Below are 144179 nucleotides of genomic sequence, written 5' to 3' on the forward strand. Positions count from 1 at the left end.
TAAACAATATCAACATTATTCATACATTATAGTACTATTCATAAAAATATTTTTACCTAAATTTGTTATAATGAAACATAATTAAACAATATATTATCGTATTTTATTAATATAAGTCCAAATGTTCTGTTATTTTGTAAGAATATTATTTTAAAAAGTCAATGTGACATCTTGGACTCGTATCTGGGTCAAGTACGGGTTGGGGGTGTTACATTTAATGGTATTAGAGCTACGGTTTAGCCGATTCTCGGCATAAAAAAAAGTCTAGAGTGTCTTTATAGGTGCATATGCCAACATAAATGTGAAAACTTCTGATCTGGTGTAGTATGGAGTACGCTGTTTTGCTAATAGAATGATATGTTTACTCTTATTAGATGTCCGAACATGATAGTTCTCGAAGTGAAGCGGAAGATGACCGGCCCGCTGAGAGTAGTAATTTACCTGCCCTGGCCAGGCAAGGTGAAAAACATACACCTTTTGGAGTGCCTGTACGTGATCAAGATATTTTCTTCAGGATGTTAGACACTGTCCTGACACATTTCCAACCTCCTGCTCCAAAAACTCCAAGAATGAATTTAGCAAAGGAGTTAAGAGGTTTAGGAGCTCCTGAATTTAAGGGAGAAGCCGAGGAAGGTCAGGTGTCATCGGATCTTTGGTTGAATGATTTGAAAATCATACTAGATGGTATCCACTGCTCTGAAGTGAAGAAGTTAGATGGAGATGTGTCTTTACTTAGAGGACAATCTAGAATATGGTGGACGAATTTCACCATAAGGATGTCAAGTGATCAAGTGACTAGGTCTCTGTTCTTGGAAGAGTTTAAGCATAAATACATTGGATATCAACTCATTAGGCAAATGAAACAGGAGTTTCTGAATTTGAAACATATGAATCGCTCCGTATACGAATATGCATATGAATTTAATAAGCTAAGTCGGTTTGCTTCAGAGCTTGTGACTATAGAAAAAGATGCTTGTGAATGGTTTGTGGAGGGCTTGCGTCTTAGATTGAAAGAGATACTGATAGTAATGGATTTTTCCTCGTTCTAGAAGGTGATTAATAGTGCTAAAGCCCTTGAGAGAGCTTAGAACGAGAGATTTGGAGACTCAAGAGTTTATACATCTAAGAGGACTTGTGTTTCTTCAAACACAACACAACCAAAAAGAAGAAGATATTTGAGATTCTGATCTCAAGTTAGATCTAAATCTGTTTCATCTTTTGCTAGATGAGCAAGTCAGATGAGAGCTTGACAGACGCAATCAGTGGGATCCGGTGCTGGGAGACCCACTCAAGGTCAAGTAAGACAGTGTCAGCATTGTGGGAAGAATCATTTTTGGGACATGTCGGATAGCTTCTGGAGCCTGTTTTCGATGTGGAGAGACTGAACATTTTATCCAGGATTGCCCATTAATGGTTGGTGAGCCTGCACCTTTTGAAAGAAATGTTTATGCCTCACAACGAGGACGAGAAAGAGGCAGAGGAAGAAACCAGTTTGAATCCTCTGCATAACCTGAAGTACGATTAACCACAAGGGTATACAATTTAAAGACAAGTGACGACCGTGATGATCCCGATATTATAGCAGGTACTTTCCATCTGTATGATAAATTAAAATTGGTGCTGACTGATCCAGGTTCTAATTATTCTTATATTACCAGTAAATTAGTAAATGAATTGAGAATCCCATTAGAAGCTACGAGTAATGCGATAATAATAACTAATCCTTTAGGACATAGTGCTCGGGTAAACAAGGTCTGTAAGGGGTGTCCCCAAAAGATTCAAGGAATTGAATTCCCTGCTAATCTGATGGAACTACCTTTGGATGAATTCGAAGTAATTCTGGGAATGGATTGGCTATTTCGTTATTATGAGAATGTTGATTGTTGAATAAAAAATGTAACCTTGAAGAGTCCAGAAGGGATAGAAGTAAATGTGATTAGTGAAAGGTTTAATCTTTTAGCAAATGTAATATCAGTGATGTCCGCAATGAAGTTGATGCTACAAGGATGTCAGGGTTTTCTTGTAAATATGGTATATGCAAGAGCTAAAGAGAAAGGGTTAGATGATATTCCGATAGTCAGAGAATTCCCTGATGTTTTCCCTGTAGAGTTGCCAGGATTACCTCCAGATAGAGAGGTAGAATTTCAAATTGAAGTAATGCCGGGAACAACTCCTATTGTAATGACACCTTATTGTATGGCTCCGAAAGAATTGCAAGAATTGAAGAAGCAATTGCAAGAGTTGCTAGAGAAGGTATTTTTTCGACCAAGTGTGTCGCCTTAGGGAGCTCCAATGTTATTTGTTAAGAAGAAGTATGATTTAATGCGTCTTTGCATTGACTATTGACAGCTCAATGAGGTGACAATCAAGGACAAATATCCCCTTCCCCGAATTGATGACTTGTTCGATCAGTTAAAAGGAGCTTTGGTATTTTCGAAGATTGACTTACGCTCTGGATATCATCAATTGAAGATTCAAGAGAAAGACATTCCGAAGATAGTTTTTAGAATGAGGTATGGTCACTATAAGTTCATCGTAATGCCATTTGAAGTAACAAATGCACCTGCTGCTTTCATGGACCTCATGAATAGGGTATTTCAACCCTATTTGGACCAGTTTGTTATTATCTTTATTGATGACATACTGGTGTACTCGAAATCCCATGAAGAGCATAGCGCACATCTGATGATAGTCTTGTAAATTCTAAGAGATAAGAAGTTGTATGCCAAATTGTCCAAATGTGAGTTTTGGCTAAATGAAGTAATTTTCTTGGGGCATGTGGTCTTCGCAGATGGGATTAGGGTGGACCCTCACAAGATAAAGGCTATAATGGACTGAGAAGTTCCAAAGAATGTGTCTGAAGTTCGGAGTTTTCTTGGACTTGTAGGTTATTATCAGAGATTTGTTAAGAATTTTTCGATGATAGTGTTACCTTTAACAAAGCTAATGAGAAAGAACGTATCATTTGTCTGAACTTCGGAGTGCCAAGAAAGTTTTGAAGCTTTAAAGAAAATTTTGACAGAAGCTCCTGTATTGGTTCAACCTGAATCTGGAAAGAATTTTGTGGTATATAATGACACATCCTATAATGGGTTAGAGTGTGTATTAATGCAAGAAGGGAAGGTGGTAGTGTATGCATCAAGGCAGTTGAAACCAGATGAAAAGAATTATCCCACCCATGATTTAGAAATGGCTGCTGTAGTGTTTACTCTAAAGATTTGGCGTCACTACCTCTACGGAGAACGTTATTACTTGTATCAGATCATAAGAGCTTGAAGTATCTGATGACTAAAAAAGAGCTTAATTTGATACAAAGGAGATGGGTTGAGTTCTTAAAAGATTATGATGTGATAATTGACTACCATCCTGGAAAGGCTAACGTGGTAGCAGATACATTGAGCAGGAAAACGTTTGTAGCCTTACGAGCTATGGACGCAAGATTATCTTTAAATGGAGACAGTGGTCTATGTGCAGAGTTAAAACTTAAACCAACATGGTTGGATCGAATTGGAGAATTACAAAGTAAAGATCAAATGTGTTTGAAAAAAATAGAGCAAGTAAAGAATAAAGAAATTAAGGATTTTGAGGTTAAGTCGGATAGGAATTTCTATTATAAAGGAAGAATTATGATACCAGATGATGAGAAATTTAAGAAAGATTTATTGACAGAGGCTCATTGCATTCCATTGATGATGTTTCTGGGTGGAACCAAGATGTATATGGATTTAAAGGATCGGTATTGGTGGTCAGGAATGAAAATAAGTATCACCGAATTTATGTCTAAGTGTTTAGTATGTCAAAACGTTAAAGCTGAGCATCAAGTTTCGTCAGGATTATTGCATCATTTTCCATTCCACAATGGAAGTGGGAAAATGTGACGATGGATTTTGTTTTGAGGTTACCCTTGACTCCGAACAAAAGAGATTCAATATGGGTAATTTTCGATCGATTGACTAAGTCAGTGCATTTTCTTCCGGTTAGAACATATTTCTCTATGGAAAAGTAGATTGCATGGAGTGCTTGTTTCTATAGTTTCTGATCGAGACCCTCGATTCACTTTGAGATTCTGGAAATCCCTACATAGACCGTTGGGAACTCGCCTAAAATTTAGTACGGCCTTTCACCTTCAGACGGACAGGCAATCAAAGAGGACAATTCAAATCTTGGAAGATATGTTGAGAGCATGTGTAATTGAGTTCAAATGATCATGGGAGAAGTATCTATTATTGGCAAATTTCACTTATAACAATAGTTACCAGTCCAGTATTAAGATGGCACCCTATGAGGATTTATATGGAAGGAAATGTCGTACTAAATTAAACTGGTATGAGCTTAAAGATCGAAGTGTTCTTGGTCCAGATTTGATTCAAGATGTGGAAGAAAAAGTTTAAGAAATTCAGAATAATCTTAAAGTGGCATTTGATCGGCAAAAGTCCTATTCTGACATTAAAAGAAAAGAAATTAAATTTGAAGATGGAGATAAATTTTTCTTAAAAGTATCTCCCTGGAAGAAAGTATTGAGGTTTGGACGTAAAGGAAAACTTATGAGATTGTTAAACGGATAGGACCATTAGCATATCAGTTATCTTTGCCACCAGAAATGGAGAAAATTCACAATGTCTTTCATGTGTCTATGTTACGGAAATATAGGTCTGATCTTTCTCAAATCGTTGTACCCGAGCAAGTAGAAGTCCAACCTGATTTAACATATGAAGAAGAACCAGTGAGAATATTGGCTTATGAAGTCAAACAGTTGAGGAATAAGAGTATTCCATTGGTCAAAGTAATGTGGATGAATCATAAGATAGAAAAAGGAACGTGGGAGCGTGAAGAGGATATGCGGTATCAGTACCCCTATTTGTTCGTGTAATGAAAATTCGAGGACGAATTTTCTTAAGGGGGAGATTTGTAACATCCTCAATACCGGGTTAGTGACCAAAGTGTGAAATTTTAAAAATTTAGTGACCAAATTGGATAAATTGAAAAGATGAAGGAATTAATTGAAATATTTTATATATGATAGTTTAGTAAATGAAGAAAGAGTCAAAGGGCAAATGGGTCATTGGACAAGAAAAATAATTAAATAATAATTATTGGGTATTTTAATACCCATGTGGAGCATGTTTTGGGAAACAATGTTTCCAGATATTTCTTATTCATCTTCTTCTTCTTCATCATGAATCACCCAAGCCAAGGTGAGTTTGATTTCTTTTGGTTAATCCTTAAGATTAAAGTGTGGTTTTGATTAAGAAAGACTTAGGAAACATGATGAAGATGAAAAATGTCATAGAAACTTAAAGATTTTTAAGTTATGAATGATTAAAGATAAGAAGATGATAAGTGAAATTTTGAATAAGGATGTATAAATGAATTTAGAAGTTGAAATTGACTTGTCATAGGTGTGAATAAGAAGCTATAAATGTTAGAAATAAGTTTGGATTACATGGAAAATTTGGTATGATTCTTAGCTTTAAAAATTTGGATGAAATATGGGAGATTATAAAGTGTTGAAATGACAAGATCAGTTAACGTTGTTATAGATCAATTTAGTAGCATAATAAGGGTTGTATACATGAAAATTTGGGTGAAGTGTAAATGATTTTCGGGTTTTCTGGAAAGGTGCATCGGTACACTATGAATAAGTACCGATGTAGTAAGACCAAATTTTTAAGAACATTTTTAAGGTACATCGATACATTCAGGGGTGTATCGATACACACAGGCAGGCATCGATGCATGGGAATTTCAAACCTAATTTGTGTACTGATACACTCATAGTGTATCGGTACACTCCTAAAGGAAATTAGGAATTTGGATTATTAAATTAATTTAAGTTAGTAGCATCAAAGTATAAGGTTTAGGCTTCTGATAATCATCTTGAAAATTATATTTATGTAGATACAGAGCCTAAACGACTTCTGGAACAAGTGACAGGTAAGATTAATCGAGGGAAAGACAAGGAAATATAGGTGAGTGCATATACATAACATAAATATAATAGTATATTCAGTTCTAGACTTGAGATAAGTCTAGATTTAATACTTTGATACATGATTCATTTTATATTATGATACGTGACATGAATTCATATTATATGCATTATGTGAAAATGATCTAAGTAAATATATATGAAAAGTTTATATAAGCCATGCGATAAGGTAAGAATTTATTTTTCTACGACATAAAAACTATGTGAATTGTGAAATCATGTTATATAGATGAGAAATATAAGTATAGTTGGTATGCTAAGAGTAGAGGGTCTACGCGGTCCTTCGGGACAATTCTACATGGTTTTTCGGGACATATATGTATTCTTTGGAACATGTATGAGGTCTTTTGAGACACCTACTTGATCATTGGTATATGTATATGATTCTTAAGGAATTTATATGTGGCCCTTATGAACAATTTTATGTGGCACTACGGTGCAATTCTACGCGGCACTTCGGTGAAAATTTATACGAGCTGTGGTAGTAGCATAGTGCACAACCTCACAATACTCACATACCTCAGGTTCTGATTATGGTATCATGGGCTAGTGAACTTATTATATGAATTCATGATGGTTAATTTGATCAGATTATGGGTAAAATATATTGTTATGTAATTTGCATGGATTAAATATGTGATTTCATTACATTTCACATTATTATGACATTATCATTATGCCTCACTAAGTCTATGACTTAGCGTGTAAGCGTTTTACACGTAGGTACCGAAAAACAAAAAGATCCAGTATAAGCTCAGCAGAACAACATATCTCCAGTTGAAGATCATATCAAAGTAAATTACACAGTATGTTTTATTATGTGATAAATATGTTGGCATGTAAACAAAGTCGTTAAATTAAGTATATATGCTCTGATCGAGTTTTATAACGTTTTAAACGTAATTATGTAAATAGTAACTTTATAGTGATGAAAGTTTAAATTTTTATAAGTTTTTATATGTTGGGCTGAAATTACTATAACAGTGCATCGGTACACTGTAGCAGTGCATCGATACACATTTTAAATTCGATGGTTTTTGTGCATTAGTACACTGTAGCAGTGCATTGGTACACTGTTATAATAAAACAATATATTATCGTATTTTATTAATATAAGTCCAAATGTTATGTTATTTTGTAATAATACTGTTTTAAAAAGTCAATGTGACATCTTGGAATCGTATCCAGGTTGGGTACGAGTTGGGGGTGTTACATCGAAAGGATATGACCAGAACAAAGTTTGAACAATTTATTCAAATTAAACTTTTCGTCGTCACTTTCATCTCTATTGTCGCTTTAATTTATGTTGTTCATTTTTGTGATTTGCAGATTGGGAAGATTTGAATTTAGGTTTTGGGATGTGATTTTGAGATTTAATATTTGATTTAGGATTTTGATTTTATTTTTTTTATTTTAATCATATGTGGAATTGTTAAAACATATAAAATTGAAAGTTCAACAATTAAATTAAAAAAATTTAAACTCTAGTGAACAAAATATGAGTGAGATCATAATTGAATGATGAATTGTGTAATTTACCAAAAAATAAATATATTCACGGCTAAAATATCTTACCCTCATAGTTTTCTTCGAAAATTTTCTCTCATAGCCGCCGTGGATGTTGAGTTTCGTTGCTTCGTAGGAGGGCTCGCATGGGCCCAGTCACGTAATGAGAGGTCTATGAAGGACGCTATCGAAGGGATTAACAGTTAAAATCTTGACTAGAGGAATATCACCGTTAATGAATCCCAGTCCCGTAAAAGTGGATAAGGTGACAGTGGTTTCGGTGGTGGAAACGGTGGATATATCCGTGGAGGTGGAGGTGGTGGTCTCCAAGGAGGATATGGTGGTGGTGGACGCCCAGAAGGAGTGGATATGGAAATGATGATGGTGGATATGGTGGCGGACGCCGTGAAGGAGGATACAGTGACAGTGGTTCCCGTTACTCAAGAGGTGGCGATGACTCTAAGGCCCCGTTTGGTTCAAGGAATGTTGTATTTGTTAGAGTATGCCCAAAGACCAATCATATGATGATTGTAATAATACTTTTATTTACCAATTTTATTGAATAAAGGCATTGTCGCTAATATTTTCAGTTATATATATGTGTTTAACATAAACTAGAAGATAATAAAGTCCATATAATGACATAATTGTTATTATTAAATGATCTATAGTCAAGTATTATTATGGGCATGGACAATAATAATACGCTTAAGACTAACATGTTATTGATTGATGACAACGAGTTGTCATTGACATAGAGATGTCAGAATTGATACATGATTATATTGTTAGAGAACAATGTATTGGATTGACCCACTATGAGCATATGTCTTGGATTATTATGTGAGAGTCATAATATTGCTCATGGTGATGACTATATGTATGATCCTCAGACTTGAGATCAATATTATCTCAACATATATTGTTGTATGTTTTGATGTAGCTAAACAAGCTCCGTAAATGGTTGCTCTATAAAGACTGTTATTGAATATATCTCAATATATGTAGTGGGTATGTATGATTAAGATAGGATTTGTCCTTCCTACGTAATAGGAAATATATCACAGGCCACTTGATTGATTAAGACTAGAAACACATGGCCATGCTCGAATAAGTTGATATGAGATATCATAAATTATTCGTTAATTAAAGTCTACTCTAGATATCAAGAAACAGTAGATGGGCTATACAAGTGTGACTATTCCAAGACTTGTGCCTATTCTAGATATAAAGGACATAAGGATGTAATACATAAAAGAGTTAATCACCAAGATGATATGTTGAATCATATTTTCTTGTAAGTTATGTGACAATGATATATTGCTAGATGTCACTCATTGTATGTAATATTAAAATTGTTCTAGTAATTACTACTAACGTTGCAATAACCTACAGGGTCACACTCTAGGATTGAAACGAGCAAAGATGTACAATTTGTTGTACGATACTAAAATATATCTAGAGTTAATTAAGTATTTGATTTAATAATCCCGAATATTTAATTTCAATTAATTAAATATAGATTTAATTAATTTGAAATAATAAAATCCCTAATATGATTAGGGTAACTTGGATATAAAAGGATTATTAAATTCCAATTAATTAAATATAGATTTAATTAATTTGAAATAATAAAACCCTAATATGATTAGGGTGACTTGGCTATAAAAGGGTGTGTTAGGTCTAGCAGCCATTTTAGAGAACACACACAAAAACCTTCAGTCACTTTCTCTCAAAACGGTTTTGGGGGAAAACAAAATTGCTCTCAATCGGGTGAACTGAGTAGAGGTTGAGACGTGATTTCATGGAGGCTTACGATTCGAACCGATCTACACCACCATCATTCACTACTATCCTTGCTATTTTTCAAGGAACCCATTATAAGTATTTGCATCTCTTACTCCCGATTTTAGTTTTTCGTACTTGGATCGCTGGTGAGACCGTTGAGTTTGTTTCCGCTGCGCCATGGGGTGCGCCGACGGTCCCAACAATATTACAGGGGGAATGAAATCCTCATTCCCTCGTTTGGTTGGCGGGTAATCCCATTCCCGATAATCTTTTATTACCAATAGTAGATTTTTTGGAGTATATTACTGGGAATGTGATTACCCCTTCCCTTAGGTATTGTTGGATTACCGACGTTTTAGACTAAAATACCCTTAATTTTGTTTTTCAAAAATATTCTTCTTCTGTCGTTGAATAATAAAAATTCTATGAAGGTTAAATTACAAATTTATCCTTAAACTATTTTAGATTTACAAAAAAAGTCTATAATTAAAATTTTATATGAAGTTTAGGGGTTAAAATAAAATTTTACCCTTTCATTAAACCTATTTATCTTTTCAATTTTGTAAAAAAAATTATATAAATTTTATGAATTTATTTTTTTTAAAAATATATAAATTAATTATAGTAATATTATAGTAGAATTCAACTTGTTAAAAAACAAATATAAAATAAGGACAATTTGGTCAAATATACATTCCAATAATTTTTTATTCCTTTAACCAAACACGATAATCTTACATTCTTGCTAAACCACCAAACACAAAATACAACATTCCCAATAATCCTATTCGCTGGTAATCTTTTATTCCCACTGGTAATCTTATATTTCGTAAACCAAACGCACTCTAAAGGCAATTGGAGTTATTAAGGATTAGGATTTAAAATTACTCAACGATATACATAGATGCTATTTTAGTAAATTTTATTTTAATAATTAATTTTAAAAATCGATATATAAAAATAAAAACCTTTATTTTATTTCTTTGACAAGAATAAAAACATTTATTTTAGTATTCTGTAGTCAGTACTATTTATTTATTAACTAATTTAATTTTATTATTATAATTTGATTTTTAGAATATATAATTTTAGTTTTAAAGCTACTTTTATTATCTTCGTCAAATACCTTAATTTTTTAAGGTGACATTTTGATATCTTTGGTAGAATTTGGACAAAAATTTTGTACATTTAAAAAAATAATATGATACGATTTTTGTGTTAATTATAAAAAAAGCATTGTTTTCATACCATAATCTTTACCCTTTTGTTTGGTCTTTGAGAGTTTTAAGTAATTCTACACCTTAAGATCATTTATAACAACACTAAAACTTTAAAGAACCCAATAAAAAAGAACATATACATATATGATTGGTATGATAATTTTACGAATCTATTAAGTGACCTCAATAGTAGAAAAGAGTTTTATTTACGTTAGAAGTTTCAGTTCAAATAATTGATCTGCAGGGAGTGTGTGCGTTCATTATTAATTAACGAATAAAATTCTGAACATATATTATATTATAATCCCCAAACTAATAAAAAAAGACAGAAAAACACAGTTATGATGCAACTTTATTTAGTTCTCCTCAGAGGTGAAAGCCTTTCATCTATGGCCTCTCTTGTTAGTGTTGCATTGTTGCTGCTGCTGCTGCAGGTTCTGTTCAATTTTCTGTTGTTTTGGTGATTGAAAGGCTGTTTTTTCTTCTTGCTTCTCTTGTTTCTGATTATGATCCCTTAATTTGGTTCTCAACATATGGGGCCTAAGTTTATTCAAATCGGATAACCTCACCGGTTTCAACAAGAATTCCTCAGCACCTTCTTCTAAACATCTGAATCAAATATTATACCAGTAAATGAGTTTCGCCATGAAATGCAATTTCAAATGCTTGTATTTGGTTTTGTGTTTTTTTTACCTGGTGATCTTTGAAGGGACATTCTCAGATGACATGATAACCACTGGTATGTTTCTTAGAGATGAAGATTCCTGCAACAGAGAACAAACTTCTCACATCTATTCTATTTCTTATGATGGAAAAGTAAAATATTTTTGGACCGCCATGATAAAATCAAATCATGATATCATATTTCTATTGAATATGTTTGAGCAAGTGGCAAAATATTCAAGAGAAAGTTTCCCTTTTTTTCTCAAGCAGGTCTGCCACTTTAGGACCCATATTGCCAACTTTTTCCAATACAGTGTGCTACAATTACTAAGTTGGCAATGCAAAATCTCAAAAGTAAAAAAAAAAAATCCTAAAAGGTTAGTCGCTATAAATACGATGGACCGAGAGAAACTGGAGAGTGCAGTCACATCTTTTAAATTTTTAAATAATTTAAATATTTTTACACTTTATTTATCTTTAAAATTTTATATAATTTAAATATTTTTACACTTCATATATCCTTAAATGTGATAATTTCGTATTCTTAAATTTCTAATTAATATAAATTATTAAGTTACCACCTTAAAAATATGTGTATTTACCTAGATATAAAGTAAACAGGAATAAAGGAATACAATGATGAAAGAGATAGGAGACGATGAACAGAAACAAATCACACACCTTGACTTTCTTGAGCAAATCATAGCCAGTCATGCCAGGCATACAGTAATCTGTAATGACAAGATTCACTTCAACTTCCTATAGAACGCAAAAACAATCAGAAAAAAAATTTCAGGTTGGGTAATCTTAGATATTAAAAAGGAAAAAAAAATAATGAACCTGGTGATTGTTAGGAGAAACAGATGGTGTATTTGGGTTGATTGTTTCATCTTGATGTAAACCCAGAAATTCTAAAGCTTTGGTGCCTGAATCAACTGTGGTAACTGTCAATGAAATCAAAACGATTAGAGAAAAAAAAAACAGCAGAAAATCAATGAAACCCAAGCTTTATTAATGAAAGTTCTCCAAGTACCTTGATATGAAGAGGTTTTGAGTAGCCTTTCAATAAGCTTTCTTTCAATGATACTGTCATCAACAGCAAGAACATGAAACTGGGACTCAGCTGCCATGCCCATTGTTCCTGTTCTCTAGATCCAAATTATGATATTGAGAGAGAAATGGGATTGAGAAAAAAGAAGATGGGGGTGGGTGACTTGTGTTATTTGTCCTGGGGGTTGAAAGAAGGGTGAAGAAGATGAAGAGATTCAAAGTGAAAAGAAATGAGACCCATCAAAATCCACAGCCTAGAAAGCAGGATTCGAGCAGATTTCATCCCAAATCTTGCAAAATTTCAAAGTTGATTGATTTTTGAATTACGGAGCAAGCATGGGGAAGGGGAAATGAAAATGGGATGACAAAATAAAATAATGAAACAAATGGAAATGGGCGAGGTGGTCTTAAATCTCTTTATTATGGCCTTACATATTAGCAAATTGAATATAACTAAAGGTTGAACGCATTTAACAAATTCAATAATTAAAAGTAATATTATTTTTCTTATAAATTTTTGGTTGAAGTAATTGACAATATATAGAATATAAACGAATATTATCTGTTTAAACTATTATATATATAAATAATATTAATGACACCATTAATATCGTATTTCCGATTCACATACTACATGTTCATATACACTTTACATAATTCAGCACATACACAATATTTAACACCGTCATATTTAGACGCACACACAAACGATAGGATTAAGTCAACGCCTATATATAAGGACGACACATAAGTTTATATTAGAGATAAATTTTTAAAATTTTAAGGAAGATAAATTTTTAAAATTTTAATAAACAAAAAAACATATTATTAAAAAATATTTGAAATATTTGATAATTTGATATTTTTGGAGTAGGGATGGACCGAACCTTATATATTAGATATTTTCATTGTATTTTATATGAATTATTTAATTTTGTATCCTTGATATTTTATAATCTCGTACCCCTAAATTTTTAATATAATTTTTTTATGTTCGCACCTCTTGACACAAATTCCTGTGTCTGTCTATGAGTCTATCCCTCGATCAATTCCTATATATATTGTGCATTTTCCTTAGTGTGACATGTTAATTTAGGATTAGTATTGACTAACATCATTTTTAGGGATTTATTGTTAAAAATTACAACATATTAGGGATGAAATGTGTATAAAATAAGTTGAAAGGTGGTACAATGAACCGGGAACTAAAGCCCTTATTAATTTAGTTAGTTTGTGTAGATGTGGTTGTACTTTGAGATCTCCTTGGATAATATAATAAAAGCTGATCGATGGGTTGTTGTTTTTTTGGCACAAATAATTAATCCTTAATATAATCGCGAACACTATAAAACAGTTGGATTATAAAATTAATTAATGTTTTCATAAGGATAAAAGTTTGATGATTTAGTGATTAAGTAATTTATTTAAAAAGGTATGAAATGATAATTTATTCCAAATATAAAATACATATGTCAAATAAAAAATATCTATAGAAGAAATAATTTGTTAGGTTTGGCTTAGCTGCTCTAGTGATTAAATGATATTACATACAAGATGATTATCATATTTTTTTTCACTCTTTCCACTTGTCCTATTTTAATTTATCACAGTTAAAATATTATACACAACAGATATGTGTTTGGACAACGTGGAAGAGAGATGACGTTTCAATGGCCATAAACGGATGTGGAAAGAGTTGTAGTTGGGCTTCTGATTAGAGGAGATGATGAGAAAATGAAGGATGTTTAAAGATTTGGGAAGCATAAGTTTAGAGAGAGAAAAAAAATGATGAGTCGAAGAAGAAGAAAAAGAGGTGATGACAGATCAAAAATGATCTAATGTGGTCAAATGATGTCAGAAAAATCAGATTAATGTGCTACATCAACATTGTTACTCTGGTAATAACTATTAACATTCGAATAATTAATCTGTTATAAACCGATAATGTTGGTGATTAAATCACTCCTTTTAAAATAGCTGTTAATTACTCAGGCTTGGCAAGTTACATTCTAAATCATTCTCAACATGATATATATATATATATATATATATATATATATATATATATATATAGAGGCTTAACAAGCAATTATAATTGCGAATCTCAACATAAATAATTTCTTTGATAACCTTGATTTAGAACATATAAAATATTATTGTTTTTTCTCAATTTTAAAAGGGCTTTATATAAACTAATACTATATAATATTCAAGCTTTTATGTGGTGGTGAAGTACAGTTGAGGTATTATAGAATAATGAAAACCATGGCCTTGTTCCATTGAGCTATTCCTAATCCACCATAGCACGATAAACCATCATTTTAAACTTTGACTTAAAAAATAATCTAAAATGATCCCTTAACGCCTTGAGCATTTTTTTTATATAGTGTGAGATGATGATAATATAATATATGTTTAAAATCTTAGTAACTGATAACGTACCCACATCATAAATATAGTTGTTCGACACTAAATCTTCTAAAAGTAACAATATTATCTTTTATCACTAAAATTACTCAATAAATTCAATGCGAACAAGTTTCAAATGATAAAATGGTCTAGATGATCATATATTACCTCATTTGCCATACCCTTTTAATGGAAAAATACTACTCTTTATGCTCCAAATATAAGATTATTCTTTATCAATCCTCACTTTTGAATCACATATTTGACTAAATCATGCTTTAACCCATCCAAGACATAATTATAGGATATCTTGAGCACATATATCATATTTACACACTAAAATGAGCTTAAAACATATCAACATATGTACATGTCACTTCTACGGATAGTTTATCTGTAACAACATCGAATTCTCTTCTACAATTTTTCGAATTGTGTTTATTTCGAGCAAGTTCATTGGATTAAATGATAGTTAAGATTGAGATTAAACTAAAAATCAATACGTCACATTGGAAGTTTAGAGACCAAATTGAAAAGCTGATAAAAGTGAAAGTTTTGCATGTTGATTATCCCAAAGTTAATATTAGTAGTTTTTTATGGACTTCAAAAAAAAATAGTAATATGATGATTAGTGTTCTTATATTTTGGAATTTACTGAAATTCCTTTAAACTATTAAAAATGTGTTAAAACAATAAAAACCGATAAAAACAATAAATATATGTTCACCATTTATGTTTGTTTCATTGCAAAAAAGAGAAATATACACCTTAAACTCATGTTTAGTCACTTTCATGTCGGAAGAAGAGAAAATTAAACCTTTGTAAGAAAAAGCTATGGAGTTAAATTTCTGGTTCAATTGGTTGAGGCCAATTTTCTCGGATAGGCGCGTTCCTTTGGCGTTTTGCGAAGTGTCGTTAATTGGAGTACCCCTGAATTATTGGAATGAAGCCTTTTTCTCCAGTCAAGCTTCAAGGTGGGGGGAGTTAGTGGAGATCAAGAAGGAAACACTACTGAAGTTGGATTGTAGAGTAGCCCAGATGGTTGTTAGGGCGACTAGTCCTTTTGATTTCCCGGAATCGATCTCCATCAACACTAACGGTAGGTTGTATGTGATAAAGATTAAGTAGAGATATCGAATGATGGTTTTCATGAGATATTGAATGGGGAGAGTGATGGAGACACAACTTCAAGAGATTTCAACAGGTGGCATGGACGCCCTCGTTCATGGAGTTAATGTTGTAACTGATACGAGGCTAATTAATTTGGTAGGGATTGATAAAGAGAGGTAGGTTAATTGTACAGTTTCTATGCAACAGATTCTGTCGGGATAAATGAAGTGGATTATGGGTTGGCAAGGGGAATTAATAGCGGGCCAAATATGCCCAATTATGGTAGGAGAATGTGGAGACTACACGGGTTGATCCAAGAACCAGCAAAGGTAGATATTTTCAACGTGGGTCTCATAAGAGATCTAGTTCTTTGGATTCTCTAAGTATTAATGGTAATCACATAAGGGGTTCAGGCGGTTTTCGAATCAATAATATCATATTAGGTAAAGATTCAATTTTTCCTTCAAGTTCTCGGAGAAGGGATCTTTCTTCAAATCATGACCGCACCTTAAAAAGGAGTGTGTCAATGGGTAGTATTGGGTGCAAACCCTTTATTAGAGTCTATAGCAGAAGTAGAGGAAGGAGAATCTCAAGAGAGAAAAAGCAGGATCGTTCAAAGTCTCTAAGTCAGTGTCCGGATGTGGATGAAGAAGTCCGGGCAAGCTGAGAAGTTAGAAATTTGACGGGTTAACCTTCCAAGGAGGTAAAAAAAACCTTTAGAAAAAGGCGAATTCTATGATAGAGGAAAGGAGGAAGGGGGTGATATTTGATCTCTAGTGGTTGTTAGGTTATTTTTTTATTTTCTATGTCAAGTTTAAGTATTTTATCTTGGAATGTTAAGGGCTGTGAGAAATTTTATTATAGGGAAGAAACCAGTGTTGATGTTTATCCAAGAATCAAAGGTGTAGGTTGTCAATCTTTCCTTACTAAGGATATTAAGAGGGAATATGTTGAGAGGATATGTGGCGTCTGCCGCGATCGAATCAGCAAGGGGCTTGATAACGTTATGGGATGAAAGTAAGTTAGAGTTGGAAACTGAATGTGCTCAAAAGAGGTTTATTGCAGTTAAAGGTAATTTAAAAGAATTTCCCGTTAAATGTTGGTTTATTAATGTGTATGGGCCATCAGTTGATTCGGAGAAATAAATTTTCTTCAAGGCATTGTTGCCTTTTGTGCTACAACTGGATTGTCCCATTTATTTAGGAGGTGATTTTAATGCATACCTATCACAAGAAGAGAAAATAGGGAGAAATCAGAACATGTTCTCGATGAGAATTTTTAACAAGTTCATGCATAGGACTAATATGAATGATCTTATTTTGTCGGGTGGTAACTTCACTTGGTGTAACTGTAACACCCTCAGACCGATGCGGATAGCCCGATCCGATCCAGGGCGTCACATTAAGGTCACCGGAGTGACCCACTATAAAAATCTCAAAAAATTTAAAACTTTTATTTAAAATATGTAACTTATAAAATCATTAATCAGTAAGCAGAATTAAAACAAATTTTTAGACTCAAATATAAAACAAAATACAATTACATGCCCCCTAATCATATGTATCATACTCTGTAATCAACGCCGGAATAACTCCATTATTGGTGTCAATAGCTGCACTGGTACAATTTTTTTAACTTGCCATGGTGAGTAATAGAATGAGCTTCGGAAAGCTCAGTAATACAAAACTACCAGATGATGCTACATGAGATGCAGATAAGTGGAAAACCATATAATTTCCTTATTGAATCAAACGTATACAAATTTTCGGGATAATCCAATGTTCCACTAGTAGTTCATCAAATTGAAGCCATGATTATCTCAGTTCATAGGAAGCATTCATAGTATGACATTTTTAGGAGATCGAATAAGATGTCTAGTGTGTTCCATCAGTAATATAAAATCATAATAGGTACACTTATCAAATGATAGTTCAGTAAATCCCATAAACCATATTGTAGTGGAGCTTTTTAAGCTCGTATTTTAAAACCATCGTATAAAGAGTTAACCTAAGGGAACATCTTAGGGCCTGAGAGCCTACCCAAGAAAGTTCGGGGCCATGGGGCCTATCTAAGAACACATCTTAGGGCCGCAGGGCCTACCCGAGAATGATCTCAAGGCCGTAGAGCCTACCTAAGAGTCACATTAGGTCCATAAAAATATTCCAGCTTGATCAGAGCTGTACTTTACAAATATGTATCTCCAAGATACAATTTATACCGTGATACAAATCCATAAGCCATCACCATTAAGTTGGTGCATCCATAAAACAATAACAATAGATTTCGGTGTACCTCATGTTAAAACAACAAAATAATTTATAAAAAAAATAAGGAACACACTAGAGAAATCCTAATATTTATCAGAAGCATTTTGCAGTTATCAACATAGATAACATGAAACTGATGTCTTTTGATCAGATTCCATGAACGAGGTCCTATTGAAAATGAGTCAATTGCTAGTCGTTTAAATCAGACATTAAAATCGATACTTTAGAATCCCACTATGATTCAGGAGCATCATGAAAGTGTTCAGGAACCTTTATACCGAATGAATTCTAGATTCAGATTTAATGAGAGTGATTCTATTACCCAAACAATCAGGGATATTCAGGGATATACTTTGAATTCATATGATTTCAGCCCAATTGAAACAAATGGAGTATTCAGAATCTTTTCCTTCTGCATTACTTACGTGTTCAGACATTACCGAAGTGATTTGAGATGAAACTGTAGAAACGAAAATTCAAGACACTTACAATTTATGTCGATCGATCAGATTATCAAATAACTTGAGCTGAACAACTCTCAGAACTGATGCCTATCGACTGATCAATTTATTACCCTTCTTGGTATTCACTCTATAACACCAACAATTCTTGTCCATAATTCATCTTCAGAATCATCGCTAAATATACCTTAAAAAATTCGAACATGCATCCTTATAATCTTTATTTTCTTTCCACATTACAACAATATCAAGAATTGATAACGTATTTGATTCTTAGTTCATAACCATAGGGACCGTACATCATACAAGTTTATTATAATTCCAGACTCATTTAATTACTTACTAAATTCTCCGTCATTAAGGTTGCTTGGTTCATTTAGCAATTAATGCTATCCCGGTTACTTCAGATTTTTCCAGAGTAATTCAGACGTTTCTGAATTTCAGATACATATTGTACTTCCTTTCAGTTCAATTTAATCATATAATAAAGTCATTCATGTATTCGTGGTTGATTTATCTCACGAATATCCACTTCTTAGAACCGAAGACGCTCTAGAGTTGAGCTGAGCCAAGTACTTCCAGAATTATCATCAATCCAAACTTGAGAAAACGAACACGCATTCAAGTGATATCAATTCCATTCAGGTACTGACATGACATTAGAGTTGATCTACTCACTTAAATTGAGTTACATTACTTTTAAGAGTAATACAACCCTATGTTTATTTGAATTCCTTAATTAACCCAAGACATTTATTTAGTCTATACCATTAGGGCATTTTGGTCATTTTGGTGCTCAATGTTTTTCCATTTATTTCAGAGCTTGAGGATATCCATTCATTCTTGGGCTTGATGATATTCTAATTCATTTCCATTCTAAGGGTATTCTGGTCATTTTACAGATCCATTGTAGTCCAATAATTCATTCCGTCAGATCTTATTATTAAATTCAAACTTATCATTTATGTCAGTCCCATCAAACTATTATGACAGATCCGATGTATTTTAATCATTTCCATCCATCTGATCTTATTATTTAATTCAAACGTATCATCTTTTCTAGTACTTTTTTTAATAGTTCTAACAAAAGAACACCCTTGATAATTTATTCTCAAATCAGAGATTTCTAGGTTAAAAGTCCTTTCAGATGCTACTGGCGAATTATCAGATATTTTTCATACAAAGGTAGGATCTAAACTATCAAATCAGTAATTTATCGGTTTAAGTATAAAGTCTCAGGTTACTTTCCCATTCAAAGTCAACTCGAACTATTTTTACCTTTCAAGGGCATTTTTGTAATTTCTTAACCAATTAAATTTCGGTATTAACTCTTAACAAAAATAATTATAATTTAGAGATCATATGGTCAATTGTTTTCCCGAACATTATCTGATCTTGAAATGATTCCTTAACAGACTTGCCCAAATCCTCTTGGGTTTAAAAACCGATTATCTAAATTTTCCAAGCAAAACTAGCATTTCTTATGCACATCAATAATTTCATCATATTAATATATCCTTTCAGAGTTATTAATTAACTTTCAGGGATAATTCTTGATATTTTACAATATAAGGGTATTTTCATAATTTAATCAAACCAGAGTATTCTTATAATTTCTCATCTAAGTACCATTAACGTTTAACCTTTGATGATATAAATATAAGTTACATTCAGGGTTGATTCCTTTTCACTAACCACATAACTTGTAATTTAATTCTAACAATCCTTCAATTTCTTATAAAAGTCATCGGAACCATAATTCAGTTACCGAATTTTTATCGTATTCGGATTGAGTGTAGAACTTTCTTAATTACACATATGAGACCAAACATTTCTATTCATGCATTTACCAATAAAACATGTTCCATAAAGCATGAAAAGGTAGTAAAACATTACCTCAATTTCCATGTCATATTGATCGACCATTTAAACTCCATTCGAACGTCCTCGATCTTGAAATCAACTTCCAATAATTCCTCACAATCCAGACCATCAAAATTACTAATTCGTATCTAAATAATTTCCCTCGCCATAAAGATAATTTATTAGAATTGAAATAATAATTTGGAAACCCAATTTGTATAATAGAATACTTGTGGGGCTACTTTAAAAATTAATCACTAAAATTATGGACTGAAACAAATTAATTTGCACTATTGGGCCATAAACTAAAATCAATGGAAACTAGCAAACAAGGCCAAGTTCTTACCAAACCTGGAGGACCCATGATGTGATTTTTCCACTTTATTTTCTAGTCCCACCCACGTGATTTTCTTGTTGGTATCATAACCCCATTTTCCCCACATTTCAATTCCATTTCTTTAACATTTCATAAACATTCCACCTCTTCAAATTGTAGTTGTGAAGTTGTCATGTCCAATATTGATATTGCATATCAGACCGTCCATGCTTATGGCAATCTAACTGGTCCGACTCTTGGTAAAGCGGGTGCGATTGGTTATCGAATACCCATTTGCCGAAGAACATATCACATCTCTCTTGCCTTGTACTCCGTCGCCAACCTGATTCTGCGTCCAGATCCGCTCACCAGATTTTCTTCCTATTGTAGCCCCTAATGGAGTTGTAGATATTGAATCTACCAAAACCTGACGCTCCATTGGGAATATTTGATTCACAAAGTAAACGAAGTTCATTGAGTGCTGTGAGCAGAACCATGATCCAGGCTTTCATGGATTTGTTGAAAGTTGAATTCATTGTAGAGAATCGAATAAGTTATGAAAACAAGGAGAAGCACTGCAAGCAAAGGGAAATGGGGTTTCTTCATATATATTTTTTAATCTTGGGTTGATGTACCTATAGTCGTTAATGGTGGTTTCGTAGGTGAAGAAAAGATACATGGACTGGAGCTCACGATGTTGGCCATTGGATTTTGAATGAGCTTTGTGGTGATTTGTATCGTCGGTGTTGGAGGAAGGCCGATCTACCAAGAGTTATGGCTTTTCTTTCTAATCTCCCATTTCTTAGTTTTATAACTGGTCTATCTTTGAAAAAAATATATTCCATTTGTGTGGTTCTCTATTTTCCAGGTTATAAAATTCCCATCAATCCAAAAGATAAAATTTCACGTGAATTTCAGAATATCCCAAAACTAAAGAAGGACAATTTACAATTAAGATCCTTCATTTTTTTTACAAAATATCACATTAATTCAAAATTTTATAAATTCTAAAATTTAGCCCCTAAATTGGGGTGTTACAGTAACAACAGGGAAATTTCTACTTTTGTTATATTAGAAATGTTTCGGGTAGATCCGAAATTCTTATCAGTGTTTCCGATACTAAATCAGAGTTTTCTTTTGAGATTTTTACCAGACCATAATGCAATTATTCTGGAAAGTAAAGGGCCAGATTTAGGGCCGAAACCATTTAGATTGTTTAATTACTTGTTAGAGAATGAATGTTTTAAAGAGAAAATGATAAAGAAATTTCAGAAAGCAAGGATGAGAAGCAAGAGAAAAGGGATTTCTAGTGTTCTAAATTATTCTAAAGCGGCAATCAAAAAGTGGTATAAATCCAGCTTTATCAAAATACAAGGGTCCATTTCGGAGTTGGAAAAATATATTCATGACACGAAAATTGAAATATAGCAGGGGTTATCTTCCGTATCTATGGATTCTTTGGGTATGACTAGAAAAAAACTTTGGGATCTATATAAAAAAGAGGAGAAGGTTTGGTTGTAGAAATCATGAGTGAAATGGTGTTTAAAGGGCGATCATAACATAATATTTTTTCATATGTGTGGTGCAAATAGAGAAAGGGTGAATGCAATTAAAGCGTTGAAAGTGAGTGGTCAGTTAACGATGAATCCTGAAGTTATTAAATCAAGCTTTGTAAAATTTTTTCAAAAAAGCTTACAATAGGAATCCTACAGTTGAGGTGGGGGCATTGGATTTCAATTTCTCTAAGATTTCAGTGGAGTAGAATTCGTTCTTGGAGAGAACAATTTTGGAGGAAGAAGTTTGGGATGCAATATCATCATCAGATAGTAACAAGGCTCCGGGGCCAGATAGATTGACAATGAGAATCTTCAAAAAGTTTTGGTCAAATTTAAAAGTGGAAATCTTAAGGGTTTTAAGTGATTTTTATGTGAGAAAAAGATAGGATAAAGGGGTAAACCTCTATTTCATTACCCTTACCCCGAAAAATACAAGTTCAGAAAGTATTGAGGATTTTAGATCAATTAGCCTTGTCGGAGGGCTTTATAAGATTTTATCAAAGGTATTATCTAGGAGATTAAGATAATGTATGGATTTGATTGTTGACCGTTCCCAATTCGCCTTCATTCTAGGGAGGCATATTATAAACTGTTCATTTATTACAAACGAAGGGTGTAACACCCTTAACTCATATCCGACCCGAATACAAGTCCAAGGTGTCACATTGACTTTTCAAACTTTGACTCTTATTGAAAATCCCGGGAATTTTCAAAACTTTCATTAAAACGAAATACTTTAATTTACATAAGACCATAAAATACAAAATTGATCAGAGTATTCGTAATTAACACTTATTACATGCCAACACTCTATACATAACCAAGTACATACTTTGTCAATTACTTCTAATCTGATCTCTTAGTAGTATTGCTGTCCGTGCTACTTCTATTTCCAACTTTCCTGATTCTTGGTACCTACGTGTAAATCACTTACACGCTAAGTCATAGACTTAGTGAGGCAATAAATGAATATGCAACAATAAACTTGTGAATGTTCATACTTACAATTGGATCATGACATTTCAATATGCATGTATCTATCGCAAGATAACATATAATGCACATACGAAACTTACCTTCTTGTATCACTTTCACTATAAATTGATATTTCAATTGCATAGCTGTTGAAACATTTTAAGATTTCGATATAACAAATTAAGTTAAATGAATTTTAAGATTTTCCAAATGATTTTCTAAGTATATTCGATATAACTATTCGAATATCAAAACATTACTCCAAATATTTCAAAAATCATTTTTGATCCTTACTTAAGTGTAAAATTAAGTTTTAATCATAAAACAATTTCAAAATATTTTACAAAGTATTTCCAACCAATTCAAAGCCAAAAATTCCAGAATACTCAGAGGGAACCGATTCCCCCCCATAGGAGGAACCGATTCCCCCCTGAATGGTTTGGCTCCGAGATTTCCAGAATGCTCGGAGGGAACCGATTCCCCCCCCAAGGGGGTACCGATTCCCCCTTGTTCAACGGTCGAAATATTTGAATTTTACACTTAGGGAACCGATTCCCTATGAGAGGGAACCGATTCCCCCCACTGTCCAAGCTGTTTTATTAAATGTTTTCACACTAAAACGGCTATAATATCTTCTCTAATTATCCCCAACGTTCAGAAGTGATCCAAGGTGTATTTAAGCAAGCTTAGAAGCCATTGATCAAAAACAAGAAACATCAAGCAACTAGAATCAAGAGAGAATCAAAGAGAAAGCATCAAACCTCAAGTTTGAGCATTTCAAGCCCATTTTCATTCAATATTCATTTTGCTTTCAAGAACACTTTTTGTGCTCAGTTGTATTCATCTTTGAGTGTTCTTTTCTTTGTTCTAGAATTGTGCAAACATCTTACCTTGTGAGGTTTTCTTGTAAGTTTGCAAATTTGTAATATTCTCTTTGAGAAAAGAGTGTTCTCAAGAGTTGGGGTATACTCTTGAGGGAATTGTAAGGTTATCTCTTTGGCCTCAAAAGAAAGAACAAATTAGTGAATTTGTTGGAAAATCCTTAGTGTGGATAGCTAAGGTAGTGGACGTAGACTTTGTTTGAGAAAGTCGAACCACTGTAAATCGCTGTGCAATTACTTTCAATTTTCTGCAAAAGCTTCCACAAAATTTTTATTGCCAATTCACCCCCTCTTGGCCAATTTCGTCATTCGATTAACTCAACAATTGGCATCAGAGCCTAACTCATTTGAAGGTTTAATCGCCTCTTGAGTCGACCCGGGAAGAGTTACATCGATTACAAAGTCATCAATGGCCTCCACTTCAAACTTCGACTCCGGTCTCGATTCGATGCCCGTCAACAAGCCTCCTTTCTTCAATGGAGCTAACTATGCCTATTGGAAGAATAGAATGATGTACTTCATTCAAGCAAGTGACATGGGAGCATGGAATGCTGTAGAAGAAGGATACATCAAACCTCTCACTCATCCAAGGTTGTGGAGTGAAGGAGAGACAAGAATGTTCCAGCTCAACTCCAAAGCCATCCATATTATTTTTTGTGCTCTTGGACCAGATGAATACGGAAGAGTTTCATCGTGTACAACCGCCAAAGAAATATGGGACAAACTTCAAGTCACACATGAAGGTACAGATGAGGTAAAGAAATCAAAAATTAGTATTCTAACGCATAGCTATGAAAATTTCAGGATGAAACCAAATGAAGACATCAAAGCTATGACGGATAGATTTTCAACGATTGTCAATGGTCTCAAATCATATGGAGAGATCATCTCAAATGAAAAGCTTGTGAGGAAGTTAGTCTACTCCCTCCCAAAATCATGGCAATCAAAGAAGACGGCAATCATCGAGTCTAAGGACCTATCGTCCTTAACTCTTGAAGAACTTATTGGTTCACTCCTCACTCATGAGATGATGCTTGAAGATGAGGTGGACCTTGATAAAGTTGAAGAGACACCAAAGGAGAAGGAGAAGAAGAAAAACATTGGAGTTGCTCTCAAATCCACAAAAGATGAGAGTGATTCTAATGATGATGATGACGAGGAAATGGCATTGTTTGCCAAACGGTTCAGAAAAATGATGAGACCTTACCAAGGAAGAAAATTCAAACGAAACGAAGGCCTCAAAAATGAACCAAAAGAGAAGGACCCAATCATTTGCTATGAATGCAAAAAGCCGGGGCATGTCAAATATGATTGCTTGAAGAAAAAGGGTCATGGCACAAGGCGATGAAGAAGGTTCCGATGAAGAGGAACAAGAAGTAGCAAACTTGTGCTTGATGGCATTCGGGGAAGATTCTAAGGTAACCTCTAACTCATCTGATTTTGATGATTTATCTTATGATGAGCTATTAGAGGAATATAATGGGTTGGCTTCGGATTATGAGAAATTATTTTTAAAATAAAAATGATGTTTCAAAATTGAAAAATGAAAATAAACTCATATCCAAAACCAACAATGATCTTGAAAGTAAAATTAAAGATTTGCAAATCAAACTAGAAGAGTTTGAAAAGAAAAATTTAGATTTGCAAAATTTACTTTCAAAGGTCAATGATGATCATCAAAAGAAAATTGATGATCTTAAAATCTCTTTTAAAAAAGTTGGAACAAAACGTTTTGAAAAAGGAGAAAATTCAAAATCCAACTTTGTTAGAAAAGATTTTAGAAACTACAATCATAGAAATCCTCAACGAACCTTAAATGGTAAAATATTTAGAAGTATATGGGTTCCTAAAGGACTCATTACTACTAAAGATAAAGATGTCCTACAAAAATGGATACCTAAGGGAACTAGGATTTTGGAAACTAATGAATATGGACCCAAAAGAATTTGGGTACCAAAAATAAAAAATTAATCTATGTTTGTAGGGAAAGGAGCATTGCTACAAGGCACGGGAAACAAATTCAAACTCATGGTACCTTGATAGTGGATGCTCAAGACATATGACCGGAGACAAAAGCCGGTTCATTGAGCTTAACGCCAAAAATGGAGGAGAAGTGACTTTTGGAGACAATTCAAAAGGTCACATTGAAGGTATTGGTACAATAGGTAATACCTCTTCCATACAAATTAAAATGTTTTATATGTGAATGGATTAAAGCATAATCTATTGAGTATTAGTCAATTATGCGACAAAGGATTCAATGTCTTATTTGAAATTAATGGTTGTAAAGTCATTGACATTGCATCTAATCGGATTATGCTTATTGGTCATAGAATAGGAAACATTTACATGGTGCATTTAGATTCTATTGATATGACTAATTTATGCCTAGTTGCTAAGGATGAGCATGATAGTTGGTTATGGCATAGGAGACTAGGTCATGCTAGTATGAGTGTTCTGCAACGGCTAATTCAAGGTGATTTAGTTCGAGGGTTGCCTAAGCTTAAATTTGATAATGATAAAATCTGTGATGCTTGTGCTAAAGGAAAACAAAAACGAGTTTCTTTTAAATCTATTAATGATGTATCAACTAGTAGAGTATTACAATTGATCCATTTAGATCTTTTTGGGCCAACTAGAACTACTAGCTTGGGAGGAAAACAATATGCATTTGTCTTGATAGATGACTATTCTAGATACACTTGGGTTCTATTCTTAAGTACTAAAGATGAAGCATTAGAAAATTTCATCACATTTTCAAAAATAATCCAAAATGAAAAAGGATACTCTATCACTAGTGTTAGAAGTGATCATGGAACTGAATTTGAAAATCTTGGATTTATTGAGTTTTGTAATTCTAATGGTATTAGCCACAATTTTTCAGCACCTAGAACCCCTCAACAAAATGGAGTTGTTGAGAGGAAAAATCGAACTTTAGAAGAAATGGCTAGAACCATGCTTTGTGAAAATAATTTGCCAAAATATTTTTGGGCGGAAGCCACAAATACCGCTTGTTATGTTATAAATCGAGTAATGATTAGGCCAATTTTAAAGAAAACTCCATATGAAATTCTCAAAAATAAAAAGCCTAACATTAGCTATTTTCATCCTTTTGGATGTAAATGTTTTGTTTTAAACAACGGTAAAGAAAATCTTGGTAAATTTGATGCTAAAAGTGATGAAGGAATTTTTCTGGGTTATTCCTTAAACTCTAAAGCTTATCGTGTATTTAATAAAAGAACTTTAGTTGTAGAAGAGTCTATACATGTTGTTTTCGATGATAATCCCCTTCCGAGGAAGGATTCTTCTGTTAATGATGATGTAGGTATTGTACAAGCAAATGACGTTAGATATGACGTTGGAGAATCATCATCAAAGGAAGAAACAAAAGATGAGGAAACTCATGATCCCCTCGAGAATCCAACCATTGAAGAAAGGGAAGTATCTTTTCCAAGAGAGTACAACTATGTCAAAGATGGTGAAATTATAGGTGATCCATCAAAAGGGGTAACTACTCGATCTTCTCTTAGAAATATCTGTAATTATGTTGCATTTATTTCATGCATAGAGCCTAAGAACATCAAAGAAGCATTAAAAGATGAACATTGGATTATGGCTATGCAAGAAGAATTAAATCAATTTGAGAGAAGTAAAGTATGGACATTAGTTGAAAGGCCTAGTGATAAATCTACTGTAGGTACTAGATGGGTTTTTAGAAATAAACTTGATGAAAGTGGTAATATAGTGAGGAACAAGGCTAGACTTGTTGCTCAAGGCTATACTCAAGAAGAAGGCATAGACTATGATGAAACATACGCTCCCGTAGCTAGGATGGAAGCAATTAGAATGTTATTAGCATTTGCATGTTTCAATGAATTTAAATTATATCAAATGGATGTTAAAAGTGCATTTTTAAATGGTTTTATAAAAGAAGAAGTGTACGTGGAACAACCTCCAGGTTTGAAGATTCAAATTTTCCGGATCATGTTTTAAAATTGACAAAAGCTCTTTATGGTTTAAAACAAGCTCCTAGAGCTTGGTATGAAAGATTGTCAAATTTTTTAATTGAAAAAGGTTTTTTAAAAGGAAAGGTTGACACTACATTGTTTTTAAAGAGAAAAGGTAAAGATTTATTAGTAGTTCAAATTTATGTTGATGATATATATTTGGTTCTACTAATGATGTTCTTTGTCAAGAATTTTCTAAGCTAATGCAAAGTGAGTTTGAGATGAGCATGATGGGGGAGCTCTCATTTTTCTTGGGACTCCAAATCAAGCAAAGAAAAGATGGCATCTTCATTAATCAAGCTAAGTACGTCAAAGATATGCTCAAGAAGTTTGGACTGGAAAATGGGAAACCTCATAACACTCCAATGAGCTCTTCAACAAAGCTTGACTTGGATGAAGGAGGTAAATGTGTAGATGTTAAATTATATAGGTCAATGATTGGCTCTTTGCTTTATCTAACTGCAAGTAGACCGGACATTATGTTTAGTGTTTGCTTATGTGCTAGATTTCAATCATGTCCTAAGGAATCACATTTACTAGCTGTTAAGAGAATCTTTAGATACCTTAAGGACACTCCTAGTTTAGGACTTTGGTATCCTAGAGACTCTAGCTTTAGCTTGCATGCTTTTTCTGATGCGGATTATGGAGGATGCAAATTAGATAGGAAAAGCACCTCCGGTACTTGTCAATTCCTTGGAAATATGTTGATTTCTTGGTTTTCAAAGAAACAAAATTGTGTTGCATTATCTACCACTGAAGCAGAATACATTTCAGCCGGTAGTTGCTGTGCACAAGTTTTATGGATGAAACAACAACTTTTTGATTATGGAATTGAAGTAGGTACCATTCCTATCAAGTGTGACAATACTAGTGCTATTTGTCTCACTAAAAATCCCATCCAACACTCTAGAACTAAGCACATTGAAATAAGACATCACTTCATTAGAGACCATGTCACTAAGGAAGATGTAGTTCTAGAATTTGTTGATACTTTGCACCAATTAGCGGATATCTTTACAAAACCCTTAGACAAGGAAAGATTTTGGACACTTAGGAGAGAATTAGGTTTGACCAACCTATCTTCACTTAGTGTTTAAAATAATTGTAGCACTTTTAATAAATCTTGAAAAATGCTTATAATAATAATTTTTGATTGCATTCTTGCTATTAGTTAGGGGGAGTTTGTGATTCTTAATGAAAATTAATTTTATGTTCAAAAATAATTAAAGACTAATTTAATTATTTGAACATAATTAATGTTTGATATATGAGTTGCCAATACCACTAGAAAAGATTAATTTAGCATTTTGTGCTTAAAAAATCGGATTTTAGCATTTTGGTACAGAGGGAATCGATCCCCCCAATGAGGGAACCGATTCCCCCTTTGAAGGGGAACCGATTCCCCCCACAGGGGAATCGATACCCCCCTGGGGTTCTGCTAAAATCGGGCAGAATCACCCCAAACTCTCAAAAACCCTCTTCCTCTCTCTCTCCGCCGTTCTCACCCTCTAAACCCCTCAAATCTCCATTTTTACCTCAAATCAACGATATTAATCGGAATTTGCTTCATAAATCATCTTCCAAACCTGTTGGAATCATTAAAATCGTGCAAACAACATCTAAATCCCCTCAATCTTCATATTTCAAGGTAAATTTTTCTAAACTCTTTATTTCATTATTTTTGAACATAGGATTAGTTTCAATTAGTTCTAGGTTGAAATAGTGATCGGGCATTGATTATTTAGTGATTAGAAACTAGATGTTACAACTAATTTCATCAAAACACAAGAATTTTCAAATTTTTAAAATTTTCGAAAAAAAAAAAAAATTGTTATTATTGTGTTTTGATCAAATTATATTGTTGTTATGAAAAACTATACATATATTGTTTCTCAAAACCATATTTTTCAAAAGCTTTTCAAAAACTTTGCCCATTAGGATTGATTTAGAGAATCTTGAAATATTGAGGACTCATTTGAGTTTTGGGATTAATTGAATTGCATACACTTGTTTTAAAATTGCAGGTTATTATATCTATTCCGATTTCCTTCACCATGTCAAATCCTAAACGTCCTAGGTCTTCATCTAGTCGTTCCAGTCGTCAACCAAATCCACCTCCAAATCCTCATTCTATTCCAATTTCTAATCCCAATCCCACTGATCCTAACTTGACTATCCAAAATTCGTGTTTCAATCATCCTGGGTCTAGAAATCACCGATATTGGTATTATCAGTATTTCGATTCTTACAAAATCCGGGAAGAATGTATTCCTTCTCGTCAAGCTATGTTAGCTATCAATTTTAAATATCTTCCCATTTTACAAGAATGGAAATTTGATAAACTATTTGATCTTGAACCCATCGTTTACCATCAACTTGTTCGTATATTCTACTCTAATGCCGTATGCGTTAAAAACCAAGCTGAAACCGAAACCATAGGAATTCGTTCCTACCTTCTAGGACAATTCTTATATTGACCCGGCATATATAGCCAATACTTTTGGATTAGATAATGATGGTATTTCGAATGAAAAACAAATCTTAGGTTCTCGTTATAAAAGAAGAGATAGTGCGAGTGTCTTAGACCTACATGAGCGTTTTCTTCATCTAATGATTTCTTGGTGGTTTCGACCATCCGGAGGTCGTTATTCTACTCTTAGAGCTTTGGATCTTTGGTGGTTACATTGTTTCGAAAACCGTATTAAAATTAACCTACCTCAGATTATTTTTGCTGAAATTGTTGAAACCGTAAATCTTGTTCCTAACAAGAAACACTGTTCATCTCTAGTTTACGGTTGCTTTTTGAGTAATCTGTTTTCCAAAGCTGGGCTTAGAGTCGGTCTAGATGCCGTTTTTCCTCTTAAGAAACAAATAAATCTTCTTTCCTTAACGAGAGCGGGATGGGTAAAGGACAAAGAAACCGGTGAATGGGTTCGTTCTTCTACTCCGGGAGCTAGTTCTTCACAAGCTCCACCCGAGGCTGACGAAGATCCCGAGTTTGAACAATTAATGAGGGATATTGATGAAGCTGAAGAAGAACCTGAACAACCCGAAGAGCAGCCCGAGGAGCAAGCTCAACAAACGCATCAAATGCCTCCATATTTTCAATCCTTTATGGAGACATTCGATTTCCGATACGCTACCATGGACTCGCGCTTTTCCTCTATAGAGTCTCATTTATCCACAATGGGAGCTCAACAATTAGAGATTCTTCGGGAGATGCGTGCAAACAATGAATCAACCAACGCTCGTATCAATGAACTCACACACGAGATGGCCGCTATGCGAGCCCGTTTTCCTCCTACCGATCCGGATGCTTGATTTTATGTTTAGCTTTAAAACTTTGAACAAAATGAATATTGTTTCAACATTTTGATTTGTTTGATTTTGTGGATTTTGGATATATGAATGGTGTGAACTTATATGTTTGGTGTGTTTTATACATTTCTGCATTATTTACATTATCATTAGCAATATGACCAATTTTGCCATATCACATTATTTATGAATATTGATTTATGAAATTAATGGCTAACCTCTCTTTTGATTGTAATCTTAGCAGCTTAAGCTTATAATTAATAAATCAATTGGCTAAATGATTTTCAAAACCTTGTTTTACAATGTCTTTTTGATTTAACAAAAAGGGGGAGAAGAATAAGTGTTTAATGTTTTACATGATAAATTGAAGAAGTGTTAAAGTAAGGGGGAGTAATTTCAAAACTTGATTTCAAAAATCTTAAAATGTTTTGTTATATCAAAAAGGGGGAGATTGTTGAAACATTTTAAGATTTCGATATAACAAATTAAGTTAAATGAATTTTAAGATTTTCCAAATGATTTTCTAAGTATATTCGATATAACTATTCGAATATCAAAACATTACTCCAAATATTTCAAAAATCATTTTTGATCCTTACTTAAGTGTAAAATTAAGTTTTAATCATAAAACAATTTCAAAATATTTTACAAAGTATTTCGAACCAATTCAAAGCCAAAAATTCCAGAATACTCAGAGGGAACCGATTCCCCCCATAGGAGGAACCGATTCCCCCCTGAATGGTTTGGCTCCGAGATTTCCAGAATGCTCGGAGGGAACCGATTCCCCCCCCAAGGGGGTACCGATTCCCCCTTGTTCAACGGTCGAAATATTTGAATTTTACACTTAGGGAACCGATTCCCTATGAGAGGGAACCGATTCCCCCCACTGTCCAAGCTGTTTTATTAAATGTTTTCACACTAAAACGGCTATAATATCTTCTCTAATTATCCCCAACGTTCAGAAGTGATCCAAGGTGTATTTAAGCAAGCTTAGAAGCCATTGATCAAAAACAAGAAACATCAAGCAACTAGAATCAAGAGAGAATCAAAGAGAAAGCATCAAACCTCAAGTTTGAGCATTTCAAGCCCATTTTCATTCAATATTCATTTTGCTTTCAAGAACACTTTTTGTGCTCAGTTGTATTCATCTTTGAGTGTTCTTTTCTTTGTTCTAGAATTGTGCAAACATCTTACCTTGTGAGGTTTTCTTGTAAGTTTGCAAATTTGTAATCTTCTCTTTGAGAAAAGAGTGTTCTCAAGAGTTGGGGTATACTCTTGAGGGAATTGTAAGGTTATCTCTTTGGCCTCAAAAGAAAGAACAAATTAGTGAATTTGTTGGAAAATCCTTAGTGTGGATAGCTAAGGTAGTGGACGTAGACTTTGTTTGAGAAAGTCGAACCACTGTAAATCGCTGTGCAATTACTTTCAATTTTCTGCAAAAGCTTCCACAAAATTTTTATTGCCAATTCACCCCCCTCTTGGCCAATTTCGTCATTCGATTAACTCAACAATAGCCCATGTATATTATTGAGATTAGAGGTATGTGAGTGCATTGAGGTTGTGCACTAATGCTGTCACCACAGCTCGTATCTATTCCCTCATGGGGCACCGAACCTTAGTTCAGTATTCGTCCCGAAGGACTACGTCCCGAAGGACTACGTCCCGAATGACTATTATACCCTCGACTCTTGGCATGCCAATTACACTTATAATTCTCATATCGTATACTATGGGCATTATTCTTATATTTCATATGTTCATGTACTCATATCATTTCTCTTGTGATCATGTATCTCATATCACTTCATATCATGTTCTCATATCACAGGTCATTATCACATATCATATCACATGAACATATATATATATCTTATGCATGTATCACAATAATTATCATGTATTCATGTTCACAACTACTGTATTATAAAAATCAACATAGGGATTAGACTTATCACAAGTATTATTCCATTATAATATACATATAGTATACACTCACCTTAGCTTTGCTTTGATTCGATTCTAATCCTTTGATCGTTCTGGAATAAGCTTACTTTTAGTATCTACATAATCGCACATGGATCTATATCAGTATTATAACTAATATACTCTAATGATTCACTCTTTAGACTAAGAGAAAAGTCAATTTCATCTTTTAATGAAGGTATGCATCGATGCACTACTGATGCATCGATGCATAAAAGGTATTTGATGTAGTATTATTGCTGGGATGCATCGATGCACTCCTTATGCATCGATGCACCAATTGCATTCGATGTTTCATTATTAATGGGATGCATCGATGCATGAATTGCATTCGATGTCTTTATTTTAAAAGAGTGCATCGATGCACTACCAATGCATCGGTGCACATTCAAATAATTTCTGGGTTTTAACCTTGATGCATCGATGCACCATGAATGTGCATCGGTGCACTCTGCCCAGAATCCTCTTTTTGAACCCGAAAGTTCATTCATTTGGATTAAATCCTTCATGTTTAATCCTCTTTTTCATTCTTAACTCTAGTACACATCCTTAAACCAATTTATACTCATTTATTTCATCTTTAACCTTCAAATCCTATCCTTCATATGTAATTCAAGAATTACATTAATAAATCAACATGTTTGAATTCCGTTTTTAACACTTCGTATATCTTAACTAGATTGATGACAAGTCAAATATAACTTTCAATTCTAGTTATGAACTCTATTCCAAGATTTCATTTAAGAACTTCAAATCTTAAATCTCCCCTAACTCAATCATCATTTGATGTTAAGATAACTTAAGCTTTCCTTAAGCTTAGTTATCATCTAATAATCAAAACCCAATAATAAATTTAACAAGAAACTCAATAATCAGAAATCTTACCTTTGCTTTGGTTCACACGTACAAGGAAGAAAGAAGAAGAAGATAACTCTGGAAGGCTTTGGTGTTCTCTTTTTTTCATCCCACTTGTAGTCATATATATCCTTATCCCTTCTTTAATTAATTTTCCTTGCAAATGTCTCTTTTGCCCTTCCATTCCTTCTTTCTTTCAATTCAATCCTACACAATCATTTACATATAAATCTTTATACTATTCGTTCATTCTATTTTAATCACCAAAATCTGAAACTTTCCAATTTAGTCACTAACCCGGTATTGAGGATGTTACAACTCTCCCCCCTTAAGAAAATTCATCCTCGAATTTTCATTATGCAAAGAGGTAGGGGTACTTAATCCTCATGTCCTCTTCACGTTCCCATGTTGCTTCCTCTACTTTGTGATTCCTCCACAAGACCTTAACCAATAGAATAGTCTTGTTCCTTAGTTGTTTAACTTCGTGAGCTAATATTTGAACAGGTTCTTCCTCATAAGTTAAATCTGGTCGGACTTCAATTTCTTCAGGAGTCACAATGTGAGATGGATCAGATCTATATTTCCTAAGCATTGAGACATGAAAAACATTGTGTATCTTCTCCATTTTAGGTGGCAAAAATAACTGATATGCTACTGATCCTACCCTCTTAGTAATCTCATAAGGTCCATTGAACCGAGGACTCAACTTTCCTTTACGTCCAAACCTCAATATTTTCTTCCACGGAGACACTTTCAAGAACACTTTATCTCCGACTTGAAATTCAATATCTTTCCTTTTTAAATCAGCATACAATTTCTGTCTATCAGCTGCAGCTTTCAGATTATTTTGAATTACTTGAACTTTCTCTTCTTTATTCTGAATCAATTCAGGATCAATAACTTCTCGATCCTTAAGTTCATACCAGTTCAAGGGCGTACGACATCTTCTTCCGTATAGAGCTTCATAGGGAGCCATTTTGATGCTTGACTGATAACTATTGTTGTATACAAATTCAGCAAGTGGTAAATACCTTTCCCACGATCCTTTGAATTCAATGACACAAGCTCTTAGCATATCCTCCAGAATTTGAATAGTTCGCTCGGATTGACCTTCAGTTTGAGGATGAAACGCTGTACTGAAGTTTAACCGAGTTCCCAATGCTCTATGTAATGACTTCCAAAACCGTGATGTGAATCTAGGATCCCGATCAGAAACTATGAAAATAGGTACACCATACAACCATATAATCTCTCTAATATAAAATTCAACATACCTATCCATGGAGAAATCAGTTCGTACTGGAATAAAATGGGCTGACTTAGTCAATCTATCCACGATTACCCAGATTGAATCCTTTTTGTTCAGAGTTAAAGGCAAACCCGTCACAAAATCCATCGTTATGTTTTCCCATTTCCATTGAGGAATTGAAATTGGTTGTAACAATCCTGACGGAACTTGATGTTTAGCTTTGACTTGTTGACAAGTCAAACACTTTGATACAAATTCCGAAATGTCTTTCTTCATTCCCGACCACCAATATCGACTCTTAAGATCCATATACATTTTTGTTCCCTCCCGGATGCATTGTCAATGGACTACAATGAGCTTCCGTTAACAAATCATTCTTTAATTCATCATCATCCGGAATTACTAATCTTTCTTGATAATACAAGTTCTCATCAGACTTTATCTCATAATCCGTACCCTCTCCATTCTTTATTTGTTGTATCCTCTTTAAACACTTTTCATCTTTAACTTGCAATTCTTTAATTCGATTTAGCCAAACGGGCTTGACTGTCAATTCTGCACAAATTGCACCATCTTCTCCTAACGATAATCTAGCATCAAGAGTTCGCAAAGTTGCAAACGTCTTTCGAATCAAGGCATCAGCTACCACATTTTCCTTTCCATGATGGAAATCAATCACCACATCATAATCCTTGAGAAATTCCACGCATCTTCTTTGTATTAAATTCAACTCTTTCTGAGTCATCAAGTATTTTAAGCTCTTATGATCCGTATACAAGTAGCACTTTTCACCATACAAGTAGTGATGCCAGATCTTTAAAGCAAACACTACTGCCGCCATCTCTAGGTTGTGTGTTGGATAATTTTTCTCGTGCGATTTTAGTTGTCTCGAAGCATAGGCTACCACTTTTCCTTCTTGCATTAATACGCATCCCAAACCACTATGAGACGCATCACTATACACTATAAAGTTCTTTCCAGACTCGGGTTGAACTAACACTGGAGCCTCTGTAAGAACCTTCTTTAACTTTTCAAAACTCTCTTGACATTCTTGAGTCCAAATAAATTTTACTTCCTTTTTCAACAGTTTAGTCATGGGTAATGCTATAATCGAAAAGTTTTTAACAAACCTTCGATAATAACCAGCTAACCCCAGAAAACTTCTAACTTCTGATACATTCTTTAGAACTTTCCACTCCAGAATAGCTTTAATCTTTTGGGGATCCACTCGAACTCCTTCTGCAAAAATTACATGTCCAAGGAATGCCACTTCATTCAACCAGAATTCACATTTAGAGAATTTAGCATAAAGCTTATTGTCTCGTAAAATCTGTAAAATAATCTGTAAGTGTGAACTATGCTCTTCTTCTGACTTTGAATATATTAAAATATCATCAATAAACACCACAGCAAACTGATCCAAATACGTTTGGAAAATTATGTTCATTAAATCCATAAAAGCAGCTGGTGCATTCGTAACTCCAAACGGCATCACGATAAATTCATAATGACCATATCTTGTTCTAAACGCTGTTTTCGAAATGTCTTTTTATTGAATCTTTAATTGATGATAACCCGAACGTAGATCAATTTTTGAAAACACTGAAGCTTCCTTTAATTGATCAAATAAATCGTCGATTCGAGGAAGTGGATACTTGTTCTTGATGGTCACTTTATTGAGTTGTCTGTAATCGATACAAAGACGCATTGATCCATCTTTCTTCTTAACAAATAGAACTGGAGCTCCCCAAGGTGATACACTTGGTCTAATAAACCCTTTGTCCAATAACTCCTTTAATTGAATCTTTAATTCTTGTAATTCTTTTGGAGCCATTCTGTATGGTGCCATTGCAATGGGTGTTGTTCCTGGTATTATCTCAATCTGGAATTCTACCTCTCTGTCAGGAGGTAAACCTTGCAACTCTGCAGGAAATACATCGAGAAACTCTCTGACTATAGGAATCTCTTCAATCCCTTTCTCGTTGGTTCTAACATCCAGTACATTAGCAATAAACCCTTGACATCCCTGTAACAGTAACTTCTTTGCAGTCATCACTGAAATCACACTTGCTAATAAATTCCATCTTTCACTAAATACAATAACTTCTATTCCTTCAGAACTTCTCAATGTCACTCTTTTCATTCTACAATCGACATCAGCGTAATAACGATATAACCAATCCATCCCCAGTATCACTTCGAATTCGTCAAAAGGTAATTCCATCAGATTAGCAGGAAATTCAATTCCCTGAATCCGTATGAGATACCCTCGGCTCACCATATTTACCTGAGCACTGTGCCCTAGTGGATTCGTCACTATTACTTCATTACTAGTAGTTTCTAAAGGAATGTTCAATTCTCTTACTAACGTACTAGTAATATATGAATATGTAGATCCCAGATCAATCAATACAATAACACATTTGTCAAACAATAGAAAGGTACCTGTTATAATATCTAGGTTATCACAATCCTCATTGGTCTTGAGGTTGTACACTCGAGCAGTGGAGTGTATCTCCTGTTGAGCAGAGGGCTCTGACTGACTTCTTCCTCTGCCTCTACCTCTTCCCCTCTGGGCTACAGAAACAGACCTCTCTGGCTGTACAGATTCACTGGTTGACATTGGACAATCTCAAACGAAATGTCCGGCGTCTCCACATCTAAAGCAGACTCTAGAAATCATTCGACATACCCCTAAATGATTCTTTCCACAATGCGGGCATTGTCTGGCTTGACTCTGATTAGTTCTCCCAGCTCCAGATTCCACTGACTGAGTTTGTCTACCTCTCATTTGATTTGATCCTCTAGCGGAGTATGCCACTGATTCTGATCTAACCTGGGGTCGAAAACCAGCATCTTTGCCCCTTTTTGATGGTGCAGAATTCGAAGAAGCACCCGATCTTTTGACTGTCTGAGCTCTCAAATTTTCAAATCTCTCGTTCTGAGCTCTTTCCAGAGCCTTGGCACGGTTAACTACTTCTTGAAATGATGATAAATTCAAGACAATCAACATTTTCTTTAACCGAGGACGTAAACCCTCTACGAACCACTCACAAGCATCCTTTTCAGTAGGAACTAGCTCGACAGCAAAGTGGCTCAACTTATTGAATTCACACTCACACTCATATACAGTATGATTCCATTGCTTCAGATTCATGAACTCTTGCTTCATTTGACGAACAAATTGATCTCCGATGTACTTATGCTTGAAATCTTCTAAAAATAAAGACCAAGTTACTTGGGCGTTAGAATTCTCAATGTAACATTGGTCCACCAGATCTTTGCTTGTCCTCTCAACAAGGAAATTACTCCATCCAGCTTCTCAGCATCGGAACAATGAAGTCCCGTAAGTATGACTTTCATGTCATTAAGCCAAATGTCCGTAGTAACAGGACCTTCATTGGCTTCCCCTTTAAACTCTAGAGCTCCCAATCCCTTCAACTCTTTTGCAACATTTATTTTTGGAGTTGAAGTAACAGGAGATTGGAAACGCGTCAATACCGCGTATAACGTTCTAAAGAATATATCTTGATCATTTACAGGCACTCCAGAGGGTGTCTGTTCTTCACTCTGCCTGGCCAGGGTAGGTGAATTACTATTTTCAGCGGGTCTATCATCTCCCACTTCATTTCTAGATCTACTTTGTCCGGACATTTATAAAAATACAACCATATAGTTCTATTAGCAAAACAACATACTTACTATTCCATCAGATCAGAAGTTTCCACTATTTTGTTGGCATGTATACCTTATAAGATACTCTAGACTTTGGTTTATGCCGAGAATCGACTAAACCGTAACTCTGATACCATTAAATGTAACACCCTTAACTCATATCCGACCCGAATACAAGTCCAAGGTGTCACATTGACTTTTCAAACTTTGACTCTTATTGAAAATCCCAAGAATTTTTAAAACTTTCATTAAAACGAAATACTTTAATTTACATAAGACCATAAAATATAAAATTGATCAGAGTATTCGTAATTAACACTTATTACATGCCAACACTCTATACATAACCAAGTACATACTTTATCAATTACTTCTGATCTGATCTCTTAGTAGCATTGTTGTCCGTGCTACTTCTATTTCCACCTTTCCTGATTCTTGGTACCTACGTGTAAATCACTTACACGCTAAGTCATAGACTTAGTGAGGCAATAAATGAATATGCAACAATAAACTTGTGAATGTTCATACATAAAATTGGATCATGACATTTCAATATGCATGTATCTATCGCAAGATAACATATAATGCATATACGAAACTTACATTCTTGTATCACTTTCACTGTAAATCGGTATTTCAATTGCATAGCCCATGTATATTATTGAGATTAGAAGTATGTGAGTGCATTGAGGTTGTGCACTAATGTTGTCACCACAGCTCGTATCTATTCCCTCATGGGGCACCGAACCTTAGTTCAGTATTCGTCCCGTATGACTCCTACATCCCGAAGGACTACGTCCCGAAGGACTACGTCCCGAAGGACTATTATACCATCGACTCTTGGTATGCCAATTACACCTATAATTCTCATATCGTATACTATGGGCATTATTCTTATATTTCATATGTTCATGTACTCATATCATTTCTCTTGTGATCATGTATCTCATATCACTTCATATCATGTTCTCATATCACAGGTCATATCACATATCATATCACATGAACAAATATATATATCTTATGCATGTATCACAATAATTATCATGTATGCATGTTCACAACTACTGTATTATAAAAATCAACATAGGGATTAGACTTATCACAAGTCTTATTCCATTATAATATGCATATAGTATGCACTCACCTTAGCTTTGCTTTGATTCGATTCTAATCCTTTGATCATTCCGGAATAAGCTTACTTTTAGTATCTACATAATCGCACATGGATCTATATCAGTATTATAACTAATATACTCTAATGATTCACTCTTTAGACTAAGAGAAAAGTCAATTTCATCTTTTAATGAAGGTATGCATCGATGCACTACTGATGCATCGGTGCATAAAAGGTATTCGATGTAGTATTATTGCTGGGATGCATCGATGCACTCCTTATGCATCGATGCACCAATTTCATTCGATGTTTCATTATTAATGGGATGCATCGATGCAATACTTATGCATCGATGCATGAATTACATTCGATGTCTTTATTTTAAAAGAGTGCATCGATGCACTACCAATGCATCGGTGTACATTCAAACAATTTCTGGGTTTTAACCTTGATGCATCGATGCACCATGAATGTGCATCGGTGCACACTGCCCAGAATCCTCTTTTTGAACCCGAAAGTTCATTCATTTGGATTAAATCCTTCATGTTTAATCCCCTTTTTCATTCTTAACTCTAATACACATCCTTAAACCAATTTATACTCATTTATTTCATCTTAAACCTTAAAATCCTATCCTTCATATGTAATTCAAGAATTACATTAATAAATCAACATGTTTGAATTCCGTTTTTAACACTTCGTATATCTTAATTAGATTGATGACAAGTTAAATATAACTTTCAATTCTAGTTATGAACTCTATTCCAAGATTTCATTTAAGAACTTCAAATCTTTAATCTCTCATAACTCAATCATCCTTTGATGTTAAGATAACTTAAGCTTTCCTTAAGCTTAGTTATCATCTAATAATCAAAACCCAATATTAAATTTAACAAGAAACTCAACAATCAGAAATCTTACATTTGCTTTGGTTCACACGTACAAGGAAGAAAGAAGAAGAAGATAACTCTTGAAGCCTTTGGTGTTCTCTTCTTTTCATCCCACCTGTAGTCATATACATCCTTATCCCTTCTTTAATTAATTTTCCTTGCAAATGACTCTTTTGCCCTTCCATTCCTTTTTCCTTTCAATTCAATCCTACACAATCATTTACATATAAATCTTTATACTATTCATTCATTCTATTTTAATCACCAAAATCTGAAACTTTCCAATTTAGTCACTAACCCGGTATTGAGGATGTTACAAAGGGATTGATTATTGCAGAAGTAAAGACCTTGAAGGAATAACATTCAAGGTTGACTTCAAGAAAGCATATGACTCAATTGATTGGAGTTTACTGCTAATAATCATGGATAATATGGGGTTTGAGCAGAGGTGGAGATCTTAGATGAAAATGTGTTTGTCTACGGTTTCAATTTCGGTTTTAATGAATGTGTAACATCCAAAAAAATCAGGGCTAATGACTAGAATGGAAGTTTTGAAACTTTGACATCGGATTTCAAAAAATTAAAAAGTTTAGGGACTTAATTGGGAATATTTTATGAATATTGGTTTAGTAAATATTGAATGAATTAAGGGTAAATTGGTCTTTTCAAATGAATGATTTTTATCTTTCCTTTTTAAATGATATTACCACGTGGAAATGGGGGAAAGAAAGAGTATGAGATATCTAGAGCATTCTTCAGTCTTCTTCTTCCTCTCTATCGTGGGGCCTTGCATAAGGTAAGTATGCTTCTCAGTGATTTTCCTTTCATGTTAAGGTTGGTTTTAATTCTTGGAGTGATAAGAAAAGTTAAGGAAAGCTTAAGATCGCTTAAAACTCAAAGAGGATTAAGTTATGTAAGATTAAAGGTAAAGAGTTTTTAAAGGAATTATTGAGATAGAGTTAGTAAATAAGTTTTGAAGTGAAATATGACTTGTCAATGATCTAACTAAGAAATTCAGAGTGTTAGAAATGAATTTGGAACATGTTGATTTATTGGGTTGATTATTGAATTCAAGTTTGTATGTAGGATATTGGATATTATGATGAATTAAAGTGATATAAATTGATTTGAATAAGTATAGTTAAGTCTCAAGGGTTAAAAGCAGGTTATGGAAGAAGAATTAAGTGAGTTTGGTAAGATTTTCGAGTTAAAGAAGTGTATTCTGGGTAGGAGTATCGGTATTGTTCATTCAATACCGATACTTCAAAGAGAAAATAAGTGATTATTAAGGTATGTGTATCGAAACTGGTTGAATGAGTATTAATACCATAAGACAAGAATTTATAAATTGTTCATGGGGTATCGATACCTGGGAAGGTAGTATTGATACCAAGAGTATCGATACTATAAGGTTAGTATCGGTACCCATTTTTGAAATAAAGATTTTGAATGTAAAAAGGGTATCGATACCCAAGCTTGGTATCGATACCATAGCTAGGGAAGTATCGGTACCATGCATGGGGGTACCGATACTACTCAAAGTGGAAATTGTATTAAGCATTTCGTTTAGCTTAAGTTATTAAGGATCGAATTATAACACTTAGAATTCTGATATGCATATCAAATGTTTGATTGTGTAGATATTGATCCGAAGTGAGTATTTGATGAATCAACGAGATAAGATTGAGCAAGAAAGAACTAAAAGATCAGTATTGACGTGTGAGGCCAGGTGAGTGCATATTAGTTAGTATATAATGATGAATGGAAATAAGACTTGCGACAAGTCTATTTCCTATATTAGGATGCATGAAATAATGTATATAAGCATGTTATTGATAAGAGTATATATGCGATGTGTTGTTACACATGTTATATGATCTGTGTAAATGCATGTTATGTGATTATGATATCAATGATGTGATAATAAACTATATGAATATTTAAAGGTGAAATAAGCTACATAATATTGATCTATATGACCATGTGTGAAAAGGTATAAGTTATGTGATTATAAAGTATGTGAACATATGTATATGAGATAAGCCATGTGAATATGAGCTATGTGATTATAAGTGATATGATTACATGATTACAAGAGATAATCCATATGATATGATTACATGATCACATGAGATAAGCCATATGATATGATAAGAAACTATGAGAACATGTGTCTATGTGATATGACTATGTGAAATGAGATAAATGATAATGCCCATGTTATGTGTCATGAGAGCTAGAGGTATAGTTGGCATGCCAAGAGTCGAGGGTTCTATGTGGTCATTCGGGACATATATGTAATCCTTTGGAACATATACGCGGTACTTCGGTACACTTATTCGGTCAATTGGAATATGTATATGGTTCTTAAGGAGTGGTCTTTCGAGATATATGTGTTTTATGTGGTTCTTCGGGGCATATTGGTCATTCGGGACAAATCCTACGCGCCCTTAGTGGAAATTATACGAGCTGTGATGATAACATATATGCACAACCGCGATGTACTAATATATCTTTAGTTCTCACATGTGTACATGGGCTAATAAAAAATAATATAAATAAACTTGGTATGATTATATGTTTGTTTCATTGTGAAGTGATATATGTGATATGATGATGTGTATATGGCTTGGTTAAGAATGTTAGATACAAGAACATATGACTAAGAGATAAGAATGAAAATAAGGCTAATAATGATAAGAGTAATAATAAGGATAATGATATGTTATGAATATGTATGTATTTATGTTTAATGCATAATGTGTTTTATAATTAACATGATTACATGAAGTGTGCATAGTAGGAATTAGTATTTAGATGTTATATTTAAGTTTATTTATGCCTCCCTAAGTTATCGACTTAGTATTTGAGTGTTTCACACGTATGTTCCAAGAAGATTAAGGAGCTGAGAGGAGCAAGACAGGTCAATTTCTCCTTACCGAATGTCAGATCAGAAAAGAAATGGATATGGTTATGTATTTTGGTATATTGAACGTAGTTGACATGTACTAAGAGATTTGTATTGAATATGCTCTGACAGGCTTTGTAAAACCAAATGTTTTTAATTAATGCAATTTATTCAGTTTGATTTAAATGTGAAATTGAAATTCTTTAGCTATTTTGTGAAAAGAAACAATTTGAAAAATTAATGTGACACATCGGACTTGTATTCGGGTCGGATACGGGTTGTGGGTGTTACATTTAATGATATCAGAGCTAAATCTTAACCGATTCTAGGCTTAAACCAAAATCAAACGAGTTTTAAAAATGTGTACATGCCAATATAAAATGAAAATTTCTGATATTATAGTGTAAGGAGTATGTTATCTTGCTAATAGAATTAGATTGTTATGTTATAATAAAAGTATGATAATGAGAGTTTCGAAAGAAGTGAGAGGTGATAGACCTGATGGTGGTAGCAATTCATCTGCCCTGACCAGGCATGATGAAGAACGAACACCTCAGGAAGTGTCTCGTAAGATCAAAGGTTGATTTCAGGAAGTTGAAACTATGTTAGAATAAAGTTAGAAGGTCTCACTGTTTTGAATCAGAAAAGTGATATGAAGTAGTTTCGTTATTACGTGGATAAGATATAATATGGTGGACAAGTATCACTATAAGAATGTTAAAAGATCAAAGGATGTGGTTAGAATTTGTAAAAGGGTTAAAAATAAGTGCATCAGTGACAAGTGTATAAGATAAATGAAACCAGAGTTTATGAGTTTGAAACAAGGGAATAGTATATTATAAGTAAGAGTGTAGCTTTGATAAGAGTTTGTATCCTAGATTAAAAGATTTGGTGCTGGCTAATAGGGTTATGAGATGGAAAGTGTTGGAGTTAAAAGATTTGAAGATATTGTCAGGATGAGTTAACCAAATATGAAGTGGATATGGTTGTGTATCTTGATTATGTAAATGTGATGTAGTGAATGAGATAAGGATTCGTATGTTTAAGGGGAGTTAAGGATTGATAGAAAAGTTTAAGATGATAAAAAGGGATATTGGTATTGTGATTTGAACAATGATTTTACAAGGAATAAGATTTGTGCAAAAAAAATGTGGATTATCAGAGTTATGAAGACGTGATAAAGATGGGTAATTAGAGATAAGTATAAGTAATATGAAAAGAGTATGAGAGTATGAAGAAAAAAGATATGGCTGATGTTATAAAGAGATCTTAATTTATGGAAAATAATATAATAAGGAAATGAAAGGATGGAGTTTACAGAATCAGATATGACAAGGGTTATATGGAAGTATAAATTATAAGTTTGATATAGAAGAGAAAAATGTGTATTGTGATGTGGAAAGATTGTTTGATTTCGTAAAGTATACGCCTTAATCATATTGGATGAAGATTTAAGGTTGTGTTTCTTAATCAAGTAGACGTAGTTAGAGAGATAAGGATTTATTTATATGTATTAAGGAAGTTTAGAGGCATCCAAATGATGATGGAATAAAGTTTGGTTATTATTACAAAGTAATTAGAGATTGATAAGGACATTGATTGATTTATGATTTTGAGTGATAAGAACTGATGTTACTTTTTATATGATAAGTGACATTAGATGGATATATAAAGGGAAAAGGTAGTTGAAGAACTAAAGGAATGAAAAGCAAGTTTTCTGACGGTGACAGGAAATATTAAGTAAAAGAAGCAACATGAGAACATTAGAAGATATGTTCTTAATGATGTGTGCAGTGAAAATTCGAGGACGAATTTTCTTAAAAGGAGGGGAGATTTGTAATACCCCAAAAAATCAGGGCTATTGACTAGAATGAAAGTTTTGAAACTTTGAGGTTGGATTTCAAAAAATTAAAAAGTTTAGGGATTTAATTGGGAATATTTTGTGAAGGATGATTTAGTAAATATTAAATGAATTAAGGGTAAATTGGTCTTTTCAAATGAATGGCTTTTATCTTTAATTTCTAAAGGATATTACCACGTGGAAATGGGGGGAAAATAGTAAGAGATATCCAGAGCATTCTTCAGTCTTCTTCTTCCTCTCCATCGTGGGGGTCTTGCATAAGGTAAGTATGCTTCTTAGTGATTTTCCTTTCATGTTAAGGTTGGTTTTGATTCTTGGAGTGATAAGAAAAGTTAAGGAAAACTTAAGATTGCTTAAAACTCAAAGAAAATTAAGTTATGTAAGATTGAAGGTAAAGAGTTTTTAAAGGAATTATTGAGATAAAGTTAGTAAATAAGTTTTGAAGTGAAATATGACTTGTCAATGATCTAACTAAGAAATTCAGAGTGTTAGAAATGAATTTGGAACATGTTGATTTATTGCTTTGATTATTGAATTCAAGTGTGTATGTAGGATATTGGATATTAGGATGAATTAAAGTGATATAAGTTGATTTGAATAAGTATAGTTAAGTCTCAAGGGTTAAAAGCAGGTTATGGAAGAAGAATTAAGTGAGTTTGGTAAGATTTTTGGGTTAAAAAAGTGTATTATGGGTTAGGGGTATCAGTTCTGTTCATTCAGTACCGATACTTCAAAGAGAAAATAAGTGATTATTAAGGTATAAGTATCGATACTGGTTGAATGAGTATTAATACCATAAGACAGGAAATTATAAATTGTTCATGGGGTATCGATATCTGGAAAGGTAGTATCGATACCAAGAGTACCGATATCATAAGGTCAGTATGGGTACCCATTTTTTAAATAAGGATTTGAATATAAAAAGGGAAGGATTTGAATAAGGTCAGTCTGGGAAGGATTTGAAATTTTATTAAGCATTTCATTTAGCTTGAGTTATTAAGGATCAAATTATAACACTTAGAATTCTTATATGCATATCAAATATTTGATTGTGTAGATATTGACCGGAAGTGAGTATTTAATGAATCAACGAGATAAGATTGAGCTAGGAAGAACTAAGAGATCGATATTGACTAGTGAGGCCAGGTGAGTGCATATTAGTTAGTATATAATGATGAATGAAAATAAGACTTGCGACAAGTCTATTTTCTATATTAGGATGCATGAAATAATATATATAATCATGTTATTGATATGAATATATGTGTGATGTGTTGTTTTACATGTTATTGATCTGTGTAAATGCATGTTATGTGATTATGATATCAATAATGTGATAATAAACTATATGAATATATGAAAGGTGAAATAAGCTACATAATATTGATCTATATGACCATATGTGAAAAGGTATAAGTTACGTGATTATAAAGTATGTGGACATATGTATATGATATAAGCCATGTGAATATGAGCTATGTGATTATAAGTAATATGATTACATGATCATAAGAGATAAGCCATATGATATGATTACATGATCACAAGAGATAAGTCATATGATATGATAAGAAGCTATGAGAACATGTGTCTATGTGATATGACTATGTGAAATGAGATAAATGATAATGCCTATGTTATGTATCATGAGGGCTAGAGGTATAGTTGGCATGCCAAGAGTCGAGGGTTCTACGTGGTCCTTCGGGACATATATATAATATTTTGGAACATATATGTGGTACTTCGGTACACTTATTTAGTCCATTGGAATATGTATATGGTTCTTAAGGAGTGGTCCTTCGGGACATATGTGTTATATGTGGTCCTTCGGGGCATAGTGGTCATTCGGGATAAATCCTACGCGCCCTTAGTGGGAATTATACGAGCTGTGGTGACATCATATGTGCACAACGTCTATGTACTCACATATCTTTAGTTCTCACATGTGTACATGGGATAATTAAAGATAATATAAATAAACTTGGTATGATTATATGTTTGTTTCGTTGTGAAGTGATATATGTGATATGATGATGTGTATATGGCTTGGTTAATAATGTTAGATACAAGAACATATGACTAAGATATAAGAATGAAAATAAGGCTAATAATGATAAGAGTAATAATAAGGATAATGATATGTTATGAATATGTATATATTATTTATGTTTGATGCATAATGTATTTTATAATTAACATGATTACGTGAAGTGTGCATAGAAGGAATTAGTATTTAGATGTTATATTTAAGTTTATTTATGCCTCACTAAGTTATCGACTTAGCGTGTGAGTGTTTCACACGTAGGTTCCGAGAAGATTAAGGAGCTGAGAGGAGCAAGACATGCCAATTTCTCCTTACCGAAGGTCAGATCAGAAAAGAAATGGATATGATTATGTATTTTGGTATATTGAACGTAGTTGGCATGTACTAAGAGATTTATATTGAATATGCTCTGATAGGCTTTGTAAAACCAAATGTTTTTTAATTAATACAATTTATTCAGTTTGATTTAAATGTGAAATTGAAATTCTTTAGCTATTTTGTGAAAAGAAACAATTTGAAAAGTCAATGTGACATCTCGGACTCGTATTCAGGTCGAATACGGGTTGGGGGTGTTACATAATGGTTTTCCTTCGGATGAGTTTCGGATTGCAAGGGGTCTTCGACAGGGTTGCTCTCTGTCTCATCTTCTTTTAAATTTGGTTGGTGAATTATTGAGCTTGATGTTGTCGAAGGTTGTGTCTTTAGGCTTATTTAGAGGATTTGAGATTGAAAGTTTAGGTAATTCCTTTGAGCTCTCTCACCTCCAATTTATAGACGATTTATTAATATTTTGTAACGCTTCGATTGGGGAGTTGAAGAATGTGAGTAGGGTGATTTTGATCTTTGAGATGATATATGGCTTGCAAATTAATTTATCCAAGAGCAGGTTATATGGAATCAACGTGAATGAAGCGGTCCTTAGTGAGTGAGATGCTATAATAGGTTGCACAATGGGTTTATTCCCAATATTATTTGGGGTTACCTCTTTGGGAGAAGAAAAAATTAGCATCATTATGAGACCAGGTTATTCAAAAATTTTACAAGAAATTGGCTGGGTGGAAGTCAACTTCTTTGTCTATTGTTGGTAGAGTTGTGTTGATAAAATCTTTTCTTTGTTCCATAACAACATATTTCATGTCATTTTTCAGAATGCCAAGTTGTGTATTGAAGAGGCTTAATTCAATTATGGCGAAATTTCTTTGGGGGGATTCGATTGCCAAAAACAGAATTCATTGGGTTAACTGGTCTACCGTTTGCAAGCCTAAGGTTTTGAGAGGGCTTGGGGTTCCAAATTTAGAGCTTATGAACAGAGCTTTATTGGGAAAATGGACGTGGAAATTTGCTAATGAGAAAAACTCTTAGTGGAAAAGGATTATTTTCTACAATAACAAAATTGATCACAATTCAATGGGGTTGGGAAATTCGACCTCTTATAAAGCATCTTGGATATGGAAGGGGTTGTTAAAAATTGTTGTTTGAATGATAAATTTGGACTTTATTTGCGGAGTAATTTTAAAATGAAGGTGGGCAATGAGGATTTAATTTTGTTTTGGCATGACGCTTGGCTTGATGGAGTTCCATTGAAAGAGCATTTTTCAAGATTGTTCACTCTTTCGATTAACAAGGAGGGGAAGATTGTCAATTTCAGGAAATTAAACTCCTCAGGCTATTTTTGGGACATTCAAATGAGAAGAAATATTACCGATTGGGAGATGCTGCAATGGAATGAACTTATATTTCATTGTTGTATAATTTTAATCTCCCGCCTTTGATTGATGACAACATTGTGTGGTCAGGAGAAGGTGATGATCATTTTTCAGTTAAATCTTGTCTTAGAATCCTTCTTGACAATTTGGATGATAGTTTTTTTTGGTCAAGACATGTGTGGTCTGGTGTGGCTCCTCCTCGGGTCGAATCTTTTGTCTGGCAAGTGGTGTACAAGAAGGTAGCAATCAAAGTGGATTTAATTAAACGTGGGGTACAAGGGATTGAAGATCCATCTTGTCCTTTTTGCGGGCTAGCTCAGGAAGCTGTTTTTCATTTATTTGTTTCTTGTAAAGTGTCTTGGGGTTTATGGGTGAGGTTTTAGGAGGTCTCTTTTGCTATTCCTTAGTATCCTGCATCATTGATTTCCGATTGGTTTAACCTTGTATCTCGATCAACCATTTGGGGGTTCATACCAGGAGCCGTTTTATGGTCAATTTGGAAGATGAGGAATGAGATCATTTTTAAGAAAGGGAAGCTGAATTTTTCCCTGTTATCCTTTCTCTCGAGGTATAGAGTAGCAGCACGGTTTATCTCAAAATTTCCAAAAGTGTTGATTTCTTTTGATAGCCTAGTAGGGATCCTTTTTTAGCTGATCATGTTTTGAATCCTGATAGGATCCCTTCAAATTTGGTGAGCTGGTCTCTGCCTCCAATCGATTTTGTTAAAGTGAACGTGGATGGTGCTATGGATAGAATATGGTTGAAAGGTGGCATCGATGGGTTGCTTAGAGATGAGAAAGGTATGGTGTTGGGATCGTTCTCTGAGAGAGTTGGTTCTGACCCTCTTATTCTGGCAGAACTGTTGGCAATTAAGAGATGTTTGTTGCTTTTCTTGGAATCGGGGATGTCGGTGAATCGAAGACTTATTTTAGAATCCGATAGTGCTATGGTTGTGGATTGGATCAAGAATCCTACCGCCACCACCCCATTTTTCTTCTCCATAGTTAAAGATATCGCCTCGATTATGGTTGATAAAGGTGTTATTGTTAGGCATGTGTTGAGAGCAGCGAACTGGGAAGTAGATGAATTTGCTAAGTCGGGGATAGGCTAATTGGTTGGAGTATTTTTGTTGCATTGAGTGTGTTGTATTTGGGGAATTAAAATTGGTGTTTTTGGTCTATTGCAGCAACTCTTAAGCCAACCTGAATCTGTTTTTCCAGACACATGACTCAAGATTTTTGGGCAGTCGGATTAACATTTCTAACCGGATCAGAACATGACGTTATCTAAATTATATTTCTTTTGAGATATTTTTCTGAGTGATTGCATTTATTGTTTCGGCTTAGCCGTATAGCTAACATTTGTTTTAACTGCCATTAACATTCTGTGTAATCCCATTTCACCTGGACTTCTGCCTATTATCTGTTCATCTTCATGAATATCTGTTTTAATCGTCTATGTTAACCCATTTGTCTGGTTGACTTTCACCTGACACTTTATTATCAGCAACTAAAAACTTAAAAAAGGTAAAAAAAAATGTAAATGTAATTTTCGAATTGATCTGATGATGCAGGTTGCTCAAAGGATAGGAGTAAAGATATAGAGGTTCATCCACTTGGAAGATTGTAAAATTGTAGAGGTTCTTTTACATGATTGTGAAGGTTATTCTGCATTGGCCAGTGTTGATGAGTGTAAAAAGAGAGAGATGTTCGGCTTTACATTATGTGTGAGCAGTACAAAGTAGGAAAACAGTTGGTATTTTACTGGTAATGAAAATAGTAAACTAAAAAGGTCCTCTTGGTTTTTCCTCGTTTGATCTCAACTTAACATGGCTGCAAGCGATGGAGTATATGTGCTTTCATGTGAGAATCCTTTGGGTCTGTCACCAGGCTCTTTGTGATTACTACGATTATTTAATTATACAAAAGGCATCGGCTGTTCTTCCACAATTACAAATTAAATGCATTCTACCATGGAAGATTCAACTTGTCACATGTCTGCTGTTCTTCAATGACCTCGAAAGATATTCTAACTAAATCAAATATGGCCATTGATTGACTGGACTATGGTAGTTCTTTATGTATCTAATTAATTAGTAAAATAAATTGATGTAGAATAAAATTATTATTATTATTAATTTTCATTTGATCCAAAAGGAATTTATCTTGGGAAAAGATTTAAGTAAACCAATTAATAGAGATTGCTTAAGTATTAGTATTAGTATTAGTGTTCCAATGATTTATTTTATCAAAATGTTTTTTTTTAAATAAATGTATATAATCATAGAAATAGCTAAAGCTATTACCTTAGCTCCACCATACCCACACCTTCCTTTACACAAGAAAGGGTCGTACTTGTTACATGACACTGGACATCATTACTTACACTGGCAAGGCCAAGGTCTCCCAGAACAATGCCATTTGATTGATGCAAGGAACTGCTAATCCTAGCCTGATAAGGCAATGAACCCATGACAAAGAAAACAACCTAAAGTCGAGCCAATATCACCCTTCAATGGAAAGTATTCAAACCAACATATTCCAATTTTGACAACCAGTTTTACTCTTTATTTATAAGTCGGATGCACATTTACACATCAAGGTAGTACAAATAATAGTATCTTCTTCCATACGGACTCTATGAAACTAGTATTCAAAGCAATAGACAATAGATGTCTTATATTCCAATTGGTTTGCTGACAGAAACTAAACACCTATGACTACATAACTGCTGTGACACTTGGAAGTTGAATGCTTTTGGATGGATCAGAAATGGGATCAAAACCAAAAGCTCATAACCTGCCGTTGACTACCAAAGTTCTTCCTCTCCCTGCATCAAACTCCTCGAAGCATGATCACATTCATTCATAACACCACAACAATCCCCTTTTGGTTGATCTATACAATGTGGGGCTACAATAATGCTCTCAATGAACAAATGGTCTGATCATTATCTCAGGCTGACTGCAATGTCACCTTCTCCGCAGCTGTGCTTTGGTACTCGGCACAAGCCTCAGGGGTATCTTCTTCACTAGGTGGAACCAGCTGCCAGAACAGTGGTAAGTACTTGTCCCATTCAATCAATATCGTCGAGCCTTTGGCACTCCCAGTTTTTTCCTTCACCATAAGACTTCAAGTTAAGACGTTGTTCAAGGAAATAAAGGTAATGCAGTTGTTAAGATGATTTGTATGGAACTAGTAGACATCAGAGAATTAGCATTAGAGGACCACATAAGAAAGTCAATACCAGAATAGCAAATACGAAGTTTGTAAAACCAGTTTTTAAAGTTGGCAATCCTCATTACAGGAGATAGTATTGATATTATAATTTTAATCTTCAAATTGAAAAAAAAAGGATAACTTTAATTAATTCACTCAGAAAATAAAGAAAATCAATGTGCTTTTAGTAATAGAACAACAGGGGATAAAATTACAAATAGCAAAATCATAGTAAATGGCTATAAATTTCTATAAAGAGAATACAAGTCCGTGCACACACACATCGTGTAAAAATAAAATTCAGCATATAAAATAAATGCATTATAGGTTGCGTCCTTGTGCCAATTATTGCCAACAAAAAAATCATTTAAAATTAGTAGGATAAGATTTTGTTTAAAGAATATACTGAACAGAAAAATTGCAAGTTAGACTCATCATGATTTCAATACTAACCTTTAGTGAATCTAGAATTTACCAAATATTACATCATATAAAAGAAATTCCTATAAATTTTAACATCATTTTATACTCAAGGTTTAGAGTTTTGAGAGGGGCAGATTAATTTTCATATACTATTTGAAGAGCCTAAACTAAATTCACCATGCACATAAGAGAATATTAAAATTTAGCCACCCCTCTCCTATATAGCTCTGTCACTGCTCGCTGGTCAGTATGCAGTGGCTCTTAACCTAAGAAATACGTGACAAATCTAATAATAGTTTATTGTGCTGGTTCATGATGATTGTTGGACAATTCAAGGTGAACTTACAACATGGGCTTCAATTAGGCTCTTAAGCTGCATCTGTCCAACAGGGGCTGTTACTCTTTGGATCTTCACAATTTCCTTATTTACCTGATCAAACATTTATAAAATTATAAAGATGATAATCCAAAGGAATAATGATGATGATGAGAGAGATTTAATCATAAACAAAAAACAGATTCCACTAAATGCTTATGTAACATGAAATTGTAAAGGAGAACAGGAGAAGGAAGGGGATGCAGGGTAAAAATGAAATAAATGGAATCAAATGCGAAAAATCCTTGTAAGTAAAGAGAAGAAATTATATAGATAGATAGATAGATAGATAGATAGATAGATAGATTAAGGAAGAGAAACGGGAGAGGCAGGGAAACCAAAAAAGGAGAATAATTCAAAGTATTCATGTAGCTCTAGATATTGAATCCAGCAAAAGATCCAGAACAGAAACATTAATTTCCACTGACATTCATCCTATAGATTATACTTAAGTTCTATGATTGCCAAAAATGACGCAAGCAGACTTGAAATGTGCAAGAGACCTTCATTGCCAAATAGGTATCTAATGCTTTGGCTAGCAGTTGCTAGCCTCAAAAGTAGAAGAAATTGCTGTTCAAAAAGGCATCTTCCTTCTTTTCTTCTTTTAGCCCGTGGAGAGGGTGGGGGGAAAAGAAACTGGTCGGTATTCCAAAGCTTAGAAATTTAACATCTATCTATCAATATATATATATATATATATATATATATATATATATATATATATATATATATAAAAGTAATAATAGGGTGAATTTAAGTGGAGATAAAAGGCTGTTAGAAGCATTAAAATATTTTATAAACTTTGTCTATGCTATATGTGGCAAAATTCTGCTTGGGAGCAGCTGAAGAAAATGAGACGCAACTGGTAACATGCAATTAGTTAAGAATTTCCTACGGCAGCAGAGAGGTCTCATAAAAAATTAATGGCATAGCAAATCTAGAAATTATAATCAAGGCTCCAGAATCGTAAAGTACTTTCCAATGTATAATAAATTAAGCCAGGATATAAGAGAGGAAGATAGGCCATTTCTGCTCAAACCTTGGGTATTAGAGTATCATCCTCATCGAGTATGTATGCTAGCCCTCCTGTCATTCCAGCAGCAACATTTCTCCCCACTCTGCCAAAAATAAATACGAATGTTCTATGAATTGCATCATTTTGTTTTTGGATAATTGGATAACAACAAGTTGGTTAGTGATAACCAGTACAAATAAATAAATAACAGTTACTCACTTTCCAAGTACAACCACACAACCACCAGTCATGTACTCACAGCAATGGTCACCAGTGCCTTCAACTACTGCTTCAGCAAGTGAGTTTCTCACAGCAAAGCGCTCTCCGGCCTTCCCTCTAACAAAGACCTGGCCACCTGTCGCTCCATACAAACATGTATTGCCTACTATAGCTGCATCCTCAGGGCAAAACCCAGGATTCTCTACGGTGGTTACTACCAACTCACCACCAGCCATACCCTTGTAATATTTATTTATAGAGCTTATGTCAGATTCTATGAAGAAACAATGGAGTTCAATCATTGCTAGAAGGTTCATTTTAATACTTTATCTTAAATTAGAATTTAACTTGAAAGGTTGCCAACAATGACGATGTTCACAAAACAGTTTAGGTTATACCAAAGTGTGTTTGAAAATGCATATTTGGAAAAGGGAAATCTTTGACATAGTTTATGTGTTTAGATTATTTCATACCTAGTTCAGTCTATAGAGGCCAGAGTCAATAAAAAAAGGAAATCGACCGAATCAAAAAATTGCAAATTTTTTACTAACCAAGTTCAAACTTTGGAAAAATCAGACAGCTTTTCTGAAGTCATAAAATTATCCAACAGAGCATGCAGATAGCAGTTCAGTCACAATACCTTTCCCACATAATCGTTAGCTTCTCCAATAAGCCGAATATTCATTCCAGGAGTCAGGAAGCATGCAAATGACTGACCAGCACTACCAGTAAATCTATGAACAAGAAGAAACCTAGTTTAGCTTGCCTGACAGGTACAATTTTATGCACAAACAACAACTATTAAGAAGTTGGATCTCACGTTATATTAATCTGCCCTGCAAACCCAGTGTCACCGTATGTTTTTGCAATCACACCTGCTACACGACCACAAACAGCTCGGTCCACATTGTATATCTTTACAGTCTTATGTACCTCTTTCTCATTTTTAATTGCATCAGAGACCTGAATGAATGAAAGAAAGCTTCTAAATTGCTGGCTATTAGTAGCAACTCATACAAAAATTGCAGCTGAGCAAATTAAATTCAATTAACAATTTTCATAACATGATTTAAACATTGAATCTACCTTACAACATTTTTTCTTGTATTGTAATTTGGTGTTTATATCAACCAGTCTAGTTCCTATGAAGAAATCACTAATTGGCTACAGGTGAAGAGCAATTAACAAATTCAAGACTTAACCAATATATGTAGCAATTAACAATCCCAGTACAATAAGGTAGGATTATAACATTCTAATATGTTATCATCCAACCTAAAACCAAAGAAGGGCAACAAACAACACAACCAATAAGCAGCATAAGAAACTTGGGCTCTTGTAATATAATAGCATCAAACCTAAAACCAATCATAAATAAAGTAGAAAGGGACATCTCAAATACAAAGAAAAATAAATCCAAAACCTCACCAATCTGGGAAAACAATCCCTGAATACATGAGTAAAGTCGATTAATTTTTTTTTCTGATCTAAACAGAAGGCCCGTTCTGAACTCCGGTCCATTTTGTTGACAATTGGAGATTTTATATACTTCCATCTAGTAACTCAATTTATCACAATCTGTACCTAAACTTAGTAGTTTTTCTGGTCATATAGCAACATAGCATAAGGATTATTAAGCATATCCACAAAGTCCTTGACAGTAGAATACGATGGATGTGAAATTACATTTGCATGCATAAAAATACTATCAGCATAAATATCAACAAAATTTTTCATCAATAACCATGCAAGCTTTACCTTTGGATCAGCAAGTATATTATCATCCAGAACAGGACCATTTGAGTGAACTTCTTGAGTCCTGACGGCAGTGCTGCTCCATTTTGGCAATCCAACATTCTAGGAACCAGAGACAGTTCTCATGTTGAGTGCAAATAAAAATACATTCGTCAGAGAAAAAATGTGGCGAGCAGGCAATGATTTAAAAACATACCGACAAAATATAATTCAGATCAAGATGCTGGGTTTTCACTAGTGAAATATCTCGCGGTTTTAGTATATCTGTTCGTCCAATTATATCATCCAACTTTTCATAACCCAGTTGTGCTAACATGCCACGCACCTCAAAGAAATAAAAATAATTCTATTAGAGGGGGAACAATGCAGAAAACTAAACTTTAAGAGCATAATCTAAAATGAATTCTAAATTGGGGAAAAATGAATACAAAAGACCATCAAGAATAAGGATTATGGATTACCTCCTCTGCAACATATAAAAAGAAATTGACAAGGTCACCAGGCACACCAGGAAATCTTGCACGAAGTTCTTCTTTCTGTTCAAATAAAAGAAATACATATTAAAAAAAGAAAGTAGGGAATGGTACACCACATATGAGCACAATCAATCATAGCGTCACATAAGCAAAAGGGTACCATAGTACCTGACTGGCAACACCAACTGGGCAATTATTTGTGTGACAGATGCGAGCCATAATACATCCAGTGGCAATCATTGCCAAAGAACCGAACCCATACTCATCAGCACCCATCACTGCAGCCATTAGAACGTCAACACCACTTCTGAAACCACCATCGACTCTAAGAATTACCCTTTCTCTTAGTCCATTTTCAATGAGAGTCTGCAAAAGATCAGAGATTTAAGATTGCTCTAATTAAACCGAAAATAATTTTACATGACTTAATTGGTAGGATAAAAGACATACCTGGTGGGTCTCGGTAAGTCCAAGCTCCCAAGGACCACCAGCATGTTTAATGGAACTTATAGGACTGGCTCCAGTACCACCATCATGACCTGATATCTGCAAAAGAAAATTACAGTTGTGAGTTGACTTCAGATGGATTCTTAAGAGCGAAGTTCAAAAACAGCTTTCTTGGCTTTGCTTTCTCCTTATCACATTTATGTACAACTCACAGATACAAACATAAAAAATCATAATTGAAAAGAAAAGAAAATAGTAGCATTAAAGACACAAGAAATCTAGACAATGACCAGACAACACTCTTTCTCATGAATATACAAGGCATGTATCAACTTTGCAAGGAATAAATCTTGACTAGCTAGCACTACTGTTAGCACTACGTAGAAATGCCAAAAGTCCATTAGTACAAGTATTTTCCATTTAGCTGTGAAGGAAACTTTTGAGATTCATAATAAACTTAAAATAACAGTTATCTTGATGTAACCCACTTCACAAGAGGAACTCTGTGACAGATAATAGATATGTCAAAAGTTTAATCTTCTTCAGCACGCCACTTTCCCGTGGAAACTTGAAAGAATCAGATGAAAAACTAGGAAAGAGGAGAAGTCCCCGATGAGATCAACCAATTAGTGAGTCTTGAAACATGCATCTCTTTTAATTGTCTATTTCAGTCTATCATAAAAGTCCTGTAAGCAGCAAGTTTTTATTAATGAGCTTTCAAGGATTGAGAATTTAAAAAGATATAAACTAAACCCAAAATTATGATCGATTAGACTTTTGTTCTCCTTTTTCATTACTTTTTAATATATTCTTTCATATATGAAGTTGCTTATTCATCTATTCAAATTTTATCTCTTTTTTTATTTTATTTTATTTTATTCAAATTTTAAGACGAAAATCAAATACAAGATCTAGCTTTATTTCTAACTTCATTTCCACGTAATATTTAATGTGTTCATATCTAAGGAAAAACAATATATTTTGCAGATGCAGGGAAACCATCAGCTTCACAAATTATGGGAAATCTCAGATATATCTCCCTCTTCCATTTCCCAATTTGTTTATATACCTCTTTGTGAAATTTTATGATGCTTCTCTAGCGTGCTGTAATTTTTACTATATTCATGTAATAAGGATATTGAGTTTTAAACATAATTCTGACGCTTCATAGTAGACGCCATATTTATAAGAATCGATTTTTTTTAATATTTTTTTCACATATATTGAAGTTCTGCAGTCATCTGTTTTCTGGGTATGGTAAATCTTTCAAGTGATATAATGACTTCTATTCTACCTTTTGCTGATATCTTCTTCTTGAAAAGTTAATCTTTGTCCCTTAACATTCCTTTCCTCTGTTACAGTTATTTTATTCATCATCCGTTGTTAATATTCAAAACTACAAATAAACATGTATATTCATATTTAGGAAGCAATTTCACTTGTGATGTGTGGGTTTAACACTAGTATAATCTAACAAAAGTTGGCCAAAAAGTACATTCTAACAAAAGAATAATGCATAAACATTTTAAGCACATTGACAAGGCACAACATTTGTAGGTAAACTGTCTAGGGAAAAAAGATTTGAGTGTTTTGAAGTTGAAGAAATCAGAAATAAAAATGAGATTCAAGGGCATAGATATAAAAACCGAAGAAGCATTATACATCTAAGAGCTCAAGATACTGGTAATAAGTTGTGATGATTCACCTGTATGATATCAGCATTAGCCTTTGCAACACCAGATGCTACTGTCCCAATTCCAGCTTCTGCCACTAGCTTGACAGATACCTTAGCCTTAGGGTTGACCTATTTATTTGGTAGATATAAGATAGTTGTCTTACCAATACTCCAAGTATACTACTTTTAGCAAAAGACTAAACAGGTTACAATCATAATTTGGTAGCTGAACTAAAAACATGCGCTATTAGCCCCCACAACTTTTGCAATCAGTAGAGATTTAGTACAAGCAGCCATCGGCTTAACCCTTTTTTGACACAAACTGATTTTCAACATTTAAATATTTGGTTTTCAAGGCAACTAAGGCTTCAGGAAAAAAATTTGGAACTTAAAATCGGTTTGGATAAAATCAATAACCCTTTTCAAGTAGAAGTAGCCAATATGTCGAAAACTTATTCGATGCCACAAAAGCAGCTTGGTTTAACAGTGTTCATGGTGAAAGTAGATAAATGTCTTTAACGTTCAAAAAATCTGTTATAGTTCAGATACTATATGTATAAGTCAAATCTAGATTAACAATGAAGCAATCAGTTACCTGATGTAGGTCAAAGATCAATTGAGCTAGATCCTCAATAGAATAAATGTCATGGTGTGGGGGTGGAGATATAAGTGGAACGCCTGGTTTAGAGTTTCTTAACTTTGCAATGTATGCACTAACTTTTTTCCCAGGCAACTGACCTCCTTCACCAGGCTTAGCACCTTGTGCAATTTTGATTTCCAACTGATCTGCATTGGCTAAGAATGTGGGAGTAACACCAAAACGACCAGAAGCAACCTGAGGAAATAGAGATGCATGAGAATACAAGGAACAATCTGTTGACTACTAGATTAGTAAAAGCACAGACTGCTCCTAGCAGATCAGAACGATTAGATTTATCTATGTTATTCCCATCTAATAAAGAAAGTTGAGGATTGTTAAGCACTATCGTAACTCCAAAGTGTTTATGCCAGTTTTCTCATAAAGATCCCTCCATATTGGTATTCAGTTATTTTTCTTTTAGAGAGAGAGAGAGAGAAGTATTTAAACTTTACCAAAAACGTGGCCAAAAGTAAAGGAAATTCAAGTATTGACATAATTGCATTGTTACCTTAAAAAAAAGGTGTACTTTTAACTTTACAATGAATTTCTAATAGAAATTCTTAGTTGTATTATTTGTAACAGAATAAATAACAAGGTAGCTAAGAGAAGTCACATTTGAAACCAAAGATAACTCGGTGCTACACAGTTTTGGTGCAATTGCATAAACAATTCAAATGTATACAATTCACATTGTGTATGATAAGAGCAGGTGTATTGGTTTAAAAATATCAGTGCCCTAAAGAAATCCCCATGTGGTCTACATGACACATTACAGAATCATGTGAAACCCTTTTTAAGCATAATTCTATTAGATGACCTGTTTAATGGCACTTGTAGCAGTATCACCATTTTGAAGACCTTTAAGGTGTGGCAGCGTGGGAGAATACCCATCAACAACATCAGTAAGTGGCCTCCAGCGAATTGGATCCTTGAAGAAAATAAAACAAAAACCATTAGTTTCTTCATTTTATTTCCAAATGTTTGATCTGTTAATGGAAGAGAAGGAGGGGGGGGGGGGGTTGAAAAAGCCATTCTCCTATAGATAGGAAGACCTGAACCAAATCTATTAATCCCCTATAGCTCCTCAGCTAAGCCAACAGACACAAGTTTCAAGATTATTTTGGTCTAAAACTTGCTTTCAGAATGAGTACCAAATAAAACAGTAAATAGAGCAAAGCACTTCCCATATGTAACATGGAAGTGACCTTTTCTTTTGAAATAGTAAGTACTATGAGTTAGTGACCAAAGGAATAACTTTAGAACACAAACACACACACATGTACATGTATATTGCTCAAAAGAAATATATCAGAAAAAAAACTATTATATATCTCCTGTCCTGGATTACCTCACCACCTTCTCCTGAATTAGACTTCCCACCTAATCTGTTCATGGCAATGGCTATTGCCTCATGAGTTTCCCTTGAAATAGCTCCAAGTGACATTCCACCAGTGCAAAATCTTTGAACAATGGATAAGGCAGATTCAACTTTTCCAACAGGAATTGGTGCACGCTCACTTTTGAATTCAAGAAGATCACGGAGAACCTGCATTTACAATAATAGGAATAGATCATGTAATTATATAACTATAGCATTGAAATGATAAAGAAGGGATATCATATGTATTGACTAACATTGACTGGACGATTGGCCAAGTGTTGCTGATAAATTGAATAAGCACTTTCACTCTTCTCACGGACAGCTTTATGAAGTAGTTTTGACATCTCAGGATTGTTTGCATGATACTCCCCTTTTAAAAATTAAATAATAAACATTAATATAGATATAAACACAAGTAGATGAAATGGAATATACTCAATAAACCATTGTTCTTGAGAATACTAAATCAGGGAATGCCTGAAGTGACAGAATTCAGGCTAAGATGATATTATGTCTTTTCAGCTAATTTGCATGAATTATAACTAATCCAGCACATTGTTCATTCATTTCCACTTTTCAGCTAATTTGCATGAATTATAACTAATCCAGCACATTGTTCATTCATTTCCAGATAAAGTATTCTTATCATCAGAATAGAAGGGATACCATATTATAAGTAAAATCGTGTATTCCTCATGAAGCAAATAAATGCACAAGTATTTTGACAATAAGTGATACCTCCAGGTCTGAATTGTATAAATCCAAAATTTTCCAATCTTTTAGCTGTATCTTTATAACTAATCCAGCACATTGTTCATTCATTTCCAGATAAAGTATTCTTATCATCAGAATAGAAGGGATACCATATAAGTAAAATCGTGTATTCCTCATGAAGCAAATAAATGCACAAGTATTTTGACAATAAGTGATACCTCCAGGTCTGAATTGTATAAATCCAAAATTTTCCAATCTTTTAGCTGTATCTTCAGAGAATGCTTTTACCCAGAAAGACAATGTTTCCCTCGCCAACTGTAGGTAACAAAAATCACAGAAAACAAAATCAAATGAAATAGATGTAAATAGCATAATAACACCTTAATCAAATATTGAGATTAAAATGGCCGAAGAATGCAAGTGCTAAAGCAAATTAAGTAGGCCACCTGAGGTAGGGTAGAGAGGAAAAATAGAGAAAATGACAACTCAAAAGATTAATTTGGAGAGAATGTAAAAACCAAAGGAAATTTCAAAATCCCAAAGTTTCAATATACTGCCCAAACCCCAGTACCTGGTAAATAAGCAAAGCATAACAAAACTAACATAAAATGCCAGGAGAGTCCATGCAAAATGTAAAATTGACAAAAATGTATCCCTAATTATTTAATTGAATCAGCATCACCCATCCGTACATCACAATTAAAATTCAACACCAGGTGGTTTTCTTTATTTGGTAAATGAAGAACCAAGCATTAAAGGAAACCATGGGAACCCCCAGGAATAAATAAGAGCATTTGATATTGACCAAAAACTATTGATTGGATACTATAAACTACTTCAACTAAAACGAGATGTTTCTGAACTCTCAAAACTCAGGATTCCAGTCTCTCAAAGGCTATAGACTAGCTTTTGAAGTCGAGATGTTCAGGGATAAATACATATCCAGAAATACTGTCAAAGGTCAACATAATTAGTCTAAAGCCTAGGCAGAACACACAAAAAAAAAAGTATGTGCCATGTAATCTCAAGTTCATTACACATGAGAAACAAAAAATGATCAATATAAAACCAAAACACAAAATAGAATTGGTGCATCTTTACCATTGTCTTAAAACAGTTAAAAAAGAATGATGAGATAAATTACTTCATAAGAACAAGCACACATTTTTATACCATGATCCCATTCGAATCAAAGAGCAAGTAGTCTAACCTCATCAAAAGTCAGTCCGCCAATCTTTGAGACACTCCCACAAAATGCAAAATCCACTATTTCCTTTCCCAGTCCATAAACCTCAAATATTTGTGCACCACAATAACTAAATAGAGAATAACAAAAGTAAATCAATTTTCACAAGTAATGAACACATAAAAAAGCATTAGAATACATATTTACTCATTCAAACCCTTCTAAGTTCAGAACTCATACCTTGAAAGTAATGAGATACCCATCTTAGAAAGAATTTTGAGAAGACCAGCTTTGATTGCCTAGATCATGACAAACATTTAGCATATAGGTAAAATATAAGAAAGGAACCCAATTTAGAGGTAACTTAAAACTCTCTCCCTCCCAATATTCACAAGCAAAATCAAGGAAATGATTAGTGCTAAAGGTGGCCTAAAGATTTTTATTGTTGAAAATAATTAACCAGTAGTGTGGGCAAATGGTGGCATGTTTAGGTCAGTCACATGCATTAAAATGGGAATCCGTCAAATTGATCAAACATGTTGAACCAGGTTAAACCGCACTAGTTCAATGTTGAACCAGTTTAGAGATTCTTTTATTATTTTAAGTTTCAAAAATTTAGAGTGCATTGAACTGATCAAGCATGTTGAATTGGGCTAAACCGCACTAGTTCAATGTTGAACTAGTTTAGAGATTCTTTTATTATTTTAAGTATAAAAAATATACAGAAAAATGGTTATATTTGAACCTTTGACCCCATGTGTTAAAGAGTTGACCATTGAGTCAAGTGTATCCTTAGCTGTAGCCCCTATATTTTAGACTGAAGTTATATTTCTGTTAGACATCTGCTTTTCATATTATACTATTTGCGAAGTAGCAAATCCTAAAATCCATTTTGTATTGTCACTACTTAATTGTGGTGCTTTATAGATATGGTAGTAATTGTTTTTGTCGAGAATATCTAAATTAAATATTAGATAGGATCAGTTTTAATTAGATAGAATCAGTTTTTATTATATTAGTTATCAGATAGGATCATTTTTAATTAGATAGAATCAGTTTTTTATTTTGTTGCTAATTTTATGCATCTTTTTATGTAAAGTTGTTACATTGTAAACTCTATTTAAGTCAGCCATATTCAGCAGAAATAAACACGATTTATTCTGAACAAGTTTTTCCGTCTTTATGGTGTCAGAGCCAAAATGGACAAACCCTACGATGATACCTCTGGTATCGACTCTATGAGTTCTACTCGCTCACCTTCAATCACCCTAAACACTGAATCCTTCCAAAACATATCCATCACTTCTACAAGTGAATGGAAATAATTTCTTACAGTGGTCACATCTGTGAAACTGTTTATTCGGGGCCGTGGAAAATTCGGCCATCTCTCAGGTACCACTAGAAACCTGCCGAAGAAGATGAAGAATGAAAGAGGGAGGCAGAAAACTCGATGATTATGTCTTGGCTCATAAATTCCATGGATCCGAGTGTAGGGAGAACTTATCTCTTCATACTACTCATGACATTTGGAATGCTGTGAACGAGACCTATTCTGATCTCGGGAACGCAGGACAATGGTTTGAACTAAAAACCGGTTATGAAGGCTAAAAAAGGAGAAAAAATTGTCACTCAACTACACTGAACTCAAGACCTTGTGGCAAGAGGTTGACTGTTCAGCGACTACGAATGAGTTGTGTTAAGGATAGGCTCTATTCAGAAGATGGTGGACAGACGAGAGGAGAGCCGGCGGACAGTCATGCTTGGAGGCCACTCACCAAATCCCACCGAGTCTTCTGCCTTGTTCTCGGGTCAGCCACCACGTCGCAACGATCGTCGGAACGACAGAGATCGGCCAATCTGCGAGCACTGCAACAAGCTGGGACACACTAAAGCCAAGTGTTGGAAGCTACACGGGAAGCCAGCCGAGAATTTTTCAGCCAATCGAAATTCTCGTAATGCAAAGGGATTCCATGCCTCATCTGAAGATGCTTCTGAAGAGCCGAAACCTGCCAGAACTGTCTGCCTTCAGCAAAGAACAGCTAGAGCAATTGTATCAACTAATGAGTTCTCATTCCATATCCAACACTCCTAACCCATCATCTTATATTGCCTCTTCATCATTAGCCCAGAAAGGTACATATCCTACAGCTTTCATAGCCGGTTCTAAATCAAACCCTTGGATCATAGATTCAGGGCAACAGATCACATGACCGGTAATTCCTCCATATTCTCATCTTATTTTCCTTTATCTGGTAATCTGAAGGTAAAAATTGCTGATGGCTCCCTAACCTCTATAGTGGAAAAGGCTCTATCATTATTTCTCCATCTCTCACATTACTAAATGTCCTACATGTCCAAAGCTCTCTTGCAATCTCATCTCTGTTAATCGTATTATTCATGATTGCAAATGCATTGCTACAATAACATTTGCTGGATTTGAATTTCAGGACCCTTGTTCGGGGAAGATGATGGCAATGCTAAGGAGGTTGATGGACTCTATCACTTGGTCACGGACAATCCTTCAGATAAACAAGTTCAGAAACCGAGATGCTTTACTACCTTGTCTTGTGAGAATGAATAATGTTGTGGCATTATAGGTTAGGCCATCCTAGTTTTAATTACTTGAAATATTTGTTTCAAATCTTTTCAAAAAAAAAGGACGGTTTTTCTTGTCAATGTGAAGCTTGTGAATTGGCAAAACATCATAGATCTGTTTATCCATCTTTAAGTATATGCCATCGAAACCTTTTCTCTTGTGCATAGTGATATTTGGGGCCCTTCACGAGTAAAAACAGCCTCAGGATCTAGATGGTTCATCACATTCATTGATGATCACACTAGAGTCACGTGGATTATTTACTAAAAGAAAAATCGAGGAAGCAAGTGTTTTCAAAAATTTTCACTCACTGATCAATACTCAGTTTCAAGCAAATATTCAAGTTCTTAGAACTGATAATGGTCGAGAATATTTAATGCAATCTTAGTGATTTTTTGAAACAAAGGAATTATTCATCACAGTTCTTGCGTTGATACTCCCAACAAAATGGAGTTGCTGAAAGAAAAAATAGGCATTTATTAGAGGTGACTAGGGCTTTACTGTTTGCTATGAATGTTCCTAATCGTTTTTGGAATGAAGCACTCTTAACAGCGTCTTATTTGATAAATCGAATGCCTATAAGAGTTCTAATTATATTACTCCTTGCAAGCTCTAAAGAATATGTTTCCTGAAAATAGATCTTTCAATGATTTAACGCCTAAAATTTTGGTTGCATTGCTTTTGTTCATATACACGGCCAAATAGAGGAAAACTCGATCCCCGAGCACATAAATGCATATTTCTAGGTTTTTCACCAACACAAAAAGGGTATAAAGCTTTGATCCTAAATCTAGGAAGTATTATGTGAGTATGGATGTCACGTTTTTGAAAAACAACCTTTTTTGACAAAAACTCTCTTCCGGGGGAGAATGACTCTGAAATGAGTTTTTGGGAACAAACATCCTGCCAAAATCGATTGTAAATAGCTTAGTGGAACCAATTCATATTTCCGTAACTAATCCTAGGATTTCACAACCTATAAATTCCAACCTCGTGAGACTCAGGTAGAAACCAACTTGGAACCACCTACTAAACTTCGTGTTTATTCTAGACGGATGACTCGACCAAGTAATGTTCCACCGGCCCCCAAGGTATGCCAACCATCGGACTCGACTATGGTCCAAGGTACGACTTCTCTTTCTCCTATTTCTTCTCCAAATTTAGAGCCTTCTACATAATTCTTTGAACTCATAGCCTTGCGCAAAGGTGTAGATCATGTACCACAAAACCAATATCCAATTTCTTATCTTATAATAAATTCTCTCCAGATTTCAAAGCTTTTTCCACCAGGATTATGGATATGCACTACCTAAGTCGATACATGAAGCTCTAGAGTTCCGAGATGGAGAGAGGCAGTTTTTGAGGAGTTAAAGGCCCTGAAGAAGAATGACACGTGGGATCTAACTCTACCTGAGGGGAAACGATCTGTAGGCAGCAAGTGGGTGTTCACCATCAAATACCATGCAGATGGCTCGGTCGAGAGATACAAGGCAAGACTCGTAGCACGAGGCTTCACTCAGACATACGGCCTTGACTACGAGGAGACCTTCGCACCTGTAGCAAAACTAAACACCGTACGTGTCCTACTCTCACTAGCCGCCAATTTGGATTGGACTCTCAGACAGTTTGATGTGAAGAATGCGTTCCTAAACGGTGAGCTAGAGGAAGAGGTGTTTATGGAAGTTCCTCCAGGCTTTGATGAATTGAAGAAGGATGGCAGGGTCTGCAAGCTAAAGAAATCCATTTATGGATTGAAACAATCTCCGAGAGCCTGGTTCGAGAGATTCACGAGCTGTGAAACAACATGGTTTACACTCAGGCCCAGTCTAATTACTATGTTCTACAAACACAATAATGGTAAAATTGCTATTTTAATTGTGTATGTAGATGACATTGTTATGACAGGAGATGACACAGTAGAGTTGGAGTCGTTGAAGAACTTATCCAACCAGTTTGAAGTCAAGGATCTAGGACAACTCAAATATTTCCTTAGAATGAAGGTGGCTAGATCCTCAAAAGGTATAATTATCTCGCAAAGGAAATATGTCCTCGATATCTTGAAAGAGACCGGATTACTCGGATGTAAAACCAGTGGCGACTCCTATTGATCCGAATCAAAAACTCGAAAAGAAGATGGTGCTGGCTGTGGACAAGAATCGGTATCAGAAGCTGGTGGGGAAACTGATTTATTGGCTCATACGAGACCAGATATTGCATTTGCTGTGAGCTTGGTTAGTCAGTTTATGCATTGTCCCTCAGAAAAAACACTCCAGGCTGTTTACCGGATTCTTCATTACTTGAAAGGGTCATGGTAAAGGAATCATGTTTTCGAAGATGGAAGTCGAAGAGTGGAGATCTTCACTGATGCTGATTAGGGCGGAAGTTCTACAGACAGAAGATCTACTACCGGTTATTGCTCCTTTGTCTGGGGCAACTTAGTTGTTTACCGGATTCTTCATTACTTGAAAGGGAGTCATGGTAAAGGAATCATGTTTTCGAAGAATGGAAGTCGAAGAGTGGAGATCTTCACTGATGCTGATTAGGGCGGAAGTTCTACAGACAGAAGATCTACTACCGGTTATTGCTCCTTTGTCTGGGGCAACTTAGTTACTTGGAGGAGCAAGAAGCAACCAGTTGTCTCTAGAAGCAGTGCGGAGGCCGAGTTCAGAGCCATGGCGCAAGGTGTATGTGAGTTGTTATGGCTTAGGAAGATCTCGGAGGAGGTGAAGGTTGAAGGAGATAAACCAATGAAGTTGTATTGCGACAACAAATCGGCAATCAGTATTGCTCAGAATCCTGTACAGCATGACAGGACCAAACATGTCGAAATAGATCGACATTTCATCAAGGAGAGGCTGGAAAATGGCGATATCTGCATACCGTTTGTTCCATCATCAGAGCAGCTCGCCGATGTTCTCACCAAGGGACTGTTTACTACGATGTTCGAAGGATTTCTGTCCAAGCTGGGAATGATCGATATCTATTCTCCAGCTTGAGGGGGGTGTCGAGAATATCTAAATTAAATATTAGATAGGATCAGTTTTAATTAGATAGAATCAGTTTTTATTATATTAGTTATTAGATAGGATCATTTTTAATTAGATAGAATCAGTTTTTTATTTTGTTGCTAATTTTATGCATCTTTTATGTAAAGTTGTTACATTGTAAACTCTATTTAAGTCAGCCATATTCATCAGAAATAAACACGATTTATTCTGAACAAGTTTTTCCGTCTTTAGTTTTCTTACCAAATATCAACATTTTCAATTTCATTATATTCAAACTTAAGAAAATCAACATAGCAAGACCTAAAGTAAATGAAGATAAAAGAATTTCATATATGACAAGACAGCAAAATAACATCCCAAAATCTTTCTTCATTTGATATATACTGACCTTGCAAAAGTTTGTCTGAGCCTGCTCAATTGTCACAGTAGGCATTTTTCCATTCCGCATCATATTCACAGTTTTAGAACTCAGACGCCACTGTCGACAAGTCTCCAATGCCAAGTATGGAGATACAGCACTGCAAAAGTGAAAACCACAAAAAAGATGAAGCAGTTTAAAGATAAGAAGACAAAATAGGCTTTAAAAACCAAGTAAAACATTTTAAGCCTCCTGATTACTGCCCGCATGCCAAATAAATGTTTTCAACAACTTATCTCCTGATCTTAAATCATAAACTTACTAAATAAGAGATCTTTGAGATCTTTAACGAGAACAGAGCTTCAATTAAGTGATGCAACAAGTAATTTACAACTTAAGGAACCATCTTGAAACTAGTAACAAGAAACAAAACGGTAAAATTTTAATTTTCACATGTAGTACGGTAGTTGTACTCTTACTTTACCATGTAAGGGTTTATGTGATAAATACACCAAGAGGAACATAATTTTTTTATACTTTCCACAAAAAATCACTTGCCTCAAACATCAGCCATATTAGATCAAATGACAAAATTGTGTAAAACATGAGCACAAGCATACCAATATAAATAGAAGCATTCAATTGTGAATGTGTAGACTACAACCATTTCCTTGATAGCTATCTTTATTATTCGAAAGGGTTAAGGGTGCAAAAAGCCCCTGAACTTTTGAAAAAAAATCTATTCAGCCCTTGAACTTTATTAGCACCCAAATAAGCCCTTGTACTGAGAAATTGAGTCAATTAAGCCTTCAAACTAAAAAATTACATCAATTAGGCCCTTTGACCAATGTTGACATTTTAAATCTTAATGGTTTAGGGTTATCACTACCACCTGGCACACTGTGGTGCTGTCACGTGACACTTCTAGAATTTTTTATTTTTATTTTAAAAAGTATTTAAAAACATTTTAAAAATCTTAAAATGTTAAAAAATATTTTTAAATAATAAAAAACATTTATCTTATGAAAAATAAAGAAATTTATTTAAAAATCATAAAAATATTAAAAATATAAAATATTCAAAATTATTTTAAAAATTATAAAATATTACAAAACTATTCTACAATATTAAAGAATTATTAAAAAATGTTTTAAAATTTCCAAATATATAAACAAATATTAAAAAAATTCTGATGGGACAGTATAGTTGGAGTATGAGTTGTCTATGACTGGGGTCAGTTATAGATATTTTGTCAATAGATTCGTATAATATTTTAGAATTTTTAGTATAAATCTATAATATTTTAGAAATTCTGAGGGACAGTATAGTGGAATTGTGAGTTGACTATGACAGAATAGCTACAAATGTATTTTTTTATAAATAAATCTGTAACTTTGTAGAATTTTTTTAAAAAATAATTATTTTTTTACAAATTTTAATAATATTTAATAATTTTAAAATAATTTTTAATATTTTATAATTTTTAATATTTTTTATAATTTTAAGATGGTTTTAAAAAATTAATTTTTAGAGATTTTAAATAATTTTAAAACTCTAAGAAAAACCATGTGTCAGCATCCTGACAAGGCATGTGCCACAAGTTATTAGAAAAATGGTTAAAGTTAACCTGGTCAAAGGGCCACATTGATTTTTTTTTCCTGGGTTTTGGGGCTTAATTGGGGTGAAAAAAGTTCAAGGGCATTTTGCACCCTTAACCCTATTCTAAATCTCTTTGTCCTTTGGATTCAGGAACCTAAAATAAATAAATGACTATAACCAAAAGAGGCACAATTATAATTTGAAAATCCTAGGTAAGCAAACAAATTGCATGACATAAACTATTAGTAAAGTTTCAGAAAAAAATAATAATAAAATTAAACCGTAACTAACTATTCATACGTTCAAAAACCAATTAAGGCATCATCTTGTACAAACCAAATAAAAGGGAGAAAAGAAACATTTACATGGGTTCACACTACAATCTCTTCTGCACAAATTGCAGGTACAAAAAGGACATCTTTCCCAGGCTCTTATTCATTAGAACTTGAACCTATGCTACTAAAAAAATATGGCAGAAATTTTCATTGCAGTATGCTCTTTCAAGGGAAAAGAGATTTTTGCCAAGAAAATTTTACTAAACTGGCTTGACATAAAGATGTAAACTCCTACAATGCTATTAAACCATCTAGTAATCCCATATACTACAATTGTGGGAAATATTAAGCAAAATTTACATCTATGTTGCTCTAACCCTTTATTTATTTATTTCTTCAAGAAATCTGAGTCTGATGCATATTTGGACATAGGTAGGTGAATATGACCCTCGAAGGATCCACCAAATACATGAAAAACTTAGAAAAAGTTTGAACAACCCATGTCAAACACATACCCATATCCGACACTCACACCCAAGTCTGAGTAACATAGGATTACATCCACTATATCTAGCAAAGTGCCAAAAGAGAGTTTTCTATCAATAAGAATCTGGCAAACCAGAAAAGTACCACCAGCCATCACTAACCTCGGGGATGGTACTTATGCTTTTCAATAAAACCAAGAACAAAAGGAAACTACAAGGTAAATAGGCTTCAGATAGATGATAAAAAGAGAACTTACCTTGCCCCATATCCAATTAAACAGGCAAATTGATGTGTGCTGAAGCACTGAGCAGTATCTGCGACTATGGAAGCTGACATCCGCAATCCATTTTGAATAAGATGTTGATGAACCGCAGCAACGGCTAGAAGTATTGGAATTGGAGGCCGAGTTGCTTCCTGAAGAGAGAAAAGGGGAAACATCCAGAATAAAGTTTGGCCAGAGATTTTTTTTTTGATAGGAATAGAAGGCCTCATGAAAAACCTCCCTCATAGTTGTCTCTATTAAGGAGACAAGTAGCGGAAGGAGGAAAAGAGCGATTACAGTAAGTAACAAGGTCTCAATAATCAGAGACGAGAGTACATGATACAGCAGCCTTTGCTGATCACAAACTCAAATCAGAGTTAAACTAGTTCTCAAAGCGAGGTCACTTTACTGATTAATAAGCTGTCATGCAAGTATAAAATGGTTCGTACCAGCTCATCAGCACGATCAGAGAGCACAAGCAGTTGAGAGCCATTACGAACAGCCTCATCAGCAGCTTCACACAGTCTGTGAAGTGTCTTTTCCAACGAACCTTCAACTCCTTTACGTATATCAAAAAAAGTGGGCAAGATTTGGGCCTTTAGCTGGGGATCCTTTAGCAATGATTCAAGCTCCCCTTCATTCAGTACAGGACTAGAAAAACTAACCTGGTTTGGACAAAAATTAATTTTGGTGGTGGGAAATGATTAAAAATTTAAGCAATTTCCAATTTGACAGCAAGCATGCGATGGCATCAAATATAAATTTTGGAAATCTACAAACCTGAGAAGCATTTTCAGGTCCAACTTCCAATATATTTCCTCGTTTTCCAATGTTGACTTCAAGAGACATAACTAATCCTTCCCGAAGAGGATCAATGGCTGGATTTGTGACCTGCATAGAAACACATAATAAAGCAAACGAATTGAAAACATCAAATTCATAAAATTTGTGAAACTGTCACGTGTGATTTTGTTCTTCAACCTCAGTGCAAACAACTTAATTATCTTGCATGGTAAACCTTGATCATAAATAGTTACTGAGTGTTTCTCAGGAATTAGAGCATTTTTTTATAAAGAAACGAGGCCTCGTTAAAACCCCCCTTCGTAACCACTGTTGTACAAAAATACATCAGCGGACATCGGAAGGACGAAAAGAGTGCCTCAAATGTTATTCCAAAAATAAATTACAATTCATACGACAGTCGGCTATTACAAACACCCCCCAAAACTCTCTACAACCACACAATACTTAACTACTATCTTATACCCGCCTTAGACAAGCTGTCTGCCTCCCAATCCACAGACCTTTTTACAAACCTTGTAATAACACTATGCTCGAAAACAACACTGACAATTTCCTTAACTAGCTGTGAAAATATGGTAGGAAACACTTCTGGATTCCTAATCCAATTTACTACATTTGCTGAGTCAGTCTCTACAATTAGCCGACCCTTGCCACACCACTCTGAATCCACAAACAAAACTAAACCAACTTGAATGGCCTTCAATTCAGCTAAAATAGGGGTACCTAGACCAGCTGAAGTGAAAATGAGCCCAAAAACCTTGTTCTCTTCATTCCTTAGTATTCCTCCAATACCGCTGCTTTCCCAATCTCTTTTTACTGCCCTATCCACATTAATTTTTAAGAAACCCATGGGAAGGGGACTCCACGAGACCGGTGAAAGATTAATCTTCATGGACGGGTTACTTGAATCAGCCAGCTTTGGGTCACCAACAAGGCAATCAAAGAGAAGTGGAAAATTAGGAAACTTCACCAAAAACCACGCCGCCACTCTATATCTAGATGAAAAGAACAAATGATTAAGATCAATGTTTCCTTTCTCGAAAATCACATGGTTCCGACACTTCCAAGCTGACCACATTACAGCTCCCAGAATAAAATTCCAGATTATAAACTTTGGAACAAGGCTTTCCCAAGACGATAAAAAGACATTAGGATGCTCTGGAATGACCGTGGATAGGTTCCACAATCTTAAGAAACACCCCCAAAGGTCCACGCAATAGAACACGAAAAAAATAGGTGAGAAACCGTCTCTCGATGCAAACCACATAGCGGACATAAAATGTTCTCTATCCCAGTAACACCACACTTTAAAAGTTCAGATTTAATAGCCAATTTTTGACACAAAACCATCCACATAAACACATCCACTCTTGGGGTGGCATAACCGATCCAAACCAGCTTCGACCAAATCAGATCTTCAACAGACCCTTCTGACAGTAATTTACCATATGATTTTACCGAATAAACGCCTTCCCATTCCCCGTCCATACACATTGATCATTCGCATCATTGTGAATACTCGCATTGCTTAAAACGATAGCAGTTCCACCAGGGAATCAAATAGCGGAACGAAACCGTTATAGTGACCGCTATTTCGCAGTCGTGCCACCGTCCGAAACCGGTATTGAGGAATTTCGCGGTGGGTAACCGATTCACGTTGGTAGCGGTCTGTTGCGCCCGCAATTTAGCGGGTAACGGTGTATAACGCCGATAACAGGGCGCTATTACCTTTTTCAACCGTTACTGCAAAAAAACCCAAGGTTCTCACATGAAAATGTTGCCTCCGTTGAGCTTCGGTGAAGAAGTTGAGTAACGGACTTCCATTTGAGATGTTCGGTTATCCTCCTCAGCCCTCATCATCAAGCTCGTGTATTTTATTGTGCAAGAAGGCAAAACAAAAACTGATTTCTTATGTTGTCGAAGCAAATTCAAAATTTTTCTTTTTTACAAAAAAATAGTGAAAGGTTGAGACTTTGGCTGTGAATAAAGCAGGATGATCCAAAATAAAAGGGTAGATCTCACCTCTACAAGGGGTAGCTCATAGATGATGGATGCTCTTTTTTCAGTGATATATTTCATCTCTTTGAACTCACCTCTTATGTCTTGAGCCAATTCCATCAATGAACAAATATAGTCCTTCGGTGTAAGCATCTCAATCTTAAGAATTGGCTCCTCAATCGACCTCTATTGTCCACGTTCAGGAAGTAAAATGGATTTGAGCACTCATGAAAGGTTGAGACTTTGGGAGTTAGGAGATGAGATTGGGATTGGAGAGAATGAAAGTTCTAGAGTGTTTTTGCTATGCTTTCTGGTTTTGACTGTTCCACTCCATTTTTTTTTATTTTTTTAATGTTAAAAGTTATAGAATCTAATTTTAATGGATATGTTAATTTGTTACCACACTCCTTTAACTTTTTTAGAATTTATAATTTAATCATTAGTTTTTAATGCAACTTTAATATTTATTTAATTTGGATTTTATTCCTAATTTCAGTAATTTAAATTTATGCAATTTAAATTTTACACATTTATTTTAATTCAATTTAATTTAGTCATTTTTGTTCTTTAAATTTATTCAAATTCCATTCAAAATTTCAACTTTCATTTTTCGTATTTCAATACATTTTTATTATCTTTACATTTAATTTCAACCTAATTTTTATCTTATCATATTACAGAGTTTTAATGTTTCCAATTTGGTTAAACATATATATATGTGTGTGTCATTTTTATTTAGAAAATATTCTAAAAATCATTAAAAATGACTTTATAATTATAATTATTATGTTTTAGGATAAGTTTGTATGAAATTTAAAAAAATTCACGACCGCGACACCCGCAGTGACCGCGATAACATCCGTTATGTCCGCAACCGCGATAAACGCGACACGACCGAAAACGCGACCGCGAACGCTATTTAAATCCATGAGTTCCACCCACTGCTCTACTTCCCAGTCCAATAAATTTCTTTGAAATTGTATATCCCAACACCAACCCTTGCATTATAAAAACCAAACTCAGATATCTTACCCTCTTTATTAACGGAAAGGGAGAACAATCTCGGAAATTTCAATCTAAGCGAGACATTGCAATTCCACCTATTAGACCAAAACATGAAATAATTCCCCTTTCCAACTCGTAATTGAAAATGATTCCTAAAACAATGACCAAAAGCATCATTCGCACAGGAGTTATTAATCACTCCTCTCCAAATCCAAGATGACTTGTAGGATACACCGTTAACCATCAAACTTAATCTATTATCAAAATTATACTTACAGCACACCAATTTCTTCCACCAAGACTCTTTTTCCATAGCAAACTTCCATGCCCATTTTCCTAGGAGAACCCTATTCATAGAGTTTAGATCAATTTTACCTAGACCCCCTTGACCTTTAGGTTTGCACACAGTTTGCCAATTCACCCAATGGGTACGATTTTTTTGAGATAAACCACCCCATAAGAAGTTTGCCATAATAGAATTCAGTTTTCTCATAATCTTATTCGGCATTCTAAACGACGACATAAAATAAATTGGCAAGCGCTTAAAACCGACTTCATCAACACTGCCCTCCCTGCCAGGGAAAGAGTACTTGCTTTCCAACCAGTCAATTTCTGGTAACATCTATTGGATCCCACAACGTAACCAAATTTTTTGTCGAACCAAGGGAAAGACCAAGGTATTCCGTGGGAAAGAATCTAACCGAGAGACAAATTTAGTTGAAGCCCCAAACACAATTCAAAAATGGTCAATACTCTCTTCACATTCTTCAGTTACCCTTCCAAAGCACCACAGAAAATTAACAGATCATCGGCGAACTACAAATGAGACAGCGGGAATGCCATATCCGTACTGTCGATCTGAAACCCACTGAAGAGACCCATCTTCACTGCCTTAGTTAGCATCAAACTTAACATCTCACCCACTAAATTAAACAACAACGGTGATAACGAACACCCTTGGCGAAACCCCCTAGACATCTTAAATTTTCAGTCGGGTAACCGTTAACCAAGATGGAGATTGAAGCTGAAGATAAACACTTTGAAATCCAAGAACGCCACAGCTGCCCAAACCCCATATATTCTATAACCTTCAACAAAATTGACCAATCTATTGAATTGTAAGTTCTTTTGAAATCCACTTTAAAAGCAACACCTTTCAACCCTTTTCTTCTCCAAACAATCCCGGACCTATAAGTGAATCTATGCAATTCCTCAGTCTTCTTGAGAGAACCTTTGACAAAATTTTGTAAAGACCGCCAACTAAACTAATAGGCCGATAATCTTTCAAACTCTCCGGATTCAATTTTTGGGTATCAATGAAATAAATGAATGATTCACTTCTTTCTCCCACCTCTTCCCTATATAAAAGTCTGAGAAAAACATTCGGATCTCATCCTTTAAAACCGGCCAGAATCTCTTTAAAAAACCCAAATTTAAACCATCCGATCCCAGCGCCTTGTTGCTATCCGAGGATGCAATTGCTTCTCAAATTTTCTCCTCCGCAAACGTCCTTTCCAGCATCGAACTTTGTGCTTCCGATAATCTGGCAAACTCAAGGTCCACTTTATCCACTCCTACAGTTGGTTTCCTATTATAAGTCTCATTGAAAAAACTAAAAACACTCAATTTAATATGATCAGGGTCAGAGACCCATTCACCATTAACTTTCAGTACCTTCAAGGTATTTACCCTCCCCCTATTCGCTGCACACTGATGAAAATATATGGAATTTCGATCCTCGTCTGAAATCCATTTCTGGCGAGACTTTTGGAACTAGATTAATTCCTCTTTTTTTGTACAAATCCAACAATTCCGTCTTTGCCTTCTCAATATCATCCCACGACACTAAATTTAACCCCTGTTGTATATCTACCTCCATTTCAAAAATAACCTTTTCTAGCTCTAAAATCCTTCCCGGCATCAAGAGATATTTATTATTCATCCAACTTTTGATTACTTCTTCGATTCGTTCAACATTTTTGCAATTCCTCTCTTCCTCTTAACTTTTTTCATCTTTTCCAAAGTTGATTCCATTATTTCCTGAAATCCCTGTTCTTCCATCAGTTAATTAAAAAGTCTGAATGGTTTCGGACCCTAATTGACCGCACTCCTTTCAAGTAGTATCGCATTATGATTTGATAACGATTTTGGGAGGAGTCTGAACAACATCTGGATAAATACTCAAGAATCTGTAATTCACTAAGAACCAGGGTTCCAAATAGCGGAACGAAAGCGCTATTGTGGCCGCTATTTCGCGGTAGCATCGCCATCTGAAACCGATATTGTTCAAAAAAGCGGTGTGACTTGGAATCACACCAATAACGGTCGATAGCGGCCGCAACTTAACCGATCTCGGCAATAACGACCCGTTTTCCCGTTATTTTCCATTACACCAAGTCAACAACAAACTCAAAATAAAAGTTCAGATTCTCTCAAATTTCATTGTCCAAACTCAAAATCAAACAAATCAGAAAAAAGTCTTTCACTTTGAGAAGTACCTGGTTATTTTATCTTTCTTCTTGCTTTTCTTTTGGTGTAACATGCAACAGCAAAATAAGGTTTTTAGGTATTTTGGTAGGAATCAAGCTAGCAAGCAAAGAAAATTTAAGAACATGAAAAATAAATAAAAGGGACGAATTTTAACAAAAAAAAACCCTCTATTTTTCACAATATTTTCTGTGTTTCTGCCTCCCCTCTCACTCATGCACGATACTGAAGAAGAAAAAGGGATTTAATAATTTTTTAGTTATATTTTATGTTTTAAATAATTATTTTTTTTACTTTTAATGTTTTAGGTTTGGGCCAAAACAAACCCAATAATAAGTTAATTAATTTTTTACTTTTTAATGTTTTGGGTTTGGACCAAAACAGACCTAATAAGTTAATTATTTTTGTGATTTAATATTTTTTTACTTATGTTATAGGTCTTTTAAAAATAAATAATGGGTTATTTTTAATTTTATGAGTTTTAAGTTATAATATGTTGATTTTGGTAAGTGAATAATAACAGGTAATTTATTTTTATCTATTTTATTTTTTTAGAGTTTTTCCTATGTTGATAGTCTTATTTCTTTTAAATAATAATGTATTCACAATGTTATTATTAATTAATTATCTTATCCTATCACTGAGTTTAATATTTGATTAAACTATATTATATATATGCTATTTTCGTTTAGAAAACATTCTAAAAATCGTTAAAAATGACTCTTTAAAATTATAATTATAATTCTTATTGTTTAGGATAAGTTGTGCGAATTTTAAGAAAATTCACAACCGCGACACTAGCAGTGACCGCGATGACATCCGTTATGTCCGCAACCGCGATAAACGCGACACAACCGAAAACGCGACCACGAACGCTATTTATTTCTCTGCTAAGAATCGATCGAGTCTAACAAAAGCGGGGGAATCCCTATTGTTGCACCACGTAAAATTCCCTCCGGACAATGGAAGATCTGTTAGCTTAGCCTGAAAAACAAAATCACCTAACAATCTCATAGAATGAAAATTCTGTGATTTTCCTTGCTTCTCCCCTGGGGACAAATATGCATTAAACTCCCCCCCACACATAAAGGACATTCCATCTGTTCTACGAAAATTAGAAGTTCCTCAAAAAAACTCTCCTTTTCTGATTCAACTGTCGGACCATACACGTTGACCAAACAACGTTACTCTCCATTATCCTTAACTTTGCCCTTCACTGCTACAAACCTTCTGAAGATAACTACTGCTCTATCTCAAACCAATCTTCATCCCAGATACTAATTAAACCACCAGCTGCCCCTTCTGAAGGAGACAATACCAACCCTTTTAATTTCCTCCCACCTAACTTCCTCAGTAACGCCTGATTCACAATCTCAAATTTTGTCTCCTGGAGAAACACAATAAATGGTTTTTCTCCTTAAAATCAAGCTCCTCACTGCCCTTACCTTCTCTTTCCTTCCCATGCCCCTGATATTCAAAGATACACATGAAAAAATTGACTTTGAAATGGTTCGACTACCTCTTGCGAAGATGGGAACTCAATTCCCCGCTTCCACAACCTTATTTTTTCCCAAATCTTCAAATTTCCGTGCAAACGCTTTTTTCCCACCCCGAAATGTTATACCCATCAATTTACTAACCTCTCAGGTGGCATTTAATTCCTCGTTAACTTCTTAAATCTGCACCGAGTTACCACCAGCCTGCGATATGCATCTTTCTTTTTCCCCTGACCTGCGATAAACTCTTTCGAATAACCTCTTCTTGACCCTACCATTCGCTTCACTTCTTACCGAGGTATTACAATCATCAAGGAGTGGAGACCCACTGCTTTCTTTTAAGCCATCTTCTCCACCGCTTTTAGGAAATGATTCTATCTCCTCCATTCCGCCAGATCCATCCCCCCTCGACCACCAATAGGATTTGGGTCATATCTCCAACCTCGTTTCTGCACTCCCCATAAGCTATATTAATTGCTGGCCCTGAAAGAAAAAATCTGAAATTATGCGATCTGGGCTCACTAATTTCGTCTGATTAAGCCTGCTCATTAAAGGATGAATTTATATTCTCTTAACTCAAGGCCCGCGTAATCTCCAATTAAAACTCTTCTATGTTCAAGGCAATATGTCCCCCCTTCATTAATAATCTTGTTCTCCTTACCCAACAATAAAGACTGTTGTCTCCACCTCTCCTCTGAAGCGCCATTTGTCCTCCCATCTGCAAGCCACGCGACTACCCTGTTTCGGGACTCATCATTCGACTTTCCGTCTCCCTCAACCAAAACCACTTTCCTTCCACCGTCTTGGTTATCCTCTGACGATTCCTCAGTCTATTGATCCTATGGAATCCCATCTGGTTCTTTCTCCCGAAGATAACTTGGTTTTTGAAAAATCGACCCCATTCTGATTCTGACTTTGAAAGATCTTCCATATGCTCCTAACGTGATCATCTTTGGGACATCGAAGGGGCTTGCCACTCTAATCATCAAACTTGCTACCGACATATCTTCTATGTTCCTTGTTGCCTCCAAGATTTCTACCAGCGTTCCCCAGCTTTCAGCTAACCTCTGTAAGAAGGATTCCTACCAACATAGAAGAGGAACTCCATACAATTCAACCAAATAGTACGCCATTAGAATACAGTTTTCATCAAGAAGCGGTGCCACCCAGTCAAACCAGAAAGACAATTCATCTTTCTTTCTTATTATTCTCAAATAATGCTTCAACCGACTGAAAAATGATAATGCAAGAGTTCCATGCATATCCTCAGCTTACCAACTTCACATCAAAACCATCACTTTGCAAAGCCTTCTAAACCAGTTCCAAATCAACGAATGCCTTAATGACCCCCGTCAATGAGCTCTTCATCCAATCCGTCTCTTTCGCAGGAAAATGCATCTCCCATAAATTCCTCATTCTTGTTCTTGTTTTTGAAGTCCCTCATCTGTTCTCCCACTACTTATGACCTACCCTTAAACTCTTGTTCTGAATCAACACTTCTTTGTAAGACCTATCATCTCTTATTCTACTCAGGGTTTTATTTCCGACCCTATTTTTACCTTTTTCATTATCAAATGATTGTTTATTTTATGTCTGAACTCTACCTGTTATGGCTGAACCTCTTCGCGGTTTCTGATACTTCGCTACCCCCAATGATACTTCCCTTCCATCAATCAAAGATCCGTTAACTTTCGCGATTGCATTCATCATACTCTTCTCATTCTCAAGCTAAACAAATGAAAACGTATAGGCTTTTTTATTTTGGTTTATTCAATACACTCGGGATGAAGATTCTGCTTACCGACCCATGATACTGAAACAACTCCCTCAATGCACTCCTTGACACTCTCCAACTCAGATTATCCACAAATGATGTCCATATCTCATCGGAGGAAGATTGACTTTTTGACTTCTCTAACGCTCTCGCTCTCACTCTCTCTCCCATTTTTTCTTTTTGTTTTTCTACTTCAGGGAATAATCTTTTAACGTTAATCAAAATCTCAATCAAAGTAGAGCAAATATTCTTTTGGCGTCTAAATATAAAGATGAAGCAAAAAAAAAAAATTGCAAACTAAAGAAGAAATTGTCCAAAAAGATAAAAGAGACACCAAGGAATGCCAACAGTTAAAATAAAATAAAGGTAATCAAGCATATAAGAAAATCAAACACTTAACCCCATATTATTGTAGAATATCTAGGCAGCAAAGCTATAAGTTCATTAACATGATTAAAATTCTAACCTGTGCAAAACGCTGCTTAAAATAATCATAAATCATGTGTGGCTTTCGAGACAATATTGCCAGTGGAATGTCATCACCCATGCAAAATGTTGGCTCCTTTCCTTCTGAAGCCATACTCTCAATGACCATCTGAACATCCTCACTTGAATAACCAAAAGCCCTAAGACATCACATCATAAAAAATAATAAGAACAGTTCAAATCATCAAATTCTACATATTTGATCATAGACTAATTTATGGTCACTAGAAACTAAGATATTTCAATCACACTAAATCAAACTAAACAACAAATATACCAAAAACTAACATGATTTCACATTATATTCAACTCACATGCAACCATGTGCTTAACCCCACTCACATTAGTATTTTTCATTATTTCGATAATAAAAAAGAATTCACTTTATTTCTTCTAAGCACCATACCCACATTTCTCAATATTCTTAATTATTGTTGTATTGTTTACTTTTCATTTTTTTGATAACAAAACTGTTGTGTATAAAAGAGATTCATATTGAAAACTATACTTGGTGGAAGTTTGAAAATTTCAATTAAATGAGGGAGAAGAAGCACATAATTTCTTGTTACTAACCCTTAATTATATGAAGGGGAAAACAAAATTAGATGCATTAGCCCTGTACTTTTCCCTACCATATTCTCCAATTTTTAATGTTATTAAGCCACCATGCAGAATCTGCTTATCACCTATGCCCACAAAGAAATCTGGCATTAAACATTTGAAGGTATGCCAGCAAAGAAATATAATCACTGGACAATGCAAATGCAAATGCAAAAATAAAAAATAGTTGTTCTTCTCCATGTATCAGTGTAAATCTTGGAACCAGTATACTCTTAAACTAATGTGATTTTCTTGAAAAGCAATGGGATGCTGACAGATACACGAGGTACCAGACCTATCCACTATGGCAAAAGGAGTGAGCAAGAAGCACATATAACTAAATAGACCCAATAGGCTTTTTTTTATATGACATAAAATCCATGCCAATCTAATTATTTTTTACGGAAGCATTTACAAATTTTACATCACTAAACAAATTTCAATCAGAAAAAAAAAAGCATCCCTTCTAGAATGATAATGTTTCCTTAGATATGGACTTGCTCTTAGCTGACAAGAACATAACTTAATTTAGCATGCAAAATTGTAGAAGCAATGTTCCAAATTAAAATGAAATCGCCACAGACCACATAAGACATAAAAATCAAGAATTAAACAAATCCAAATAAAGCTCTCATAAAATGATTAGCAGCTAGAGATGTTATAGGACTAAAAGCATTAAAGGAATAAAATCGGTCTCATTTGCATTCACCAAAACACCACCGTGAACAACTCAAAGTATCTGACGGAAGTTGAATACTTACTGTTGCCGTCTTAAGATTGTTTCACCGTCCAAAACTGTTGTGGAGAGGAAATTTACTGGCTTCAAGGGTCGCATATTTTCACTAACCCATTTTCCATATGGGTTTGTCGCAGCTACTCGCTTTTTGACCTCAGTATTCTCATATACCTATAAATTAAAGTATTTAAGATGTAAGCTAGAAGAATTATGGAAGATTTACCCAATTGTCTGTTTGGCACTGCTTTTGTATTTATTTTCTGTTTTTTCCAATTATTTTGAAAAGATAACAAAAAGAAAGTCTAGCAACCAGTTTCCTTTCATGAAAGCAAGGGAAACAAAAAGTCTCAAATTCTTAGAAGATAGGATTTATTGCTTTCCATGTTTCGGAAGATAACTATTTTGCTTCTAGCACTTCAACAAGTGTTTGGAGTCCGTGGATTAAGAAATATAAACATAGTCATTAAATAAATTAATTTGTTAAAAGTATACTAAATTTAACATAAAATGATAATATATTTTAAATGTTTAGCTAAAATTAAATACTTCAAAAATTAAAAAGGTAAACCAGAAACATATTAAAAAGATCACAGGAAATAACAGTACTTCAAGACTGCAATATTATAATACATATATATTTTAGAATTAATTTTAAACATGAAATAACATTATTTTAATAATATTAGATGTGTCACATTAAAAATATTATAAAATTTATTAAATATTGATTATTTTAAATTTTACTATGAGATAATCTAAAATTGTTATACAAATATTTTGTTATATAATTAATTTCTCTAAAAGCTAAAATAAATAGTATTATTGAATATAATTTAATTATATTAATTCACATTACTATTTTAGAATAAGTATAACATTTTTAATACTAATTAACTAGTCACATATCTAACATTATTTCAAAGCATGACAAAATTACAAATAAACATGTTTAATATAATTTTTTTAAAACAAAACAATTATCAAATAACCCGGTAGTATGAGCATTTACATATATTTTGTGAAAGAAAACTAAATAATTTCTTGAAAATAAATAATAGGTTGAAAAAACATACCATATCCCAGTATGACGAATAGGTTGATTTTAAAAGACAATAAGCATATTTCAAAAATAAACCCCACATTTTTTTAAATAGTTAACAAAGCAATTATCACTATAATCATTATGAACGCTTTCAATGCAAAGGTTGGACACACACCATATCAAACCACAATAAGTTGCTATACAAACCTGACCACTTAATAAATCAGCAGTTATCATCATGCCGGGACCTAAACGACCCTTCATAATAACTTTTGAATCATCCACCGATAGAACACCAACCTAAAAAAAGAATAAACATTGGCCATTGTTCTTATACAGTATCCAAAACCACAAGCAAAATGCATAAAACATTAACAAAAGGTAGGAATTTAATTATATACATGTCAATTTAATATGTATGAAACAAGATACCCTAAACTATTTCTATGTGGAACAAGAAGAAAAAAATAATGAAAGTTGAGTTTATTGGACATCTAAAATGGCTTAAAAGTTGGAGATGATAAACCTGCAAGGTTTACCCTTATATATCTGTTATCAAAGTGGCTTCTTTTCAACACAGAAGCACCAGAGCAGGCTACTTCATGAAAAATTAGAACATAATGAAATAACCTCACAATATTGAACTCATCATTCAGTATTTACTCCTCACAATATGCCTTCTTATAATGACACGTAAACTTTCATCATTCAATGTTATCCTGTGTGCAAAATTTGTAGACTGAACTAAGCTAGCTTATTTTAATGAAGTGTGAATTCATTTTGAATCCTCGTGACATTGTTGTCGTCAGAACAAGATTAATTGGGAAGTTTCACATTTTTAAGAAAAGTCTAATCTTCTATTCAGAACATAAAATTTTTTTAAGAAAAGTCTAATCTTCTATTCAGAACATAAAAAATAAAGTACAATTTAATTTTCTATGTTTCAAATATGGAAAGCCCATTCTCGGAGGAGGAGGTATGGGATGCTATTGCTTCGACGGATAGTAATAAAGCATTGGGTCCTGACGGTTCAAGTACGGGCTTCTTCAAGAAAATTTGGTCCAAATTCAATCCCGAGATTATGAGATTCTTCAACGACTTTTATATGGGGAAGGATTGGGAGAATGGAACAAATCATTCCTTCATTACGCTTATTCCTAAAAAGTCAAGCCCGGAATGCTTGGATGATTATAGGCCGATCAGCCTTGTGGGTGCTCTTTATAAAATTTTATCAAAGGTTCTCGCTAGGAGATCAAGAGGGTGTATTGATGACTTAATAGGGCCATTACAGTTCGCTTTCATCCCGGGAAGGCAGATTATGGATTGTTCTTTTCTTGCAAATGAAGGTAAAGATTACTAGAGGAAAAAAGGTTTAAAAGGGGTGGCTTTTAAGGTGGATTTTAGGAGGGCGTATGAATCTGTCAATAGGGGGATTTTGTTGAAAATTATGGAGAAGATGGGATTTGTAATGAGGTGGTGTTCCTGGATATTCAAGTGCATTTCGTCAGCGTCCATTTTTAATTTAGTCAAGAGGTCACCAACAGAAGAGTTTAGGATCGCCAGAGGGCTTCGACAAGGGTGTTTTTTGTCACCTTTGTTATTCAATCTGGTCAGGCAATTATTAAACTTGATGTTGTCCAAGGCGGTAAATTTGGGGGTTTTCTACGGGTTTGAAACCGGGAAGGCAGGGAATTCTTTTATGTTAACACATCTACAGTTCGCGGATGATTTGCTAATTTTCTGCAATGCTTCTATGGGCCAACTGAAGAATGTTAGTAGAGTGCTACGTATTTTTGAGTTAATGTCGAGTCTGCAGTTGAATTTGGAGAAGGGCAGAATTGTTGGAATTCATATGGAGGAGATCGCTATTAAGGAATGGGAGGATGAACTTGGATGTTATGTGGGGGGATTTCCGATTGAGTGCCTTGGACTTCCCCTTGGTGCGAAAAAGAATTCAGCAGCGCTTTGGGAGCCGGTTGTCCAAAGATTCTACAAAAAATTAACCGGGTGGAAAGCGACATTTCTATCTTTAGCTGGGAGAGTGCTTGTAATCAAATCAGTGCTCAGTTCTTTGCCCATATATTTCCTGTCCATTTTTAGAATACCAGCCCATGTTTTGAAGAAGCTAAATTATATTATGGCCAAGTTTCTGTGGGGAGGTTCGGAAGACAAGAAGAAGATTCATTGGGTTAATTGGTCAACCATATGCCAACCTAAATATTTAGGAGGTCTTGGTAATTTAGATTTAAATCTTCTGAATCGAGCACTCCTTGGGAAATGGTCTTGGAAATTTGCGACAAAAAGGGACCTTGGTGGAAAAATTGGGTTAATTGGTCAACCATATGCCAACCTAAATATTTAGGAGGTCTTGGTATTTTAGATTTAAATCTTCTGAATCGAGCACTCCTTGGGAAATGGTCTTGGAAATTTGCGACAAAAAGGGACACTTGGTGGAAAAGATTGGTGTGCAGAAAGTATAATGTAGATCCGAGAGCTATTCGGATTGAATATACAACAACTAATAGGGCATCCTGGATTTGGAAAGGAATATTGAATAATTGCGAGAAGGAGGATGAGTTTGGGCAGTGTTTTCAAAATAATTTAAAATTTCAGGTTGGAAATGGTGAATCTTTAAGGTTTTGGCTTGACAATTGGTTGGGTGGTTACCCTCTTAAGGTGCAATTTCTGAGAATGTTTGTTTTATCAGCAGTCAATAAGGAGGGAACGATTACTGAGTTTAGAAGTCGGAATCACTTGAGTTGGTATTGGAACATTCCTTTGAGAAGGAACCTTGTTGATTGGGAGGTGGAGCAATGGGTAAACCTAAATTCTTTGCTTTAGAATATTCCTTGCGGCGAGGAGAATAATGATGATGCATATGGTCGGGGAATGGGGAGGGTATTTATTCAGTAAAGTCTTGTGTGAGGCTAACGTATGAACGACAACCTATAAATTCTATTTGGACGAAGCATGTTTGGCTAGGGTGGCACCCCCGAGAGTGGAAACCTTTGTATGGCAAGTAATTAATCAGAAGTTGGTTGTTATAATGGAGCTTGCTGAACGAGGTGTTGAAGGCATGGAAGATGTTTTGTGCCCTCTTTGTCGACTTGAACCTGAAATTGTTTCGCATCTTATGGTATCATGTAAGTTTGTGTGGGATATTTGGTGTTCTTTTCTGAGTTATTGGAAAATTACAGTGGTGCTGCCATGTAATCCTGCTGATCTAGTAATGGCTTGGATGGAGTTAGTTTGTTACTCTCACATTTGGACGTTAATACCAGGCGTGATTATGTGGTCAGTATGAAACTGCGTGAATGAAAGTCTTCAAGAAGGGTTACTTTAATTCAGTGCAACTGTCATTCCTCATTAGATTTAGATTGGTTTCATGGTTTGTTGCAAAATTTCCTAGTGCTAATATTCAATTTGATGGCTTAGTGAGTGACCCATCTTTGGCAGATATTCATTGGAAAGACAAGAAAGTGATATCTTATTCACCTGCTTGGTCCCTTCCTCCCTCAGGTTTTTTGAAGATTAATGTTGATGGTGTAGTGGAAAAGGAGTGGCTTAGAGGTGGTAATGGTGGTCTTATTCATGATTCGAAGGGTAAGTTGTTGGGATCTTTCTCAGAAAAGGTGGGGCATGGCCCTCCTGTTTTTCTTTGAGAAGTAGAGGGGATCTAAAGGAAGATCGATTTTTGGAATCTGATTGTTTGAAGGCATTAGAGTGGATAAAAAATCCTGGTTCTTGCCCAGCTTTGTTTGAATCTTTGGTCAAGGAAATTTGTGCAGTGGTGGTTAATAAAAATGTAATTGTAAGGCATATTCAGAGATGTTGCAATTGGAAGGCTGACGAGCTTGCAAAGTCGGGAATTAGTAATCGTTTGCAATCCAGCCTACTGTTTTGCTGGATATTTGGGTTGTTTTGTAAGGTGAGGCAAGGCTTACTAAGCTAGGGCTATGACTTTTGATGAGATGTTAGCAGAGTGTTGGTCATTTTTGAGGTTGTATTTTGGTTGTGTATGGTTGTAATGAACTCTTGATGTACTTGGTACTTAATGAATAAAATTTTGAGGTACTCTTTTTCTCCTTCCAATGTCCGTTAAGTTATCTTCATAGTTTGATGGGTATGAATGGGGTTTTTAACGAGGACTCCAATTTTTATCAAAAATAAAAACTTCCATTGGACAGTAGGCTTCTGACTTTCATCAATCATAAGGAATTGCAGTCAATAAGGGATCAAAACACACCTCAGATGCAACATAGACAACATTGTCAGTTGTCCTCCAATACCTAGCAGGGCGAAGTCCATTCCGATCAAGGCATGCCCCAACGGTTTTTCCATCACTGAACCACACAAATTAAAATAGAAAGTATCAGAAAATGGAATAAAATTGGGGGAAAAAGGTGAAAGGAAAGTGAAAATAAGTAACATAACAATGTACAAGGAATTGTGAGCAAAAGGTTTAGCCCAAACATTATAGTTGAATTTAACAACCTGATGCCATCAAAAACACAATTTTTTCCTGGCTATAAATAGGAACTCTAATTCCTATTTATTTATCATTTTTCTTTGTTCTACTGGATAGACACCTAAAGAGAAGTGAATTACAGATCAACATCGACAGCAAATCTACTTAACATGCTAGACCATAATATCAGTAGAGTTAATCACAAGGGAAAAAGGTGAAAGGAAAGTGAAAATAAGTAACATAACAATGTATACCTGTTTTAGTTAATTTAAAAGATTTTTTTTGATAAGATTGGAAGGCCTCGTTAAAAACCCCCTTCTTGGTTAAAAGAGCTTAGGGGTAAGCTCCTTAATCAGCGGAAGGAGGAAAAGAGAACCTTAGAAATTTTATTGATAATAAAAGTTTACATAAGATTTAAACACTACACCAAATTACATCACATAAAACTTAACAACTACTTTCAACTAGACCTCCTCGTTGGATCAGAAAATCCAGTGATAGAGCCTTACAGTCAACCTATCCCTTTCTTAGCTAAGCTATCAGCCTCCCCATTGCTTGCCCCTGGAATCCACCTCACTGAATGAACCATACCATTTGAAAGAGACAAAATCTGATTAACTAAAGGCGAGTAGAAAGCAGGAGCCAAAGCCGGTGATTGAATCCATTCCACTACCGACTTGCAATCACACTCAACAATCAATCTCCCAACAGATACCCAAAGTGATGCCAGAAAAATTTCAATGCCTCTTTGAATAGCCTTTAATTCAGCTAGAGGAGGAGTACCTTGGCCAACCTTCTCTGAAAAAGTCAAAAGTGTGCGACACTCCCAATCTCTCAAAATACCTCCAATACCTCCACCCGAGCCATCAAGCCTAGCAGCTCCATCAACATTCATCTTAAGAAAATCAACAGGGGGTGGAATCCAACGCAAGATATGACAAACTTTGGCTTTGTATAAAGAAAACCCATCTGCTAGGGATGGATTACCAATAAGCAAATCCTCTTGAATATGAACCGTAGGAAACTTGGCTAAAAACCATTTGAAAGTCTGAATCTAACTGTAAAGAACAAAGACATGCTGTCAAGATTAGATCCTTCAAACACCATAGCATTCCTAGCTTTCCAGATTGACCAGAAGATAACACCCGGAATAAACTTCCAGATCGTCGAATTACCCCTCAACTCACCCCAGGAACTAAGCAAAGCAGGAGGGTCTTGAGGAAGAACAAGCGAAATATCCCAGAAACTAGCTATATTATTCCACAATTTCCACACAATAAAACAAGAAATAAATAAATGTTGAACTGTTAATTTAAAAGATTGGAAGCCACTATCATCACCAATAGACATTGGCAATAAAACTAGAAGTCCTCTAAAAGTGTATACAAGTCCCTGGAAGCATTACCTAAATAGGAGTAAGGCAGGTCCATCCCAGGCTTCCATCTGACCCTTGTAATAGTCATAAAAGTCTACAACCTAAGGAGAAACAATTAAATAATTATTGTCTGCATGAAAAATAATTAAAATCACATTAATTCGTTAGTAATGAGAAATTTGATAATTACAGACAGTGTTAAAATATGGGATAAAACACTAAAAAAAACTGACAGCGAAAGCACCGAAAGGAAAAAGTGAATGAAACAATACTGAATATGGGTGGGGCAATAAGAGTTGTAAAATCAGGAGGAATCATTAAACTGACCAAAACAAATGATATAGACTTGATTATGTATCTGATTCTGGAATTAAAATAACCTGACTAAAACTCAGAGAATTCACTATACTTGGCTGAAGAGAAGAAATCTTGTTTATTGAAGAATAATAACATTGCCCCCATAGGAGAATTTATAAGCAACTTGAATAACCAGAACAGTCTCAAGACAAATACCTCAGGATATTTAGCAGTCAATGTGGGATGATTCTTGTATGCCTCTGGGACAAGAATCATGAGAGCTTCATCAGGACCACGGCCACTTCGTATCAATAACTGGACAAAAATAAAAATTCAAATTCTCCAACAGCTCATGCATGAAAGCGACCATAAGCATGTTGGAAACATGGTTTTGCAAAAATTTATGATGGCTCAACTGTAGAAACATACTTTTGGGACATCCTAATGAATATATAGATATAATACCACTAGCAAATGGCTACTACATCATGAAGGCTGAAGCCATGTAAACATTAGTTCTGTTATACACCTCATCCAAATTCTCCCCATAATTCAAATTCTATACCACCAAACTCCCGGCATAGTATATAGTAATTGAATGAAAAGGTTTGCTTACTATATAACCAAGGCCGAAATAAAAGTCAACATGGATCCCTGTTTGCAACACTGCCAAGGCCATGGTTCTATACAACACTAAAATGAAAATGCAAGACATTCTATCACATCAAACTGAAAAACATAATTTCTTCACTTTACCCTCATATGAGCACTGTAGGAGATCCAAAATATCCAGAACGGTTTTGGGTCATGTAAAGATTTGGCTTGATCAAAAGTTTACTATTGAAGGACCATTTCTAGCCTTTTAACATTTGCACACAAGAACCTACTCCCTCCACAAAGATGCATACAAGGAAATAGTAATGCAATTCTATCAGTATATAACTTCCAATCCATAAATGTCACCCTCATCAAAAGAGATTACCAGCTTGTGTCAGCAGTCAAACTAGGAATCAGATTTCACAACTACAATGTATTAGGAACACACAAAGGAAATTCAATTTTTAATGGTAAAAACTAAAAAGAAGATAAAGGCCTAAGGGAATAAGGGAGGTTAATTTGCATGTGCTGGAGATGGTACCATCAGAGCTTGGCTCTAGGTTAACCAATCATGATATAGTATAATGCCAATAGTATACTACAGCATTGCAGGAATCCATCTCCTAGAAAGGTGGGTGAACCCTCACAGCCTAGCTCTAAGTTCACCAATCATGACACAGTATAATTCCAATGGTATACTACAACATTAATCAAGTTTATAGCCCATACTTCAGCTGCACTATCAAGATTTGCCGAGTCAGATGCCTTTGGGTTACCAAACGGCCGAATTTCATTTTCCCTTCCACGCCAAACAGGGGACTTCAGTGAGGTTTCACGAGATCGCATCCAATTCAAGTTCCCCTGCATAAGGTTCAGAGTAGAACGCAAAGAACAAACTGAGCTCATTAATCATATTTTTCATAATGAAATATATTATTAGACAACATGATATTTGTAGCGAAACTAACCTTTCACCAATCATGACACAGTATAATTCCAATGGTATACTACAACATTAATCAAGTTTATAGCCCATACTTCAGCTGCACTATCAAGATTTGCCGAGTCAGATGCCTTTGGGTTACCAAACGGCCGAATTTCATTTTCCCTTCCACGCCAAACAGGGGACTTCAGTGAGGTTTCACGAGATCGCATCCAATTCAAGTTCCCCTGCATAAGGTTCAGAGTAGAACGCAAAGAACAAACTGAGCTCATTAATCATATTTTTCATAATGAAATAATATTATTAGACAAACATGATATTTGTAGCGAAACTAACCTGTACAGTATTGATCTCTCCATTATGACCGAGAAACCTCATCGGTTGAGCAAGAGGCCATCTAGGACTAGTATTTGTACTAAACCTCCGGTGATAAATGGCAAATGGAGACTTATAGAGAGGTCATTCTGAAGGTCAGAATAAAATAACCCAAGAACTTCTGAACGAAGCATGCCCTTGTAAACAATGGTTTGATTGGAAAGAGAACAGAAATAAAGATCACTTCCCCAAGTCTCTGAGGCTGCTGCTCTTTCAATTAATTTTCGGCAGATGTATAGATCCCGTTCAATGTCATCGACATTCTCGTCCTTAACAACTCTAACAAATATCTGTTGTATATTTGGCATGGCTTCTTTTGCATAAAAACCAACCACGGATGTATTTACAGGAACAGACCTCCATCCAAGCACCTCAAGGCCCTCTTGTCTAAAAATATTTACAATAACTACAAAAGTAATAAGAACTAGTCAAACACAAGAATATACATTAAAAGACAGACTAGATCAAATGAAAAAAAAGAGGAGAGAATATAATGTACAGAGATGAGCAAAATTATTTCCACATGATTAACACTCTTTATATGTGATGAAAGCTCACAAAAGCTATAAAACTAGTGGTAATAAATAAGTAAATAAGGAGATACGAGTTTCGGAAAAGCTATTAAGTGATTAAACTGCATTTAAAAGTCTCTTCGAAGATGTTTAACCAATTTGGAACTAAATCCTTACATCTAATTAAACTGATTTATGAATCCACTTTATCTTCCAAAGCCATAATAATAGCTAATAGAATAATATGGTTAGGAAACGAAAAGCTCTTTTGTTTAAATTTTATAAGAATCCGCATATGATGAAAGTGAAAGAAAAGAAATGAGTTTATCTCTTAAACAATTTTTTTTGATAAAAAATATGGGAGGCCTCGTTAAAAACACCCTTCATAACCTTCAAACTACATCTGTATCTTGTCAGACATTGGAAGGAGGAAAAGAGTGTCTCAAAAATTTATTAATGAAATACTTCTAACAAAGCTAGTACAATACAAACAATACCCACCAGAATACATAACCCAACCAAAAAACATAAAACACACACTACAACAACCACCATAAAACCTAGAACTAAATATAAATACCCTGACCTACAACATAGTATCATCCTATTCCAGCCTTAGCTAACCCATCTGCCTCCCAATTGGCGGATCTCAAAATATGCCTAACTATAACTTCATGTTCAACCACTAAAGTAACAATGTCTTTCACCAATGATTCGAACAGCGGAGTGCAGCGACCCAGATTTTTAATCCACTCCAAAGCAGTAGAACAATATGATTCTAGAATACACCTCCCCCTTGAATCATAATCGAACTCCACAAATAATAGCAAACCCCTTTTAATTGCCAATAATTCAGCTAGGATAGGAGGCCCAGAACCAATACTCTTTGAGAATGAACCAAACATCACACCATCACTATCCCTTAGCAAGCCACCAATACCTCCTCTTGACCACCCCTTTACCATAGCACCATCCACATTTAGTTTGAAGAAGCCCAAAAGAGGAGGAACCCAACACTCCAAGGAAGAATTGTCCTTAGTACTCGCGGCAAAATCTGCTACTTTTGGATCGCCCACAAGAGAATCAAAAGGAATAATCATATCGAGAAATCTAGCTATAAACCAGGCTGCAATCCTATACCTTACCAGAAAAAACAGCAACGTTAAGTCCAACTTGCCTTTACCAAAAATAATTTCATTCCTACACTTCCAAACCGACAACATTACCGCCCCAGGAATGAAGAAACCAAATATGCCCAACCAGAGATCAGAATAGTCGGACTCTTTGGAACAACAAAGGAAACATTCCAAAGATCCAAGAATCTAGACCATAAGCCCCAAACCACCTCACAATGCACAAATAAGTGAGGAACAGACTCCAAGAACTTGCCACACAACGGACAAAGTGTATCCTCAATCCCTGCGACTCCACGCTTCAGCAACTCCTCTTTCACCGCCAATCTTTGATAAACGACCTGTCAGACAAACGTTTCTACTCGAGGCGGGGCTATCCCTAACCACGTGTGTCTGTCCCAAATAAAATTAGTACCCGACATCTAAATTTTTTTCATAATGCACGAGTTTGCTGAAAAACATCCCTCCCTATTCCCTGTCCAAACCCAGTAGTCTTCTGACGAAGCCGACAATAAAGAGTTATTCAACATAGAATTAAGCAAAAGCCACTGATCTAACTCCCAATCAGCAAGGTTCCTTCTCATTTGTATATCCCACACCCATCATGTCGAAGTATTAACCTTAAATTCAGCAACTTTGCCCCCTTTATTAATCGAGAGAGCGAATAATCTCGGAAACCCATCTTTTAATGGAATCGAATCCAACCAAATGTCATGCCAAAACACCATAGACTCGCCATTACAGACTCTTAAACTCATATTCTTTCTAAGGCATTCTCAAAAATCATCGCTTGAGTAAAAAAAATTCACCACCCCTTTCCAAATCCACGAGGCACTAGTGGAAATCGAGTTGTCTGCCCTACTTGCATTCAGATCCAAACTATAGACACAACATACAACCCTTTTCCACCACGATTCTTTCTCACAAGCAAACTTCCACAAACATTTCCCCAAAAGAGCCCTATTCAGTAAGTCCAGGTTAGGAATACCCAGACCCCCCAAATTCTTTCAAAACACTGATTTCACCAATACCACCCTTCCTGCTCAGGATAAAGACGAAGCCTTCCAACCATCCAGCTTTTTATGAAATCTTTGAACAATCGGCTCCCACATAGCCACTGAATTCCTCTTAGTCCCAAGAGGTAAACCTAGATACTCTGTCGGAGATGACCCCATCGAACAACCAGTCCTTTATCAATTCCGGATCAACGTTAACGCCCAAAATTCTGCTCTTCGTTAGATTTAACTGCAGCCCAACCATCATTTCAAAGATTAATAACACTCTTCTTGCATTCTTCAATTCCCGTAAAGAGGCATTGCAAAAAATTATGAGATCGTCCGCAAATTGCAAATGCGACAACATGAAGGAATGTTCTTGATTACCTAATTCGAAACCTCTAAACAGCCCAACATTCAATGTTTTAATAAGCAACAGATTTAACAACTCGCCAACCAAATTAAAAAGCAAAAGGGATAATGAACAGACCTGACGCAGCCTTTTAACAATTTGAATTGAAATTCTTCCGTAGGTGACCCATTTACTAGCACTGATATGGAAGCCGTGGACACACATTTGAAAATCCAAGAACACCATTTCTCACCAAATCCCATACTCTCCATGATTTCAACAAAATCGACCAATCCACTGAATCGTACGCTCTTTAAAGTTCACCTTAAAAACAACCCCCTTCAACCCTTTTTTCCTCCAAAATTCGATACTCTCATTCGCAATAAACGAACAGTCCATAATTTGTCTCCCCGAAATAAAAGCGAATTGTGAATGGCTAATTATATCATTAATGCACAACCTCAATCTTCTTGCTAACACCTTCGAAAGAATTTTCTATAGTCCTCCTACAAGGCTAATAGGCCGGAAATCTTCCAAACAATCTGGATTGACCCTCTTTGGAATAAGAGTGATAAATGAGTGATTTACCCCCTTCTCCAAATCCTTCTCATTGTAAAACTCATTGAAGAAAACTACAATCTCTTCTTTCAAGTTCGGTCAAATTTTTTTGAAGAACCCCAAATTCAAGTCGTCGGGTCCTAGAGCTTTGTTACTATCCGAGTGTGCTATTGCATCCCAAATCTCTTCCTCCGAAAAGGGCTTCTCTAGAATTGAACTTTGAACCTCTGAGAGTTTTGGAGAAACCAAGTTTATTTCTTCAACTTCCAAAGCAATTTTCTGATTATACACTCCTTTAAAGAAATCCATTGCACAAGCTCTAATCAATCTTGGATCAGAAATTTGTTCCTTATTCACTTTGAGGACTTAATTCCATTCAGTCTACCTCTAATTCCAGCACACTGATGAAAGAATCTTGAGTTCCTATCACATTCCAACCCCCACTTCAGTCTCGACTTTTGTAGCCAAATCAAGTCTTCTTTTTTATAGAGGTCCCATAACTCTTTTTTCACTTCAACCAGTAACTTCATAGACACTATAGGATAACCCTGTTGCATAGCCAATTCCATCTCTTGGATTGATCTCTCAAGACTAGAAATTCTGTCAGGTAACTCCAAATGCCTCTTCCCTGACCATCTTTTCACCGCATATTTTACCCCTTTCAGCAAATTGAAAATTGACTTCTCCCCATCTCTACGAATCTTGAACAACTTTGTTTCCATAATCTCATTAAACCCCGCCTCCTTCATAATGGAGTTAAACATCCTAAATGGTTTAGGACCCCAATTAATTTCGCTATTTTCTAGAATAATGGCATTATGATCGAAAATTTGCCTCGGAAGCAAGTTTTGACTAACTTTAGGGGAAAAAAAGAGAAACCATTGATCTAATAAAAATCGATCAAGTCTTACAAAAGTCGAAGCTTCCCTGTTGTTACACCATGTGAAACGTCCTCCAGACAAAGGAAGATCCACCAGATTCGCCTTGCAAACAAAATCGTTGAATAAACCCATGGAAAATGAATTCGCAGGTCCACCTAATTTATCCTCCTGCAATAAGACCGCGTTAAAGTCTCTGCCCAAACACATTGGACAATCAAGTTGCTCTATGAAGGATCAGAGATCCCCAAAGAACTCTTGTTTCTCTTAATCAACACTCAAACCATACACATTTATGAAGCAGCAAATACCGGATATACCTTCCAATTTGCCTGTGATTGCAACAAAACTTCTATGGATGTATTCCGACTGGACCACAAACTCATTCTCATTCCACATAGAAATAACACCACCATCAGAGCCAACTGCAGAAGACCACCACCGAACCACGTAGCAACTTCCCCCCAATTTTCTGTAATAACGTTGGGCGCACTGCTTCAAATTTCGATTCTTTAATAAATAGAAAAGTGGGTTTCTTCTCGTCAATTAACCGCCTTACAACTCTACCTTTAACCCTCCTACCCAAACCTCTTCCACGACACTAAGGACAACTTACCCATACTGATAAGTCCAATACCTTAAATACCCAATCCAATTAACTTCCAACTACTTCGCCCTCTCATTTGCCAAAGTTACAACTTTGTTCATAAAAGCTTTTTTCCCACCTCTAAACGTGATGCCCAACAATTCGCTGGCATTCCAACATTCTAACGCCTCCATCTCTAACTCCGGTCTTTTCGGAGATAAAACTAATACTCCTTGAACACTGCAGCTCTTAGCTCCCTTCCTCCCTGATCTCGAATAAACTCGATCGAAGAATCCACTCTTAGCTCTACCGGCAGACACACTTCTATCTGACTGCCAACACCGAACCTAAGCAGGGGGGCCATTAGGGGAAGCTGATCGAGTTTGAGAGACACTCAACTCAACAAATCTATTAGCATCAGCTCCTAACGACCTACTAGGTTTGTCTTTATCAAGCCCACTCTCAATAAAAATATTTAGTCTCCTGTTGGACCCATTAACCTGTAAAGGAGAGTCAAGTCCATTCGAAAGTTAGTGAGCTGGTCTCCGCCTCCTATCGGTTTTGTTAAAGTGAACGTGGATGGTGCTATAGACAGATTGTGGTTGAAGGGTGGCATCAGTGGGTTGCTCAGAGATGAGAAAGGTGTGGTTTTGGGATCGTTCTTAGAAAAAGTTGGTTTTGGCCCTCTTATTATGGTAGAATTGTTGGCAATGAAGAGAGGGTTGATGCTTTTCTGGAATAGGGGTTGTCGGTGAATCAAAGGCTTATTTTGAAGTCCGATAGTGTTGTGGAAGTGGATTGGATAAAGAATCCTGCTGCCACCACCCCGTTGTTCATGTCCATAGTTAAAGATATCACCTCGATTGTTGTTGACAAAGGTGTCATTGTTCGGCATGCGTTGAGAGCAGTTAATTGGGAGGCGGATGAATTTGCTAAGCTAGGGATAGGCTAATTGAATGGGATTTATTTGTTGCATTGAGTTTATTGTATTGTGGTTTGTTGGCATTTTTGGTAATTGTGTTATGTTTGCATTTGGTCGAATGTTTTAGGAGATAGTTTTTTAGTAGGGTATGGTCACTGTTGTGTTTAGGTAGTGTATTGTAGCTCATTGTTGAGATGGTTGTCAATGGGTTTGGTGGTATTGTACTCTTCTTGTACTTGGTATTTATGCAATAAAATTTTAAGGCACTCTTTTCCTCCTTCCAATGTCCGTGGAAACACTCTTGTTGCTTGATGGATATGAAGAGGGTTTTAAATGAGGCCTTCCTATTTATCAAAAAAAAATTCTATCCCAACGCCTACCATTTTCACTACCCCATTAACTTCTCCCGACACAACCTGCTGAGTTGGATAACAAATATTAAAGGAATTTAAGTTTGCAGCCATTCCATTGGAGTCATTTCTAGTTGGATACTAATTCATTATCTTAATTCCAAAGCAAGTACAATAACAGAAGGAAAAAATGAATCAGAACAATTAAATTAACGAAATTCAACGATAATTGAAATTCGAGTTTCTCAAATGTTCACATGAGAAGGGTAAATTACAAACTCCATCACTCAACTTTATTCTCAGTCCTATTTTGGTCACTAAAATTTAAAATTTTCAATTTACTCACTTAACTTTCAATTTGCAACTATTCTGGTCACTCCACCGTTAAATACTTAACAGACTAGACATTTTTCTTTTAAAATTATGAAATGGCCCCAAAACTTTCTTCATTTTTAGTGAAAAACCCTTAGTTTCGAATTTCCTTTGGTTTCTCGATAATGAAGCATCTTCTTCCAAATCCCAATGGTGGGGAGGTGGAGGAGGAAGCGAGTTGTATATCTAGATTTCACATTGATAGGATGGTGAATATTATAGATCAGAGTGATTTCAGTAATATTCCAAGGAGTCCTAGTAGCGCTCACTTGTATATCCTTAATCCTTATTTATCATAACTAAATCCCAATCAGCCTATTTTACATCTACATGAAAGACCAAAAGCTTCACCTATACCTGAATAATATACAAAAGTAAGCCATCAATATATTCCTGTCATATGTGTGGCCCAATTCAAGGAAACATAAAAAAGCAAGCCAGATGATTTAATTAAAGTAAACAATCACCTTTTTTGGCTTCTTCTTTAAGGCTATTGTCTTTGGGAAGAAAAATCATCCCAACACCAGTGTGCAACTTATCAAAGGATGGCATTCCTTGATTTTCAGCCCAGTTGTCAAATAGATCCCAAGGAATTGAAGTCATCAATCCTGAACCATCACCAGAATCATTATCTGCTCCACAACCCCCACGATGCTCCATGCAGCCAAGAGCTACAAGGGCATCCTTAACAATTCCATGTGATGCTTTATTTTCCAAATTGGCAATGAATCCAACTCCACAAGCTCCTCTTTCTGATATTATATCCTCTAAATTTGCAACCTATACAAAATTCAGATCATAAGGAGAGCAAAGTGAACGTGTGAAACAACTCATTGATGGTCACAAAGATGATGTGAGTGTAAAGAAATCAAATTTTGGAAACAATGTTAAATGAAAGATAACATTTAGATGTTCAGGAAATCACATTCCTACTATTATCCCAATGGATCCTATAAAACAAAAGGTTTTTGGTACCATCTTGAAGCAAAACCAAGAGAAAAGATAAAATATCGATAGCAAGTAAAAAAGATTATAAACAAATGAAGTTTCAAATCCCAGGATCATGTATTTCGTCATGAAGGAACAACTTATGATAGTATGACCCTCGTATCTCAAAAGGCAATAAACGGTGGAAGATACAGCCTCACTCTTTCACCCTCATACCTTGATAACACATATCATAGGGTATACGAAACCTAAACATGCTCCCTAGGTACTCAAAAAAATGAGTCACTTCACCCATGACTGAAAATTATGGGTTACACCAACATAAGCAACTACTCCTATGGTATAGCAAGCTTTGTCAGTGTTCAGCCAATGAACATTCGGAAATTCGATTGAACAATGAAAGATGTTAGAAAATCTTCGATAGAACACGTGAATAGCCAATGTAACTACTGAAACTTGAGCGTTAAGAAAGGTCTTCAATCAGTAAGCATCATATATTTGTAACAGCAAAATACCAAAACTTGTGTTGCTTATTCTATGAAATTACGTTGTTACTTCAGACAACAATAGTACATAGTATTATATGAAAAACTAAAAACTGGGTACTTTTTAAACAATACTTCTGCTTCCAAAACCCAAATTTGACTCATTAACCACGCAGTGGACGGTTTAAGTCAAAACAAGAAAATAGTAGAAAGTAAGATTGTTCGATAGTGAAATTTCCACCTTGGGTTGAGGAGCGGATGATCGACGATCAGAGGCGCTAGTAGTAGTAGCTGGAAGATGATCAAGATGGGCCCTAACAGAATTGTTGGGGATGGCAGAGTATGAGAAGCGGCGCGTAGAGCGACTGTTGAGGGAGAGGGGTAGTCTCCGCCTGGGAGTAGTGATGGGTTTGGATTTAATGGAGCAGAAGCCGACGAAGTCAACGAGGAGGAAGCCATTGTCGGAGGGGAAGAGGGGGGGATTGAGAATGGGAGATAGGGAATGAAGGTTAGCCATGATTGTGGGGGCGAGAGGGATGGGGGGGGGGGGGATGGAATATATGTGGATTTGAATGAAGAATGATAAATAAAAAAGTGTGGATTTTTTAAGAAAGATAAACAAAAACAAAATGGGTGGAGCAGCCCAGCCAAGCCACCCGCTTCCCCCCTCCCTCTCCACTGCTGTCTACTTCCTGCCTTTCCTTCCGTTCATTCGTCCGTTCATTCGTTCGTCAGTGGTGCTCATTTTTCGGTTTTAATTGAATTAATTGATCGAATTGTATTAACTCGATTAAATTAATCGATCATCAAATTAGTTCGATCGAAATATAATTAATATTTTTTTAGAATTCGATTAACAGTTAATTCGGTTTGAAACCAATTAATTAACCGAAATTAAATTTTTAATATTAAATATATTATATATAACATATAGGTTTTGCTCAAACCATTTAAAATCAATTAATTATTTAAAATCTAATAACTTTTAAACTTATATCAATATTAATTAATTAAAAAATCTCAAAACTAAATGCTCACGGTTGAACCTAAACCTAAACCTATTAGGAAAAATACATTTTATCTACTACTCTACCTCCGTAACATCTTAATCTCACGCCGTTTTCACTTTTTACCCATCTTTATCTATCACTTGTGAAGTGCTTTTTGTTGATTAATAAGTCGACATCGGAGGACAAGTTTTTTCAAAGCTTATAATAGTTAACGTCTTCAGTTCTTCATTGATTTTACAAAGGTTAAAACTTTTTTTTTTTTTATTTTCGTAAATAATATGTTTTCTAAACACTTAAATATTTCTTTGTTTTATGGTTATATTATTCATAGGGTTATACATAAGGATCTTTTGGATTATCCAACTCATTTTATTTTATTTTTTTGAAAGAGAGAATTTTCCAAATTTGATTTATAGATGAGCTGGTTCGATTAAAATTTAAAAAATTTGTTGTTCTGGTTGTTTTTTAATTATTATCATTAACTTTGGGTTATTTCTCGAATTGGTAGCATCTATTTTCAAATGTGAATTAATGTTTCTATATTCTCTTGAGTACTCTTCTTTCTCTTTATTTTATTGTTATACATGGATCATTTATATTTTAAAATTATTGTGTAAAATTAATGGTATTCTATGATCACTTTGAGCTATAATATCCATTATAGTTTCCCATTTATGCTTAGTTTAATGCACTTAAGAGTTATTGTTCTGCTTAGTTTAATGCATTTAGACTTATCTTGGAATGAATTATATCCTTCCCTCAATTCACGAGCTCATAAGTTTTTGCACTGTAAATATGAGTTGAAAGATATGCACTTTTTTCTTAATAGATACTTGTAAATTGTAATGTATTTTTTAGTTTTATATATATATATATATATATATATATATATATATGATATTTTTTGTTGTATTTATAGTTTTTAAAATAATATCTTCTTCTTGTATAGATAATGCAAATGAATTTTTTTTTGGGAGAATTCAATTGGTGTAAATGAAGTATTTTGAATATTGTTATATTGTGTTTTTTGTGTGTGTGTGTGGTAATTTCTTCCCTTACATTCCTTTTAATTTCATTAGTTAGAATAATATCATTTCATTTATTGTTTTTTATGTATTATTTGAATAGAGTAGACAATTTTAAAAAAAAATATGTGAGTTCTTAGCACAATTTTGATGATGTTTAGTTCATTAGGATATGAATAAGATTGTATTACATAAAATTGGTAATATGTTATCTTAAGATATGAGTGGTTGAAACTTGATAGATGTGGGTATGACAGCAACAGTCAACATCTTAACATTTTAGTACAACCTTCATGCACCATGCTCCATTTATTTTGTAGAATTTCAAATTAGTTGTTTTTTTTAACTAAATTAATAGATACAATTATCTTATTTTAATATAATGTTTGAATCAAATTTTAAAATTTTATTTTATAATTAGATATTATTTAAATTAATTGTAAACTGTTTTTTGAATTAAAAATATTCAATTGTTATATAAATTAGAAAATTAAAAAAAAAATCGGTTAATTTGAAAATTGATTGAATTACCCAAATTTGTTCGGTTAATAATTTCAAATAAATTTCAATCCGGTTAATGATTTAAAAAAATAAATTCGATTAATTTGATTATAATTAATTAAATTCGATCGATGACCGAATTAACCGTTTCAACATCTTACGTTGGATTTATACTTGCGTCATTCTTTCTTTGTGCGGTAATCCTATGTGTTCAGTTATACTGTTTGTGAGAGATCACTGCCTCACCTTACTTTTTTCCTAAATTATTTATTCTTATCCCTATATATATATTTAGAATTATTGTTTGATATATTTTTGAAAAAAATATTATTCGATATATCATATGTAAAAAAATTAAAAAAATAATATAATAATTAATAATATATTAAATATTTATTTATATATTTACATAAAGTAGGATTCAATTATCCAATGTAAAATTAAAAAGTTTTACACTGATTCAAGATAGTTTGATGAGTGAAAATAAACTTTTGATATTAACAGTATGAAATAAGAATATATTTACTGAAAAAAAATAATGAGTTAATCCATCCATTTATTTTCACTCATTCAGCGATCTTAAATCAATATAAAACTATTTTTCTTTTATAATATATAAATGAATCCTAGCAAATTTATATAAGTTTCAATCAGGGTATATTGTTATTTTTATCAATTCTAACCGTATACTTAAGTAATGTACCAATAATCATCTTCTTAAAAAGTAATCTTTGTATTAAAAATAAGGGTTAATTATTGGAATGGTCACTTTAGTTTTAGTTTTGTTCATTTTTTATCATCAATTTAAAAAAAAAAGGCTATATTTTAATAACTTATGTTATCGATTTATTAAAATTTAATCACATACGTTATCAATTGATATTTAGTGAAACATTTAATATGACGAAGATCATAACATCGAATTTTATGTCACAAAATAATAATAATGAGACGAAAATAAATTTCAATGATAACATTTTAGGTTCCACTAATAATTAAATTTATCACAATATTATTTTCGTGTAACTCGTTCTAGCTACTTAACATATTTTTGTCAAAAGAAATATTAAATCCAAGCAAATGGTTGAAAAGTTTTGGAGATTTTAAATGAATAATCGACAAGAGGATTTGTGATAGGGTTGTTGCATTGGAATTTACTTGAACTTTTATAGCTTCAATGCAATTTGCATGTTCACTGAAATACATGGCATTTCCATAATTGTGTATCTAATTGGTACTTTTCAATTACATGACATAATATTGTAACAATGGCTACTACAACAATTGTTTGTGAAAAATGAGGATTTCCTTAGAAACGTATAGCTAACTCAATCCATAGACTCATGGAAGACAACATCACGCTGCACGTTCACAGCTAGAAACTGCAAGTGTCTTCAGCAAAAACTTTAAAAATGAAGTCGCGAAATCGTCTCGAGTACTGCTTTGGATCCACAGCTGATATCGAAGTAGGGTCATACTGAATGGATTTATACGCATGCTCGAGTTTTTTGGTAATGTCGTAATCTTGAAGTATGTCGATGATACCGAAGAACATCACAACTTCGTAACACTCCCCCGTCCGTTCTCCGACAAGCTTTAGTTCGAGCTCTGGTTTCCTTATCGTTCTTTCGACTCTTGCCTGCATGTTGGTCTTGCCTGCATGTTGGTGCCTAGCTTGATGCTAGCCCAACTGCGATGTTCATGAGTTTCTATCAACACATGCCTTGAGTGCTAAGAAATACAAAAACAATAACTAAATTTGAAGATACTTCACCTCTTAGGGTCTTGAAGAAGTTGATCCATATCTGTTCTGGGAAGATGATGAGTTGCATCATTCTGTGAATTGCCTGAAAGGATGAATAGGGTTCGGAAGAATGCAATTTGTAATTAATGCTATGAAAATCTTAAGAAGAGATGAAAGATAACCGGATGAAGTACGTGTTTCACAAGGAATTAGCTCTCCGTTAGGTGATATTTCTCTAAAGTGAAGACCTACTAAAAGACTGTAGTCCATTGTTCTTTCTTGTTCAAGAAACTCACAATCCCTGTCGATTTGCCTGTGAAGAGAAACGTATATAAATATTGTATGTATAGTTTTCATGGTGGTTGTTAATCTAGTTTAAGAGAAATTGTATTTACCAACAAAACTCTTGAAACCATGATTTTTGTAGTTTGAATATGAAATTGAGATCAAGATCCTTAAGTATAGTAGTATTATCGAGCTCGGACTCTGGCTTATCTGTTATGCGTCCTAACGAAGACCCTTTCAAGTCGAATCGTCTATGGATCATGTAGTCGGAGCGTAAGAGGTTCCCCATGATGATGAATCGTACCTAGATCGTTCAGCATATCATTTGCTGCAACTTTTTGTGTATTTAATCATATTTTTTTACTGATGTTTTACTAACCTTTTTTTGAGCAGGGCCAGTGAGTTTTACGCTGTGCAAGCCGTAATATTTTATTACCAAGGTGTTCTCAAATGATCGACAATGGTTATAATATGCTGAAAGCATCCTTAAAAACACCTGTAAAACAAATCCATGAAGTTACCACTTTCGTTTCAGACTATAAACAGGTAGGAGGAAATTGAAACTCACTTTCGTTTCGGATTTCTTCATTGTTTTGATCATGTATCGATCATCATTTGTCAAATAGAAGAAGCTACCACTTTTACCAGGTGAGGATAGTTCCCTAAGTGCATCGTTCCCACAAATGGATATCATGTAATCTGCAGGGTCTACCTTGAACAATTTCCTCAAAGTCCTTTAACACAAAATTATAATGTGAAATTTACTTAGTGTTGAAATTGCAATCTAATCATGCATGAAACTACAGAAATATGTCTAACCTGAATACTACTGGACAATAATCCTTCCATCTAAATTCACAAGATTGATGTGGTGGAGTGTATTTACTTCCTTCTGGAGGAAACCTGGTCCAGATTTTCTCCTTGGGGTCAAATGCTGAAGCCTTGAGATCAAAACCTGTTGCTGGTGCTGGTCTTCCTACAGAATGCCTGATTCCCAGTTGCAAATTAAGCATAAGTTCATAGTTCCTGTGACCTTTGGATATTGTTTCCCCCTGTCTTTTGCCTAATTTGGGTACCTTCAAAGGCAATCCAAGGTTAAACTTTGGGTTTGTATCATCATACAACTCGTAATCCAAATCCCTTCTCACTTCTCTTAAACTATTGCCATCACCATCATTCTCCCATAAGCTGGTTTTATCTAATGGCCGCTCTACACCTACACTCGCCCTCCCGTCGACAGACAGTCTTCGCGGCCTGTCCACACCCTTTGTTGAATACCACATTACTAGTCTCTTTTGGGATGGCATGATCGAAACCCTTTCTCCGTGGCAGATTTTGCAACTCGCCAAGTCGTTATACACCGACGTTGGATCCCATTCAAGATCTGCAGCTGAAGAAGACTCGCAAGGGTAATATGTCCCATTCTGTTCATCTGGATCTTTACTCCAATTCCCTACATAAAAACTACCACCAGGCCATTGATAAGTCCCGTTTCCTTTTGGCAGGCCATCTTCCCAAAACCCATCATACTTGTTCCCATTGCTCCACACAAAAGTCCCCTTGCCGAAAATCACACCATTCTTCCACTCTCCTACGTAATAGTTCATGTTCTTCCATTGATATTTCCCATGGCCTTCTTGTAAACCGCGATGCCATTCTCCTTCGTATGCATCCCCATTCGAATAATGCATTAGGCCATGACCATGTTTCAAGTTCATCACCCATTGTCCCTTATAAGTATCCCCATTGGCTCCAATATATACACCGGTACCATCCATATATCCAGTCTTAAACTCCCCTTCATAACTAGCACCAGAGGGCCAGGTAAACCTTCCCCTCCCCATAGTTTTGCCTTTACGCCACTCTCCTATATAGATGCACCCATCTGTCCACAAATACTTCCCTTGTCCATCAGGGAAATTATCATGCCATTGCCCCGTATAATAATCCCCATTCGGAAGAATCTTTTCTGCAAAATACGGTTCATCTGATGCTTTAACACTTTTATCGTCTTCAACATCATTTTGAGCTACATTCGCCATGGATGTTATCCCGAAAATGCTATTCGCACGCTTCTTTGCTGCCTGTGTTTTGCGCATGGTGGCCTCCCATGCTTTCAGGACACTACTTTGCTCTTTGTTCATTTTCTGCAAACTCTTCTATCTTATTAACATGCAAGATCAAGGGATAACCTATAACCAACATGCATGAGATTTTGGACAAATCAAAATTGGTTGAAAAGTTGTAGGGGAACATTTTGTTGTGGGATCAAAAAGAGTCATATGGATGAACTATAACCAACATGCATGAGATTTTTGGACAAATGAAGTGATGAAGTGGCAATTTGATCTATGCATTGTTATATTTAAGTGAAGATACGTGTTGAAATGCCCGCATTAGTCTTTAGTTGACAACTTTTTCACTGTGAGTTTTTTTTCCCTAAAGAAGGTTAGGGACAGGAACATTAATCTCTCCTGCAGCGAGTCAAAGGGTGACTTATTCGTCTCCTAAAACATCTAAAGCCCTAACATTTGGAAGGGCACACGGAACTTGGATGTTTGTTTTACTATTCTAAAGTTGTAGTTCAACCAAAAGAAAAATGTTTAAATTTGCACATTTGACGTTGAAATAAACTTTTTTCAATGCCTTTATGTCTCAATAATTTTATCACATTTGATTTTTTTAGTTGTGTTTTTTATTTAAATTTTATTATGTTAAATATATTATTGATAACAAATTTAAAAATATATTTGAAAATCTAATGGAACAGTTTTAAATATATTAATTATAAAATTTAAAATAATTAAGATTAAAGTTTAAAGTTTTTGAAAGAAAAGAAAAGTCAATTATGACTTTTTCATTGGGATAGATTGTACAAAAATCAAGGGAAAATATACATCCTGATGCGTGAAACTATGAAATCTAGACATTCGTCTAATCGATTATATTGGATTGCATTACAATTTCATATATTTTACTATTTTTTGTGCCTTCTGCTTTTATTATTTAGTATTTCAAGACTGTTTTATTTAGATCGAAGGATAATAACATACGAGTTATCTATATTTTCATAATATTTAAATTGAAGTACAAATAACTATTTTATAATACGAATCTACTTATTATTAGCATTAAATGAAAATATTATTATCCAAATTAGATAATATTATTCGTATATATATATCTGCAATAGTAGAATGGATTTAAATATTCAAATATATTATTTGCTACAGCATAATGGATTTCCAAATATTATTTTCTATCTTTGTCAAAAAAAACTATTATTTTCTATATTTGATCCATCTTTGCTGTTGATGGTAATTAGATTGTGCGGATTCAAATATCTGAACTTTCAGTGAACTCTTTTAACTCCAGGAAATGCTGACCAATCTTTGGGGAACTAACAACCAACCGCTTAATGATACAATGACAGAACATTTCTTAAACCGAACATAGAATGTCTAGAAGTAAACAACCAACATTTGATCACATGAAACAGATAACTGTGCATAGAAAATAGAGGTTGCCATTACCTTTAGTAGACGTCAAAATCCTTACTCGAGCAAATCAGACACTGAAGTTCTTCGGAACACATCAACTTTAGCCAATTGTGCAGCTAAAGACTTGTTGGGGAAGATGTTATCTGCAACCATTCTCTCCCTGATTCCATAAGCTGGAGCTTTGGCATTTCTATATGCTTCGACTAGAGTTTGGAACTGTCGAAGTCGAGCAACGTATCCAGCCTGTCTCATTCTATGGAACATTTTTTCTGTATTATGGACATCACCCCTCTTAGCATACTGCTCCATCACAGCCATAAAAGAAGTATACATGGGCTTAGCTTCCTTCGACTGGCATGCCTTTTGCAGGATCGTGTCGGCCTTTTCCACTTCCCCTGCTTCCACATAAAGCTTCACGAGTGCATCCCAAGTCAATGGACCGATCTGGCACCCACTATCAGCCATTCGTTTAACAAGATCTTTCCCTTTTTGCAGCATCTTATGGTCTGAGTATACCTTCAACATCTTGGTATAATGCTTAGCGGGAAGCTTTTTTGATGTCTCTAACAGCCTGTCAAAAACTGCCTCTGATTTTTCAACTTGACCCAACTTTCCCCAAGCTTCAACGGCAGCCAGATACTCTTCAAAGCGGGGTTTTGATTCACAGACCTTCCAAATTCTTTCCACTTCATCAGCCTTTCCAAGTTCAGCATATAGAGGAAGTAAAAACTTGCAACCCCAACGATTCTGTTTTATGTCGTCCCCTTCCAACGCCTTCAAAACTTCCTCAGCTTTTTCCGTAAAGCCTGCTGAGGCATAGTGCTTAGCCAGGATGGATTGTGTAATGATGTCTGGTTCAAAACCTTCAGCCTTCATTGTCTCAACAATTTGATCCATCCCGGCTATGTCATTACATAAACCTTTCGCGTCAATTAAGATTCTATAAGTAAAGGGTGAAGGTTTGATATCTTCTTTCTCCATTAACAACAGCACATCAGCTATTTTTTTCTTGTCGTGCTTCTTATAGAGGAGTAACAGCTGGTTGCAAGCAAATGTTGTAATTGGGAATTCTAAGTCCCTCATTTTGTTAAAGACCGACTCTGCTTTCTTCAAATTGTTGGAAATAACACAGTTAGCCAACAGAGTTCTGTAGATTACCTCTCCTCTGAAAGATTTTGGGATAGTCTGAATGTAGTCTTCTGCCTTCTGGAGACCTTGTACTTTGGCAATCAAATCAACTCGAGAAGCATAATCTCTCCCAACAAAATCAAGCTGCTTCTTCATCTCCAACCACTCAAAGAGCTGCAAACAGAAAGGAAAGAACAAAATGCAATCAAGTAAAACCTACAACTTCCAAAACCAAAACCTTACACAATAGAATATTATTTCAACTTAGGCATTTAAAAATTTCTTTAGTGACACCTATATGCAGATAAACGGAATTGCCTAAATCATATTTAGTTTTACCCTCTACCACTTGCAAAAAATACAAGCTTAGTGTTTACAATTTATTTAACATTTCTTTATAAAATCTTAGTCAACTATTTTTTAAACAGAAAAAATTACCTGAATCCTAAAATCATATTGAATAGACACCTATATGCAGATAAGGTAATTTCGTACACAACAAAGTGACCTTAGTTTAATGAAAAATATACGCGAAAAAGATACAATGATAAGTCAAATCACCTGCAACGCCCTCCCATACATTCGGCGCTTGCGAAGATTGAAATTTGCTGCTGAAACCTCATCTCTGCTAATACTTTTTCCTTCCTCAACCCACTTATCAAGAACCTTAAAAATCGAAATACCTGTAGTAGAGATAATAGCTTTGAATAGTTCTGAGGTAGTTCTCCTTGAAGATGCCTTCTTATCATGGACATCCGTTACAGCCTCAAACAATTCCAGTTCATTTGAAGTAGTTTCTTCAACATCACCAGATAACTCTTCATCAGAATCCAATCCATCTTCAGTTTCATCCTTAAAATTATGATCTCCTTTGGTCTCGGCATTAGCAGGTGTTTCAAGTTCAGAAAAACCATCTTCCAAGTCATCTTCCTCTCCACTGCTTTCAGCACCAGCTTGGGAAGAAAGACCACAACTACGAATAGGGAAATCAGAGGAAGCATGTTTTGAGAGGTAAAATCTCAATAATGATAGACCTTTATCAGATATTGTTTGACAAGAACCCAAAGTAGTAGCAGTTTCTTCAATGAAGTGCCTTGAAGTTTGTAATTGAGCAGAAGCATCATAAGAAGCTCCAATGCTGATCCTTGTATCCCTGGAAACCAGGCAAAATAGTTCATGAGTCTGCAATCTTCAAAGAAAAAAAATCATGAAAAATGAACCTTATTTTCTAACTCAAAAGCTTAATGTCAAATTAAAAAATAGGGTGACAGAGAAAGAGAATGGAGACTGATGACACCCTTGCTTTCCCAACCCTTCTAACCCTTCCAAAAAACAGCTTTCTCCTTTTTACATTCTAAACCCAAATTGTTTTCCCTGTTTTTCTCAGTAATCCCATTATTGTTCCATGAAAAAGGATTTGTTTTTTACCGAAAAATCAGCCAAACAGAGGTAATGGAGGAAGAAGGTGCTATATCGGACCATCTCTGGTGCAATTAAACTGACGGGAGACAATGGAGGTGCAAACGAGTAATGGAAGGGAAAAAGTTGTGCAAGCTTCACCATATCCAAGGACGTCAACAGAAAAAAAAACAGAAAATCCCCAAATCCATGAATATGCAAAGGAAGAAGAGGAAAAAGAAGCCTTTGAGAAGAACAAGCTGGAAATTAGGGAAAAGTTGCTGAAATTAGCTACATCGACAGTGTGGCCTAAAAGAGATGTTGAGAGATTTTGGGAGTAAAGTCGTGTTTTATCTAAATTGCAGGATTCAAATTAAAACTCAACTCTTTTTCAATTTCAGTGATCAAATTTTGAACAAAACTGAAACAAAAGTTATCAAATTTGTAACTTACCCATAAAAATTTAAACAAAATACACTCTACTCATCCAAATGATATCAAGCAATTTTCAGCGGACTTTTATAACACATGAAAGTAATCGTTTTCATGTCAATCTCTAGCACAGGCTATTTAGTTATGCAATAAATGGTCAGGGAACTAAGGGCAGGGCTAATTAGTTTTACAAGTTCATTAATTTTTACCAAATAAAACAGATATATACATACATATGAAACAACCCAATACTATTTTCCTTCCCTCATTTTACTCCTTGCAGGTTTTCTCGGTAAACAAACACTAAGATGGAAAAGAGAAAAGGGAAAAAAAAGTGAAATGCAGAAAACATGTGTACAAAGTAGAAAGAGAAAGAAAAGGAGAGAGTACACGTACTTGAGCGGCTTAGGAAGTCGGCGTAGCGCCCACATGGTGAAGATGCGACGTGAAAAATGGCGAAAACCCAGACACTGTTTCAGTTTTAGAAACCCCAAAATCCTTCGGCAACCACTACCAGAGCCTTAAACCCTAAAAACCCAAGGCCTGAATGAATTACTATAAAATGGAGTAACATTTATAGTGTTGATGAGTTGTCTGTTTTCCGTATATGAAAATGGGGTAAAATACATCAGGATCACTCCACTATGGTAAATTTCTTTTTCAGTCACAACATTTCTTTTTTTGAAGGGTGTAAATTAGGGATGGGGATGGGCATGGGCGGGCGGGCGGGCCCTTTTTTTTGTTACCCTGAACCCGACCCAAAAACATATTTCCTTATACGTAGTCCTACCTCGCCTTGATAAATTTTAGTTTTTTCCCGCCTCTATCCGTCTTGATTTTTTAACTAAAACTTTGATCCCGACCCAATTTAAATATATTAATATTTTAAAATAATTAAATAATTTTTTATAATTATTTATTATATTTTAAATGATTAAAACAATATATTTTATAATAATTTATATATTTTTAATAATTAAAGAATATATTTTAATAATATAAAATTAAAATTCTTAAAATATTAAATATATTATATATATAAAAAAAGTATAAATTAACTAGGTCCGATTGGGTCGGGTCAATGATTTTTCACCTTAAATTTGACCCGACCTCAAACCTTAAAATATATATTTATGTTTGCAAATATTCATATTTGATTCGTGTTAGTTTAAATTTTCATTATCGTTGGTCGTATATTGACTTTTTGAATATGTTTGTGTTCATATATTTAGTGTTCGTGGATATGTTCGTTTAATATTCATTTAATATTTTCGGCAATCGAGACTCTCTTTTTACCCTTTTATTTGCAAGGCGAAAAATGGTGAAATGGCAAAATTAGTTCTCAATTTCTTTAAACTTCATAATTTGAACTCTAAAATACACTTTATATTCAGTTTAGTCACTATTTTCACATATTTATATTCAATTTAGTCACTATTTTCACCAATATCTTTCAACATGTTTATGTTCGATTTAGTCACTATTTTCACCAATTTAGGCTTCATGGATGACTAAAACTGGATGTGACATTTTCCCTTCATTCTAAAGGCATTGAGAAAGGCAAAAAGGAAAGGTGTAATGTTGATGTTGTATGATTCTTAATGTATCTGAATCAATTGGATAGTATATGATTTAGTAATTTTGTTGATTGTCTAGACCATGCTCTATTCCTATACTGTAAATGTATATCTATAATTTTGGAATTTAGTTATTTGCAATTACAAATATTTATTTCTTTGATATAACTACATGAACCCAAGGCTTTTAGGGAAATAACATTCCTTTTTACCACCTATATCATTTGATAAATTCTACAACAGATAATTTAAAATTTAATTAGACTAATAAATTAAATAATTGAGATCAAAGTAATCAAATAATCATTTTTAATTATTTTGGACTTGAAACAATTAATAATTAACTAAATTATATATATATATATATATATTCTAAAAGTAAAAAAATGTGATGATCTTAGTTAAACTGAAATTATATTATATAGAATGTTTAATTATAAAAAAATAATTTTAATTAATGAATTTAATTATATTATTAAAAGTGGGTTTTCAGTTAAAGTGTTTTGGACCTGGTATCTTGAATTAATTCAAGAAATAGAAAGCACCCTAACAAGGGAGGCCCTATACAACCAAGGGTAGTCGGCCCAGTGGGGCATGTATAAGAAAACGAGTTAAACTTGTGTCAATAGAATTGTAAGAAGAGGAAGATCATATGGACAGTCTCTCGTTACTTTATATTCATCGGTATATCCATGTATGGGAAGAGACTTAGAAATTTTAAATTATTATATATTTTAAAAAATTATGTTTTTTATTAATAATTTATTTTTAATTTTTGAAATCATTATTTATTTTTTTAATAATTTATCCTTAACATAAAACAATATGCCTGTATATAAGTGTATAGGTTATAACTTATATAAAAAGTTCATTTTCCTCTACATTATTTCGAACTTGTGTGTTTTTAAGAACATGGTTAGAACATAGTTGCAGTTGTATGAAACAGAATCAAAAGGTAAGCAGAAAACGAAAAGAGAAAAAAAGAAACAAAGTTCACAGGCCACTAGATCCAATCAACTTGGTTAAGCCAAAGGTTATAGCCATAGCCACCCACCCTCCAACCAGCACCCTAACCGCAGACTTCACAGTTGCTGCCTTCCCCAACACAGCACCCAACCATCCGAACACCAACAAAGCCAAACTCACCGCAGCAACCACCACACCAACCCTCACCTTATACTCCGTTATAAAAGATGCAGACAGCAATGGCACCATTGCTCCCACTGAAAACGAAAGTGCTGAGGCTGCTGCTGCTTGTAAAGGGTTTGGTAAACTCTCCTTTTCACCTTCTGTTTCTCTAGGCTCACCTCTTCGGGTTTCTCTTTTGATTTGAGCCAACTCGATGTCTAACTGCGAGTAAACCGAAACGAACTCGCCTATGGCCATGCTGCATGCCCCTGCTACCAGACCTGCAAAACCAGTGAGTATCATGACCTTAATGTCTTGTTTCACTGCACCAACACCCATCATCAGTGATGCAGTGGAGACGAGTCCATCGTTGGCGCCTAGCACCGCTGCTCGAAGCCATTGAGATCGTTTTGAGTAGTTAAAATCATTGTTTGCTTCAGGTTCCACGTCTGTTTGTCGCTCAGCATCATTCACAGCTGGGATTGTCAACTTCTGGTTGTTGAAAGATGATGCTCCGTTGGTGGTCTCCATGAGAAAGGAATGGAAATAGAAATAGTTTGCTAGAAACGAAGGAGATTATAGGGAAGATGGAGAAGTGTGAAGGACACACGCCCCTCTACAAGGCTATTTATTGAGGGAGACGTTCACTGTGTAGAGGCAAATGTGGGGTATAAAGCACTCATGGTGCTTAGCCAAAATAAATAAATAAATAGCATAGGTGAAGGTAATTTTTCATGATAATTATAGACCTCCTATTGTCGCAACCGTCTTTCGAGTGGGTTCGGAATTGGGCTTCGACTTAAATAAAACACGTTAGAGCCGCCACCGATCATTTTTTTTTTCAAAAAATAATTTGACCGGATACCTTAATTTACCATCTTACATGATCTGCGTTTTACCAGAAATATGTTAGATTTGGGAGTCGGTTACAGTCAAGCAAAGATTAACACCCTTGAACTGCCCTTTCGGTACCATTTTAATTTATCGGTTGTCTTAATTGCAAAAAATAAAATTAAAAATAAAATTTAAAGATTCGATTCGAATCGAATTACTTACCTCCGATCGATAAAAATTGCCTATATTAAAAAAATATCAAAATTGAAGTTAACTAAAAACATTAGGGTTAGAATAAAATAAATATAAATTAAATTAAATTAAATTAAAAAAGAAATAAAATAATATTCAAATTAAAAGGGTTAAACTACAAAGAATTTATGATTAAGGACCAAATTGATATTATTTGAAAACTGCAAGAAATAATATAGAGTTAGGAGGGCTTAATTTGTAAAATACAATAATTCTAAACAGAGATTTAATTGAAACAATTCGAAATTTAAGGGCAAAATTACAACAGGTGACCAAAATGAATTACACGTCGAAAGTGCAAGGATTGTGGAAATAATTTAAATTTTTCATAATTACACTTGGGTCCCCCTATAAATAGCCTCTAAAACCTAAAAATCACCATTTCAATTCATTTCTTCAAAATATCATCTCTCCCCACCTCTAAACACTCTCAACCTAAGCCTTTCCAACCAATGGTCGGCCCGACTCCGACGAGGCTCTCCACCGCACCGATCGTCACCGACCGCCGCTCCGGTCACCACCATCTGTGGCCGGAAAAACCAAATTCACCCAAAAAATTTCCCTAGTCCCCGTAAGCTCAAAACCGAGGCAAAAAACCCCTAAACCTACCCCTACCGACGTAGATCTAAGTGCAAAGTTTGAGCCTTTTACCTTTTCGACGGTGGTTCTTCGTTTTTTGACGATTTGACGATACCAGGCCTTCGACTTTGAGTGTTGCCTCTGGTTTCTTAGTATTTGGTTGCTTTGTGGTTGTGATTGGTGATGTTTTGCTTCTCCTTTTTTCGTTGTCATCGATGCTTTATTTTACAGGGTATTTATAGGCCCCTATCAGGACCGTTTCCGATTGCTTCAGGGTTACTCTTAGCTGTTTTAGGGTTGTTTGCCCCTATTTTTCAATTTGTTTGGGGTTGAGGGTTATTGCTTGACCTGCTAAACAGGATGGGTCAATCCCGATTTAGCCCGGATTCATCGGCATTGGTTGCTTTGTGACTGATTTTCGGTCGGAAATCTCCGCCTGGTCGTTTGGTATTCCCTGGGTGCTTTTGTAATCGTTAGATCAGGTGGCCAGATCCAACGATCCTCGTTCTACAACGCCTTTGCTGAACTTGCAACCCTAATGTGTTTCGTATTTAGTTCTGAGCTGGGTTTAATGGCCTGCTGGGGTCAGGCGGGTCAGGATCTGGACCCTGATTGGGCTCCTTACTGGGTTATTTGGACTTATTAAACCCTAAAAAAATAACAAAAAATAACAAAATGAATAAACAAATAATAAAAATGAAATAAATAAAATGAAAATAAAAATTATAAAAATAATATTATATATTTTCGAAAAAAATGTTTTCAAAATTATATATTATATATATTTTCAAAATGTTTTCAAAACTATACATCATATATGTTTTTAAAAATATTTTCAAAACTATATATTATATATATATTTTCAAAAATGCTTTCAAAACTATATATTATATATGTTTTCAAAAATATTTTCAAAACTATATATTATATATTTTCTAAAAATGTTTTCAAAACTATATATTATATATTTTCTAAAAATGTTTTTAAAACTATATATTATTATATATTTTCTAAAAATGTTTTCAAAATAATATATTATATAGATATTATGTATGTAACATCCCAATTTATGGGTTAGTGACTAAATTGTAAAATTTCAGAACTTGGTGACTAAAGTAGAAGAATTGAATAGTTCAATGATTCATTTATAAATAGTACCTGAAAGAGGTAAGTAATTATTAGATGAAGTGAAGGGCAAAAGGGTCTTTTGTAAGGGAAATAGTTAAATTAAAGAAATGTTATATAGTAACCACGTGGAAGGGAAGAGAAATCTACAAGCTTCCAGAGTTCTCTTTCTCTTCTTCTTTCTTTATGCGTGGGAACCCAAAACAAAGGTGAGTTTCTGGTTAGTTAGTTTCTTGTTAAATTTAAGATTGGTTTATGATTATTAGATGATAACTAAGCTTAAGGAAAGCTTAAGTTATCTTAAAATCAAAAGATGATGGAATAAGAAGAGATTAAAGATTGTGAGTTTTTGAATGAAATCTTGGAATAAAGTTCATATCTAGAATTGGAAGTTAAATTTGACTTGTTATCAATCTGGTTAAGACAAACAAAGTGTTAAAAGTGGAATTTAATCATGTTGCAAAGTTGGTATAATTCTTGAATTTCATGAGGAAGATAGGATTTTGAGGTTTAAGATGAAATAAATGAGTATATATTGGTTTAAGTATGTGTATTGGAGTTAAGAATATAAAAGGGGATGAAAGATAAAGGATTTAAGCCAAAATGGATAAGTTTTCGGGTTCAAGAAGTGAATTCTGGGCAGAGTGTATCGATACACATTCATTGTGTACCGATGCATCATGAGTAAATCCCATAAATTGTTCAAGGTGTATCGATGCACATGAAGTGTATCGATGCACATGAAGTGTATCGATGCACTCCTTTAAAATAAAAACATCGAATGCCATCAATGTAGCTATGCACAAGTAGTGCATCAATGCACCCCCTTAAATACAAACATCGAATGGAATTTATGCACCGATGCATAGATAGTGCATCAATGCACCCGTCAAGGGAGGCATCGATACATGGTGTAGTGCATCGATACATACCTTCATTAAGAGATGAAATTAGCCTTTCTTTTAGCCTAAGAAGTGATAGTTTAGAATATATCAATTAATATACTGATAAGTATCAATGTATTACTATGTAGATATAGAATGAAAGCTTGTTCCGAAACAATTGAAGGATTAGGATTGATTCAAAGCAAAGAAGGCTAAGGTGAGTGCATATGATTATATGGAAATTAGACTTGCGATGAGTCTATTTCCATGTTCTGATTTTATGAATGCATAAAAATAAGTATAGTTGGTAGTCGTTAGTATGTGAATATGTATTGTTATGTTCTTTTCTATGTGATATAATTTATGTGATGATATGATCATAAACTATATAAATAATAATGACTTATGTAATGAACAAGAGAAAGTGATATAAGCTATGTGGTATAGATATAAATGATTATAAGAACATGTAATATAAGTGATATGTAATGTATATATGAGCTACATGATCCTATGAGAATATGAAAAGAGATATGTGAACATGTGAATTATATGAAAAGTGATATGAATTACATGAAAAGAAGCTATGAGCTTATATGAACATGCGATATGAAAATGTATATGTGAAATGATATAAGTGAAAATGCCCATGTTATGTGTATTGAGAGCTAAAGGTATAGTTGGCATGCCAAGAGTCGAGGGTCTATGCGGTCCTTCGGGACATAGTGGTCCTTTGGGACATAGTGGTCCTTCGGGACATATGTGTTATATGTAGTCCTTTGGGATATCTATGTGGTCTTTCGGGACAAATTCTACGCGCCCCTAGTGGAAATTATACGAGCTGTGGTGACAACATAGTGCACAACCTCAATAGATTCACATATCTACAGTTCTCACATGTGTACATGGGCTAATAAGAGATGATATTGAATATAATGTTTGTGATATATATGTTTTGGGATATGAATTATATGATAGAATATCTGTGTGTTAGTGATTATTGCATATGTTATAAGATATATGATATGAACACAATAAATCATATGAACAAGAGAATAAAAATATGAATGATAATAAAATGATAATGATAGGAATGAAGACAATTATATACATGTATGGATTTGATGGATGAACATATATATGTTTGGGTATGCTATGGTAGCAGTAATTGTTCATGTATGATTACAAGTTATAGTTTACATTATATGTTTATTTGCCTCACTAAGTCATAGACTTAGCGTGTAAGTAATTTACACGTAGGTTTCGAGAAGAGTAAAGGGCAATGTGGAGCAAGACAGGTCAGTTCTCCTTACCGAACGTCAGATCAGAAAAGAGGTGAATAATATGTATTTTTGTATATAAAGTTCCAGTTGGCATGTATTCAAAAGAGTATATTGTATAAGCTCTTAATAGTTTTGTAAACGTTTTGAATAAGTTATATGTAGATGAATAAGGGAATTATGCATGCTTTGATCGGTTTTTTTTGCAATAATGTAAATGTATTTTATGTAAGTTAGTCATCTATATGTTATAAAAGTTTTAAATTACTCATTATTTTATACAAGTAAATGTTTTGAAAAGTCAGTGTGACACCTCAGACTCGTATTCAGGTCAGATACGAGTTGGGGGTGTTACAATGTATATATTAAATAGAATCCCAGACGAAAATGAGTGACTATAGTTGCTTCTCTTTGCCCATTATCGTGCAACAAAAATAGGGAAAAGACAAAAAGACAAATTTTCGTTCGTTGCATATGGGCTTGGAAATAAGCATGTTCCTGTGAGAGTTGTTGACTTATGAGCTTGAAATCCAACTTAAGGTTTCCGTTTAATTTTTATCCACTACTCTCCCCTGTGAAGTTGAGATTCGAAGAAGAGGACGAATCCCTGTTGTTGAGCCATACTATGGGCGACTCCAGAGTTATCTTTGAACATGATATCCTTCGTTTTGAAGTTGAAATCGTAGTTTGAAATTTGATTCAGAAAGTGGTTTCTTGTTGTCAAATCATAGTCAACCTTGGTCTTCTTCTCGATTTAAAGACCTCGGTGTGAAAACTTAACTGGAAAGTAGTTCCTTGCTACTAGTATGCGGTTGATATGCCTTCGAGCTGAATTGAATCGAACTCGAAAGTCTCCATTGATAGATAATCCTTTTCGTTTTGAGTTATATTGTAAACTAGGCCTAGGAGATAGCTCCCTGTTGTTGCAGATGACTCATTTACTGTGAAATTAAGTCGATCCATTGGGAACGATATCCTTCTTCGTGAAGTTGAAATCGTGGGTAACTCATTCGTTGTGAAGTTGAGTTCAAATCGACTTTGAGTTGTATATCCTTCGTTGTGAAGTTGAAATCCAATATGGTGTAAGTTGTATTGTTTCAAGTTCAATATATTTCGTTGTGAAGTTGAAATTGACTCTGACAAGAATCTGCAAAATTATATGCTATGCTATGGATGTAATGCTCTTATGCGTGCCTAAAATGCATGTGCAAAATATGTTATTTAAGGATTTGGAGAGAAATCTTAATCTCTGATTGTAAGTCTTGATGACTCTTGATCCTGGAATCTTGAATTTCTGATTCTTGATATTGGATTCTTCAACATGCTTGAATCCTATGTACATAATGTTATTTCTAGTCTTGATTTGAGTAATGCTTTTCAATCAACTAGGTCCATTATCTCGTGTATGGTGCATAAGCCTTGATCAACTTCCGAATATTTGTACCTTTCAAAAAAAATCTTTGCACAATAATATGCAATTATCTTTTCAAAAGTGAATAAATCATTCTCTTTTAAATTCAATCCAATATGCTTAAAAGGAATTGATTTTTAGATAAATGACCATATTTATTTATTAGGAAAAAGAACAAAGAATACATGAAAACTGTTCTAAAAAACAATATAAATAAATACAAGTATGTGCCCTAGATCTTTGAAAATGCAGATAACTTTGGGCTGATACACCGTTAGATGATTTTTTTAGTAAAACTTTTGTTAAGGGGACCTCGAAAATATGACAATGTTCAGGAGAGTGCACGTTCATCCGAATTGCTAAGTTTACGAAAGACTTGTATGTTGTGATGCTTTTACTGTTTTGATCCGGGACCTTTTTCTTACGCAAGTCTCATCCTTACCTAAGCTGCCCTTTCGGGTTTTCAACTTGGATCTCTTCTTGGTTCCAAGATACCCTTTGCGGGTTTTCATCCTGGAACCACCTTGTTTTTTCTTCTTTTTTTATTTAGGACGCCCTTTCGGGTTTTCACCCTAACCTTTTTTTTACTTCAACTTTGGGTACCCTTTTGAGTTTTCACCCTAAGTAAAATATTTTTTGACTGCATCAAAAATAACAGGATTAGGTAGTTCCAGCCTGTGCATTTCAGTCAGAATCAGTGCTCCTCCGGAAAAAGCCTTCTTTACGACATAAGGTCATTCTCAATTTGACATCTATTTTCCTCTGTAGTCTTTCTGTATTGGCCATACCTTTTTCAGTATGAGATCTCCTTCTTGGAATACCCTTGGGCGCACTTTCTTATTGTGTGCTCGGATTATTCATTTTTGGTAGAGTTGACCATGATGATGGATTTCAACCTCTTTTCTTCTATTAAGTTCAATTGATTATATCGAGATTGCATCCATTCTGTATCATCTAGTTTGACTTCTGAGCAAACCAGAGTGATGGGATCTCTACCTCAATGGGCAATACTGCCTCTATCCCATATTTTAATAAAAATGGGGTTACCTCGGTTGAAGTTCATACCGAAGTTTGGTAAGTAAACAAAGCGAAAGACAATTTCTTGTGCCAATCCTTGTATGTCTCATTTGTTTTCTCCACTATTATCTTGATCTTTTTGTTCGTTGCTTTTACTGCTTCATTCATCTTCGGTCTATAAGCAGTAGAGTTGTAGTTGAATTGTTCAAAGCAGTGTCCATCATCTTATTGTTCAGGTTTGTAACATTATCAGTAATGATTCTTTCGGGCAAACTATACCGACATATGATCTCTTTTTTCAAGAACTTGCAAATAGTGGACTAAGTGACACTGGCATATGACGCAGCTTCCACCCACTTGGTAAAATAGTCAATTACTACAATAATGAATCGATGACCATTTGAAGCCTTTGGATAAATTTGTCTGATGATATCTATGCCCCACATAGAAAAATGTCATGGTGTTGTCATCACGTGAAGAGGTTGGGGCGAAATATTTATTTTATCCCCATATATTTGGCACTTATGACATCTTATAGAGTAATTAATGCAATCATTTTCTAGTGTAGCCCAGAAGTACCCGCATCTCATAATTTTTCTTGACATCATATGTCCATTTGCATGTGTTCCACAAACTCCATCATGTACCTCTTCTAATATAATCTTTTCCTCTTCTTCATCTACACATCTCAGCAGGATTTGATCATGGCTTTTCTTGTACAATACTTCCCCATCAAGAACATATCTAGCTTTCATCCTTCTTATAGTCCTTTTATCAGTTTCAGTGGCTTTCTCTGGATAACTTCGGTTTTTGATATATTACAGAATGTCGTGATACCAGGGCTTAGTGTCTTTTACTTCTTCGATTTGGTAACAATGAGCCGAGTATTCGTATGATTACATGTCAATTGGTATTATGTCAGACTCCCTGCCAGCCTTGAACGCTGCTGCCAAGGTAGCTAAGGCTTCGGCCATTTGATTCTCTTCTCTAGGCACGTAATGGAATGTGACTTTATCGAACTCATCGAGTAGATCTAATATGAGCTTTCGGTATTCCACCAGCTTTACATCTTTCGTATCCCATTCTCCTTGGAGCTGATAGATTACCAAGGCCGAGTCTCCATATACACGCAAGGTTTTATATTTTGTCCAATAGCAGCTCGAATCCCTAAGTAGTAAGCTTCATACTCCATCATGTTGTTAGTGCAATCAAAATTCAATCTGCTAGTGAACGGGTAATGATTTCCTTCAGGGGAGACCAATATAGCCCCGATGTCGTGTCCTAATGCATTTGATGCACCATAAAAATGCATTTTCTAGGAATCACATGTAGAAGAACTTGGTTCTTCTAGAGATATGGCCATCAAGTCTTCGTCTGGGAAGTCAAAGTCTAGCGACTCGTAATTTTAAGCATTATTGCTTGCCAAGAAATCATATATGACATTTCCCTTTATAGTTTTTTGGCTCACGTACTCGATGTCAAATTCAGATAACAACATCTGCCATCGGGCTAACCTTCCTGAGAGTACAAGCACACCCATCGAATACTTTAGTGGATCTAGCTTGGAAATCAACCAAGTGGTGTGGTACAACATGTATTGCCTGAGTCTATGTGTTGCCCAGACTAAAGTGCAAGAAACTTTTTCAGTGGATCAATCTCGATGCCTTTCATGCTGACCACAAAGCCCAACAACTTTCCCGATGTTACTCCGAAGGTACACTTGTTAGGATTCAACCTAAGCTGAAACTTTCTCAATCTTTGGAAAAGTCTTCTTATATTCTCGACGTGCTCATCTTCAGTTTGTGTCTTGATAATCATGTCGTCGACATAAACTTCAATTTCTTTGTGCATCATGTCATGAAACAAGGTCACCATAGCTTTTTGGTATATTGCCCCAACATTATTTAATCTGAAGGGCATCACCTTGTAGCAGAATGTTCCCCACATTATGACAAATATGGTTTTTCCATGTCATAAGGATGCATATTAATCTGGTCATATCCTGAGAATTCGTCCATGAACGAGAAGAAAGTGTTCCTTGTAGTATTATCCACTAATGTGTTTATGTGGGACAATGGAAAGTTATCTTTAGGGCTTGTTTTATTAAGGTCACGGTAATCAACACTCATGCACACTTTTCCATCATTCTTTGGAACTGACACTATGTTAACCACCCATTTTGAATACTAGGCCACTTGAAGGAAGTCAGCGTTGAACTGCTTCTTAACCTCTTATTTTATTTTAAGTAGTATTTCAGGTCTCATTCTCCTTAACTTTTGTTGCACGGGTTTATATTCTGGTTTGATAAGCAGTTTGTGGACTACCATATCCGTATCTAGTCCAGGCATGTCCTGATACGACCTTGCAAACACATCATTGTTTTCTCGATGTAAATCTATCAAGCTTTGTCTTGCTTCAGCCGTAAGAGTTGTGCCAATTTTAACCTCATTCCTTTCCTCTTTTGTACCCAGATTCAAGACTTCTATTTTCTCTTAATGTAGTAATATTTGTTTATATTCTCTTTCTATAATCCTTAACAATTCAGAAGGTAAGTTGCACTCTTCTTCATTTTCGCATTCATCAATTTCCCCAAGATAATTGAACTGTTTAAAATGCATCTCTGGGTCATGATCATTAATGCCCGTATCATTAATATCTTGGGACCTGAAAGGGGAGGAGAAAAGAAATTTGTAAATGTGAGCAAATATCCTACATATAATGAAAGAAAATTAAATTCAAAAGGAAATGAAATGAAGTACAGAATGAAAGAAATGAAGTAAGAAGAAATGTTTGTCATGAAATAACAATATCTTTTATTGAATAAAAAAGAAACCATTTATTCACCCTTACAAAAGATCACATATTGTCTCAATTATAGGCGAATATGGATAGTTTGAGTATTACTCTAAAAGACATTTGAAAACCACAGGTAATTATTCAGTCATCCAGTTGCTAAGCACTGACCCAGGTGGCAAAGGGCGGATTCCTAATCTATCTGCATTTTCAACATTCTCTATGATTATGGTGTTGATACTTAAATCTTTTAAACCAACTTCCCAATATGGTAAGGTGGCCTCAAACACATAGCCACCATATTTAAATGTGTCGTAAATAGGTGGGAAAACTATGGGTTCCTATAGAAATTCATTTTCGTTCAATCTGGTCAACCTTATTTCTTGACATTTCTGAATTTTCTTCCTCTTCTACTGGTGATTGGGCTGAAAATCAAGTCCAAACTGGTATAACTTTGATATTGGAAGAATGGGTTGATCATTCCTTTAAAAAAACTCTCAAACTCTCTTCCTTCCTTGGCACCTCTTCCCAAAGTCTGCTTGATCTCCATTTTAGTGCATTCAGAGAGCCTGGGTTTGGAAATCTTTCCTCCTTCAGCCACAAATGTGTCTTTCACAAACTCTAGAGAGCAGAACAAACACTCTACCACTTCCTCATTTACTTCTATGTAAGAGGCATCAGTGGTCACACTCGCCACTATATATTCTTCAGCATTAATAATACAAGAGCCCCGTCAATGACAAACTTGACTTTATGATGTAGCGTAAATGATATTGCTCCAGCTTGATAGATCCAATGCCTTCCCAAAAGGTAGTTGTAAGAAGGAATAATGTCTATTACCAAGAATTTGATGTTGTAAGTAGCAAGTCAAATGGTTAAAGAAACCTCAATCTTATAGATTACCTCCCTCTTGGTCCCGTCAAATACTCAGACCACACTCTGGCATGCTCTTATATGGGAAGTGTCTATTGACAACATTTTCAACGTAACTAAAGGTATCGCATTAAGGGTCGAACCATTGTTGATTAACACACTCGGTAAGGCATGCCCATTACAATGAGTGGTGATGTGTAATGCTTTAGCTCGACCTCCTCTATCAGATGGAATCTCATCATCATAGAATAAGATAATATTATAAGCTTGAATGTTGTTAACCAGTCAATCCATCTTGCTGATTGGTATGTTTGTGGCATAAATTTCTGGTTTAAGACCTTCAGAAGTGCATCACAGTGTGCTTCTGAACTTAGCAGTAGTGCCAACATTGAAACACGTGCTGACAGGCTATGTAATTGTTCCACGATACTGTACTCGATGTGCTTTAAAATTTTTGGAACTCTATAGCTTCTTCCTCTTTTTTTGGCTCGTTTATTGCCAGCACGTCCCCTTTGAATGGTTCAATTAGTCTCTAGGGTGACTTAATCTCTTGGGAGTAGTATTTTCCCACGGTATGTCCCTTTTTATCATCGTCTTCTTTCAAAGTGCTTACTTGGCATTCGTACTTCTAAGGTAAATACTGTGCAAGTATACACAATCGCTCAAGTGTACAGTGATGAGTGAGTATCGTCTCTACAGGGATTGGGTGAAATTACAAAAGTCTAACTAAAACTAAACACTAATCTATCTATGTATATTTAGTCTTTATATATACAAATGTCACGGCAAATGAAAAGTGTATGAAGGTGGATGTAGATGAATGGTCTGATGGTGTAGCAGATGGAAATGCAGTGGGAAGATAAGATGTTTAGTGTTGAAAATGGTGTAATGTCGAGGCAATGGAAGATGGTAAATAAATAGTAAATAAATGGTGTAGTAGATGAATGGTGTAATGTCCTTGGAGCTTTATCAATGGAGGAAAACCCAAGGAAGAAGAAAAGGAAAAGGAAATAAAAATCTGATTTTTTTTATGCTTTGTACGTGTGTCTCATCTTCTCTAGTGTCTCCCTTGAGGTGTAATATATAATAAAAATATCTAGGGGTAATGATGAAGTTGTTGGGTGAAAAATACCACTCATACCCCTAGAATCACACCATAAGCATGAATCTTATCCTCTAGGTGGTAGTGATCCTATAGCAGCTCTGGCAGGCGGTTACAACAATCATTTCACGTGTAGAGCCAGCTGTCCTCGTACAACTATATATTTTTATCGTTTTCTGAGCCAGAAATGCCAAGGCATTTCAATCTGCTTCAGCAACGTGAGATGTCGCGACATTACTTCCCATCGAATCCTTTTTGCTTGCTATTCCACAGACGAACTACACCTTTCCCTCAAGCAGTATCATTAAGAAATAAAATAGCATTACCACCACAAATGCAACTATATGCAACTACATGATCCTAAAATGCCTAAAATGAGCTTTTAAACAAACAATAACTTAAGCGAAAAAGGCCTTAAAAGTAGCCTTTTTAGGAAGTTAACACACCCCCAAACTTAAGATATTGCTTATCCTCAAGCAATGGATAGCAGTTACATAAGCAAAATGTCATGACAATTTTCAACAATAGAATAGTAGGACAAAATTGAATTTCAACCCTCAGAGAACTAGGCTTCAACATGTTAGACTTATCAAGAATTCAAGTACTTTTTCGTAGGTCAAGATCCTTTGTGGTGATGTGTGTGCGTGATTGTATCCAATCTATACTTAGCAAACTTAGACAATTTCTACTCAAGTCCCCTAGTTTTTTCAAGTATTTACTTATTCATTAAGCACATTTTCTTTACTCCATTTCTTTTCTGATTTCAGCTCATCACACCTACTCTCCCACACTTTAGGTGAAAGGAAGCATACCTTCCACCTCGAGCTAGTTAAGTAGAGTCATCCCGTGACAATTTTCATTCACTCATATGAACATGGCTGCCATTTATTAAAGAGAGTTCCAGGCAATACCACGGCAAAGAGGAGTGTCCCTCTACAGCTATGCCTAAGCATTTATTCACAGTTTCATATATAAGGGAGTTGTTTTTTATTTTTCTTTTAAGCACAATACCATATTTCAATGCCAAAACTGACTAGAGTTCCTTCATAAAAATTTTCCAATTTTTTTAAGTATAAAAAACATACAAATCGTGATTTTTTTCCCAATTTTTCTAAGTATAGAGAACATACAAATCGTGTAAAAAGTTTTCACAAATTAAGCATCAAGCCCTAGAGTGAGTTCTATCATTCTCAACAGTTATTTACATTCCAATTCTAGCCTAACAAAATCATCATCATCATCGGATATCCTCAAAACATTCTATCTAACTGTCTTACCATTTACTGATGCCATGGCATAATACTACGCTAATGCTATCATGCATATGACCTACCAAGAACACTATCTCCCCCAAACTTAAGGGAAGCATTGTCCTCAATGCTTAAATAGAACTAAACTAAATATAAACTAAATGCCATGCAATGAAATGCAAACTAAATGAAAATGAATGCAAGTGAGGTACCTCAATGTTTGCGTGGTGGTGTTGCCTTGGAGGTGCTAGCAGCTCCTCGTCTAGTGCGCTTGCGAAGGGGTGTTGGGTTGGACTCTGAAGAAGTAGTGTAATAATGTGCGATATTCTTACGTCCAGCCATGGTCTTGGTGCGTCGACCACTACGTGGTGAAGGAACAGAACTGGGTGTTTCTTCGACAGGGACAATGGGCGGATATTCAGGGGTGTCAGAACTGTGCAGATTAGGTGTCATAGAACGGTGCTGATCAGGAGTTGGGTCATCACCTAGAGGATTAGCTGCATCTTGCTCGAGCTCTGGAGAAGCCTCGACATTGAATGCCGACAGAATTTCATCTGGAAAGCCAGGGAAATTCCGTTGATAGTGGGGAATAATTTCTTGAAACATCGATTCCACCACAATATCTCTATGCTTCACATATCCAAAGAAATTACGGATGTCACCGTGTAAAGCATGCAGGTGAGTATGAGTCTGCATCATAGCTTCCTCGAGAGCAGGCAATCTTGCCTCGGCATTGGATTGTATAGTTCTTGCAGATTGCTCATAAACATGGTCTTTAGACTTGGGGTTTTCAATTCCTAATAGCAGTGGAAGTCTAGCCCTAGTAATGCCCGATAATCCAGGTAAAATTTCATCAAAAGCATTTTCCTCGACCTTTTTCTTACGACACAAAGTAGTAATTAAGTTAGTAAACACTAAAGCACTTGCCATTTTACTAAAGCAGTCATGAACTTGCTGAACAATAATACGACCAACATCAATAGGACGGCATACCATTATCGAATGTAAAAGCAGTAAGCGAGAAAGTGATACCGTCGTATTGTGAGAAGTAGGCATGAGTTTATGCTTAAGGAAGTGATTCCATAACGTGGCACAGGGCTGAAGACGTTCTCGGTTGACTGAGTATCTACTTGTTTAGCGCCCATTCCACTCAGTGTTTGCAAAACATAAATCCTCAAGAATGTCATCATAAGTGTGGCTATCAGATTCATTTTCAAATGCGGCATGCCCGTCCACTATATCCTGCAAATGAAAATACCTATTAATCGCAGTGGGTGTAAAACGGATCTGCTTACCTCAGACGAAAATGGAGTGTTGGTTAGGTTTGGAATTATTTGCGTAAAACTCCTTAACCAACGAGGCATTCACGGAACCCGAATGGCGTGCAGACTTCTTCGACTTGAGTAGTGTCACAATGTCCATTACGTCGGGTCCAAAACCATCATCAGTCTCCTTGGTAAAAATAAAACCCAACTCGAAGAAGAGTTTGCGGTTCTTAAAGTTTTAGAACTGAGCCTTGGCCTCGTCATCCTCAAACTGTTGCCAAGCGGAAGCATCGGTTGGAGCCGGTCTTGGACACATCATTTTCAGTGTTGTTGAAGTAAGAAAAACGAAGAAGGGCAAAGCTTTTGAAGACTTTAAAAACCTTGGAGGAGTTTCGACTATGGAGAAAATAAAGGAAGAATAAGAAAAAATGAGAGAGAAAAGTAAAAGTAAAAAAATGAAATAGAAAAGTTAAGGATGAAAGAGAAAATAAAAAGTTAAAAATTTGAGAGGGAAAACAGGTGATAGGACGGTTAAGAAAAGAATAAGTGGGTGGAGGGGGTTATGTGTGTATGGGGAAGGAAAAACTGCCAAAAGGTAATGATGATGATGGGACAAAACTGCGGAGAAAGAAAAGTAAATGTCAGAATTAAAATAAATTAAAAGAAAACAAAATCAAATAATATATTCCCCATTTAATTCTCTGTCATTTCCTCCATTTGGTAACCGCTCTCTGCACAGTTTGTAGCACTGTGGTCCCTACAAATCAGATCAAAAATTAATTACAAAATAAAATAAAATAAGAATAAAGAAAAGCCTAAATTTTAAATTTTATTTATACACAGACACAAATTCAATGTCGTGGCATCGAACTGTGGTTCTCATCTGGGCACGCTTCAGCATCGTGCAGACGTAACACTTCCTTGTTGTGCAGTGGTGGAACTTCATTGTAGGCTTTCAAACGCTGGCCATTTACTTTGAAGATCGTCTCATTATCTATTCTCTTGATGTCAACAGCTCCATGGGGGTAGACATAATGCACCTCAAATGGTCCTGACCATCGAGATTTGAGCTTTCCAGGAAAGAGTTTAAGTCTGGAGTTGTAAAGTAAGACTTGTTGTCCCACATAAAAATGCCGTGGCATAAGTTTCTGGTCATGCCACTTCTTGGTTTTCTCCTTGTAAATCCGAGCATTCTCATATGCTTGTGCTATAAACTCTTCCATTTAATTAAGCTCCAGTAATCTTTGCTCCCCAGCTAGTTGAGCATCAAAATTCAATCGCTTGATGGCCCAATACGCCTTATGTTCAAGCTCAACAGGGAGATGACAAGCTTTACCATACACTAGCTTGAATGGTGACATTCCCAAGGGAGTTTTGAACGTTGTTTTGTACGCCCAAAGTGCTTCATCCAACTTTGGCAACCAATCCTTACGCCTTGGGTTCACCACTTTCTCTAAAATCTGCTTGATTTCTCAATTGGGTATCTCTGCTTGGCCATTTGTCTGCGGATGATATGCCGTGGTAATCTTGTGTCGAACTCCATATCTCTTCAATGCCTTGGCAATCAACTTGTTATCAAAGTGAGTTCCTTCATCACTAATAATAGCACGAGGTACTCTAAACCGAGTGAAAATATACTTATGCAGGACCTTAGTAGCAGTCCTTGCTCCACTAAAATGGCCTCCATATGGGGCTGAATGACAATGGTACAAAATGTCGCACTGTTCTTCTTTGGGTACACATCGTCTAATGAGGTGATCGACACAATGCTTGAATAAATATGGCTCATCCCAAAAATAGTGCCTTGCATCATGCTTGAACTTATTTTTAGCCTGACTATCTAAATCAAAAGGCAGAATTCCACTAACAAGAAAATTAACAAGGTCAGCGTAGCATGGAATTGCCGCGGCATATAAAAGTTTCTCATCAGGAAATTCCTCTTGGATATCTACTGTGTCATGACATTCAGAATTGTTCTCTAGCCTAGATAAGTGATCAGCAATTTGATTTTCAGTTTCTTTTTTATCTACCACTTCTAAGTCGAATTCTTACAAAAGTAAGATCCACCTAATAAGTCTAGGCTTGACATCCTTTTTGTTCACTAAGTATTTTATAGTCAAATGATCAGTGTGAACAATGACTTTAGTGCCTATTAGTTAAGGTCTAAACTTATCAAAAGCAAATACCACGGCAAGTAATTCTTTCTCAATGGTGGTGTAGTTCAATTGTGCTTCATTTAAAGTGTGGCTAGAGTAATAAATAACATGAAAAATTTTACCTCGGCATTGCCCCAAAACAACTCCTATGGTATAATCACTCGCATCACACATCAGCTCAAATGGTGATGTCTAATCGAAAGGAACTACAATGGGTGCCGAGATCAGTTGTCGTTTCAGCTCAGTGAATGCGCTGAAACATAACTCGTCAAACACAAAGGGTTGGTTTTGTTGAAGCAATGTGCACAAGGGCTTAGAAATCTTGGAGAAGTCTTTGATAAACCTTCTATAGAATCCAGCATGTCCAAGAAAACTTCTTATACCCTTGACCAAAGTTGGTGGTGGAAACTTTTCAATCACTTCAATCTTCGCCTTGTCCACCTCAATACCCTTGTGTGAAATTTTGTGGCCTAATACAATGCCTTCAGTCACCATGGAATGATATTTTTCCCAATTTAAGACCAACTCAGCCTTCTCGCATTTTTTTTAGAACTTTTGCTAAATTACCAAGACATCGTTCAAAATCATCCCCACAAACAGAAAAATCGTCCATGAAGATCTCCAGAAAATCCTCAACCATATCTGAAAATATGGCTTGCATACAGCGCTGAAACGTTACTGGGGCATTGCAAAGTCCAAAAGGCATCCTCTTAAAGGTAAAAGTGCCATAGGGACAAGTGAATATAGTCTTTTCTTGGTCCTCTGGTGCAATAGCAATTTGATTGTACCCCGAGTACCCATCCAAAAAGCAATAGAATGCTTTGTCGGCCAATCGATCCAAAATTTGGTCTATGAAAGGTAGAGGAAAATGGTCATTCTTCGTAGCTTTGTTGAGTTTTCTATAGTCCATGTATATCCTCAATCCGGTAATGGTATGAGTGGGTAATAGCTCATTATTCTCATTAGTAACCACTAGGGGTGTTCAAAATTCGATTTTAACCGAATTAACCGACCGAACCGAACTAATTCGGTTAATTCGGTTGGCCACTGAATTAGTTCAGTCGTGGAACGATTAAGATTGTTTTGGATATTCGGTTAACGGTTAATTCAGTTCGAAATCGGTTAATTAACCGAAATAAAATTCTAAATATTAAATATATTATATATAACATATGGGCTTAGCCCAAACTATTTAAAACTCAATTAATAATTTAAGATCCAATAACTTTTAAACTTAAATCAATATTAATTAATTAAAAAATTTATACAAAATTTTTATTTTATAATTGTATATTATTTAAATTAATTGTAAACTGTTTTTCAAAATTAAAAAATATTAAATATATTATATATAACATATGGGCTCAGTCCAAACCATTTAAAACCCAATTACTAATTTAAGATCCAATAACTTTTAAACCTAAACCAATATTAATTAATTAAAAATTTTATATAAATTTTTATTTTATTATTATATATTATTTAAATTAATTATAAACTATTTTTTGAATTTTTATATAAATTAGAAAATTTAAATTTTTTTGGTTAATTCGAAAATTAACCGCATTAACCGAAATTTATTCGGTTCGGTTAATATTTTCGAAAAAAAGTTAGGTTCGGTTAACGGTTAAAGAAAAAAAAGTTCGGTTAATTCGGTTAATGGTAATTCGATCGGTTCGGCCACCGAATTAACCGAATGAACAACCCTAGTAACCACAACCGTGCCTCCTTTCTTCAGAACACACTGGACAGGGCTCACCCATGAGCTATTGGAGATAGGGTAAATCACTCCAGCATCAAGCCATTTCAGAATTTCTTTCATCACCACTTTCTTCATAACATGGTTGAGTATTCGTTGTGGTTTGATTGAATTGTCGTGGCAATCTTCAAGCAGAATCTTGTGCATGCAGATCGTGGGACTAATGCCTTTCAAGGCGGCCATAGTCCAACCAATTAATTTCTTATGTTGCATCAAAACACTTAACAAACTTTGCTCTTGATTAGCAGTAAGGTTAGCGGAAATAATCACCGGTAAAGTCACATCGCTACCTAAGTAAACATATTTAAGATGTCCTGGCAAAGTTTTAAGTTCTAAAGTAGGTGCATGCAATAAGGAAGGCTTAGGAGGAATAAATTCATCAAAACTCAGAGGTTCAAAATTCATACCTGATCTAACTTGTAGTAAGCTAGATTGCTCCTCCAAAATTGAAAAGTTGTTGGACTCCACTAAGCTTTCATCATCCACCCAATAATCATTTTATGCTAGCTGAATGAAATTGTTCTGACAAAGATGTTCAGTCTGTTCTTCAATCACTAAGTTTAATTCGGAAATGCCTTGGCATTCTTCAGTGTCATCTACATATTTGAGCGTGCGAAACACATTGACAGTCACACACTGATCAGCCACTCTCATGGTGAGTTCACCTTTTCACAGTCTATCAATATACGTCCAGTGGCTAAGAAAGGTCTTCCCAGAATGATTGGTGCCTTGGCATCAACTTCGCAGTCCAAAATTAAGAAGTCATCTGGAAACTAAAAGTTATACATCCGTACTATAACATCCTCGACTCTCCCTTCAGGTTTAATATGGGATCTGTCGGCAAATTGTAAAATAACTGAGGTGGGTCTTGCATCTCCTATGCCAAGCTTCAAGAATATTGACTTTGGCATTTAGTTGACACTTGAGCCAAGATCACACAGTTCCTTTCTAATGAAATTAGCTCCAATCGAACAAGGAATAATGAAGCTGCCCAGATCATTTGGCTTTGGCGGCAACTTACTCAATGAAGGAAAAAATTCCGTTGTCGTAGCAACAGTCTCTACTTTCCTCTTCTTGGTACAGATTTCCTTCAGAAATTTGGCATACATCGGCATCTGTTCAATAGCTTCCAAGAGAGGTACATTGATATGGAGCTGATCAAGAATGTCCATGAACTTCTTGAACTGAACTTCATCATTATGCTTCTTTAATCTTTGCGGAAAGGGTGGTGGAGGTATATCTTCCTTAACTGCAGTAGTAGGAATATCTTTTGCCGTGGCATCATAATCTGGTACCTTGGTTGAATCATCAGTAGAACCCTCCTCCTTATCCTTCTAAAAAATACTATCATCATGCAACTCAGTTTCAACACTTTCAGTAATGGGAGTAGAATCTTTATGTTGTGGCCCACTAGCTCTGACTTGTTGATTGATTTGTGTTCCACTCCTAAGAGTTAACACATTGTAATGCTCTTTTCCATGCCCTTTAGTGACTTCAGTATCACTTGGAAAACGTCCCTGCTGATGCTCTTGCAATGCCGTAGCAATATGACCAACTTGACCTTCCAAAGCTCTCAGAGACGAGCTATGGTTTTGAAGTAAGGCACCTTGACTATGAAGTAAATCTCATTGATTCTTAATTGAAGTAGAATGGTCTTGCAGCATTGTCTTCGTAGTAGATATGAATTCTTGAATTGTAGTTTCCAAGGAACTCATGCTTGCTGAAGTTGAAGCTCCCTTGTTAGAATTATGCCATGGTATAGCATTCTGGTAACCTTGAGGCTCATTGTGATTTTGTTGCCGAGTAGGTTGACTAGCTTTGTGGGCTCCTTGATTTCCCCATGAGAAATTGGGGTACTGACACCATCCAGCATTATAAGTGTTAGAGTAAGGATTGTTGTTGCCTCGATTGTAATTACCTATAAAGTTGATGGACTCATGGTTGGTCGGTCATTCGCTCTTGTGATGATTGCCTTGGCATAACAGACATGCCAAGCTAGTTGCTTTCACTTCCTTCACCTCAGTGGATCGTAGTAAATTTTTTAGCATATTGGTGATAGTTGAGAGTTGAGCGGACACCGAATCCTTGGTATCTAACTCGAATGCTCCAGGTGCTCTCCTCCCACTCCCAAGTCTTGAGGAAGGAAACTGATAATCGTTGTTAGTAATTCTATCCAAGATAACAAACGCCTCAGTAGGTGATTTATCCAGCAATGTCCCATTTGCCGAGGCATCCAGTAACATCCTCGTGGGTGCATTGACTCCATTATAGAACATGACTACTTGAGTCCAATCGTGAAAACCATGATTTGAACACTTTCGAAGCAAACTCTTGTAACGATCCCAACACTCATACATGGATTCGTCGTCGCCCTGGCGAAAAGATGATATATCATTCCTTAGCTGAGTATTCATGTTTGGTGGGTTGTACCTCAATAAGAAACTCTTGTAAAGATCAGTCTATGATTTCATCGAACCGGAAGGTACACCACTCAACCAAGCCCTTGCTCGGTCACGCAATGAATACAGAAATAGCTTTAATTTCAGAAAATCCTCATGCACTCCTTCTTGGCGAAAAGAATCACAAACTTCCAGAAAATTTCGAATGTGCTGCATGGCATCTTCATTTGGCATACCCCCAAACTTCCCAATAGAATTCAACATGTTGAATATGACTGGTTTCAACTCGAAATGTGCAGCTTGAATATCGGGTGCCACAATCCCAGGATTTAGATCATCCAACATCGAATTTAAGTGATCTCAAATAACACCTGGCCTTCCAGTAGGTTCAGCATTGTTTAATGTCGCGATATTCTGATTTCCATCATCTTGACTAATGCCTTGGTTTCCAATCTGATACATATTTCCTCAAGCGCGTTGAGTACGTCTCCTTTGTCTTAAGAGTGTTTCAATCAAAGGTTCTATCGGTTCTAAAGGCTCTTCAGAATTTCTTCTAGGCATACACTAAATAAACCTGAAAAATAATAAAACAAAAATATAAAGTAAACTATACACAAATAAAAATGCAAAACAAAATAAAATGCTCTGACAAAAGTAAATAACTTCAGGCTGTCAATCCCTGGCAACGACGCCAAAAACTTATCCGCGTGTATGAGTACAATAAAATATACACAAATAATGTGCAAGTATACACAATCGCTCAAGTAATACAATGATGAGTGAGTATCGTCTCTACAGGGATTGAGTGAAATTACAAATATCTAACCACAGCTAAGCACTAATCTATCTATGTATAGTTAGTCTTTATATATACAAATGTCACGGCAAATGAAAAGTGTATGAATGTGGATGTAGATGAATGGTTTGATGGTGTAGCAGATGGAAATGCAGTGGCAAGATAAGATGTTTATTGTTGAAAATGGTGTAATGTCGAGGCAATGGAAGATGGTAAATAAATAGTAAACAACAAATAAAATGAAAAGAAGATAATCCTCACGTGACAAGCTTCTAACAGAATGAATGATAGGGATTGATTTAAGGATGTTAAACTTATTTCTCAGGCATATTTAAGCTATCTAATCCTTACTTGATCGACAGGGCTTTCCTAAAATGTTCTCAAAGGAACTTAACAGAATAGGATGCCAAGGCATCTGCTCTCACTCAACGATGTTGGCCAGCCTACTCTATTGATAAAGACACCCTTTTTAGTCGTTAAAATCCTATCCTAGTCTCTCCCGAGATCTAAGGGATTAGGTTATAATATTCGTAGGTCGGTTCAAAGCTCCTGGAAAATATTATAACCCATTTCTTATGAGGATCTTATCTTGCGGTTCTCTCGAATACTTACAAGTATTTTTAGCTTAGGTTTCTCCCGAATACCTAAACTTCATCTAAGAAATGGATATTTCCATGCCTCTTACAAGCCTAGATGGTGAAGCATTCATAAGAAAAGCAAATAAAGAACCAAAATAAACTTAAATATACCATTAAAATAAAGTCTAAACATCCATTAAACCAACCACCACCAAAAAAGTTAGTTCATGGTGGGGTTCGAAATATCCAAACATAAAGTCATGAAAATATTCGTTCCAAAAACCAACAAATAAATAGAAAAATAGTAGCAAAAAGGGAAGTGAGAAGTAGCCTTCGATGTGCCACCGGAGGTCTCCTCGGCCACCACGAATCACCTTAGCTCGCTAGCTCCTCTCGGCACCTAACTCACCACTCCTTGGAGCTTTATCAATGGAGGAAAACCCAAGAAAGAAGAAAAGGAAAAGAAAATAAAAATCTAATTTTTTTCTGCTCTGTGCGTGTGTCTCCTCTTCTCCAGTGTCTCCTCTTCTCCAGTGTCTCCCTTGAGGTGTAATATATAATAAAAATATCTAGGGGTAATGATGAGGTTGTTGGGTGCAAAATACCCCTCATATGTAACATCCTCCATACCGGGTTAGTGATTAAATTGTGAGATTTAAAAATTCAGTGACCAAATTGGATAAATTGAAAAGTTTAAAGAATTGATTGAAATGTTTGGTGTAGGATCATTTAGTAAAGAAGGTGGAATTAAAGGGGCAAATGAGTCTTTTGACAAGGAAAATAATTAAATCTTAGTTGATGATATTTATACCCACGTGGAAGCTATTGAGAAAGTCCAAAGTTTCAATATTTCTCTTCTTCTTCTTTCTTCTTCTTCTTCATCGTGAAGACAAAGTTAAAGGTGAGTTTTCTTGTTAATCAAATTCTTAATGAATTTAATGTTGCTTATTGATCATTAGATGATAAATAAGCTTAAGGAAAGCTTAGGTTATCTTAAAATCAAAAGATGATGGAGTTAGGAAGGATTAAAGAAAGGAAGTAGAAAAGTGAAATCTTGGAATAGAGTTCATAATAAGAATTAGAAGTGGGATTTGACTTGTCATCAAGCTAATTAAATAATAGGAAGTGTTAGAATTAAAATTAGAACATGTTGGAAATTGAGTGAAATTCTTGAGTTCTATAAGGAAGATTGAATTTTTAAGTTTAAGAGGTATTAAATGGGTATTAATTAGTTTAAGTAAGTGTATAAGAGTTAAGGATGTGAAAGGAGGTGAATTATAAAGTGCTGAGAGGATTATGAAGAGATTTTCGTGCTAAAATGACATTTATGGGCTATGTGCATCGATGCACATTCGATGTGCACCGATGCATCAAGGATAAATCCCAGAAATTGTTCAAGGTGTATCGATGCACATGAAGTGCATCGATGCACTCCTTTAAAATAAAAAACATCGAATGTCATTAGTGTATCGATGCACCAGTAGTGCATCGATGCACCTTATTAAATATAAACATCGAATGGGACTTATGCACCGATGCATAGATATTGCATATACATAACATGATTATAAAGATATAATTAGTTCTAGACTTGTGAGAAGTCTAGATTCAATATATGGATGCATGATTCATTTCATATTGTGAAGCATGATATGAATTCATATTATATGCATTATGTAACATGTTTTAAATGAATATGTATGCAAAGTTATATGAGCCATATGATGAAGGTAAGGAAATGATATGTCTATGTGATATATATTATGTAATTTGGGAAAAACAAATGTTTTGTAGATGAGAACTATAGGTATAGTTGGCATGCCAAGAGTAGAGGGTCTACGCGGTCCTTCGAGACATATATGTATTATTTGGAACATGTGTGAGGTCTTTTGAGATACATATTTGATCCTTGGCATATGTATATGATTCCTAAGGAATTATCTACGTGGTCCTTAGGGACAATTTTATATGGCACTACGGTGCAATTCTACGCGACACTTTGGTGCAATTCTACTTGGCACTTCGGTGCATTTATACGAGCTGTGGTGAGAGCATAGTGCACAACCTCATAGTACTTACTTACATTAGGTTCTCAGTATGGTATCTTGGGCTAGGGAACTGATTAATATGAACTTATGAGTGTTAATGTGATGAGTCTATGTGTAAGAAACATGATTATGGACATTATACGAATTAAACGCATATGTTATTGCATTTCATTTCATTTTGGCATTCTCATGATATTTCTTTATTATTATTATTATTATTATTATTATATTGCCTCACTAAGTCGATGACTTAGCGTGTGAGTGTTTCACACGTAGGATCCGAGAAAGTAGATGAGACAACTTAAGTAGCTGGGCAACACTACTCCTGCAACTATCAGATCAGAGGCAACTTAATCAGTAGGTCCTTTTGTTATGTAAATAAATGTTGGCATGTAATCAAAGGGTCGATTTGTGTATGCTCTGAGTATTTTGATAAACTTGTATTAACATATGTATATTATTGTATTCTAATAATATAAGTTCAAATGTTTTATCGGTTTTTTTAAGAGTATTGTTTTGTTTAGTCAATGTGACATCCTGGACTCGTATCCGGGTCGGGTATGGGTTGAGGGTGTTACATCATACCCCTAGAATCACACCATAAGCATGAATCTTATCCTCCAGGTGGCAGTGGTCCCATAGCAGCTCTGGCAGGCGGTTACAACAATCATTTTACGTGCAGAGCCAGCTGTCCTCGTACAGCTATTTTTTTGTCATTTTTTGCGCAATAAATGCCAAGGCATTTCAATCTGCTTCAGCAACATGTGATGCCACGACATTACTTCCCATAGAATTCTTTTTGCTTGCTATTCCCTGCACACCACAAACAAACTGCACCTTTCCCTCAAGCAGCACCATTAAGAAATAAAATAGCACTACCACCACAAATACAGCTATATGCAACTGCATGATCCTAAAATGCCTAAAATGAGCATTTAAACAAACAATAACTTAAGCGAAAAAGACCTTAAAAGTAGCCTTTTTAGGAAGTTAACAAACTCTATAGCTTCTTCCTCCTTTATTGGCTCGTTTATTGCCAGCCCCCCCTTTGAATGGTTCAATTAGTCTCTAGGTTGACTTAACCTCTTGGGAGTTGTATTTTTCCACGGTGTGTCCCATTTTATCATCGTCTTCTTTCAAAGTGCTTACTTGGCATTCGTACTTCTAAGGCACTTGCTTGTTGTCCTTATAGGGAAAAGGTCTGGGTACTGTGATCACCACCTTTGTCGGTACCTTTTATATTGGTTACACCTTAGAGGTGATCAATAACGGATGGCTCCTTCTGTATCCTCTATCGACTGACTCTCGAATCGCACAAACATCAGCTTTTGGAGTGTTTTTGATTTATTCGTATAATTACAACTCTTTCCTATCCACCACGAGCTGGACCAAAACTTTAAACTCTGAGCAATCATGCACAACATGCCCTTCTTCATTGTGGTAACAACAGTTGTTACCACCTTCATATTCTGATGTATCAGAATAGGGTACAAGAAATCCTACTTTCACCATTTGTCTCCATACCCAGGCTAGGGGAGACGTTATTTCAGCAATATTTGTTTGACTCTCTTGTTCCTTTCCTCAATAATTGTGTTAACCCCGCCTTTTTGGTGATTAGGCAAAAGGTTTTGTGCAACATTTGGTGCTCCTAAATTATTAAAGTGGATCCAATTCTTGTTTTTCATTATCTGCACAATCCTCTTGAATGCGAGACAGTTCTCGATAGTGTGCCTTGGGACACCGCCATGATATTCACAATGTGTGTTCTCATCATACCACCTAGGGTATGAGAGATTCATAGGTTCTACCGGGTATATAGACACTACATGAGTGTCAAAGAGTTGTTGATAAAGTTCTTTGTAGGTCATAAGAATAGGATCAAAATGTTCCCTTTCCTTCCTTGGTTCTCTTAAATCTTGTCTAGAAGTACCTGACGGTACAACAAAATTTGATTTTAGGTTGGAGATTGTAAAATCCTTATTATTGTAGGTATTGATGTTGTTGACCTCTCCATCACTCTTCTTCATAGGAGGTCTCTTACTAATCTCACATCCCTCAATCTTACATTGTTTTATGGCCATTTCTATAATCTCTCCGGCCATAACCAAGTCAGTAAAATTTCCAGATGTGATTGCAACCAGGTGCCCGAAGTAAGGAGTCTTTAGTGTCTACACAAAGTGCTTCCTGGTTTCCTTCTCATCGAAAGGTGTATAAACTTGCACAACTAAATCCCTCTATCTCTATGCATATTTCTTAAAACTTTCGTTATGCTTCTTCTTCATACTCTGCAGCATAACTCAATCTGGTCTCAAATCATTTATATGTTTGTATTATTCCAAGAATGACTTGGCCAAATCATTCCAAGTCTTGATATGAGACCGATTCAGCTGGTTGTACCACCGGATGGCTGAACCAGACAGTCTCTATTGGAAGCTATGAATCAAGAGTTGGTCATTTCATACATATCATGTCATCTTTCGACAGAACATGGTAATGTGGGCTGACGGGCAGTTGTTCCTATCGAACTTCTCAAACTCCGAGGATTTAAATTTAGGAGGAAGAACCAAATTTGGGATTAAACTTAGTTTCGTGACATCGACTCTATAGTAATTATGATCTCTTTTAACCACTTTCAATTGGTCTTCCAATTGCTTGATTTTCTCTTTCATTTTCTTCGCATTGTCATCTTTATCAAAATTTGGTATATGGTAATCACTTAGATTATTCTCAGGATTGGATACAATAGTTTGTACTTTTATAGCAGACGAGGCCTTTACTTTTGCAGCGGATGAGTTCCTATGAAGTCCTGTTAAGATTCCGGGTGAAATAACCACTTACGGGGTAATTTTTGTCCGCTGGTTGTGAGTACTAAATATGGGTGCGGATATATGTGCAAGTATACACAATCGAACAAGTAATACAGTGATGAGTGAGTATCGTCTCCATAAGGATTGGAAGAAATTAATAAGTTCAATCAAAGATCTTTACTATGTCACCTAAGTAAAGTTAGTGATGTTATTTGCAAATGAAAATATTGTGGCAAAATGGATGGATATTGTGGAAATTGTCTGATGGTAATATGGTAGTAAATTGAGATGTTAAGGCAAATTGAATTGTGCTGAGTGCAAACAAATGAAAATGTAAAGGCAAAATAAACTGTATATATTGGATTTGCTTATAAGGACTTTAGACTCCTCACACGACAAACTACTATGGGAATGAATGATAGGAGTCACTTAGGAAATTTAAGTCTACTTCTCAGAATGGTCTTACTTCTATGCCTTATCTGCCCGACAGAGTTTAATAATAGTGCCCTATGCTATCTCTAGTTAAGGGACTCGATAGATTGAAGATGCCTTGGCAAAACCGGTTGGCGTTAGCTACTGCAGGGATCCTATTGGTCCAAATAACAGGATATTTCTCGGAAATACCTTTTTGCGGCAGCATTAACATCTAACCTATCGCTCATGCACAACTCCTTTTAGTCGAATGAAATCCTAGCCTTATCTCTAAGGTGGATTAAGCCTAGTTAGTATCTAAAACCATTTGCTTATGTGGTTCCTCCCTAGTTTCTCTCGAATACTAAGGATGTGCTACTTAGACATTCTCTCAAACACTTAGTAATATCCTAAAGAATGGCTACTCTCATAGCTCCTACAACCTTAAGGCATTAAACTTCATAAACAAAATATATTATAACATAGAAAACAACCATTCATTAAAGCAAAACTTAAATATCCAAAATAAACTCCCACTAAATAGGATTAGTTCATGGTGAAGTTCGAAATAAGAAAGAACAAAGGAAGTTAATACGTTCCTTACAATCCAAATAATAAAAAACGAAAGCAAAGAGCAAAGGGAAGGAGGAAAAACCTTCGACGTGCACTGCCGGAGTTTCCCTCGGCTACCACGAACTGTCCCAACGATCTAGCTCCTCTCAAACGCCTAGTTCACCACTATCTCTAGCTTGTCAGCGGAGGAATGCCACGGTAAAAACGATTGATGGAAAAAAAAAGATATTCTTCTTCGAAATTTTAGGCTCTTGGCGGCTGTCTAAAAGTTTCAAAGTGTCCTCAAAAAGTCATGTTTCATCTTCTATTTATAGGGGAGAATGAACCTAGTGTTTTGCGTTAAAATTACACTAGTACCCTAAAGTTCATTCCTTTTATGTGAGAGTCGGTGCAAAGATGGAATTGGCCCCTCCTATATGGCTGATTGCAGAAATCACGTATAGAGAATGATAGTTGGCTCTTACTAAAAATATTTTTCTTTAATTTTGGTTGCTCTTGAAATGCCAACTGGTTCGGTATTTGCATTCTGCTCAGCAATCTCCTTATGTCATGGCATTTCCCTTTTGCTTTTCCTTGCTCCCAAATCCTGCACATCACCAGACAAACACCTTCACCATAAAGCAGTACTGATTACAAAATAAAATGTTGCGGTAAACAAAATTCCATCACATGTAACTATATGCTCATAAATGCATCTATATGATCCTATATGAGCTCTTAGATAATCAATAACTTAAGTGAAAAGGTCCCAAATATGACTTTTTTACGGAGTTATCACACCCCAAACTTAAGTTATTGCTTATCCTCAAGCAATAGATAGTATTAAGCAAAATAAAAATACCATGGCAAGTTCAGAAGCAGAATGTTATATGAGATAAAATTTCAACCCTCATAACATTTGGCTTCAACATGCTAGATTAGTTTGAGAAATCAAGTACTATCCCCTAGGGCAAGATTCGTTGTGTGAGTGTATGCGTGTTTGTATCCAGTTCATGCTGAATAAACCTAGAAATTTTCTACGCAAGCTTTCTTGTTTTGCCACGACATTTACAATTTTTACTCCTACATTGTTTTCTTTTTTCTTTTTTTTCATTAATTCTGCTACGAGGTGAGTCAGTCCATCACACCTACCATCCCACACTCTAGGTGAAAGGGAGCATACCTTCCACCCCTGAGCTAGTCAGGTAGAGTCATCCCGTGAATACTTTTATTCACTCATATGTTGTGGCTACCATTTATTTAAATGTAGTTTCCAGCCAATACCATGGCATAGCGGAGTATCCCTCTACAGATATGCCAAAGCATTTATTCACAACTTCATTTTTTTCTTTTTCTTTTTTTCTTTTTTTTACAAAGTGGGGTTTTCATCGTTTATGCCAAGACATGCAAAAGTTCTCTTATAAAAAATTTCTAAGTTCCTTAAGCATAGAAAACATACAATCGAGTATTTAAAGGTTTAAAAGAAGTAAGTCCTAGAGTTGGTTCTATCATCCTCAATAGTCATGTACATTCAATCCTAGCCATCAAGAATTCATCATCATCGGGCATCTTTAATTTACTCCAGAAAACTAATTCTACATTTACTAATGTCATGACATATTCATTCTACTAATACTATCTTGCAATGATTTGGGAACCCTACCTCCACCAAACTTGAGAGAAGCATTGTCCTCAATGCATACTAAAAACTAAGGTAAAACTATACTACATGTTATGAAATGCAATGTAATGCAAGGTACCTTAACTTTACGCTTGTGGTGGTGCGACGGTCGTACGACGTGTGCGTTTTCGCAGTTGTGTGGGGCTGGAATGTTCAGAATCTGATACTGGTACGGTTGAAGGTTGGATGGACCCGAACCTTGCAAAAAAAATAAAATAGCCAATTAAAAGGAAACTGAATAAAAACAGT

The 144179-nt window shown here is 35.1% G+C and overlaps 5 protein-coding genes and 1 pseudogene across 5 annotated transcripts; 1 reads left to right on the forward strand and 5 right to left on the reverse strand.

Moving 5' to 3' along the window:
- Nucleotides 1-10820: 10820 nt before the first annotated feature.
- LOC120216635 (two-component response regulator ARR9-like) lies at nt 10821-12590 on the reverse strand. Its single transcript, XM_039213992.1, has 5 exons — nt 12200-12590; nt 12007-12110; nt 11848-11925; nt 11197-11267; nt 10821-11112 (listed from the first exon to the last, which is right to left on the reverse strand). The coding sequence occupies exons 1-5, from the start codon at nt 12300-12302 to the stop codon at nt 10887-10889; spliced, it is 582 nt and encodes a 193-aa protein (XP_039069923.1). The 5' UTR covers nt 12303-12590; the 3' UTR covers nt 10821-10886.
- A 31930-nt stretch (nt 12591-44520) lies between these two features.
- Nucleotides 44521-50778, forward strand: LOC120216460. The gene is made up of 3 exons (XM_039213884.1): nt 44521-44635; nt 49758-50038; nt 50296-50778. The coding sequence occupies exons 1-3, from the start codon at nt 44521-44523 to the stop codon at nt 50776-50778; spliced, it is 879 nt and encodes a 292-aa protein (XP_039069815.1).
- A 1635-nt stretch (nt 50779-52413) lies between these two features.
- LOC120216769 (ferredoxin-dependent glutamate synthase, chloroplastic-like) lies at nt 52414-100867 on the reverse strand. Its single transcript, XM_039214106.1, is given in 34 exon segments — nt 52414-52783; nt 53655-53738; nt 54724-54802; nt 54919-55157; nt 55559-55652; nt 55739-55881; nt 56677-56775; nt 56870-56998; nt 57135-57209; nt 57318-57515; nt 57600-57695; nt 59302-59400; nt 59867-60106; nt 60729-60839; nt 61260-61457; nt 61547-61662; nt 62225-62321; nt 63217-63322; nt 63433-63491; nt 69185-69314; nt 71771-71928; nt 72226-72441; nt 72557-72667; nt 81807-81966; nt 83188-83333; nt 84412-84504; nt 88451-88547; nt 90078-90148; nt 90561-90659; nt 91980-92111; nt 92221-92340; nt 92343-92665; nt 99385-99697; nt 100592-100867. Coding segments are annotated over 34 exon segments (4869 nt in total). The 3' UTR covers nt 52414-52621.
- A 3167-nt stretch (nt 100868-104034) lies between these two features.
- Nucleotides 104035-107085, reverse strand: LOC120216646 (annotated as a pseudogene).
- A 1254-nt stretch (nt 107086-108339) lies between these two features.
- LOC120216780 (pentatricopeptide repeat-containing protein At1g80270, mitochondrial-like) lies at nt 108340-111904 on the reverse strand. Its single transcript, XM_039214115.1, has 3 exons — nt 111770-111904; nt 110105-110696; nt 108340-109717 (listed from the first exon to the last, which is right to left on the reverse strand). The coding sequence occupies exons 1-3, from the start codon at nt 111802-111804 to the stop codon at nt 108470-108472; spliced, it is 1875 nt and encodes a 624-aa protein (XP_039070046.1). The 5' UTR covers nt 111805-111904; the 3' UTR covers nt 108340-108469.
- A 1967-nt stretch (nt 111905-113871) lies between these two features.
- On the reverse strand, nt 113872-114659 carry LOC120216788 (vacuolar iron transporter homolog 4-like). Its single transcript, XM_039214119.1, has one exon. It carries the CDS (start codon nt 114607-114609, stop codon nt 113944-113946), a length of 666 nt encoding a protein of 221 aa, XP_039070050.1. The 5' UTR covers nt 114610-114659; the 3' UTR covers nt 113872-113943.
- Nucleotides 114660-144179: the final 29520 nt, after the last annotated feature.

This window comes from Hibiscus syriacus, unplaced genomic scaffold, assembly GCF_006381635.1.
Source record: "Hibiscus syriacus cultivar Baekdansim isolate YM2019G1 unplaced genomic scaffold, ASM638163v2 tig00000765_pilon, whole genome shotgun sequence".
In the NCBI taxonomy this organism is placed as follows: Eukaryota; Viridiplantae; Streptophyta; class Magnoliopsida; order Malvales; family Malvaceae; genus Hibiscus; species Hibiscus syriacus.

What these genes read in the sequence shown, in the direction of transcription:
- LOC120216635 (XM_039213992.1), bottom strand. Translation starts at nt 12,302, where the DNA reads ATGGGCATGGCAGCTGAGTCCCAGTTTCATGTTCTTGCTGTTGATGAC. An exon ending in CAAAACCTCTTCATATCAAG is followed by an intron (nt 12,111 to 12,199) that starts GTACTTGGAGAA and finishes TTTCATTGACAG; the next exon opens with TTACCACAGTTGATTCAGGC. An exon ending in GTCCCTTCAAAGATCACCAG is followed by an intron (nt 11,113 to 11,196) that starts GTAAAAAAAACA and finishes TATTTGATTCAG; the next exon opens with ATGTTTAGAAGAAGGTGCTG.
- LOC120216460 (XM_039213884.1), top strand. Translation starts at nt 44,521, where the DNA reads ATGAGAGTTTCGAAAGAAGTGAGAGGTGATAGACCTGATGGTGGTAGC. An exon ending in AGTGTCTCGTAAGATCAAAG is followed by an intron (nt 44,636 to 49,757) that starts GTTGATTTCAGG and finishes TTGTGTGGTCAG; the next exon opens with GAGAAGGTGATGATCATTTT. An exon ending in AAGTGTCTTGGGGTTTATGG is followed by an intron (nt 50,039 to 50,295) that starts GTGAGGTTTTAG and finishes TTCTTTTGATAG; the next exon opens with CCTAGTAGGGATCCTTTTTT.
- LOC120216780 (XM_039214115.1), bottom strand. Translation starts at nt 111,804, where the DNA reads ATGTGGGCGCTACGCCGACTTCCTAAGCCGCTCAA. An exon ending in CGACTTCCTAAGCCGCTCAA is followed by an intron (nt 110,697 to 111,769) that starts GTACGTGTACTC and finishes CCTGGTTTCCAG; the next exon opens with GGATACAAGGATCAGCATTG. An exon ending in TGTATGGGAGGGCGTTGCAG is followed by an intron (nt 109,718 to 110,104) that starts GTGATTTGACTT and finishes TTCTGTTTGCAG; the next exon opens with CTCTTTGAGTGGTTGGAGAT.
- LOC120216788 (XM_039214119.1), bottom strand. Translation starts at nt 114,609, where the DNA reads ATGGAGACCACCAACGGAGCATCATCTTTCAACAACCAGAAGTTGACA.